Here is a 144,179-nt window from a genome sequence, read left to right on the forward strand (position 1 = left end):
GACTACGGAATGTCCCGTCTACTGATCAATATGTAGGGCTCACGGCATAGGGGATGCTTACTCCTCCTAGGCACCTGATCCCACCTCCAGATTTTCTGTGGGTCGTGTTCCACCTTTTTCATTAGTGTAAATTTGCCATTGGCGTTTATAGTCAGTACAACATCGAAATATGAAATAGACGCGGCAGTCTCTGTAGGGTTTCTTTTTATTACGAGTTCATTCGGATATATCAAGTCGACATAAGATGCAAATGTCTATTGCTAATTGATAAAACATCGTAGATTAATTGAAATTCCGAATTGATGGCCATAAAGAGAATTGCCTTTGTCTCATGTAATTTTTTTATATATAATTTTTGCTTTATTTAATTATAAAAAAACTTTTCAGTTAACATGGGATCACTATATGTGCCAATCAAGAAGAACGTTTTCAGATGTGTTATTTCAACGAATAATAGGAAAATCTTTAATTTCCTAACACGGCAGAGAATTGTTATGAAATATTGATGGTGGTATGGAATTACACAAAGAAACACTCAGATACATTAAACATTTTTCAATAGTTTCGTAGGAATGCTTGGTTTAAATCAGCCTTAAATTTTTTCCAATTTGAAAGCCTTATTTATAACTTCTGAATGTGAATTATTATTTTTTCTGCTGAACGCCATTTTCCTTATTTTTTTCCCACATTCTGGTGTCAATGGTCAATGAAATGATAACTTTACCTCACATTATTTGGCATTTGACTCTGTACAGCATAATTTCACATTCCCCATGCAGCAGTCTACGGCATGATAGACTGCAATATGGATACAGAATGGATGAAGCAATGATAAATTCATATTCCAAGTACAGTATATTGGATTGTGTTAAGGAATGTTTAAGGACAACACGCTGTAGATCAATCAATTACCACAAGGGAGGTAATTTTTGTGAGATGAATTATAAGGACATGGCTTCTGCAGATAAAGATATAGCTTATAACACTATGGCTTCTGCTGATAGGTATATAAAGAGTATTGGATGGATATACAGTGAGAAGAGAGACTGGGATAAGGTATTTTAAAACAGAAGGTTTTATCTATGTTTCATATTTATTTAGCATAAAAAGGAGTACATGGCGGATTTAACCGGTCGACAGAGGGCTGCATACTCCTACCTGGCACCTGACTCCCACCCCTTAGAGGTCCATGTTTGCTTTGCTCCCGATTTCTTTCATTTGAGCCTTATTACTGTTCGTTATCTACATATTTCATACAAACGTATTTACATCAGAAGTGAAGTTGGCTTTAGAAGTCAAATTAAAGATTGTGTCTACCGTTTCTTATAATTCCTACCGTTTTTAATAATTCAGTATTTAAGGTCATATCCTCATTATAATGTTCATATTGTATAAATACAGGCAAATAGAGTTTTTAGGGTTAAAATGAGATATATGTACTCAAGAAAGAATCATTTTTGTTAGTTTCTGCAATTTTAGATATTTTTTCTCTTGAAGAAATTCAATAAAGCAAATATTGCAAAACGATATCGTTTACCTTTGCAAAACATAAATAATAGTTTACGTTTTGACGGTATAAAAGTTGGAAGACTATTTCAACAAGTGCTTTTCAACATGTACTTAAAAACTCAATTTAAAAAGAACAAACATGCATAAAAAAAATTATCAGTCTCAGATTGATTCAAGTTGTAAGACATTATAGGAATGACATAATCAATTATGTGTTCTTCGAAAAATGATTCAGAAACACGAATCACAAATTTCATGAAAGCGTTCGATTCTTTTTGTAGATTCATTTCTACATGAACAAAATAACTTTTATAGTCATTGCTCATAGTTCAATATTAGTGATATACATGTTACGTTTCATGCACATACTCATTATTTAACAAAGTAGAGAAATTGTGTACGAATTTTACATGCCGACAGCTGTGTAGAAATATATTGAATAAAAATGTACATGTTTTCTTGGGAACAGATCTGTTCTGTGGTAGAACGGACGGGTATAATTCTCCCATAAAGTTATTAAAGTAAGAAAGTCTCCTTTAAAAATTGATAATGTTATCAATTATGTATGGCATACATTCTTCACATGCTATTTTCGAAGTGATTGCAACACAAAGAATGCAGACACCTTTCTTGTCAGTAAGCGATCGATAAACGGTCACATATCGAGTCGAGTGCCGTGGAATTTAAGAATGGAATGACTTTTGGAGACAAATATTGAATTTTGTAGACAAAACTTGTTTGTACATGTACAACGTAACTCCCCTTTCATTTAAATGCAGTCAAAATAAATAATTATAATGCAGAGTTACAGAAAGCTAACATAAAGAAAATCTTAGTCTGAAGCCCTTATTTTTTTATTTGCTCATTCCTTTATTTTATTTATTATCATCATTTTTATAACACATACTTTTTATTACATTTTTTTCGACTTTTACTTTCAAAGTATACTTAATATTATATGAAATTTTCTCGCTTCTGAGTACAGTACGCAAAATACATTTACGGAGTTATTCCTCTTGTCATTCACGTATTAACAAGGGCTGAAATTATATTATTTAATGATTTCCATGTTTCTTGTTTTTCAAGCCGGATTATATTTTTATTGAATTCTTTCTTATATAGAAATATATATTTTTTGTCCAGTTATATTTAGGAAGCCCCCCCAAAAAAATTATAGAAACTTGATTTAAATCATGAAAAGAACATAATCATTATTTTAGGGAGAGTGTTAGCATATTATAATGCCAGTTTCATCTCTGCCTCGTTCTGACCGAAAATCATAGTGCTGATTTAATCGAAAATAGAACGGCTACTGATTAAGAGTTAATTCATCGACAAATGAACATTCCGACAACAGAAATCCATTGCATAAAAGTGATGAAAATTGAAGTAATATCGACGCTGTGGAATTGAAAGGTCGTATGAGGAATTTTCGTACTTTACAGTAGGCGATAAAAACTGTTTTTCAAAGAATATATAAAATGACTGTGGACATAAAGTTGAAGGGTGTTTTATTTTGTTTTTAGGTTATAAGAAAACATATTTTTAATCCAATTAACACATGAAAATTATTAATACAAGCAGATTTTTTGCAGATACGACCTTTCAGTAATTATTATATCAGATATGAATTGTCGTAACTGCCACTTACGACATTATAGCTGAAAGATTACGCAATAAAACAACTAGTTTTAGGTCGTAAGTGGCACTTCCGACGTTTCAAAATCTTATAAAATTAGATGTTTATAGTTTAAAGTAGAGATACCCAGGGGTAATTACTCTAAAACATTACATTAGAAATGAAAATTTTGAGAAACCATTTGGGATTCCCATTTTATTTGGTTGAAACATGTCGGAAACTATTAAATGTAAAGATATATTTATACCTTTAACATGCATTACACTGAAAGAAACTATATACCTAAAGAACATAAAAACAATCACTCTCCAAACTGAATATAATAGAAATGTCCCAATTAAATCATTGTACTCTGGAATATTTATATTGTTAACTTATCCGTTTCGAATTTGGTTGTAAGAGAGCGTTTTCTCTGACTTAATATGAGAGACCAGGGTAAAGGGTTTGATACTTCTAATTAATGGTATGAGTACACGTAAATCTTTTCATATGTTACTTTTCTCGAGAAAAATCAAACTGGGATCCGAGACCTTTTGAGGAACTTCGTCTCTTAGTCCATTAAGTATATGTGTCACGTGTGATGGCTTTTCCGTGTTACAATGAAAGTATCTTGTTCCAGAATGCAGTCTCTTAATCAAATTTCTTTTTTAGCTTTTGAACATATTCATTGAAGGTGAAAATCAAAATTATAATATTTTATTACCAAAAGCCATATTTTGGATGTTGTCCACCTAGAAGTCTTAATTACCACAATTAATCATCAGCACTATATATTTTGAAGCTTTTTGTGGCATTCCCTTTTGTCCCTTTCCATTTGCAAATGCCCTCTCTTGAAATAATTACGAGGTGTATAGTTTGTTACAAAATACTGCATCCACCACAAAATGCAAATTTCTTTGTTGTCGGGCGCAGTAAATTTAAATAATACATGCATATAACTTCATCCATGCTTTTGTATTTAAAATACTTAAAACAATTTCCCCACAGCCATGTTTTTTTTTCAGTTTCATTTCATTCAAAGCACTGAAAATACTTTGTATCATTATTATTTTTTAAAATTTAAAGTGAACAACCTCTTGCTGAAGTAGGCAACACTGATAAATATTTTTGCTGTTATCAGGATTTTTTTTATAAATCATACTGTGAAATTTTTACTTTTTATTTAGCTATGGACCTCCCTTTGTTCCGGTTGTGTTGCTACATTGTTTTCTTTCTAGTCTTTTTCTTAGTCGGACAATTTATAAATGCGTCAGAATAATCAGACCTGCTTTTCTGGACGATCAAAATCAAAGATGTTTTCTTTAGAGAATATATTGACATACAACTCAAATTTAACTTTGATTCATATTCCTCCTAATATAGATTGTACGAATTCTTAATGAATGTGTTCTTCGAGAAACAGTTTAATCTATCTTTCCTGGCAGTGCAATGATGTGACTATAGTTACAGAAAAGAATAATTGGTGCAATCTGGCTGCTTTCCTCTATATGTCATTTTACTGTTTACTGGATTCAATATCCTTTTTTGTGATGTCAAGGTCATAGAGCAACAGGTCTGTATGATCAGACGGTGTAGATACGGTTTCCTTTTTTGTTCGTTTTAAAGTTTGGTGAAATAAGCTTGCATCATTCAAATCTGGTTTAACATCAAAATGTTACTGCATAAACTAACAATATATTGGAATCGACCTATTTTCAAAAATAACAGTATCATCATCATCTAGTTTAAACAGTCTATCACCATTCATATAAGAAAGGATGTCTTCATTTTCAATTCTACCGTAAGTGATTTTATTCCCCACCGCCGAGTTTTACCTTTGAATAAACTTCATTCCAGACATCTTCAAATTGTATGTCTTCAATTGAGGAGCCACCACATTTTCCAGTTCGTTTTGAATACCAAATTTGATCAAATTGCATAACTCTGAATTTTCCTTTGCTTGTGTTATATCATTTTTATTTTTTCATTTTCCGTTGTTTTCAATTTCTGGTTGTTTTATTTCTGAAAGTTGAGTCCAAAAAATGAAGAGGGATTTTTTCACTCTTTCTAAATTCATATTGTAGTTTTTCTTTCTTTATTTAAAGGTGTTTTTCTTTAATGGAGATTTTTTTTTCACTGTATTTTTTCCTTGAAAATTTTATGATATCATACTATTATCGTTTTTACAATTTTTAGCTGGCTGATAATTTTTTTTTCGGGTTAAGAAATGACAGATATATCTGCATTGACTATTTTTAAAAATTAATACGGTCTTAACCGTTCAGCAAATGACATATTCACAGGTTGTAACTACTATAGAGTCATCACTTTATAGGACATCAGAGTTTATTTGTTCCAGTTGAAGTCTCTTATAACAAATTCCTTTTGAAAAAATTATTTTTAATTAGTATATATTTCATATAAAAACCATCTGTTCATTTTTTTCCTTTATTTTATGCATACAACCATCAGCAAATAATGTTTACAAATAGTACCGGAAGTTTAAATTAAAGGTCGGATCTGCCACATACGACCATTCAGATTCAATCGCAGAGTAACTGATAATGTCGTATGTGCCACTTACAACCTTTCATATCTAAGGGTTGTAGATACGACAAAATTATAATTTGTGTTACCATGGTAACTATACGGAATCTAACCATGAACTTTTTATAGAAGATGTATTTTACTGTTCACATATTGAAGATCTAAAAATCTTAATAAGGTCGTAAGTGGCACTTACGACCTTACAATTCCACAGCGTCGATATATTATAAAAATGTTATCAATTTCTTTTTTCAACATTTCACATAAACATGGATAGAGCAATTTAGACAATTTTCCTAGGAGATACCACAAAAAAGCGCAAAGAAAAGTGAAAACAGGATTAAAAAAATAGATTAAAAAAACTATTATTTCCTTTATATCCATAATCAGTTAAAGCTATATATGGCGTATCTGAGCTAAAAAAGTAAAAATACGAGATTGAGTGTAGATGAACATGATATTTGTTATTTACGTTCAAATTAAAATTTTCACCGATTTTGAACATGAATAACCCGACGTTTCTATAGTAATTAATTATGTTCCCCAAACGAAGTTTGGGAACATATTGTTTTTACTCTAGATCTGTTTCTTATTATTATTATTATTATTATTTTTCTTTTTTTCTACTTTCTTCTCCGGTACTTTTTTGTCCGAGAGTGTTCTCATAGAACCACTCATCCGATTGACATGAAACCTTTTTAGGGTTAATAGGCATTTTGTGTAGGTGTTCGGAACGAAGGTCATTTTGCGCGCACATGCATGCACGTGCGCGCGCGTGCAATGAGGTGAAATGACTGATATGCTTGATGAAGCCGTAACTTTTATATTTCTTGATGAATTGCTTTGAAACTCAGAATATAAAGATATATTAGGAGTATGGACAAGATAACATGGTCAAATTAGCGTGAACTCACGCGCATGCATGTGCGCTCTCCTCTGATTGGCTGATACAAAAATCTCAATAATTTCCTTGTTTTTTGACAAATTACTTTGAAATTTAGAATATAAGTATATATTATAAGGTGCTACAACATGTTATATAGGAAATTTCTTGAAAACGCATGCAGGTGTGCTGCAATCTGATTGGTTGAAACTTTAAATGTCTATAACTCCCTTGGTTTTCAACAAAACAGGATGAAATTTACGACATGGATAGGCACATAGAGCTCCTACATTATGATACTATCAAAATTGAATGCAAGACTATGCATGCGCGTATGCTGAATTCTGATTGGCTAATACTTACAGGGTTACATGTCTCTTATTTTTCAATGAAATTCTTTAATATTTAACACAAATGTATGTATTGTGAGACACTATAAGAAAATTAATGTGAAAAATGTAGAAAACATGTGCAAGCACATGCGTTGAAATTTGATTGGCTAATACCCATATGGCTATATCGGAGTAGTTTTCCAATGAAATACCCTTAAAAATAAAGTGTCCATCTATATTACAAAAGTATTGTCTAATTTATTGAAGCTTGTAGGGAATGGGGCATCATAAGGGATTGGGGAGCCGTTTGGGGAACATCTGTAACGGTTCCCGTTACAATTAGCACTAGTTTAAACTGTGTCTGATATTTAAATGCAGGATCGGTAAATAAATCGGTTATTGTTATAAATTTCTTATATCTATAAAATGCGATTGATTTAAATTGTGTAATTTGCAGGAAAGTCCTATCTTTATATAAAGTAATAAAACAAATAGAAAGATCTTTCTAATTTAAGTTAGTCTGAACTTATCAAAAACACGCCATATATGACTTTAAGGTACACAACTATCATCTAATTTGTCAGTTTAAAGGATTGGCTAAAACTTTACAAAGAAAAGAAAACGCAATCATTTTAAACCAACAAAGATGTGGAAAAAACAATTAAAAAGTCATTTTAATTCGATGTTTAAATTGAAATTACTGGCAGCTACAAATTATACGCAGCATGAACATTTTATTAAATGACTGTCGAAACTGGAAAGTTTGGTTGAAACTTGAAAGAAAATTGACAAGAAATTTTTATCCTCTTAAATTCCTCTGGTAAGCAAAAGTCTATAATTACACAAAATTATATGTAACAAGTGAATTATAACTTCGAATTGGTATATTGAAAACTGTTTTATGTATCAGTTACTCAACATTTTTTCCTTACTTATACAGATTAAACTGTAATTATCTGTATAAGTAAAGAAAAGATGAAAATTAAGAAAATTCTTATAATTCTAAACAAATACAGCCTTTTCTGAGGTCAATCCCTAGAAAAATAGACTTCAGATAAAGCAAAACTACTGAGCACGATATTCTTTCTCTAAGGTCTCGATTGTTCCCAATGAAAGGGCTATTATCTTTTTATATCAGTTTATAAAAACATCTTTAAAATCCATGACCCTAATACGCAATCGCTTCTCATATAAGTTATTGTATTTTCAGATTCATTATAACGTCGCAATTACAAAAAGCAGCTGAAGTATCTTTTTTTTTTCTTTTTTTCTTTTTTATAGAAACATCCAGTTTATAATTACTATTGAGACGTCATCACTTTTGTTGTTTCACAGAAGATTGTTTCCAATTTTAGAGACACTGATCTGTAAGCTTTTATGGAAGTTCATCATAGAAAAACCAGTATATATGATATTGTATACTTGATCATATGATCTGGTTTTCAAGAGTTAATCAGATAGCTGGGAACGATAGAGAAAAAAATACTCAAAAGTTAATAAACTATAACATTTCAAGAAGGAGAAATTGGCCTTTAAATAAAATAACATGTTTTGACGTAAATTAAAACTTGACATCAATAATTATCAGTGAGTTTCTATATTCGTACACAAGAGTCGGGGGTTCATGTGAAGGTATTGTGTTCAGTTTTTTTTAATATAAAAAAAATATCATGTTTTCTTCCATGGAAATAATTTTAGGAATTGACTGGGCCATGTTCTGTATCCAGATGCCCAATCAACACAAAATGTACCCGTAATGCATTTGGGGAATTCAACTGCGACATATCAGGTAAATATTATCATGTTTTTAAATTATTTCAAAACTGAACGAGATAATGGGGCAATACCTAGTCAGAGGCCCCTTGTTAATTCTACTGTAGATTCCTAAATATACGCGAGGAATTAATTATTGCATAATTACGCGAGAAGCACCACTCGCGAAATAAAATTACTCGCTTTTATTTTTATGGTGATGAAATCCACGTAAACTCTCTTAATCAACCGCCCATTCGCGAATTATTGTTTTCGCGATTTGACGTTAAAGAGCCATTTCGCGATATTAAGTACTCGCGAAAAATAAGGAATCTACAGTAACCAAAAGTCAAATTTTATTTGCAAACGTATGCGTGCGATAAATACATATTTTAAGCTGAAAAATATATTTGCATTTTTTTGTTAAATCCATGTATTCCGTTGTAATTTATATCCAACACCTCTGCAGGTCTTTTGGATAACGATATGAAGATATGAAAAACAGACCATTCAATAATTTATCTAAGTAATTTTTGAGTAAATTCATATCAAATTACAACTCGATTTATAAAGATTGTGGGCTCCCAAGAGGAGTGGATACTGATAAAGCACGACACTGGGACGCCATTGGTATCCACAGACAGATGACTCCCTCTTGTTCTACAGGATATAAACAAATTGGATCTGGATTGTTGACATGTCAGATGGACGGCAAGTGGACAGACAATGTCCAATGTGGTATGAATATTGTAACATGTTATATACACCAAATACAAATTTCTTCATATATCCTAAGGTAACTTTAATGAAGGACAGTCCTCTGTTAATTTCTATGATTATTACGATTTACAAACAGAACGTAGGGATAAAATTATGATTAAAGAAATTCTATTTCACCTTTTTGGTAAAATTTGATGAATGAAATAAGTAGTAGAGACCTTGTTTGCAAACACATCCTATCGTTGTAGCTTATTTTAGTAGTTGTTTGGCCTCTGTTTTATACTAATTTCGAGCTATGAATTACTCGTTTACCTGATCAATACAGGTCTCAGCGGGTCCACAAGGGATGCTATATGTAACACTTTGGCATATCTTGTGTTCTTGATGTTCCTCATTGTTTACCGGACTTATAACACTGATTGATGTTTGATATCTTCATAATTTCCCTTCCTCATCAATATTCTTATCTTCTTCTTCACCAGTGATCTATCAAAAATATGAAAATCACTCCTATCTTCTCCTACCTGACTCAGTAACCTGGGAAACTGCCAAGGTATCTGTTCCATTGTAATTTGTTGATATTACACAGACAAAATTATGCATGAAATTGTATTACAGAAGTTTTTGCTGCAAAATATTTTTGAATGATTTTTAAATATAAATTTTAAATCAAATTATAAATTTATGTTTTAAAAATATATTTCGAAATTTTAATGAAGGATATTTTATTTAAAATACTAAGGTTCAGTAATACATGATTATTATGTAGTCACAAATTTCAATTTTTTTATGCCGCTTAAAATTTACCATGCACGTTTCAGTTTATTTTATTGACACAATAACTAATTATATTGTATTTATGTAGGAGCAATGTAAAAAATATGGAGGTTATCTCGCTGAAATCGAATCAACGAAAGAAAATAATTGGATTACAGAGACATTTATCGCCCCTTATTATGGTAATATCTTATTTTTCGCCCATAAGTAACGGAAAATCTAATTAATCATCTCTTATCATGATAATATCTGACTCATCGCCCCATATTTTGGTAATGTATCAATTAGTGTCCTTTTTATGGTAAAATTTGAATTATACCCCTTATAACGGAAGTATCTGACTTATCTATTATTATGGGTACAATTGATATAACACCCAATGGCCGATACCAAGAATTAACTCAAAACTGCATTGTCAAATTTTGCAAATTTTTTATGCAAAAAAAAAAAAAAAAAAAAATGATTTATATGTTTTTGTTATATAAACCTTATTTGCTAACCCCCCCTCCCTCTATCCCCTTTGAAAAAAAAAATGTTCAAAGTATGTTCAAAATATGAACGAGCATAAATACATACCTTTTTAAACCGAATTTTTTTTTTGCAAAGCTACTAGATCATTACATGAATTTAATATTGACTGAAATGACGTAGTATACCCTGCTCTGTATTGAATTTGGTTTGGTCACGTTATTTGACAGTCACGTGATAAACGAATGTAAAGTGTACTGTATGTAGGTCATGAACAAATTTCAATATTGCAAGGGCATACCCTAGTTCAAATTAAAAATTTAAGCAATAAATTGTTTCCATATATCTTGTAGTTTATGGAAAGTGCTGCTGCTTTAAATAGATTTCGCATTTTATTAGTTTAAATTTCAAGTTCTTTAGCTCTAGTCGAAATATGTGTGACCTTTACCAAGTATTTTATGCATTTATTAAGTTATGCTCTCGATTTCAGGAAAGCAGCAGTACTTTTCAAGTTTAGGAATGTTTCCGTTATGTATATCTAAAAAATGGTCAAGATCTATAAACTGTATGCCCTTACGAAAACGCGACTTAATGAGGCACCTCTGCGTGAAACATGCGAACCCTGTACAAAAAACAAGGTAGAATTATTTCAATACATTCCCTCGATAGTTTTTAAATGATGGCACTAAACAAAGGCTTCAGATCTGTATTAATGGGCTACCTAACATTTGCAAATAATATTCTCTTTTATAATAAAATACATTTTCCACTGTGAAAAAAATACTTGATCCGCCTCTCACTGCACATAAAATGCGTCAAATTTGTCCATGATGACGTCATGTCGACAAGTGTATTGCGATCAGTGACTTGTTTATATCTTGATGTGTGGGATTTAACTAAGAGATAAAAATGAATGCAGTGGTACGTGTTGAAGTAGTTCATTGCTCAAATGCAGCTTAAAATCGCAAATTATTTCACTTTCTGTTATTGTGAGGAATTGCTATTTTGGTGTGATGTCACAGTAAGCATTTCCCGTATAATTTAGGCCCCGCCCCCTTTATGCAGCCTTAACAGAGTTGCGAAGAAATAAAATAAGCTTTTTGAAGGGGGTAATAATGTTCTAATAAAATGTGAATAATCTTATCTCTTCCCAATTTTTTTTCATTGCCAATAAAATCATTAGATAAAAGATCTCAGATAAGTTTATTTTAGACATGTTAATTCATGTTCTATCCGAAAAAAAATTATCTTCTAATGTTTGAGCAAGACTACAACAACACAAATTCTTTATTTTTAGCTAACTCTAGCAACCTTTGGTGGAAACTTGCGGTTTGGATTGGCGCCAATGACCTTTCAGAAGAGGGGATATTTGTATGGAGTACAAGCGGAAGTAAACTGAACTTCACAAATTGGCGTGTTGGTCAGCCTGACAACCTCTTGGGGAATGAACATTGTATTAATATTATCAGAAGAGGATTATGGAATGATGCATATTGCGAAATCTTCTTCCCTCTTTATGCGAAACAACTTCTTTTACCGGATTTGAAGATAACTGAGATTCCTAAATAAACCGAAAATAGTATACAGGGATTTCAACTATTGAAAGAAAGATAAAGATTTGATATTGTTAGGTCATTATTTTCACACTGAATTGTCTACAATTTTTTTTTCCGTTTGCCCGACAATGACAAAGAGCACACGGCGGGTGTAACCGGTCGACAGGGATGCTTACTCCTCCATGGCACCTGTCCCCACCTCTGATATTTTTAGAGGTCCGTGTTTGCTCTGGTCCAAATTTTTATTGTTTCCTTAGATGACGGTATACGGAGTTGAGGTATTTTACAGTCTTCGGACTATGCACTCCCTCTCTTTTGTGATTGGTAGAAATTACATGATGTGAAAATTTCCAATTCTTTAATTCGCTAAAATGTTGTTCAAGGCAAAGGAGATACTTTTATGGTGATCTATTTTTCGTATATCTTAGGAATTTTTCAACAGTTGAAAATGGCAATAAATAAAAAAAAAAAACACTTTATTTTTTTTTTTTTATAGCATTTACTAAAAGCGTTTCTACATTTCCATTGTAAATAGAAATGCCCTTTATAGCTTGTCAGCTTTCCAGCTTGTATTTTTCTTCTGTTTTGCACTGTCTTTCTAATCCCCCGGCTTTCTCCGTAAACTCCGCCAACCACCAGAGTTGGAGTTTACGGATAAAGCCTGGCCTGGTTGAATTTTCACATGGTAGAGCTAATATCAGTATAAGTTGATGAAGAAATGATCAAGAATAATACAGTCTGATAGGTTGTATGCCAGTTTACAGTGTAAGGTTGTTGCTAAAGACAGCATAGCTTTTTAAAAAAGCTCTACTTGTCTTCATTTTACATTGATGAGTGTTAATAATTGGTACTTGGTGCTTGTGCTTGCAATCTGACAATCTACAGTTTGTGATATATATTAGTACTATATGTAATTTCTAATGTTCGTAATATTCGTCATATAACTGAGAACTATTTGTAATATTTGAGGATATACGCAATAAAGTTTCAATTTTATTTGATTATTCCCTGTATAATTTAAAAAATCCAATAATTGAAGGATCTTTGTGCGATTTTATAATGCCTTCGAATGCTGCACACCTCTGAATCAAAAGGAAATACCAGCTCAAACTATATTTTGTTTAACTTCTTTTTAAAAACACGATGATATCCATCATTTGTTATCTGTTTAAATCTGCTTAAATTTCCTGATAATGTATGCTCATATATTGTCTGACAGCATCTGAAGGTACAATGATTTTAAACTAAGAATGACAGAAAAAAAACAGGTACATTAGTAACGAAAAATGACGATAAAAAAGGAAATCATTACGTTGATCATAAAGGTTTGTTGTATTTTTCTAGTAAAATATCAAAATGTGAAACATATGTATCAGACTCTGTGTTTTTTTTTTATTTCGAGATCAAAGGGATATGTCGAATAAACGTAGAAATGAAAATGAATATTGTTAATTGATAAGACGTCGTCGATATATCTAAGTGTTGAATTGAGGATCACAGCACGAGACTTCTTCTTTTTATGTAGAATTTATTGATTAATTTTCCTTTTTATGGACACCTTTATGTTGAAAATCCTATTTAAGACATGACAACTGACATTTTAGCCTTCATATTTGAACGATTCTAATCTGCATATATTGTCTATATTCTGCTAATTTTGTCCATTATACTTGTAATAAGAAAACTGATATTGTAAAGTATACAGTCAAGTAACATACGTTAAGACATAGTGAGTTTGTTATTGAGTTTGTTAATGTAACTCATTTTGAGGCTCTTTTGTGGTTATGGCCTTAAAGGACATAGTTACTGGTCAATCTTTGATATTGTAAGGTAAAAGGAAAAAAAAATATCTGCTTACCCTATGAATCCTTGGTACTGAAATTCTATACACAAAGAATTTAAAGTTCTACAGGTAAGTTGTGAAACCATAATTACAGTTTCTAATTTTATATAATCATAAATATAAAAATCACAGCGCTGAACTGTACTTCAGAAGGATCAATTACTCGCTTAAAAGATTTTTTCTTGAGTCGTGCTATCAATTTTAGGTCTTCTAGGGTAAATAAAAATCAATATGAATAATACCACTCAGAGCAGTACTGATTACTAATAAAACTCAATATGAATAATACCACTCAGAGCAGTACTGATTACTAATAAAAATTCCAAAATATTTATTTATTCAGAGCGTATGACCTTTGAGAATAACATGCTTCTCCTTATAAGTATTAGTAGTGAGCTTTCAAATCGTAAATATCTTTTTATCAAATTTAATAAAATATAAAACTATTGACGAGTGAATTAACGTGCAACCGATGGGGTTGAATATAGGATTATTTATAGTTTTATAGTTAAGAAAGAGAATACGCAGCATAGTTAAAGCTACAAACAGGAGGTGTGACCTAATTTGTACGAGAAATATTAACTATGACATCATATACAAAACTACCAATGTTTAAAAATGCCACAAAATGAAATGATTTCTTATTTCAAACTTTTGGAAACCATCAAACTACATCAGAACTTACTATAAAATGCTGTTTTGTCATTAGTTAAATCTTATATAGGAAGGTATATTCAAGTCACTGATTGGAATGTACTTGTCGATGTGGCGTCATTTTGTAAAACTTGACGCAATTTCCATGCAGTGACAGGCGGATCAAGTAATATTTTCACAACGAAAAATGTATTCTTTAATTAAATAAAATATCATTTGCGGATTTTCAGAGGTCACAAACTTGGAAGCAATGTCCTTTTTTATGATTTTATTCATATATTTTCCGTACAATCCCTTTTTAATTGATATCGCAGAATATTTGTATGCATGTCTATTGGAGGGTAATGTAGGGTCTCAATATATCGATATAGTGCAAGGGCATACACTCATTGGATCATAGTAAGCTTTTACAAATAAACTCTACGAGTATAAAGATATTTTAAAAGTGCTGCGATCTTGGTAAATCTGGAAAATGAATCAATTATATCTATATTTAATGCTGCTGACCAGCAAAAAATTGAGCATGCGCTCATACAAACATGATTTTAAGAAGGAAATAGTAGAATCTATATAGGGTTGCAGCACTTTTCAGAAACTACAATGCCTCTTGAAAATATTTAAAAACTTGTAATTTGAACTCGGTTTTGCCCTTTCACTAGTGAAATTCATAAGTGACTTCAATACTACAAGTACATGTGCTAAAATCACTTGACTGCCACATCAAGTGACAAGTCTAAATATAAAATCTTATCGTCCTCAATATGTAGTTACCGGTAATCACGATAATTATATATGTCCAGTATAGATAAAGTACTAAAAAGAATCGCCATCCTGATTATTAAGGATATATTTCAAAATCACAAAAATTGCCGATATTTCCGTTGTGCACTTTAACTGTATTGCAAGTGATTTGATTAATTAATGAAGATAATCAAAAGAACAGAAACTATTCACTAAAGTGCATTTATAACAGAACATACAGACATGTACCATAATTTAACGGCAAAAATCCAAGATGGCGTTGTTCAAGCTTGAAGCGTAATGTAAACAAGCTCGGTATACATTATATTCTTGGGGAAAGCACATATCTATTTTTAGCTCCTGGTTATTCTTACTTCCGTTTTTAAATTCAAACCGGATCTTTTGTTGTCGTCTGCCTCTGGAAATTTTTATATAGTGTATTTAATCAAGTCTGAAAACCGTAAACATTTGTCAAATGACATTAAAAATGTCATCGTAGATATGCGAGAAAGGGTATGTAAGTTACAACAGATTGCTGACTTTTTTTAACATTCCCAGAGCAACTGTTACAGGAGTAACTAGTAAATCTCGTTTTAAACAAAGAGGTGTAGTAGAGAATTTGCCTCAAACTGGACGTCCGCGTTTTTTGTCAGTGAGGGATAGTCCTTCGCTTGTTCGGACTAACAGGAAAACTCCACTGAAAGAAATTACCACCCAGTTTAATACCTTTAGACCTCGGGAAGTGTCTAAAAGAACTGTCCAAAGATGTCTTTACCGGAAAGGTTACCATAGACGCATAGTAAAAAAGAAAGTCCGTGTGAAAGAGGTGAATCGAAAAAAGCGGTTAGCATGGTGTCTAGGAAAACTTTATAGGCGTGTGAATGGTCGTGGGATAGAGTAATTTTCTCTGATGAAAATCAAATTGTTTTGGGTCAAAACAAGAGGTTCTATATATGGCCCCAAAAGGATGAAGCGGAGTCCCCCCGATTGTGTCTGCATCCCGTCCCAACGAAGATTCTCGGTTATGATTTGGGGATGCATAACACATTACGGTGTGGGTGCAATTACAACCATAAATGGAACTGTGAATAGACACAAGTATATAGATATCCTTGAGGACAATTTGTGTCCCATTATAGCTATACATTTTCCGAACCACAACTTTTTATTTCAAGACGATAATACCCCGATCCACCGAGCCCAAGATGTCGAAAATTACAAAGCAAGGAACAATATTAATTGTATCAGCTGGCCTCCACAGTCACCTGATTTAAACATTATTGAGAAAGTGTGGCTAAAACTTAAACAGAGATTACAACATCGTGTGGAAAATATCACTTCCCCCGAAGAATTTTCCAGGGCTATCGTATACATATGGCAAAATCTTCCTTTGGAATATAAACAGGGGCTATATAATTCCCTACCGAGACGCATGAGGAAAGTTTTGAGGGTCAAAGGTGAAATGACAAAATATTAAACATAGGTAAGTTATTTTTTAAATTATTTTATGTTTATTGTTTACATTACGCTTCACTCTTGAGCGACGCCATCTAGAATTTTTGCCGTTAAATTATGGCACACGTCTGTATACATGTTTTTATGATAGACGCTATTAAGATACCGCTATAACATTATATAGTGAAATACTTTCCTTTTAAATATCCGTCTTCAGGGAAAATGTTATAGTTGTTGCATTGTTTCCTTTTCTTCTTTTTCCCTATTTTGTTTACAAATTTTATTCATGCGATTTCTCAAATACTACTTAATGGATCTAAGAATTTTTCAGGGGTAAACCTGCTTCCAATTCCGAGTACCATGTAGTTTCCTGATTTTGAAATGAAATGTTGTCCGCTCCATTTTGCAGAATAATTGAAGATATGCACTCACTGAACTGATCGAATGTGACAAGTAGAATCATCATCATTATATTATTTGTCGTAACTACATCCAGTCGCGACCGGGAGTTAAAAGGTTAAAGTTTAAAATTTTCAAGTTTTTGTCTTTCAATCTTTTTCTGTCATATTCATAAGAAAAGAAGAGGTCCTTCTATCAACTCTAACAATATTCTTATTTTCTTGATACAATGCAAGTGCAAAACATTTGAGATAACCACTTAAAATTTCCAAAACAAGTAGGACATGCATTTCTTTCTAATCTGTTAAACGCAATATCTTATCCACTTTTTATCACTTATTATATAGAAACTGTTAAGTAACAAGGACTTCATGAGGATACAACTATTATTATGAGTGAGGAGTAAATCTCTCTGGTGACGGGGAAAGAACAGAAGACCTTTAATTCTCTCTTTCTACATTCAACAACTTTAATATACTTAGTAACTGTTCTTAAAACTAATGTGGGCCAATAGACCTGTACCTGAACAATAGTTTTCAGATGTCCATCCAAATCAATAATGAGAAATGTAGTGTATTTAAATTTTCAGGAACAACATGAATTATAAATCATTTATAGTGTAATGCAATAACTTTAATGAATGAGGCTTTCAAGTTAATTGAAAGTTTGCATTATCATCCTGGAAAAAAAGTTTCAGGGTAAAAACCAGGTCATATTTCCCTTTAACGCATCTATGTTAAGACATTTTCGTATTCTGATTTTAATTTTTTTGGCTAAAAGAATTTGTTTTCTCCTTTATGTGCTATATGTCCCAGTGTCATTGGAATGATTATTTTAACCAGCATTAATCGGCCTTTGATTCTCTACAGCATTATTTCGCAGTGTTTATGCAACACACTGCATAATGGCTACGTAAGACTTCAATATGGATATAAATTGAAAGGGGGAATGATAAATTCATATACTGAGTACAGTATGTTGGACTGTGTAAAGGAATGTTTAAGGACAACTCGATGCAAATCAATCAATTACCACAGAGGAGGAAATTTTTGTGAAATAAACTATAACAACATGGCTTCTGTAGATAAATATATGACTTATAAAAACATGGTGTCTACAGACAGATATATAAAGAGTGTGGGCTGGATATACACTGAGAAGGACGACTGGAATAAGGTAAAGAAGAAAAAGAAGTATGTTATCTTTTATGTCAAAGGGAGATAACTCTGTTATATCAAAATGATTTGAAATATAAAAATGAAAAACTATTTTATTACATTTTCAACAGTAAAATACTGTGGTTCGTTTATTGAATAAATCTTATATTATGTCAAAGAGAAAGGATACCAAAGTAATATTCTGTCACAGTGTGACAGGATATCAAAGTAAATAAAAATTATTTCGTGCCTGTCATAAGATAGAGATAGTAACTAAACCGTCTTGATAGAGACAAAATTTGCCAATTTATTCCCAAATATGTTGCTAAAATCAATGTTACAATGTTTTTTTAAATCTCACAATTGCAAAAAAATTAAGCTTTGACTTCTCATCCGCTCAACTATGACGTCACAGCTTATGACACTGTGTTAAGAAAAGATAGAGGCGAAGGAAAAAATCAAAGAAAATGTAATAAACAGAAAATTCGGTATTTTGGATTTGGATATGGAATTGTTTTTACTCGTGAGACAGTATTTTTTTTTTAATTTTCACTCGTTGATTCGCATTCGTGAAAATATGAATCAATCGTGTCCCACTCGTGAAATAAATTTCCATATCCAACAACAAAACTTTAGATATGCTTTATATATCATTAAATATACAATTTGTCTTTTTTATTGAGCAGAATAAAATAAAATTTCCTCTCATGATTCGGATTTAAAAAAATCTTGTTATCATTACACACAATAAATAAAAGTGAAATAAATATCTTGCAGCTTGACAGTTAACGCAAAACACTTCTAAAGCTATCTATTCCAAAAAAAAAGATGTTATAACAAATGAAAAATATTAGAAATATGTATTTTTAAAAATTGTTATCCATTAGTTCATTGAAAAGAGTAACAGGATTGCTTGGATCACCTAGCTAGACTGGAATTGTTGTTGTTCGATTTTGAGGGTAAAAATGTAAAAAGAGTTAATGTACCATACAATATATAAAATTTAAATGTTGGGGGAAAACCTGAAGAATTTCAATTAAGAAAATATTGAAAGAATATATCTTTAATATGTTTGAAAAGATAAAATATAATGCTTAATAAATGATAGTTTAAATATTAGAAAACAATTTCAACAAGCATTCAGTTCTTAAAAACTAAACTTCTTTAGTACATGTATATGTATGAAAATGTAGATCAACGAACTCCGATTAAAAGCTGAAAGATTTTTCTTAACTTTAACACATTAAAACATTAAAACTATGAAAATTTTTTGAACCGTAATGCTTTGTTGTGCATTTGAATTAAGTTAGTATTTATTGTTACTTTTGTAAGAATCTGTTTATAAAAAGCGTAAGTCAATACAATTCATTCAAAAACATACTAGTATATAAGAATTCCTAATCGATTGCAAAGAGGAATCCTGTACCTCTGATCAATTCAGGATTTCCCTTCGACATATTAAAAATGGAAAAAAGGGCACACTAAAAATCAATAACATCATTTCTTTTACGTTGAAAATCATTAAGAAGACACCAATTTCATATCATGTTTCAATTAAAAAGATTGTATAAAGCTACACAAAGAAAAGGCAATATAATCATTTTTTGTTCAGATAAACCTTGGAGAAAATTAAAAAAAGCACTTGAAATCTAATTTTTTAAGTAAATAGCTAGATACAAATAACCTAAGTGATGCGGAATTCAATAAAATAAAAAGAAAATTAAATCTTGACCCTGTAAAATGTTGAAGAATGTACTAAACAATGATCAGGATTATTTTTTTTTTCACACATGGGATTCATATTTAAGTGCCTGTTGTATAATATATATATATATATATATATATATATATATATATATATATATATATATATATATATATATATATATATATATATATATATATATATATATATATATATATATATATATAACACTTGTAAAGTAATTCGTTAATACTTTTAATATTTAATGGAATTAATTTTAGGAGCTTATTTGGCCTTGTTCTGCCTCCAGGTGTTCAATCAACACAAAATGCACTCATAATGCATTGGGTCAATTCAACTGCATCGTATCAGGTAAAATAATCAAGCTCTTGACTTTTTAAAAAAAATTCGGTAAGAAAAAAGTGATCACTTACAAATATGGCAACTAAGACCACAAGTGGCTATATTTTGTTTAAACTACAAACATATGTTTTAAATATAAGTTGAAAGTGCAATATAAATATGTTCTCTTAGACTATAAACAGAACTCTGTAACTAATGCTATTCACATTATGTAAACTAATCTGTCCTTTACGATTAAACTTACGACACTTTATAAAAAATATATCGAACCACGCCATAAAATGAATTTTCCAGTGAATTTTTAAGTAAAGGCAAATTAAACTTCACTTTGATTATATCAGATTGTGGGTTCCCCAAAGGAGTGGATACTGATAAAGTAGGTCAACGGGACGCCATTGGTATCCACAGACAGATGACTCCATCTTGTTCTACGGGATATAAACAAATGGGATCTGGATTGTTAACATGTCAGACGGACGGCGAGTGGAAAAACAATGTCAAATGTGGTATGAATATGTTTAATCTAGAGTTTTATATATACCTTCTCCCTTGATTTACCTAACGGACACATATCTCATGATTTCTATTCCAACACTTATCCCTTCATGTATATACCAAACACAAACATCTTCATTAAACACCAAATATAAACCTTTATTTGCATAACAAACACAAATATCAACATTTACATACCAAATACAGTTCACTTCATTTTCATATGAAAATCAACTTCATTAATTTGTCAATCTTTATTAATCTCGTTCAGTTAAAGCATCTAGAATATTATTGAGGAATTAAATCCCCAGTGACTTTTTCTTATTTTCTTCCTAAACAGCACTGTATCAAAAATATGAAGGACATTTCTATCTTCTTGTACCTGTTGCAGTAGCCTGGGAAACTGCCAAGGTATCAGTTCTTTCGCAGTAGATTAATGTTTTATACAGGAGACAGTATATGTATTCAAATATATAGCACAGATTCGCCGAAGTATGGCTCAGATATTGCCGACTCGGCCTAAAACAATAATAATCAATCAGAACACATTTTATTTTAAGAATAGGTGTTTGCTTTTAAGATACTTCTTTATAAAAATATAATCTTCAACATTCATTAAAATTAAAAGTATTAGAAGTACTAGCATTCAGTAAAGAATTTTAGTGGGTGATCACAAATATATATTGTTTCATTGCTCAAAATAGGGATATCCTATATACGTTTGTGAAAGTTTAATTTATTAATACAATAATGAATACATTGCATTTCACCAGGAACGGTGTAAGAGTTATGGAGGATATCTGGCTGAAATAGATTCCATGGAGGAAAATAACTGGATTACAGACACACTGATCGCCCCTTATTATGGTAATATCTGAATTATGGCCCCTTAGTATATTAGTATTCTGACTTTTCGCCATTTTTGTGTTATATCTGACATTTTGACTTTTTGTTTCTGTAATATCTTACTTATATGATGGTAATGTTAAACATATAGTCGCTAATTCTCCTTATATCATTTCTTTACCGCACATTATGCTAGAAAACTTTGACTTACGACCTTTTATTAAATTTGACAGATATGCATGATGTTTTTTTAGGAGCTGAAAATATGAGATCTAAAAAAAAATCGTTGGAAAAAAATACACGCTTGAATAATGTTGAATATTATTTTGATTCCCATTCCAAAAAGAATTAGGGTAATAAATTGAAATATGAAGACACCCGGCCACACCCACCGTAAGCCCTATGAATTGATCAGGTAGACTGAACAATCCGTACTCAAACTTAGTATAAAACAGACATAACAATCGGTATGAAACGTGTCAGCCAAAATACGACCCAATGATACATGTAGGTTATATTTGCTAAGAAGATCATTATAACAACCATATGATTTACAAAATGCTGACTTTAAAGGAGGTTGTTGAAAAACCTGTAACATCAATTTGTTTGTCAGTAGCCTACCTCTGTTTAAAAGTTCGTACTCGGAGCATGTTCTTGAATATCAAATTAGTTGGGAAATTTCAACATTAAATGCAGGTGATAGCGGAATATTTCTACATAAATAAGGACATTTGACGATGGAAAAACAGAAGTCATCTTGTTTGTCATACAATTTAGTCTGTCAGTTGGCCCTTATATTCTATGTGTATACCCAGGTTTCTTCGTCTATGCTTTTCAATTGTTGATTTATGTTCAATGTATGATAAAAACAAGATGTTTTTGTGAAACCCTCATGACCCCACATGGGAAGTTGTGGTCAACACTGAAGTTTCTCAAATGCAAGTCAAACTCAAAGGTCAAGAGATAAAAAATATTAGTACCTAAAGAAAGGTCTTGTCACAAGTAATACATCTGTGAAATCGAAAAGCCCTTGCAGCAATCATGAAAAAAATTATGGTCAAGGTCAAAATTTTTCAAAAGCATGTTAAACTCCAAATTAACGTCAAGAGGTCAAATATATTGGTACCCAAAAAAGAGAAATGCATATGTAAAATATAAATGGCCTAAGTCTAAATTATCAGAAGTTATGTATAAGGCTAAAGTTTTTTCGGACAGAGAGACAGACAGAGCAAATCCTACATGCCTAAGAATTTTTTTTTTTAACTGTTGAAGAAAGGATGATGCAAACAATTTATTATCAAACATCTTAAAAATAACAACATTAGTCATGTAAGTCAAATGAATAAGCTTAACCCCAAAGATTTCAATACTTCATTCAAATATTTACAATAATGGGATTTAAAGTGGCAAAAATTTGTTTAGATTAATTAGGAATGCTGCAGAAAGGTACAATTCTAAAAATCAGAGACAGTTAACAATTTCTAAACATTTAAGAAATTTATTATCCACATCGTTTACAACCAAATAAGTCCAAAAATATGTACCGATCAAAGAATCCTTTTTTGTACTATTTGTCCTTAAAAGATGACTTGATTTTTTTAACCAAAATAGGATTTCAGAAGTGTAAACTACAATATGCAGTATATATTTCTAGCTAGCTCTAACGCCTCCTGGTGGATTCTCTCAGTTTGGATTGGAGCCAATGACCTTTCAGAGGAGGGGACATTTGTTTGGAGCACAAGCGGAAGTAATCTTAGCTACACAAACTGGCGTGTTGGTCAGCCTGACAACTTCAAGGGGTATGAGAACTGTGTACAAGTCATGATTACCGGAAGCTGGAACGATAACGGATGTGGGCTTTTTATTCCATTTTTATGCGAAGCATCTTCCTTTGGCAAATTATGAAAATACAATTGCAAACGGAAAAACATATGTCAATAGATAAAGATACCAATTATTGAAAGTTGAATATGTAATTTTTTTCCATTGTTAATTTTATTTGGTGGGACCATTAATAATTACTTTATGTTTGTGACACACAAAAGACTAGCCGGAAAAAAAAGGTTAGTATGTGAGTAATGCGTGTGAAATTTTATTTACTTAAGTAGGTAATACGTATGCATGATATATAAATAATTTATACAGATTTAATTTATGAGAATTATTTGTAATATCTAAAGTATGTAACAAATAGAATTGAAGAACTGTTTTTAGCTCACCTGTCTGCAGTCCGTCTGTTTGTCCGTCCGTCTGTAAACTTTTCACATTTTCGACTTCTTCTCCGAACCACTGGGCCGATTTCAACCAAACTTGCCACAAAGCATCCTTGTGTGAAGGGGGTTCAAGTTTGTTCAAATGAAGGGCCACGCCCTCTTCCAAGGAATGATTATTAAGAATTGTTGAAAATCTGGTGTCATCTTTTAAAAATCTTTTTCTCAAGAACCATTGGGCCAGAAAAGTTGAAACATATGTTAAATCTTCATTACATAGCGTAGATTCAAATTTGTTCAAATCATGACCCCCGGGGGTTGGGTGAGACCACAATGGGGATCAAATTTTTACATAGCAATATAAAGGAAAAATCTTTTAAAATCTTCTTCTCAAAAACAACAAAGCCACAATTAGTCATATTGATATGGAATCATCCTCACGTAGGGTAGATTCAAGTTTGTTCAAATCATAACCCCGGGGGGTAGGATGCGGCTAGAATGAGGGATCAAAGTTTTACATAGGAATATACAGTACCGACCAGACACAACCTAACAGAAAGCGAACCCAAAGCGCACCCCGGGTTCGCTCTCTGGGTTCGCTTCGGGTTCGCTTGGGGTTCGCTATAGCTGACCCAGAGCGAACCCGGAGCGCACCCAGAGCGAACCCGCAGCGGACCCAGAGCGAACGCCGAAAGCGAACCCCAAATTCAGTAGCGAACCCAGAAAGCGAACGCGCGTTCGGTGTTGCATAACAGAGCTGTCAATCAGGATTAGCGGTAAGACGTGTTAACCAATCAGCGCGTCGACCGATCAGCATGTCAGTTTGTCATTCGATGTAAATAAAACATTGTACAAGCAAAACGTATTAATGTACAGTGTGAAATTATTATTAACATGATTTAAAAAAAATCATATTTATATTTTAATTATCCAGGTAGCATGTTATATTTACACAATTATTTTCTTTATTTTTTATTTTTTAAAATCCATTAATTTACATTGCGTAAATTTACCAGACAAAACGTTCTTTAATGTATAAAAGAAAATAATGGTTATCACAATTGTTACTAAAAAAAATGGGTTTTGATAAATTATAGCATTTCATCATCTCAAGATACTGTACAAGATTGTGTATATGTACGTGCTTTCATTCAATTAATTTATTTTTATAATTCTGATTTACATTTTTTTTTTATTTAAATCCAGATCAACATCAGAATTATTGATCTTCTTCATTGAAAAAAAAAATAAGAACAGCATAAATGCAAATTTACAGTATGCACAATAGTAAACGACTATAGTATTATTTTGATTTCTCTTTCACAAAAAAATAATGTAAAGCTTGATTTAGTTTGTTGGTTTTCTAATTGAAGTAAAAATAACGAAGCGCGATTTACATGTACATTATTGAACGAACTAATTATCAGAAGTAAATAAGCAATATAATAAGTCGTACAGTATTGTATTCTTTTTAAAATAGCGTAACTTTTAATGATAAAGCGTATTTAAGATGTTTAACTATTTTTTTCTCTGATGATAGGCCCCGTTAACTGCTAATTATGGTCATGATATTTTAATATCAATACATAAAAAATGTATATTTTTACAAACAAATTAATAATTCTGTATACTTACTGAAATATTTAGTCGGCAAATGCACACGACACGATTGTCGGGGTTATATTTTTTATCCCTGATACTTATTATTATTTCTGCAGATGAATGAATTTTAAAAAAGGTTGATTTTTGAAATTCATAAATAGAAAGATGGATGTAGTTTTTCTTTCATTTTTTAGACCACTTTTAAAAATCTTTTACCCCCACACTGCATATCATAAAATCCGATTGAATCAAAACTCACTGCCAACCTATATCATGAGATAGAACATGCCGCATTCGATCATAAATTAATTACATCTTTACGTATCAAAAAGATAAAAAAAAAATATTCTATATATGTCGGAGAATTAAATAAATGATTATTTGTAATTCAAAACACCTACAAGTCTTATTTACATGTTGTTTCAAAAATATTTATTTCAATTTTTTTTTTTTTTTTTTTTTTTTTTTTTTTTTTTTTTTTTTTTTAGTTTTCCGAAGTCGATGAATTGTTGCAGTAACTATTTCTAATCTAAAATATTTATTAATTAAGCTTTTTTTAAAAGAAAAAATATCCACTCCTAAATATATTTATCTATTTTGTTCAAAAAAGCATGCATTAGCATTAACAACCGTGAATGATCGTTTAATGTGAAAAATCGTGTGCGTGAAGGATCGTTCGTGTAACAGGTTTAATCGTGCGTTAATCGTGCGGAATCGTTCGTGTAACGTGATCGTTCTTTTTTGTTGTCAACAATAAAGTTGCAGCCACTGTACATGCACATGTATCGATCGCCACAAAAACAACAATGATCAATTTCACTACTGTATTTGGAATAAACAAGGGGCGGAGTTTACTGGCGGCAAGATTAAAGCGGGGTCCGCTTCACGCATGAGTGCGCAAAGCGAACCCAGAAAGCGAACGCCGGGTTCGCTCTAGCGGACCCAGAGCTGACCCCAAGCGAACGCAGAGCGAACCCAAAGTGAACCCAGAGCGCACCCAAAATTTCTGAAAGCGAACCCGTAGCGGACCCCGAGCGAACCCAGAAAGCGAACCCGGGGTGCGCTTTGGGTTCGCTCGGGTGTTAGGTTGTGTCTGGTCGGGACTGTATAGGGAAAAAAATCTTTCAAACTTCTTATCAAGAACAACAGAGCCACAATTAGTCATATTGATATGGAATCCTCCTCAGGTAGTGTAGATTCAAGTTTTTTTTTTTTTGTTTTTTTGTTTTTCAAATCATGACCCCCATTGGTAGGGTGGGGCCACAATGGGTGATCAAAGTTTCACATAGGAATATATAGGAAAAATCTTTTAAAAATCTTTTCCAGAACATGAAAGCGATAATTAGTCATATTGTTATGGAAGCATCCCCATGTATTGTAGATTCAGGTTTGTTCAAGGCATTTTCAAGTAGAAGGGTGGGGCCATAATGGGGGATCAAAGTTTTTCAAAAGAACATATATAGAAAATATATTTAAAAATCTTCTTCTCAAGAACAACAAAGCCATGATGAGTCATATTGATATGGAAGCATCCTCAGGTAGTGTATCAAATCATGACAGGCGACCAAAGCTTTACATATGAATATATAGGAAAGGAAATCTGCTGATGAAGAACAGCAAGGCCATACTGACTCAGGTGAGCGTTGTGGCAAATAGGCCTCTTGTTAATATTTCTAACACATGTGTGTATTGTAGCATATAAAGTACATGTGGCATGATTGTGCTAGATGTTAAATATAAAGCATGTAACAAATGTCTGTCATTAAAACTACAGGTTTGAAATAAATTATGGGACACCTGTCTCGTACAAGAAAATGTAAGAATATGACATTCACGATCAATATCTATGTTTGGAGTATTATACATATGTGAATACCATTTATTACCAATTAAATCTCAAAATGAAATTTCTAACACTGCAAAGTCGTCTATGTAGTTTGTGTTTCTGGATATATCTCAAAAATATGTTGAAGAAACGACAAGTATTGCGAGCGCAGATACACATTCAGTTTTAATTTACATCCGTGTCCTCCAACCGCATCTGACATTTTGTACGTCTAGACTCTGAAGTCACATGATGTCGTATATATGTTGCATTACCAGATCGAAGCCTAAACAGTGCTAGTTTTAATGAAGAATGTTTGTTTCTGCAATATCCATTAAATCAATGCGATTTAATTTTTGTGGAACTTTTGTTGCTACTTAACGATGTTTGCGGCGAAATACAAATCGCAGGCTACTGCGGAAAAAGATTATTTGGATAAATGTGCAAGGTCCAAATTTTCTCTTCGCCCAGGTGTTGCTTGAAGAGCGGCGCTTCGCTGTGCTCGCTATTAACTTATCACTAATTCATGTGGATCTTAAAGAACACGTGACACAATTTTATTTATCTGCATTTTCTGTCTAGTATTATAAGTAACTTTTTCATACAAAATAAATTCTTAAAGCTTCTGTTATCAAGACAGAACAGAAAATAGTGAACAAAAAACACTAGCCGAAGCTGTTCTCCGATTTTTGCCCATAATTAATGAGATAAGAATCGCTGGCGTGTTACAATGGAAAGGTCAAGAGTAAGCTCTCCTGCATGAACAGTATACAGCCGAAGTAATCCAGTGCAAAGGCTGTCGCTTTACTAATGAAATTTAGGCACATGAATAGAAATTGAACTATGTTGTTTTGTTTGTTGTTCAACGTCCCTCTCAAGAATAACTATGTTATGTTGACAAATTTTTTAGCAATCAGCAGGGAACAACAGAAAGTGGAACTGCAGCTTTACAGAGGATACCTGGCTATAAGTCACTGAACCACTTTGTCTTATATTAGATTAGATATTAGATTATAACATAATACAAGAAAAAATAGAAATTTAGTAGGGATGGCAGTTTGTAACCGGTTAACCAATTAATCGGTCGCAACGATGGTAATCGGTTAGGAAATCTGTAATCGGTTAGTCGGAAAAAATGAAAATATGTGTAAATATCCTTAAAATTCTATTTGCAATTTTAAAAAAAATCTATGAATGTTGATACGTTATAACATTTTTTGCATACATGTATTTAGATATAATTCATTAGGACTCCTCGGACGGGTGTGTTGGGGTAATTGGTCAATTTGTGAAGTGTTAATTGCTGTTTAAACATCATCCCAGCTTGTCCTCTGTTTCTTTAATGATAATAATTAAATCACCGTTGTGTATTTTGAACTGATTACATTTTGTATCTTTTGCAGTTCTGCCAATTTATATTTCTATGCAAACATTGTAAATTAAGTAATAGTTTAAAAAGGTCGTTCCTGAGCTTTTGAGCAGATTTTTGTCTTGACCTCTATTAAAAAAAAATCTGCGTAATGTTTTAGTTCTTATAATAAATTTGGATTCTACAATGCAAAACAAACTATATTCAATGAAAAAACTCATGATATAATTGAGCTATATGTGTAGATTCTAAAAATATACTTGATAAAAAATTCTCAATACTTTTGATAGCAGGATCAAACCTCCTTAAACTTTGTTTCTGTTTATGATGACAACCGTATGTAATGTTTGGGGGTCGTCAGAAAGTTATCAATGTCCTTGATACATGTATCTCGTGTATATTTTATGGTTTTCCTTTCGAAATTGAATTAAAATGCGTAAAATATACAGATCAAGCATAAACAGAATATTACTAAATATTTTTCTATTTTTCTTTTCTTTTTTTATTTATATATATATATTAATTTATTGGGAGGGGGATATGAATAGAATTAATTTTAAAAACAATGTCCGGAAAAGAGCATTTTGTTACGGTTAACCGATTAATCGGTCGGATCGTCTTACGGTTAACAGATTGGCAATTCTGTATTCGATTGCCATCCCTAAAATTTAGGGATTAAAATATTTTTTATCTGATAATTAAAGGTGAATGTATTGTCACCATAAAGAATAAACTTACATACATACATGTACAACGTATGTAATATACGAAGTTGTTTGTTCATAGAGTAAATTGTCTTTTCCTTCCATCTAAACAAAGTTATTGGATGATATAGATAATATTTCGTATGACGTATTTCCCCTCCGAGTTAATTTCCCCTGACCGCCGTCTTGGAGATAAAACTTGTGAATTTTCCTCTTTGAGTAACCAATTTTAAACATGTGTAGCAGAAAAATAAGGGCATAATTTCTTTAAAACACTGAAATCATGAACTCAAGGACGCTTTCGCAATCATATATTCATAAGAAAAACTGTGTTATCTTTACCTAAATGCCCAGTATGACATGTTTAAATGAGTTCAACAAATAAATTGATGCAAAGCATCAAATCAGCCGCAAACAAAAAAAAAAGCATGGTAAAAAGAACTTTCACAAGAAAGCATACGTTGTACAAGGAAAGCACAGGATATTCAAAGCTAAGGAGTTATATTTTTATTTTACACTGCCTTCAATAAAAGTCTTTAAACATATTGCAAGATAAATAGAAGTTCAGTCCGTATGTTTATCAAATTGTTTCATCGATACAAGAATCAGCGATAAATAATAAAAATGTCATCAAAATAAAGATGTAGGTCTATTTATAGTCAGTTACAGATGAACCACGTGCTGATACCCTGGATGTTTGTCACGTGATAATGCCGATGATTTCTTCAGACTATGCTTTACGACGGGGTGGATAACGCAATAAATTCAAAGTGTAAAAAATCCATGAGTCATTATTCGAAACATGTTTTAATAGATTTATTTTTATTCAACACTTTTACCACTGTAATTATCTTACGGAAAATCATAACAATTAGTATTCATATCTTACACATTCCCATGCTGGGGAGTACCTATTGTAAACCCGTTTTATATAATTATAAATTATTAATTATCTGAAGAGAAATGAAAGTGAAATATTATAACAGCAATGAAGATTGTGTAATGCAAGTTTTAAAAATAGTTTCCTCATAGTTTCATACATGAAATATATGGAGATAACGAACAGTATTCGAGGTCTAAAGTCCAATAAACAATACAAAATAAGAGCAGAGCAAACACGGACCTCTAAACATCAGAGGTGGGATCAGGTGCCATGGAGGAGTGAGCATCCCCTGCCGACCGGTCACACCCGCCGTGTGCTCCTTGTCATGATCGGGAAATATCGGAAATATCCGTCGACAATTCAGTGTGTAAATATGTTATCATTAATGAATTATTATTAAAATAGAAATAACGTCTCATTTCCCCATGTGCACTTTCTAACACAACCACTAATAGATCGGCCGCACCTGCAGCCGATAATGATGAAAATAAACTTTTGACAGGGAGTTGTTATACTGCAAGAATATGGACGGTCGAATCATGAATCTAATTCTGTGTACGGCGATAGTGATACTTGTAGATCTACAACGAAAATTTATGGTAAGTTATATGCTTGTAGTATAATGTGAGAAGTCATTGTTGAAAGTGGCCAGACTTCCCTAAATGGTCAAAGGATCTTGCACCACCAACTTAACTGCTAAGCCTAACGCAACTATTTGGGGGGGGATCCCTCATCGCAAAAGCGATACATGGATAAAAATTTATATTTCTTTGAGATACATTTTTAACAGGTTTGCTCGTAACAATCTTAAAATAAAAACTAGTCCTCGGTAAGATAAAAGCGATACTGAAAAAATACTTTAAGTGCCACATTTTCTTAAAGAATTAACATTTTGGATAACTTGCAAATCAAATGTAGGATTAAATAGAACTTGTTGCTGTTACACGTAATAAAAAAAGAGATAAAATACTAAAACATTAAAAACATTAAAAACATTAAAAAATACCAATTACTCTCCATATTCAAAATTCAACACATATGAATTGTAAAAAATAAATAACAAAATAAAAAAAAAGCATGGGGGTCAGCAGCGAGTATACAGTTTGCTGACATTTCTACAGTGAGAGACAGGATAAATATCCATTCTTTATGTTGTTCCTATTTATATTTTTCGTTTCACGCTTTTCATTTAAAGCATGTGAGTAGTATCTTTATGCACTACAAGTTACAGGTGTGCACACGGATGTAGCATGCCTAAATTATAACATGTCTCCCTATCTTTAAAAATGTATCAATTCTATCTGGACAGTTTTTTTTTTCCGGAACCACCCCTATTACCAATAAAAAGGAATAAATAAATGAATAAATAAAGAAATAAACCAAAATTAAATAAAAGCAAAACAGTAAAGGAACCATATACATTAAAAAAAACGGAGGAAAGAAAAAAGGGTTAAACTTATATTTCTAAATGTATAACATAACAACCTGAGATTAAAACTTTCACCTCGGATATAAAAGCAGGGTTACTTTTTATGATAATTGAGGCCAATCATTTTTAATGTATTGACTATCACAGATGCAAGCATGCTCATGAATAATAAATTATTTAATTGAAAACATATCCGTCTAACCTTGCAATAAAAACAACAATCACATTAGGTCGTGCGATGGATGTGGACGACACTCTCCGGTCGCTCGGAAAATATGGCCGTTTTCAGATTTTACAATACGTCTACACTCTGATATGCAGTCCATCTGCTGCTTATCCTCTTGTCATTTATGTATTTATAGGTAAGTCATACTTAATTTAAAAAGATATGTCAATGAAGGTCGCTCAGTTCATGATAGGTTTAAATGGAGCTGCTTCCTATTTATTATAGTACTGGAACGACAGAGTTAAAAGCCACTCCAGTAGTATATTTTAGGTAATATTTTTACATTCAATTAAGTTGAGCTCCAAACTCTACAGATAAGAGGTCTCCCTACATTTATTTCAAAGTTTATGAAAAGGGGGGGGGGGGTGTCATGGACGCCTACTTAACACATTCGAGGTTGTTTTTCCTCTTGTCGGAAAGGCTCGAGAAGTTTCGATTGATGATACATATGTACATGAAATATGAAAGCCTTAGAACCAAGTATTCAAATGTTAAAGTTTTTTTTAGAATAGGTCAAACTCCAAAAAATGTTGATATCCAAAGGAAGGTCACAAGGAATACACATGTGAAACATGAAAGCCCTAGTACCGATTGTTCAAAAGTTATGACCAAGGTTCAATGTTTTTTTAAGTATGTCAAACTCCAAGGTCAAAGTCAAAGGGTAAAAATTGTTGGTATCTAAAGGAAAGACTTGTCACAAGGAATACACATGTGAAGAATGAAAGCCCTAACACCAACTATTTAAAATTTAGGGCCAAGGTTAAAGTTTTTCAAAAGTATTTCAAGTGTCCAAGTTGAAGGTCAAGGGTCAAAGTTGTTGATATCCATAAAAAGGTCTTGGCACATGGGATACGCATGTGAATTATGAAAGTCCTAACACCAAACTGTTTAAAAGTTATGGTTAAGGTTAAAGTTTTCTTTTCCAAAATACTTCAAACTCCATGGTGAAGGCCAAGGGTCAAAGTTTTTGGTATCCATAAAAAGGTCTTGACAGAAGGACTACACATGTGATGTATGAAAGCCCTAGCACCAATTGTTCAAAAGTTTTAACCAAGGTTAAAGTTTTTTCAATAGTAGGTCAAACTTCAGGTCAGGGTCAAACAGTCAAAGTTGTTGGTATATGAAGGAAGGCCTTGTCACAAGGTATACACTTGTGAAGTTTGAAAGCCCTTATACGATCTTTTCAAAAGACCAAAGTTAAGGTCTGATAAAATTTAGCAAAAGTGGGTCAAACTCCAAGGTCAAGGTCAAAAAGTAAAAAAAAAAACAAAAACAAAGAAAGTTCTTGTCACATGGATTACACATGTGAAATATGAATACCATAGCTCCAACCAATCAAAAGTAATAGGCAAGGTTAAAGTTTTTGCGGACAAACAGCTAGACAGCTAGACGGACAGATAGATAGATAGACAGAAGACAGACGGACGGACAGGGTAAAAACTATATGCCCCAGAATCCTAGATTATGGGGGCATAAAAAGTGTCTTTTTTAGGCTATAGAACTGTTGCACTAGAGGTCAATAAACATAGGTTTACAAGAGAGCATTTATGCCGTGTAACTGTTAAGTATTCGCTGTGTTTCAAGACTCAAAAAATGACCCACAGAGCGTTAATGCTGTGTTTATGCTTTTTCGAAGGTTATATACCAGACTTCCAGTGCAAGTTTCCAAGTGATCTTTTGACAAATTATTATAGAGAGACTAATGGATCGCAAAACGTCACGATGTATACACGTCAATGTGACGTCATTCTCGAGACAAACAGGTCTGGTGTTGTGACACAAGACATCTTACCCTGTACAGATGGATATGATTTTTTTGGACGTGAAACCACGATATCAGAGGTATGGAATAGAGAATTTTAAGACTTTTATTATTATTTTTACTGTTTAACTCAGAACCAAAAATATCAAATGTAATAATATAATTTTCCGGGGTTTTGCCTCGTCAGCTTTGAGATCAGACAATACGGACATATTTCATTCAGAAACACACCGTACACGGTCAACGCAAGCGGAACATCCCCTCGCAAGGGAGCACAAATCTCTTACATTAAGTCCAGCATATGACATTGATCCCGGTATAATTCTGTTACTTTGTTTGGTTACTTTGGTCACTTCACTTACATTCATCTGCTCCCTCACAAGTGCGTTACTATATTCAAGTGATTCAGAAATTTCAGTCTATCAATGGAACTGCTATAATTCATTCTTCGGTATTATTACAGTGGAATTTGGTGTGCCAGTCGGAAGGCCTGGGAAGTATGCCGTCTACCATGGTGGCCGTTGGGCAGATGATCGGTGCAAGTTTGTTTACAGCGCTGTCTGACAAATACGGTCGTTTGGTGGTAACTTACACTACGTTTATCGGTACATCGGTGTGTTTTATACTGACTGCTGTGGTTCCGTGGTTCTTTGGATTTGTCATTCTCAGACTACTGACCGGGGCCTTCGCCCAGGTAAAATTAAAGATTGTTTGGAGAGGAGAATACAAAAGCATATATTAAGTTTTCATTATATATATATAAATCTTATATATAAATTCAATTTTTGAACTAATTCATGGTACTTAATTTCAACATTAAAAAAAAAACACCGACATTCGAATATTCTAGATGGTATCGATTATAAAAGACACTTTTCATATTTCTAGCTTTATATTTATTTATTGTCAGGGATTTGGTTTAGTATTAGCCACAATACAAGTAGAGCTGTTTCCTGCAGAAAGTAGAGGGTTTGTGAGCTTTGTGGGCAACCTTATGTGGACGTTCTCCATATCCTCTATAGCACTGATCGCCTACCTCCTTAGGAGCGTCTCCTGGCGCTACACAATGCTGACTGCGGGACTAGTAGGAGTTCACAGTCTTGGAACACGATGGTTCGTTTTATACAAGTTTATTCTTTCCTCTTTATAGAACGCGATAATTCGGTTTACAGAGATTATTCCCATCTTTGAAACGTGACGGTTCTTTTAAAAAGCATTTATTTCATAATTTTTAGAATAGGATGGTTAGTTTAATAAAACTTTATTCTTCTTTCTGAACCATGGTGGTTCGTTTCATGTAAATTTATTCCTCCTTAGTGAATACGATGGTTGGTTTTATAACTATAAATCCTCTTTCTCAAACACGATGGTAATCCAACATATTCATGCAACTAATATATAATGGAAATTATTCACAGATATGAAAGCCTCGCGTCACATGACGCCAAACACTGACCATACATGTTCCGACTCTCCAAGATAAAATCTTTCATAAACTTATTACCAACGACAGTGGTTGGTCATTCTTTTGAAGTAAGAGAAAATATTTATAAAGGAATACCATCACAGCAGCTTTCTGTGCTCATGACAATCAGAAACAAGTTAAATTGATGCAAAGCATCAAATCGGCTGCAAAAATATATTATTTTAGAATTTAGAAGAATTTTCACAAAAGAGAATCCGAAAAAAAAAATCAAAATAGAAAAATTACACGTATTTGGTACATTATTTTGCAAACTGTTCCATTGCTTTACTTTTTCTGTTCATTTTTTTAAACTTTGATTTGCAGTGTGATCAATCAAAATAAATAAATCATGGAAATAAAAATAGGATCGCTCGCGGTGAAAGATAGTATCACAATAAAATCATTCGACTCAATGGCTTATGCAAAAAATATCGAAAATTACTTATTATGAAAATCTATAAATGGTGACCAAAAAAAAAAAATAATAATAACTAGATGCTTTTCTTGTTGCTAGGGCAACAAGTGGTCTTCCGACCGAGCTCTTCTCCAGAACGCTATGCTATCTCACTTCATTTCATACTTTATTGAAGGTATTTTTCGTTTACGTTTATGTAACACAGTCTTTCAACATAGATCATAATTATCAAAGGATTTCTGCAGAATCTCTGTAAACAAAGCTTTAAAAAATAAGCAAAAACTATCATACATGTCTTCACGGAGAAAAATATTATTTTCAACTGAAAAAAGAGAGAAACAATCTCCCGTCCAAGCAGGATTCGAACGCGCAACATACGAGAAAGTTTGAATCGGTCATATCTTTGCAATAAATGCATCAATCAAAGTGATGAAAACATACATAGAACTCTTAAAAGACTCTCTATTAACCCTGTAAATATCAAAGAAAAATATTGAAAAACCAAAAAGTTTCAAATTTAACATTTTTGAATTCACTTCCGTTCGCGACCGGAAGTCCGAACGACGAAAAATAAAGGTCGATCACCATATCTCCATTTGATGCTCTATCACGTCAGTGAGTTTCAATTTCATATCTTTAGCCGTTCTCGAGAAAATTAACGGACAAAATTTCATTTAAAAAAAACAAATTTCCCCAAAAATCGCGAACGGAAGTGATTTTTCAAAAAATGAAAAACACGTCTGGAGATATTCTCACGATGCATCTTCCCTGAAAAAATCTTTCAAATCCGTCCACTCACAGCTGAGATATCGGCCGTACTATGAAAAAAGAATAATAATAATAACTAGAAACTCATTGCGAGCAATGAGAGGTCTTCCGTCCGATTCTGGTAAAAAGATAACTCAAGCTGAAAAAGTGATAAAAGAAATTCAGACACTCTGGAGATTTAACCCTGGTCGTCAGCCTGAAAATCCAACATGCTAACCATTAACCATTCCCTATTTTGCATCACTTTCTGTCACTACCAGAAGTGACGGCGATACAAGATTTTTCACGATTCAAATAAACTGATGACTGACTATCAGTCCTGAAAGTTTTAAACTTCAGTCGTTTACTGTTGCCGAGCAATAGACCGGAAGTTGACGTTTTATTTCCGGTGGAATCTAACATATTTCAAAACAGCGAAGGAGATGCAATAAAATGATGCAAGTTTTAGTTTAAAAAAGAAAGAGGAGAAATAAAATGAACGCATCCTCTGATCTAAAAAATAAAACAGGTTTTGTAATCCACAGAAATAGTTCTATCATTTAATAGTTGCATATTTAAGATCAGAGGTCACGTCCTATATTAAATATCGAAAAATAGCTTTAAAAATTGGCTGTTTTGTAGAAATTTTCAGGATACGAGGAAAATGACGCATTTCATGACGTCTTAATGCATAGGCTAGCCATGACGTCTTAATGCATAGGCTAGCCAGAAAATTACGTCATTTTTGATAGATACGCAGTCATCAAAGGTCTAAATGATATTTAATGCATTGTCAACTAAAACCAAGCAGTTTCAGTTTTTCTGAAATTCACAGGGTCAAAAAAGGCCCTAAGTGAACCTTGTTCTTTAATATTGAAACCACTGCACTAGCACAAAGTACCAGCCATCATCGATGTTTACCTTGCACTCATTCCCTGAAGTAACGAGTGTCAGGCAGGTTAATTTTTTTTTCTTATAGTGCGGAATTATAGGATGAAACCTAGCCAGCTAAATTTTGTGCAAGTACTAGCAGATTTACATCGGATTTGTTACTTGAGTTTTAACAATAACTGATAGCAGAGAAAATAATCTGTTACAGATAAAAACTAAAAAAAAAACTATTGTATTTACTTCCTTTTTTCTTTATGCATTCAACTTTCTATTCTATGCAATTCCAAATACAGACATGTCCGTGTAATCTTTTTCTGTACTTCTACACTAGTGCATCAGACCATTTGTGAAAGGCGGTTCAAGATACATTACTTCGCGCCAAACGTCACGAGTAATTCTTCGCGCCTTTTCTTTGGAATGTGTCTTCAATTGAATAAGTGTACGTGATAGCTTCAATGAAATTTAAAAAAAATATATATTGCTATAGCCTGATTTTCGAGCCTAAGAATGTTTATTTATCACACTTACATATAACATATCGTATACGGGCAAGTAACATAAAGGCAGCGCTAAGTTTTCTTACACACTTTATATTCCTCTTTACCCCCAAAGTGGACTATTCCAATTATTAATACTTTAATGAAAAGACTTGAATGTTTTGCAACAAAACACATCTCGCCATATGACGCTCAAGGAATCTGATACCTATTATGTTCGGTAACTTGTATCTATAAAGGAATATAACCCTACTAAAATCAAAGAAAAATATTGAAAAACGTAAAAGTTGAAAAAATTGACTTTTTTAATTTGCTTCCGGTAGCGACCGGAAGTACTCACAACTCACGAAAAGGCAAACCCGCACATCTAGAAGTCATGTTCTATGCTGTCCAACAATTCTTCAATTCATATCTTTAGCCGTTCTTTAGATCTCGCGCGGAGAAAATTTCATTTCAAAATCAGAAAATGTCCATAACTTGGAACCGGAAACGAATTTTTCCAAAATTCTTTCAAATATAACAATGGCATTTTATAGCGCATTATCCCTGAAAGTTTGATGGAAAACAATTGAATAGCTCTCGAGATATTGCGTGCACAAGATTTGTCTAAAAAATCTAGTTTTAAAATGTATTCCGGTAGACAATTTTAAAAACAAATTATATATTAAGCATTACAATAAGAGTCTCTATTAAGCCTATTAAAATCAAAGAAAAATATTGAAAAACGTAAAAGTTGAAAATATTGACTTTTTAAATTCGCTTCCGGTAGCGACCGGAAGTATTCCCGACGCACGAAAAGGCAAACCCGCACATCTAGAAGTCATGTTCTATGGTCTCCAACAAGTCTCCAGTTCATATCTATAGTCGTTCTTTAGATCTCGCGCGGATAAAATTTCATTTCAAAATCAGAAAAATGTCCATAACTTGGAACCGGAAGCGAATTTCTCCAAACCTCTTTTAAATGTAACAATGGCATTCGAAAGCGCATTATCCCTGAAAGTTTGATGAAAAACCATTGAATAGTTCTCGAGATATTGCGTGCACAAAATTTGTCTAAAATAATAATAATAATAATAATAATAATAATAAGAAACAGTAGAATCACTATAAGGTCTTCCGTGAAGACGAAAGACCTTAATAATAACTAGATGAGATCTCGTTGCGAGCAACGAGTAGGTCTTCCGTCCGATTTTTCAATAAGATGAGATATGATTTTGACTATGATCTTTGTTGAAAGATAATAATATATAGACTTCCCTAATTAGATTTCATTCTTTTGATTTATATAACATTATCAAAGAGCTATAGATGACAGGCTTTTGGACCCTCTGAGCCCCTAGTTTGAGGGGTCAGCTCCTTTTTCTTGATATCAATTGAAAGGTCTTGTGATTTTGGAAACGTTTTGTTCACGAAAATTTCAGAGATTTCTTTTCGTTGTGGAGATATGCTGAATGGAAATATTTAGGGGCCACCCCACCAAGTCCTTAATGGGGCCGATTAACAAAAATTGAAAGGGTGCATATTGTTTAGAACATTATTCTGACCATCTTTTGTTCAGTATTGCTTATCAAAATATTCTCCCTTTTTGAGATATAAAGCGTCAAAGATTTAGCATTCTGGCCCCTTGTGACCCCTTATTACGTAACATATGATCAGAATCTTATCATATATTGTAAATCGGTAAGATAAACACCTTTGCTTCAGTAATGTATTACAAATTATTGATCGTTAAAGAGTTATAGATGAAAGACTCTTGACCCATCTGAGACCCTAATTTGAAGGGTCAGCCCCCATTTCTTGATATCAAATGAAAGACCTTGTGATTTGAAGACTTTTTGTTCAACAACTATTCAGAGATTTCTTTTCGTTGTGGAGATATGCTGAATGGAAATATTTAGGGGCCACCCCTCCAAGTCCTTAATGGGGCCGTTTGACAAAAATTAAAAGGGTGCATATTATTTAGAACATCATTCTGACATCTTTTGTTCAATATTGCTTATCAAAATATTCCCCCTTTTCGAGATATAAAGCATCAAAGATTTAGCATTCTGGCCCCTTGTGACCCCTTATTACGTAACATTTGATCAGAATTTTCTCATATATTGTTGTCAATCGTTAAGATAAGCATCTTTGCTTCAGTAATGTATTACAAATTATTGATCGTTAAAGAGTTAGAGGTGAAAGAATTTTGGCCCCTCTGAGCCCCTAATTTGAGGGGTCAGCCCCCTTTTCTTGATATCAAATGAAAGATCTTGTGATTTTGAAGACTTTTTGTTCAACAACTATTCAGAGATTTCTTTTCGTTGTGGAGATATGCTGAATGGAAATATTTAGGGGCCACCCCTCCAAGTCCTTAATGGGGCCGTTTCACAAAAATTGAAAGGGTGCATATTATTTAGAACATTATTCTGACCATCTTTTGTTCAATAATGCTTATCAAAATATTCCCCCTTTTCGAGATATAAAGTGTCAAAGATTTAGCATTCTGGCCCCTTGTGACCCCTTATTACGTAACATATGATCAGAATCTTGTCATATATTGTTGTAAATCGTCAAGATAAGCATCTTTGCTTCAATAATATATTACAAATTATTGATCGTTAAAGAGTTATAGATGAAAGATTTTTGGCCCCTCTGAGCCCCTAATATGAGGGGTTAGCCCGTTTTTTTTTTTATATCAAATGAAAGGTCGTGTCATTCTGCACAACTTTTCTTCTATATGTTTTAACAAATTCTTAACAGGTATGAAGATATGAAAGAAAAGGTGTAAAATTTTGTGAGATGTTCCTGAGACATTTTTTGAGCCCTACCGAGCTTCGGCGCCTTTTGCGCTAGAGAGATTTGGACACCTGCTTGCAAATCTACCAACCTTCCTCTACCTTCACTGAAAATCTTGAATCAATATCTTAAGTCGTTTCGGAGGAGTTTCCAGAACAAGCCGACCCTCTAAAAATCAGAAAATCCAAAATATCTCGAGATAGAAAGTGACGTCATCAACGAAAAAAATTTCCAATAAGGTTCAGATCAATACCTATCAGATCTGAAAATTTCATGAAAATCGACCAAGACGTTTTCGAGAACTCGCTTGCACAAAATCGGTAAGAATAATAATAATAATAATAATAGGGAAAAAGAAACCGAACGAAAACAATAAGGTCTTCCGTTGGAGACGGAAGACCTTAATAATTAGAAACTCATTGCGAGCAATGAGAGGTCTTCCGTCCGATTCTGAAAATAAAAAAAAAAATTCACGCTGAAAAAGTGATAAAAGAAATTCAGCGTGAAAATCCAAGAAAGCTAACCATTAACCATTCACTTTTTTGCATCACTTCCTGTCACGACCGGAAGTAACGGCGATACAAGATTTTCTCACGATTCAAATAAACTGATGACTAACTATCAGACCTGAAAGTTTTAGACTTCAGTCGTTTACTGTTGCCGAGCAATATTGTGAGAACAAATTCTAATTTTGAGGACAGGTAAACACTCGACCGGAAGTGAATTTTATAAAAATCTCTGCAAACTTTTTCAATCAAGAAGATGAAAACATACATAAAACTCCTAGAAGACTCTCTATTAACCCTGTAAATCCCAGAGAAAAATATTGAAAAACAAAAAGTTGCAAATTTAACATTTTTGAATTCACTTCCGTTTGCGACCGGAAGTAAGAACGACGAAAAATAATGGTCAATCACCATATCTACATTTGATGCTCTATCACCTCAGCAAGTTTCATATTCATATCTTTAGCCATTCTCTGATGATACTGTTTACTTTCTTTTATTCTTTATGTATTCAACTTTTTATTTCATGTAATTCCATATACAGGCATGTCCATGTAATCTTTTTCTGCACTTCTATATACTTCTGCATCAGACCATTTGTCTATTACGAAAGGTTGGTCACGATACATTATTTCGCGCGAAACGTCACGGGTAAATATTCGCGCATTTCCTTTGGAATGTATTTTCTATTGAATGGTGATAGCTTCAATGAAATTTCAAAATGTTCTTATAACCTGAATATCGAGCTTGAGAAAGTATATTTATCATAGTGTACTTATTATATATCGTATGGATAAGTAACACTAAAGCAGTGATTTAGGTAAGATTTTCTACAAGTTTTATTTTCCTGTTTACCCCCAAAGTGGACTATCCCGATTAGTTACACATTTATGAAAAGACTGGAATGTTTCGCCCAAAAACATGTCTCATCCTGCGACGGTCAAGGAATCTGATACCATTTATGTTCAATAACAACATCTTTTAGAAAAAAAAATATTTATATCAACTTTATTAAACAATCTTTAAAAAAATGGTTTTCTTATTTTTGTCTTTTCTGTTCATTTAATATGACACAAGCCTGCATGGGGAAAAACAATGGTCACGTAATAATTACTATATATTGATTGCTTTAGTCAGGCAAGTTTCTTTAAAAGCTATTACTTATAACCATGGTTTAGGATCAGTTTTTCCGTGGTGTAAAACAAAAGGTTGTAGTTATCGTATTTCCTCTTGTAGTCATGTCGTTTTTCTACTTTGAGATACAGACAAGAACAATTATAGTAGACGTTTGAGGAAACCCCGGATTAAAACCCTAGTTCGAAACAGAATTGCAACGTAATTGTGATGTGACAATCCAACAATTCCTTCACAATTCTTTGATCCTTATGGTACTTTCATTCGAACAAACGCTCGGCTGACTCCGTGAATTCCGACCTACTTATCGGAGTTTACGGAGACAGCCGCCATTTTAACCCGCTTCAAATTTAGAAATGCGAATATCTAGAGTTTGGATTGATCAATTCTAAAATAAATTATATATTAAGCATTTTCAGAAGAGCCTCTATTAACCTTATTAAAATAAAAGAAAAATATAGAAAAACAAAAAAGTTTAAAAATTCGACTTTTTTAAATTCGCATCTAGAAGACATAACCTATCATCTCTAACAAGTCTCCAGTTCATATCTTAAACCATTTTTGAAAAAAAGGGGGGACAAAATCTCATTTTAAAATCAGAAAACTGTCAATAACTTGGCACCGGAAGCGAGTTTTCCAAATTTTCCTTCTGATGAACAAAGTCCATTAGACGACGCATAATTCCTGAAAGTTTCATTTAAAACCACTGAATAGTTTTTGAGAAATCGCCTGCACAAAATTTTGGGGAAAAAATAATAATAATAATAATAATAAGAAACAGTAGAATCACTATAAGGTCTTCCGTGAAGACGGAAGACCTTAATAATAGAAAACAGACGGAAAACAATAAGGTCTTCCGAAGGAAGTCGGAAGACCTTAATAATAATAGAAAACAGACGGAAAACAATAAGGTCTTCCGAAGGAAGTCGGAAGACCTTAATAATAAAGATAAAAATAAACAATGGACTTCACAATCTTTGTCACATGATAAAGCCGATGATGTATCAAAATAAATATGAAGTGCAAAAATGAAATCATTGCAACATTTGCAAATTATTGTATTCAAAACAAAATTCACTTACTATTAAAACCTTCACAATTTATTTGTTATGCTTGGCATCTTTTAATCCGGAAACTCAGTACGTTTTGTTTTTATATCCTATGCATGCCCATGTTGGGGAGCAGCTCATACAACAACTTTTTATGAAATCATAAATAAATGAATAACTGATGTGAAATGAAAAACAAACTAAAACCTAATAACAACCATAAAGACTTAGTATTAAGCGAAAGTTTAAAACGTATATTCGTAACTTTTATGTTTGTCATCAATGAAGAATTACTCCAACGGAGCAATGAAAAAATAAGGTCTCAATTCCCCATGTGCACATTCTAACACAACCACAAATAGATCGGCCGCTCCTGCGGCCGATAATAAAGCTGGTGATTTTTTTTAGGATACTGAAAGAGTCCCCTCGATGGCTCGTAGTAAACGGCAGGTATGAAGAGGCTAAAGTCTGGATCAGAAAAGCAGCCAAGTGGAACAGGAAGGACGCAGCCATTATCCTCGCTGACCTAAATTTGGCGTTAGAGAATGGAAACGTTCAAGGACATGCTGAAAACAATACAAATACAGAAATTCTTAATTCACAGATAAATGATGTTAATGAAAGGACAGAAAATATAAACTTGTCTTCACATCTGGAGGAGAAGTTGTCGGTTTTGGATATATTCAGGAATCGCCGAATACTCATAACTTCTGTGATTGTGTGGATCATATGGTAAATTAAAAAAAATCACAATAAAAATAAAATAAAGAACAGTAAAACACGACTGAAGTAAAATCTACTATTTAAAAAGAAACTAACCAAACTGGGTTTACACGTATTTGAAGGAATGATTTGAACATGGTAGTAAACCTATGACAGCTTTAGTGGGGATAACTGGAAAATGAAAAAAAAGGTGAAGATAGCAAACATTGATCGATCTCAAAAATCTACAAATCATACAAATCTGTGAACAAGGTATAAAACACCAATCACAGGTAATTCCAAGAGGAATAAAGTGTGAGTAGGAGTGAGCATTCCCTGCCGACCGGTCACTACCGCCCTCATCCCTATGTATTGATCAGGTATACATAATATTCCGTGGTCAAATTTAGCATAAACGCAAAAGCCAAACAATTGGTATGAATTACACAAGCAGAAATAATTGTAGGTAATATTTGCTAACAAGATCATTATAACGTCCATAGATTTTACGAAATGCCGACATTAAACGAGGTTGTTGAAATCCCTGTAACTTCAACTTATCTATCAGTAGTCTGCCTCTGTTTAAACATTGACCGTACTTAAAGCATGTTCTTGAGTATTGCATTATTTGGGAGGCGTAAACACAGCAGACTTTTACTACATACAAAAAGGAAAGTTGACGAAGGAATTGAAGTAAATTCGTTTGACACACATTTTAGCTATTAGATGGCCCTTACCGTTTATAACTGTTTTCCTGCCCTGATAAACAATATAGTAAAACATGACTTAAGCAAATTGATAATGCTCCTTTTTATATCTGTTATTTTTTATATCAAGTTGAGATTTTATTTATTTGCTGGATAAAGATAATAAAAGTTTGTTATAGGCATGAATCTCCAATATCCTTGTACGGTATAGTTGTGATATATTGTACATAAATATATATAAAATTGTATCGTAACAATTATAAAAAAAATCTAATATTATGGTTCTAGATAAATTAATTAAAAAAAAAATCTATGCCAAAATTTTACAATTGTTTAGCATGTTGTAAATCAATTGTAAGCACTTCCACCAAGATAAGAAGTTTCATATTTTTTTCTGCTTATTTACCATCGGTATGATTGTTAATAGGGACAGTATACAGCTAAATTATTTTATCTAGAGAAAATACTGAAAAAAAAATAAAGTTATAAACTAATGAAGTAATTTTATCAGTGCCTATAACTCGTTATAAATGTAGCTTTCTATATTGCACAATTATTCTGGTATACTAGACATAAATGTAAACAATACAACATCTCCTCTTCTGATCTTAGGTTTGTGAACAGTATCACTTATTATGGCCTCTTTCTGACGTCAGGAACAATGAATGGAGACATGTATCTAAATTTCTTCTTAAATGGATTGGTGGAGATACCCAGTGTGTTCCTGTATATGTTTACTATAAACAGGTATGCGGGGGCATACTGATACAGTTGTAATGAATCGTCAGGGTCGGCTAAAATAAATGCCCAGTCTATAACAGTGTACCATCAACAGTTATCAGGGGGTATAAGCTTATGGGAAATGCTTGTAGAGTAGAACACATGAATAACATCGTCAGGAATGGTTCAGTTAGTTCATAATCCTTTGGGTCTACGAGAGGGCTAAAATTAGGTCAAAATGTTTCTTGGAAATAAAAAGAGAAAAAATCTAATAATAACAGTAGAACCGAGGTGAATCTGCTGATCGCGGTTGCACCTCTTGTTCATGATTTTTTTTTGTCGGATAAAAAAAAAAATATACGTTGTTGGCATTAATTTGTAATATCTGTGGTTTCTAGAAAGATGTTTCACTGTAAATACCTAATAACTTTATATTATTGTATTTATATTGACTGTTTTATAATATGATGTGTAGATATGGTAGAAAGAAAACCTGTATCATGTTTCATGCTATAGCTGGGGTGTGTCTATCGGTTTCTGCAGTCCTCATGTACCTGAAAGGTAATAGTTTCTTCTCGGCACTAAATGACCTTTCTCTAATAGTAATTATAAGGTCTTTACACTATTTTTTTTTCCAATTTGATTTACATTTTTCTATTGATCTGGAACGCCTCTAGAACTTTGCCCAGTGCTTTCCACAGCTCACTGCACTCGCCACTAACAGACAGTAGCCGTGACCGCGTGACTAAGCAGCAATACGTTGCTGTCATAAACGCAGTAATCATGATATCTAATATTATATGCAGTCAACTGCCAAAAATACAGGTATTCCTTTAAGTCTTGTCCTGTGGTTACATAAACAGTAAATATTGCTTTTCCAATAAAACAGGTAGGCGTTCAGTTCGTGATCGGGAGGCCCGGGTTCGATTCTCGTTCGTCGCGCCTGGTCAAACCTAAGACGTAAACAATACGTAGTTACTGTTCTTTTGCCAAGCGCCCGGCATGTAGAAGTGAAATTCACGGGTCTTTTAATGAGACCTAAAAAAATACTGAGGTCCCGTGTCAGGCAGCCTTGGCACCTTAAAGAACCCTCACTGCTCAATGGCCCTGAGTGCCGAGTATAGCTTTAAATTTGAAGTCCTCCACCGTAATATGGTGATGTCTTTATGAGTGTAAAATTCTCGAGTGGGACGTAAAGCAACAATCAATCAATCCAATAAAACAATTTTGTAATAGTTGAAATGAAAATAGCCATATTCTTTGCATTTTCCCTAATGCTTTCTACTTACGGTACTTGACTTATTTGTAACTTGATTGGGTCCTTATTAGAATAAGGATAATTAGGTAGGCAATGACTCAAAAAGACAATAACTTGTAACTTTTATTTCGTTTTAAGTCTTTTTTCGGGGGTGAGGGTGGGGTGGGGGGCGTTGTCATCACTGGAAAAAGAATTGTTCCTTTATATTCAGAAATGAAGTTCCTTTTTATATAATTAAACAAAGTATAATTATTAATATGAAATACAGCTTCTCTAGTAATGGAAGGATTTGCAACTGCCTTCAGTTTAGTGGGAAAGTTCGGTATATCGGGATCCTGGATGACAATATTCTTATATACAGAAGAAGTGTACCCAACTAATCTAAGGTAGGCATTACAGTAGAACCTAGATATTTACGTTACAAGTGCAGGCTAAATGTTTACAAGTAGAACCTAGATATTTATATACCAAGTACAGGCTCGATATTTACAAGTAGAGCCTAGATATTTACGTTAATTGTACAGCCTACAAATCTAGCAGTAGAGCCTAGATGTTTAAGTTACATGCACATCCTACATATCTAGTATAGAGCCTAAATATTTACAGTTTAACTCTCTACTTCAAATGATTAGTTTTTTTTCTAAAATTTTTCCTATTATGATACGTCCTTTTCAGTAAATTCAGTAAATTCAATTGATTAAAATTGTCTAATGAAGAATGTTGTCTAGTACAGTGGATTTGTTAGGAAAGTAGTGACCAGATTAAATTTAAATAAGTTTTACTGTATTAATTTAGAAGTTTGATTTTGCTATAAGTTTAATGTCCGTCCATTGAGTTTTGTATGAGTGGTTAACGTAAAGAGGAATTGATTTTTTGATCAAAATTATTTTTTTTTTTGTTTCTGTATTTCTATATGTTTTATTTTCTTTCAATCTTGACCAGTTAGTGACTTAATTAGAAATGAAAAAGATTTCCTAAAGAATTGATTGTATTTTACATGTTTTACAGTATCTCAGTTCGAGTTTTCTCAAAAATTTGTTTTGTTAGTTTATTAACAGTAGATATTTGTCTATGGAATTTTCCTGTTTACCCAATCATTAGGATGCTTACATCTCCATGGGACCTGTTTCTGGAGGTCCACTCATAATTTGTCTTGTTTAACTGGCTTTTGAGTATGATCATTGTTCACGATCTTCATGTTTCAGCTTTAGCTTCGTTTTAATCCAGCGGCCTAATGTTATTTATATTCTGTTTCCTTACTGTAATTTTTACTCATTTCTGACGCCATTATCAAGATTTTTTTCGATTCACTTCTTTCAGAGCACTAGGTATAGGACTGGCATCGTGCTCAGCCAGAATAGGTGCGATGATATCACCATACGCAGCACTTTTCGTGAGTGTATTATTTTGCCCTTACAAATGTTCTTTCTAGTATATCTTACCATTAAACAATTCCATTATTCTGAGCTAAAGTATTGTAAATATTCTTAGCATATTTAATTTTGGTTTTCTTATTACTTTTAATCTTTAAAAAAAAGTATGCCCATTTCTCATCCTATGTTATACATCAACTCTATGTAGTGTTAGGTATGTGATATTGACTTGCATATCAAACTGAGTTAATTTTTAGAAGAAAAAAAATATAGTACATATGTTTAATCGAAGAAGTGTTATCCATTTTAATATCAAAAAGAATTATGGTTTCAATAATTTTCTGTTTGAAACATTGTTTTGGTAAATATACTAATTTGAATATATGTAATTTTTTGGACAAGACAGCTTGCATTATCCTGAAAAAATTTGGGGTTTGTTGTTCACCTTTCATGGTCTTGCTAGACCACGAAAAAAGAAAAATTCATTATAGATAGTATATATCACCAATTTCAGCTTTACTTTTTATTTCAGGGAACTCATATACCCTGGGGACCTGGTGTCGTATTCGGAATTTTGTCAGTATTAGTGACTGTTTTAATTATATGGTTACCCGAAACAACTGGGAAAGAATTACCTAACACCCTCGAAGAGGTTAACGATCTTTACGTCCAAAAGAAGGATGATCAATAATGATACACAAATCCTTACTAATTTAGACAAATTAGAATTGTTAAAGCTTTCATATTTTAATGTCTGGACAATAATTCTTTCGATACAATCCTCGTGATATGATTTTGATGATTGTATGAAACGTAATATACGTATTGAGATATAATTATTGTATGGTTACACAGTATATTGAACTGCAAAGTACGCTTATTTAAGATGCATAGTTCTGTGTGATGTTGTTTATCTACATCTAAACGTTGAATGCAAGTAAAACAAGAAAAGTTATCAGAAGTTAGTATTCTAATAGTATGTAGGTTATGAGTTGATGTAGGCATAATATAGATTAGCAAACACTGATGTTATATGTTGTATCTTTAGTGTATTATGCCGTCAAAAAGTATGCTAATTCTTGTTTAATGTGTCTTATTTACACAAGCAAGCCTTACTGACATTTAACAGTATTACTTCATGTTAAAGAACGTCAGTATATTACAAGTATTTTCATAATAATGGTGCAGTTCAAAAATAAATGATCTGCAAATCTTAGATGTACATGAAGATATCTAAAGTACGCAAACATATGCTGGCTTTTAGTAGGCAACTCAAAGTCTCTAACCCACTATTTACTGCTCAGCATTTAATAGGGCTGGGACGATATATCGAGATATCGATAATATCGATTCAATGTGAGGATGATACGCATATCGATACATATGAAGAAATATCGACATATCGCCCAAAAAATTCTGACTAATGTTTTTCTTTGTTTACTTAACATTTTGGGTTTAGTATGTAAAATAAATATGCTTAATATAAATATAAATATGAAATACATAATAATTAAGACCACTTGTGCAAAATAATTAAGTTTTACAACAGATATACAACTTCTTTGAATAAATTATTCTTATTTGTGAAGAAATGTTTTGTTCATTTCAATATAAAAAAAGGATTTATAACCAATTAAACATATCGTGATACATATCGTATCGTGGCTCAAATATCGGGATACGTATCGATATAGAAAAAGTTGTATCGTCCCAGCCCTAGCATTTAACTTGTATTTCCAATATTATTCCGGAATATGCACCATGAAATCACAGTATCTTGATTGTCTGTTACTTTGGCAATGCATATGCCTTTTTCTCTCCTTGTTTTTATTTACCTTGAAATTGGACAATTTCTTTTATAAAAATCTGTGAAAATAACCTTTTTATGTAGTTCTTTGAATTAATGTCAGCTTTGAGTTTTTTTATCCGAACACTGGAATATTGTTTAAAAAAAGTTATTGCATTTATTTGATGTGATGAAAACAGTGCAGGTTCTTTAATTGAGAAAGAGCTGACCTCTTGGAAGAGTTCTTGAACCATGGATTCCATATGCACTAAGCGATGCTCGATAACCGAAGGGTCATTCAGTAACATGTTCTTCTGCAAACCTACGAATATAAATATGTTAATCTTTGTTTGAGATAAGACTACAAACTGTTTATTGACCTCTAGAAGGAAATTCCTAAGTTGTTATTACACAATTATAATAGTTTTATTATCCTTAAGAATCAAAATTATCAATTAAATAGAGAAGAAAATAGTAGTCAAACCTCTTGTGATCTCCTACTCTGCTTAATACTTTTGAAATTTGTCAACAGACAACTTTGACGTTTACCGATCCCGCATATATAGCAATTGTATAATTATAATATGAGTTATCTCGCTTAAGCCGCTTTATTTTCATTTAATTTGACAACACGGTTGTCACCCTGCACGCTCGCTTGCGCTATTTCATTCTCAGTTGCGCTTGAGGGAGACTTCACAAATTGTCTCCCCTCACGTAACATGCTCTATACCAATCAGATTGACTGTATAATTCTGAAGGATAATAATTTCTATTTTGTTTTATTTTCATCATTTTACATATATGCTATAAAAATCAGCTATTGTACTAAATCTCATTGATCATCGTTAAAAAAAATAATTCACGCAATTACTTTCTCTTTATGAGGAAACTTTCATTACATAATTATGAAAACACGGCAGTTTAAAAAAAATGATATTAATTATGATAAATTATTTAAAATGAACGTTGATATTAAAATCAGGTATGTTATGCTTATTTTTTTAAAGCTTAGAAACGTATGTCTTATGTCTTAAGTGGAATGCACTGTGAAAATTGCTAATGATGTAAATGCCACTTTATACATAGGACAAACGTGTTGACTTGTACTTATTAATGATATTATTGTATCTCGTAGAGAGCACACTCATGGGAAACAATGACTGATAATCCAAATTTTACAATTTTTCTATACGATTCATCAGTTTATAGAACGAAATGTGTCCAAAGTAAACACAAGCTATTCACTAATGACTTATATTATGTAATATCAATAACTTATCAAACATTATTGTATATTTAACAGAAAAAAACAGGATCAAATATCATTATTGTATATCCTTATATTCAAGAATATTAGGATGTGACAAGGAGTACATGACGGGTTTGACCGGTCAATAGAGGATGCGAACTCTTTCGTGCCACCTGATCCCACCTCAGCGCTGTGTTTTATATAAGAACTTAGGACTGAGACCAAAATCACCTTTTGCAAGTTATTTTATTATTTATATTCATTAAATTGACATTTCACCAATCTCACAAAATTATTCAGTTTGTAGAGATTTTAAAACTACATGAATTTTTAAATCTTATAAGTTCTTTTGTAAAACACCTTCCTGATGATTTTAGAAGCCTCTGTTAATTCTGCTTCCGAGTTGCTTAATTACTTTTCGATAACTTTATATTTCTTTTTAATCATTGTTAATAAAAAGATGATTAAAATCCATAACTTTTGTAACCAAAAACATTAAGTACAGGACAAAAACGTGTAATCCTGGAAACAACGGAGGTTACAAGGTTCCAAGAAGGAGTAAGAATGTTTCTGTCAAATAGTCATATCCTCGTAACATTTTGTTTTTGATAATAAAAGGTACACAAAACCCATCCCGTTGTAAGAATTACAGTGTACTTTGCAGACCCTTTTAGAGCAATTGGTATGAAACATGCTAGTCCTGATATGAACTAACCGTTGGTTTTATGGCAAAGTACATATTGATTACAACTATTGAACTCATGAAATGAAAGCTCATATGTTTATAATAATTTATAAATATATACACATGATCATTTTGTTTTTGTTTTAATTATAATGCTCTAACAGTGGCAATCGCTTATTTAAGTTTTAGTCACTAGCCATCCACTGAAGCTCGACCAATCACCATGAAGGAATGTTGCACTTAAGGCCCGGATGTGGACAATATCCCCGACCTCTAACTGAACAGGAGCCACTCCAGTACAGCTGGAATATGCAGTGTTCTGTGCTATATTGTTACAGGCATTCAGCATATAACGAACTCCATTGACTAATAACTCACTATCAAATATTTTCCCTGCTGTTGTAAGAGTTTCCCAGCTAAAAACGTAGAAGCCCTTAAAGGGGGCTATGAATTGACCACTTGAAGTATTGTAGCAGGTGTGGAAGTTACTTCGGACACCGTCGTACACGACATCTGTTTGGGTTGTTGTGGTAAATGACAGATGATTTTTCCTATATGCTGAGAAAAATGCTGGCGTCTGCCCTATACAAAAAAGTATATCATATATTTAGAGAGTAAAGAACTAAAGGAAAAGAATAATTAGACATTATTTGCTATTAATGTCTTGGTCTAATATTATGTTTAGAATATTTGAATACATTACAAATTACGTACTACAGTGCAGAGTGTGATTTATCATTTCATAACAATTAACTGTAATTTGAAAAAAAAAAGACCTGACATAAGTTTATAATGTAAAGAGTGTTTTGAAAATACATTCCCTTATATAACACTTTTTGAGCTGCCGGAATTTAACCCTGTATAAAAACAGGTTTACCACCTGACCTCTACAAAACGACTTTGGTGTTGAGAAGAATATCGCTTACATTAGAAATGTGAGTGAATGTAAATGATAATCAGAAAGCTGCCTTTTTATTATACTACAACGCACAAATTAAACTTATGTAAATAAAAGAAATACATAAATGTATACATCTCCTGTGTGATTCTTATTCCTCCTAAGCACCTGATCCCACCTTTGGAATTTCCAGGGATCTGTATTTTATATACCCTTTTCACATATTTGTATTATTTATAGATTTCTTGAAAATCGATCACTGTTCGTTATTCTCACTTTATAAATTTATAAAAATGAATAATATCTTTAATGGAAACACATCACACTTATCTTGCCAAATTAAGGGAGCAATGTGGGTGTGATTTTTGATTATGACGTTATGGCGTTCACGTTTTTTGTAAAGTTAATAAATATAATTATATAATCCTTCTTGACTTTACCAATAAAGCTATGATGCTTTAAATGCCAAAGCCTTCAACACATTTTATAAGAAAAGACATAGGGAATGTATACATTTATGTTTTTGTATTAAAATCGGTTTTATTTGTAAGTCATAGTTTAATCTATATGCAGTATTGTTATTGTCAGTTATATTCACTAATCTTGCGAAGACTATACTCTCATGTGATTCCTAGAATTATCAGTCACAGGGTGAGTAAAACTTAACGTATTTGACGAGATACGTGAGAACTATATATGAGGTTTGTGCTGTAAAAGTTTTCTCTGTTAAATCAATATCCAAAGTAGAATATCCAGCATCAAGATAGCAGAGAGTGACAGTATACAGGGGATGTCCAAAAATGTTGTAGACAATGTTTTTCACTTTGAAAACATTTAACCGCGATACTGAAAGAATTTTGCATGACTATCGTTTATTAGATGTCACTTATGATAGTGAATTCATAAGTAAATGTCTGTCATGGTGATATTATGATGACGATTTATATGGAGGCCACTAAGGTCTGTCGCCACACAAACTAAATCCGGGATAATTTACCCAAGTTAATATAGCATTTGCATTTGTAACAGTCTCGTTTAAGGGATTTTTATCATGTCTCAATTTTTTTCAGCTCATTTGTTGCGTTTATTAAACCTGTTAGATAATCAATAAGTGATAACTGGATAATTGACAGCTCGTAAAGTATAATTTGTGGAATTTGGATGCACAAATGTGCACAAGAAATAATTTTGGAAGATTTTTTTCACATTTCCTTAGCTTGGTCGGGAGGTGAAAGTGGGTCTTCTTTCTGCAAACGCGAGGGCTTTGTTCCTATTCAAAACGATCGTTTTTGTACCTATTAATAAGTATTTTAAGGAAATGGTACTTTTTAAAACATAAAATAATAAACAACATGCTTTTTTTAAAAAGTCGAACCGAATCTAGTAGGAATATATGTTTTGAAGTTCGTAATGGCTTACGATGCCATTGAAGAAGTGTCATTTCTAGTAAATGATATTCACTGCTGGAATAGAAAGAAAATACACAGGATTTATATAATTTATTAATATAATGAATGAAAGAGAAATTAAAATTCCCATATTTATAAATATTTACAGAGTCAAACTGCAGTAATTCGTTCTATTCAGTCGAAGTCCCACATTGTCAATGGCTTCATTTTCGCTGTCCTCTCTACAGCTGCTCTACTTGTCAGAAAATTTTCTTGCCCAATGGTTATTTCTCTCTTTAGACGTATATACATAAAAGATTGAAGTCCATTACCATAGAAATATCGACTATGTCAAAATTTCCCGCAACAATATTGTATAGTGTAATTATTTAACATCAAAATGTATTAGATATTTATATTTTTTTTTTCTTACGATAAGCTTTACGAGCTCTAATTGACCATTGTCACCTATGACGTTTCAGTACCAAGTGACCCCTATCGTATTAGTGGAGATTTTTACTTCGAGGACTCTATATCACGGGCGTCTTATCGCCTAATTACGATCATTTTCAAAATTATTTAATGTTAAAACGATAATTTAATGTTTCAAGAATATAATTGTGTTTAATTTTGTAAGAAATTTAGATACATGTTAACACCTTTTAAGGTCATCATTTCGCAAGTTCTATGGTCGATACAATGACGTTGTCAGCAAATACAATTTATCATTAAGTCGAATGCCGACTGACGTTTTTTAAAACTAATTGTTAGACCATTATTTTAACACTGAATTATCTACGGATTTTTTCCGTTTAACACCGAATTGTCGAATTGATTTTTTCTGTTTCTTTTCAAAGACCGAGGAGAGCCCTTATATACACAAAAGTGTTTCAGGAGTTAAATACGACTGAAGTGTATATATCGTTTAATAACTTGTTGTCATGTTTCCTTTCTTAAAGATACAAAGATGTCTGCTGAATTTTTCACTACTTAATTAAGTCCAAATTGGTTATAATTATTTACCTGTCGATATCTTAGACTTAAGATATGAGTTTTCCTGCTTCAAAGAGCTAACATCCTGAGTAAGACCTTTAACTTCCTGAGTGAGTCCCTGAACCAAAGCCTCCATTTGAGAAAGTCTCTGCTCCATAGCAGAGGGGTCATTCAGTAGCAAGCATTCATTATTACAAGCCATTAGCATTACTAAGATTAGGGGATACAGTAAACGCAACGCCATGTTCGTTTCTCTGTTCATAGTAGTGAATTTCATAAATCTGCACTTGACAAGATGAGGAGAGTACGTCCTGGTTTGAAGCGATATGACATTTGATAAGAGAGGGCCGTTCTTGCCCGCCTTTTAAACACGATCTAATTTGAAGCCTTGTATATGATGTTCCCTATCTTTCAATGAATTAAAATACAAGAAATCTAAAACTTCTTTTGAGACACTCCGTCCATTCAAGTATGGAAGATATTTGACTGACTCCAATTTAGAGGATACATTATTAACACTGATCACCCCACCACGAATGATCAAACTATGGTAAAGTCAAGTGGTACCATCAAATCGAATGAATCTATTGAGATGGAGATCAAATGTGTCATCGTAGCATTTTGTACAAACAAAATACTGATGCTATATCTCGTTTTCATTCGCGCACATTAAGACCCCCCCCCCCCTTGCAGACCAGTATCCTTGTCAGATACCCAGGGAGTTCTTCAGCATTATAAACCAAAAGTAGAGAAACTCCTGCAAAATTCTATCCCTACAAATACTCAATCTACATATGATGAGGGCATTAAGTCGTTCCTATAATTTCAATCTCAACACACGTTTGCCCACCCCGTGCCCCCCCCCCCCCCCGTTGATCACATTATTAACTACATATTAACTACATAGCATTCTTGTCTTGCAAGGGCACATTATATAAAACAGCTACATTTTATTTAGCAGGCATCAATTTAATTTTAAGATTAACAGCTTTCATGACTCCTGCTCATTTTTCGTTGTAAAGAAAGTACTCTTGGGTTTTATGATATGCTCCATAGCCATCACAATCCTCATAAGCATTCTGAATTCAATGTCACACGTTTGTGCTAATGTATATGGGGTAAAACTGTTTGGCTCCGCCTTCTTTTTTGGCTGTTTTGCCATCTTGCAAGTAACTGAGATCACCCAAACAAATCGCAGACGAAGTAATGCACTAACCATAGACAATACCCAATTGTCAATTCATACAATTAAATTAATCCTAGCAAAAACCAAAACTGACCAAACTGGTGCAGGAACAACCTTAATTATAAACATGTGTAGCGACAATCAATTGCTATTTAACAACATGCTGTCATATTTAAATAAATACTTGAATTAATTACCAAGCTGTATGAGTCAGCTATTGTATAACATTGAGGACTTTCCGTTAACATTTTACCAATTCAAACAAGTTCTCAAAAGAAACTTGTCATTTTTCAGCTTAGATACTTCTATAATTAAGTCCAATTTCTTTAGATTTGGTATTGCAACTTACATGTACTTGCAAGGCATCCCTGAGAATGAAATTTAAACTAAAGACAGATGGCACTATATGCGGTATAAACATATTGTTTGCCCTCACAAAAGTCAAATTTTGAAAATTTCTTGAAGTGTGCTAAATTGTATATATTGTCTGAAAAATCTGAATGAACAAAAAATATTATAGCTCCGAAGTAGCATATAGACAATTTTTGTTTCTATAACGTCACAAACTATTTGAATTTTGTGTCATTTTTCAGAAAGAGGACAAAATGGACAAAATTTGTTACTATATAATTTATAACCTTGCTCCATAACATTATTCACCTATTTCATTGATATTAATATTCTACACATTATATCAAAACGTTGAGTTGGAACACACCTGCGCTCCGTGATTTTTACTCAAAATATCGATGTGAAATACACCCTTTTCTCTATAAATCATGGAAATTTTAAATAAACGTCATTTTCCTGATGTCATATATAATGTATGACGTCATGCCTGGTGAAAATATTTAATGCTTTGATGTCTGCAGATATTCCCCTGTTTTACAACTTAATTATATTTCTCCGTCAAACTTTGATTTTGGGGGCAAATATTGTCATTATCGAATATAGTCCTTTTACATTCGCACTATCTGTGTACCTGAAAGCATCAAAATCTTGCTAATTGTACGTTAAGCCTGAATGTTTGCAGACAGTTTGGAATGTCTTCAATCATCACCAGGGCTCAGAAATACACTAATTTTACTATTGGGGAAAAAAAACTTGGACCTTCAACATCAAAGCATTATTGTCGTATGGTCTTGGAGTAGCAGTTTAAAATTGGAAGACCTGGAACATTAGTTGCAAAATTTACTGCACAGGTTGTCTGGAAACACTGAGGTAACCCAAAAATCATCACTGGTACTAAGGATAGATTACCCGGTCCAGAATTTTGAGCTAGACATATGAGAATGCCCCAATTACGCCGCCCCCATCCTAGATTGTGGCAAAATTTTACAATAATCCCAAACATAGAAATATTCAGTATATGTTAACGAGCTACTTGCTTGTGATACAACTGTAATACTGTATTTAACAAATCATCATCAATGGTCACCAATGTCCTTGAGAACTGGTTATGAGCACCTTAGAAATGTCCAATTAAATACAGGATGGAATCACAGACATTTTAACAGAAGTTTTCCCATTAAACACAAAATTATCAGTAGTCCCACCCTGTACACAATTACACATGGTCCACATACCCTTCCTTGCGTACGAGTGCAACTGCTAGGGTGTACCACATACACATTACTCTTGATGTTAGCGTAGGCTGCAGTTATAGAAATGGGAAAAATGAAAGCAGTCGGTATCTATTCATAAATTTAAGGTACGACTGACCTAAGTGATTGGAAAGCCATGTGTTCAAGCCCCAGCGGCAACCGACCTAAGTCGATGAAAAAGAGGTAGTAATTGTTCCTTTGTCAAGCGCTCGGCACATTGGTGTGAAAGTTGCTGGTTCTTCAGATGAGAACTTAAATACCGAGGCCCCTAGTCACCGCAGGCGTTGGCACGGTAATTAAAAGATCCCTCACTGCACAATGGCCCTGAGTGCCGAGTAGAAATCTAAATATGAAGCACTTCAACAGTATATGGTGACGTATCTATATGAGTGAAAAAAATTACGAACGGGACGTAAAACAATATACAGTCAACTAATCAATCATATTTTAGGGTAGGATGGGTTGGTGAAATTTTCCAACATGTCAGTCCTTCTAGATACTTCTGTAGACTGTCGATAAAAATCGTTTTTACAAGGTCCTTGATATTTTGTAATATACTAGTATGTGAAAGAATGTTTGAGAGCAACCAAGGACGCAAGAGTAATCGCCCTCGCACTGGCCCATGTATTAAAAGCATTTATCACGTTATGGTGAAAAATGCAATTATGAAATTATCTCTCCGATTTCTTTTAAACTCTCCCTCAGTCCTCCTTTTGTTTATCTGACAATGAATCATTGTAATACGAAGTGTCGTTATATAGAATGGCAGCTGCTAGAAAAAGTGGGTATTCCTGTTACGAAGATAGTGCAGTGCGCACTGCTCTACAAAAAAATACATCCTTTCTTAAACGATGTCAACCATGACAGTTTCCCTTCTCTTTCTTTTTTTTTAAATTATAGCAATGGCAAGCGCTTGTTAAAGCTAAGTCTCAAGAATTATTCACACTCCTATTTTATCATCACTTTTTATTATTTTTTTTTTCCATTGGAAGTGGGGAGGGGGGTTACAACTGTACATATAAAATATGCAATCTCTTCTCCGCTAGGTATTTTCACTTAAAGAATTCATTCTTGTCTTTCTCTTTTTGACTTTCTGGACATCGAAACTCATGACTTCCTCGAGAGTATTTGGCAGTTCTTTCCCAGTTGTTTCGGGTAACCATTGGAACAAAATCGTGACAAGGACTGACAGAGAGCCAAACACGACACCGGGTCCCCATGGTACGTAGGAAGCCTATACGAAATACAAACAGCAAATTGATACATAAAGTCAAAGAATGTACAATTAACAGAATTTACAGAATTTTGAAGTCTTTGAATATGTTATCCCTATATAAAGTATAGGAAAAGAGTTCGTCAATCTAATTATTGTCAAAAATGGGCTCGATACAGAAAGAACATTTGGTTAGTGAATGGGAGGATAGTAAGGAAAGTAGATGACTACTTGTATATTACCTTGAGATCATGAATATATATATATATATACAACTAAGCTGCACATCTAATTAAGAATGCTTACAAACAAAGCTGTATAACTAATAACCAATACTTATAAATGAAAAGCTGTATACCTAATTAAAACACTGAAAACAAAGTTGTATACTTAATTAAAACACTGGAAACAAAGCTGTATACCTAATTACAAACACTTACAGACAAAGCTGCATATCTGCTTACAAATACTTACAAAGAAAGCATGTATACCTAATTACAAATACTTACAAACAAATCTGCAAACCATACAACAAACTTAAGAATAAAGCTGCATGTTATTACAAATACTTACAACCAAATCTGCATACCTTATTATAAATACCTTAGACTAAAGCTACATACCTAATTACAACTACTTACAAACACTTAAAAGCAAAGCTGCATACTTATTAATTTCAAACACATACAAACAAAGTTGTATACATAATTACAAACACGTACAAATAAAGCTGTATACATAATTACAAACACGTACAAATAAAGCTGTATACCCAATTACTAACACTTACAAACAAAGCTGTATACCTAATTACTAACACTTACAAACAAAACTGTATACCTAATTACAAACACTTACAAAGAAAGCATGCATACCCTAATTACAAATACTTACAAAAAAGCATGCATGCCTAATAACAAATATTTATAAAGAAAACATGCATACATAATTACAAATACTTATAAAGAAAACATGCATACTTAATAACAAACATTTAAAAAGAAAACATGCATACATAATTACAAACACTTTCAAAGAAAGTATGCATGTCTATTTACAAATACTTACAAACAAAGCTGCAAATGACGATACAATACTACCTATTCTACCTGCAGTGGCACCGATTCCGATACTGAGTGCCCTGAAAAGAGGAAAAATGTCTCAAGCACACACGCACATACAAATAGACACATACATACAAATAGACACATACAAATAGACACATACATACAAATGCAAAGGTATGCACAATCATATAAACAGGGAAATGTATATATTCAGAACATGCTGATGGTTTGAGGACACCTAATATTTTCCTTATGAAACCTCATTTTAAAAAGGAAGAACACATTTTAGACAATAGTTTAACATTTATTGTTATGGTTCTGCCTGCTGCGGAATCTATCGATTCGATTTCTTATTTGTTAATGTAAATGCTTGCTTTTGTTTTAGTTTTCATAGATATTAGAAATACTGCTCGATTAATTTATCATCAACACACTGTTTATATAATGACAAGGTGGAGATATCGAACAGTGATCGATCTCATAAAAATCTATAAACAATATAAACTTATGAGTAAGGCATGAATCGAAGACCAGAGCAGGAGACTTCATCTTTTTGTGTAGAAGATTTTGAATAAATCTCACTTCATAAGAATACAAAAACAGATCTGCTATGAAGGGAGCACAGTTAGTCCCAGGGGAATTCAAATAGATTGTTCGAAGACTTGTTCCTCAAAGATTTCATAGATATAGCCAACGAGAAACTCAATCACTTTTTGAAACATTACCTTTGGAATTCTTGTATGTAGAAACAAAATGTATTCTTAACAAAAAAAAGTTTGCAGACGACCAATGAAAAGGTATGTAAATTATTTATTTAATCCATTTTTACTGAAAACAAATTTGAATATGATGTCAAAAAGACTTTTTTTTATTTATCGTGAGGGCTGCTTGTATAAAGTATCAAAAAATCACACGTATTGTCAAAATGCTGTGATCTGAAATGATCTATTCTTTTTTGTTGAAGATCATAGGTTTAACGTTTCCTCATCTAATTAACACAGGTATTCACATATGTTTTTGTACTATTTCACAAAAGTTCCTCCTTCATAGATGTTCATTCTTTGTGATGAGTCAAGAAAAAGGTTTTGGTGAAATATTTTCAAGATCCCGCTTTGTAAATTTCTTTGTAATGATTTTATTCAAATTTTGATTAATCGAACTCAGTTTGGTAGTTGAGAATATTTAAAACTGGCATTTGGCTTAAATTAGTCATAGAAATTTGATTATAAGTTGGAATATCTGATGAAATTAAATCCAAGTTCCTCAATATGACAATTGTAAGAACTAAGAAATAAGGAATCATTTTAAACGTTTTATCGGGATGTAAATATGGGATGGTCATGTAGTATCAAAAGGCTTTATGGTAGATATGATCACGTACCAACCAATATTTACATCCCGATACATATTAAAAATGATACCTTATAACACACATTTGTGACTGATTTATTACAAATAGTTGGGTATTATATTTTTTAACCCAGAAACTTTTTTTTTCGCAAACCTCAATGGATTTAATTGAATGTCTTGAACACTTTGATCACTTATGAGGTCACTATAAACTAACAGAAATCGTTTATGACTAAACAATAAATTTATGGTCATATGACAAACCTGTTTATACAAAGGCTTAATTACACCTTGTTCAAATAGCGTTGTATTAAGGAAAACACTTTCATATATAAATATTGAGGCTTACAATCACAGACTGTGTTGTTATCTACTTGTAATCGTCTTCTGAATAAAGAGTGATTAATTATACTAGGGAGAATAGCAATAAAGATAATTACATATGCCAAAAATGTTTCTTATAAATCTAAGGTGATCAGATATATATGTATAGAGAATTTGTTTGAATATCATACCTTAAATTGGTAGGGTAAATCTATGTTCCGTATTTAAAGATATCATACTTTAGATTGGTAGTATAGATCTCTGGATTGTATATAAAAATATCATACCTCAGATTTGTAGGATAAATCTCTGGAGTGTGTATAAAGATACCATACCTTAGATTGGTAAGATAAATCTCTGGGGTGCATATAAAGATACCATACCTTAGATTGGTAGTATAGATCTCTGGAGTGTATATAAAGATATCATACCTTAGATTGGTAGAATACATTTCTGGATTTATATAAAGATACCACACCATAGATTGGTAGGATACATTTCTGGATTGTATATAAAGATATCATACCTTAGATTGGTAGGGTAGGTCTCTGCAGTGTATATAAAGGTACCATATCTGAGATTGGTAGGATAAATCTCTGGCGTGTATATAAAGATACCACACCTTAGATTTGTAAGATTAATCTGTGGATTGTATATAAAGATACCATACCTTAGATTGGTAGGATAAATCTCTGGATTGTATATAAAGATACCATACCTTAGATTGGTATAATGAATACCATACCTTAGATTGGTAGGATAGATCTCTGGCGTATATATAAAGATATCATACCTTAGATTGGTAGGATAGATCTCTGGCGTATATATAAAGATATCATACCTTAGATTTGTATAATGAATACCATACCTTAGATTGGTAAGATTAATCTCTGGATAGTGTATAAAGATATCATACCTTAGATTGGTAGGGTAGATCTCTGGAGTGTATATAAAGATACCACACCTTAGATTGGTACGATAGATCTCTGGCGTGTATATAAAGATACAATATCTTAGATTGGTAGGATAGATCTCTGGCGTGTATATAGAGATACCATACCTTAGATTGGTAGGATAGATCTCTGGCGTGTATATAAAGATACCATACCTTCGATTGGTAAGATTAATCTCTGGATTGTATACCTCAGATTGGTAGGATAGATCTCTGGAGTTTATATAAAGATAACATGCCTTAGATTGGTAAGATTAATCTCTGGATTGTATACCTTAGATTGGTAGGATAAATCTCTGGAGTGTATAAGAAGATTGTTATGAATGAGCCTGTTATCATAGACTTTCCGACAAAAATCATGGCGGAGGCCAACCCTTCCAGCACCTGCGTGTCTATTAAAGAAACACAATGTAAAGAGACAAAGAGGGCAATGCAGTTCAGCTTTCTTAAATAACCGGTGTAAATGATCTATATAACTGATTCAATAAAAATTATCTGTTCTTCTTTTATGTGAGTATACTTTATATAGAAGCAGATTTCTTTCCTTTTTTAGTTTAGTTTTTACCTCTAGAAAAATTAAGGAATTTTAACTTAGAAAAGCAAAGGAGAAACGTATCTCCAGAAAGTTTTTGTGTGAATTTTTTGAACTTTTTTTATTATAATAACTTATTATTCATTTATTTCATGTAAACAAAATAAACCATGAAATTCTAATTTTCACTCTACCCCACGTCAAAAATATTAGTTTTTAGAAAATTTTAAAGAGGAACTTTCACTTTATGTTTTTATTTTCAATTGCAACTGTTGCAATAAAACAACAATAAGTAATTATAGTGACGTCATACGCAGCTGCTCTAACGTAGAACGGTAATGGTTCCCCTTAAGAAATTTTACCTCCAGTAAATTAAGTTAATATTTTTACCACCAGTAACGTTAATTGAAATTTTATTTTTTCCAGTAAAATGTAGAAATTTTACCTTTAGTTAAGTGCAATTTTACCTCCAGCAAATTGAATAACTGCAGCCAAAATAAGACTCACTCCAGCTATAGCATGAAACATGACACCGGATTTTCTTCTACCATATCTGAAAACAGACTTGTTTTCTTTTTTTCTTGAAATAGAAAACTTTATATCATTTTCTTAATTTTAAATGGTTTATAATATAGCGATATACCTGTTGATGGTAAACCAAAAGATAAAAATACCCGGTATTTCTACGATGCCGTTTAAGAAGAAATTCAGGTACACATCTCCACTCATAGTACCAGAAGTAAGAAATATTCCATAGTACGTCATACTGTTTACAAACCTAATAAGAAATATACATTCAATTGAGATATACCGCTAAAAGTATCTGAATTCCTTCTGTGTTATACATTAAAGGAAATCATTTGATTATATCATAACATTAATCGCTATATTTTAAAAGAACATAATACTAAGCAAATAAAATTTGGCGAAGTGACATAGGATATATATTTTCTTTTTATCACTTTCATCTCATAGGGTACATTAATAACAACCAAAACAACAACATTAACGGTAATAATAGAAATCAATTATTATAAATAAATAAATAAATAATAAAGGAATATATATTATATAGTGTAAATTGCTTACATTCAGAAATGTTCTATATTGATTATTACCAGACAACACAAACAATCATGGATATTAGTAGAATCTTTTTATGCCTGAAAATATCCAATACAGACAAATTCTCTTTCTTCCTATCTGAATCCAACCTCACTGTTCCGGTTTGTTCACCATAAGCCTCCGGTTCAAGGTCAGTGTTTTCATCCACAAGCATCTGCTGTTCCCTACTCTGTAATTCAGAGTCAAACCTCGCTAGAATTCTGGAGGGGTCCATCTTGTTCCATCTGGCAGCGCGTATTATCCACTGCTTGGCCTCTTTATATCTTCCATTCACGACAAGCCACCGAAGAGATTCTTGTAGAATCCTGCGGAAAATTAAGCGAAAACCAATACAGTATATAACTTGACCTACGTGGAAGATATATCAAAAAGCGTTAGGAAAATATTTTAATAATCGCGTATGAGTTAGTATTTTTTTTTCGTACAAAGAAATGTTCATATTTTCTTTGAAAACAGCCACGTGTATACATCTTTCAAACGAAATACAAACAGCCATAGATTAACCAGATTTTAATAAACTGGCTTGTAGATAATACATTATTGTAACATGTAGCAAAACTGAATGTATCTAATTTGGTTCCAAAAGAAAGTTTCAAAATGTTTGGAATTACTATGACGTATACAATGACCATAACATTAAATGTAAAGAAAAAAAAAACGTTAGATATCTTTTAGTTGTGATTGACAATTGTTTAAGTGGTGAATAATAGGTTGCGATTTCTACACCGACATGCCCATTTTTAGATAATTTTCCTAAAAAGAATGCGTTCAGTACTTATACAATGCCATACTGATTACGTCTGAAGTGATTGATATTCCATTCTATCTTAAACTTCAAATATGTCAAAATAAGATGGTTCGGTTTGTTTTTTATTTAGCTCCACAACATCTGTTATTTATGAGGTTCTTAATCAGTTAAATCTATTAAAAATCTAAGATAGAGTTTCTCACCTTAGACGTGACCATTTATTTAATATTTACACACCGAATTGTCGATGGATTTTTCCGTTATTTTCCGATCATGACAAGGAGCACACGACGGGTGTGACAGTTCGGCAGAGGATGCTCACTCCTCCATGGCACCTGATCCCACCTCTGATGTTTTGGAAGTCTGTGTTTGCTCTGCTTTTATTTTGTATTGTTTAATGGACTTTTGAGCTTGATTACTGTTCGTTACCTTCATATATTTCATCACTTCTGTCTAAACTTAGCAGCTATTATACTAGGTCTGCGTCAAATACAGATTTCGTTATTCCAGTTGTAAAGCACAAACAATCCTAATCATTCTATTTTCTTGGAGTCAAAGATTGGGATATGTTACCAAGAGGACTTAAACTGTTTAAATACTTGAAATAAGTTTTTGGAATTGCCCAGCATAAACGTCAAATAAAGTTTGATTGATTGATTGAATGTTGCTTTACGTCCCATTCGAGAATTTTTCAATCATATAGAGACGTCACCATATACCAGAGAATGGCTTCAAATTTTGACCTTTACTCGGCACTCAGGGCCATTGAGCAGTGAGGGATCTTTATCGTGCCAACGCCTGCCGTGATACGGAGCCTCGGATTTTAAGGTCTCATCCGAAGGACCCGCAACTTTCACTTCAAAGTGCCGAGCGCATGGCGAAGGAACCGTTGCTACCCATTTTTTATCGACTTAGGTCAGTCGCGGCCGAGATTCGAACTTACGACCTCCGGTCACGAAGCGAGCGCTCTACCGACTGAGCTACCGCGAACGGTCAAATAAAGTTTGAGTAGTCTCTATATCTCGTTTTTAGTTGATAATGTTCTATATGCTTTTGAGCTTTGTATAAGCATACAACAATTCATTCTTATTATCTCTTTGTTGTCAACATAATCCCAGTTCTTTATTTATATTGATTAACTTAACCTCTAGGTTATAATTATTTGGACCCCATTGGAAATAAGCCCTTGGTTTTTCATGGGTTTTCCTTGGTATACAAAAATATTGCACCTAATATTTATGTTTTCTAAAATTGAGTGATTCCGATTTGTTTTAATTCTAATTCTTTGGTATCAACCATTATATTTAGTATTTTATATTACCATGTCAAATGTATTGCATCTGAATATGTAGTATATGAAATAAATATTATTATTATTTATAAAACTCATGAAAAAAATGAATGTACATCTTTTTTGATCAGATACCTTATTTTGTTGAATTTCTATACCCGTGATTTTTTTTCTTGTACATAATATTATGAAAATACCAGAGTTGTTTCTGTGTGTAATTTCCGATGCATGTATGATATATGAATGTCAGTAAGATATATACAGAACATAGTGTAACAAAGCTATGAGCACCAATAAATCTAATACCAACAGTCACCGAGACGATAAAGAAACATACTTTTGTAGCAATGCAGTAGTAGGCTTCTATACCAATAGAAATTGAGGCAATGAACTCACGTACCACAGTGGAGCTAGACTGTGCCAGAGAATTATACAGAAAATTACAGAGACATTAAAAGTACTTACCTGCAGCGTTTTGCAAGGCTGTGGGAACTTATTATACCGATAGATACAGATACAAGAAAGGTAAACACCGGCGTGTAAGAAGGCTGTAGGAAACCTGCTAGAGCGGCAGATACAATAAAGGTGCATACCACGGTGTAACAAGGCCGAGAGAGCTAATTATACCGGCAGTTACAATAAAGGTGCATACCACGGTGTAACAAGGCCGAGAGAGCTAATTATAGCGGCAGTTACAATAAAGGTACATACCAGGGTGTAACAAGGCTGAGAGAGCTAATTATAGCGGCAGTTACAATAAAGGTACATACCAGGGTGTAACAAGGCTGAGAGAGCTAATTATACCGGCAGATACAATAAAGGTGCATACCACGGTGTAACAAGGCCGAGAGAGCTAATTATAGCGGCAGTTACAATAAAGGTACATACCAGGGTGTAACAAGGCTGAGAGAGCTAATTATAGCGGCAGTTACAATAAAGGTACATACCAGGGTGTAACAAGGCTGAGAGAGCTAATTATACCGGCAGTTACAATAAAGGTACATACCAGAGTGTAACAAGGCCGAGAGAGCTAATTTTACCGACAGATAGAATAAAGGAACATACCATGGTGTAACAAGGCTGAGAGAGCTAATTATACCGGCAGATACAATAAAGGTACATACCACCGTGTAGCAAGGCTGTGGGAGCCTAATATACCGGCCGCCAGCATGGTGTATCTCCAGGAGACGTTCCTAAGGAGGTAGGCCAGTGGAGATAGTGACGTGATGGCGAGAGTGAAGACAATGCTATCAACATAGATGACAAAACCCCGAGACTCGGCAGGGAACATCTCTAACGCCAATATTGCCGATATCATACAGCCTCCCTTAAGCAGAAGGAAATATAAAATTAAATATTACTTTTCACAATTTTTTATCTGTTTCTTTACTGTTCGATAGAGGCCTCAAAAGTTTCAAGCAGATTTCAACATTTGAATATTTAGAGGTGGTATCTTTATAAGAAAATAAATATGTAAGATTTTGGTATGGATTATAGCTTAACCCTTTCTCTACCGGCGCATTTTACGTGATTTTGGAGACCTTTTGACATAGCATTATCAAATTATTTCTAACCTTTATATCCAAGAAGAAAGCTAGGCATAGTGCATGCCATCTTGTAGGAAATTTTTTAAGAGATGATATTTCATGGCCATTCAGATACCCAACAACTGACCTTATTAGTAGAAATGCAGGTCAAAGGTCAAATAAGTGCAAAATCTTATTGAATTTTTCGATACTTTTTAATCTTCAAGCTAAAACATTACAATGATGTATGTTGAAATAGGAAATTTGGAATATACTCACAAAAGAGCATCATACTGTACTACACTAATCACATAAACTTTTTTTTTTCAATTTTGCATATAATGACTTTAAAGGGGTTGCTTAGCAACGTGGTATTTTTCAACTTTCGGTCAGCAATTTTCGTTTTTTGCTCATCCTAGACACATTTATGCATTTCAGCACATTTAAAAGTAAGATATGAGGTCATAAAATTAAAAAGGATATACAGCAGATAAATTGTCTTAAAGTTTGACCTCATTAGAAGTATTTTAGGAGGTTAAATGTCAAATAAGTGTAAAATTTCATCAACTTTTTCAACAGTTAGGCTTTTCAATATTGTTGCTAAAATTTTACACAATGGATGCTGAAATAGAAAATTCTGAATATACTCTCAAGAAGGCATCAGAACTGCAATCCATGTACCTGTATTCATACACCATTTTAGTTCAAATTTTTGTTAAATGACTTTAAGTGGTTGCAAAGCAACAATATTTTCAATTTTTTGGCTGTATAAATTGTATGTTTGTTATTGCTAATTCTAGGCACTTTTGTGTATTCCATATTGTAAGTAAGATATGGGCCAAAATAATGTACAGAACATTATTGAATTAAGTATTGACCTTGGCACATCTGTTCTTAGAGGGGTCAAGGTCATATCAGTACAGAATTCTGCCTTAAATTGCAAGTGTATATCAATTTTGAAATGCTGCAATCACTACGGATATATCATTTAATAGTTGTCGTAAAAATTGTGAACAAAAAAAAAAAATAATAATAAAAATAAAAATCCTGAGAACAATTTTCAAAAATGAATTAATCTTTTTTATTTTGAATATCTTGGTTGCCATTCCAAAAATCCATCTAAAACTTTTGAACTGAAATAAAATTCGTAAGATGTGATTGCATGCAATTCAACCTTAGTGACACACATATTAAAATAATATGGTAAAAAAGGAATCCAATTTTTAACAAATGTCCTGTCTTTACTGAGTTACCTGTTAAAAATTTTTTGTCATTTGATAAGCATGAAGAAACCTCATGAGATGGACGATGAATGGAACTTGGAATCTCTTTTTCAAATAAGTGGCTTTTGCATTACAATCCTTTCATTCATCTTATTTATGTGATATGCATTTGCTCATCTTTACAAGCAAAGAATTCTGGTCTGCTACTCTTCTCACAAACCCTTAGCATATCATGCTATCAAAAGTCAGGATTGTTTATGTCACCTGATCTCGAATCACAGCTTGCATCATTCAAAGAAATAAAAGAGCATTTATAGAAAAGTGAAGTATCTAAAAAATAATTAACAAGCAGATAAGTTTATTTGTTAGTAAGTTTGCAAGTCTTTATCTGCAATATAGGCTCCAGATTACATTATGTGCACATAATCTTCACGTTGGATGATATGCCATAGCAATTTCAAGAATTGAATGTTATCTTATGAATCATTGTTTACAAGGGTTTTATTACCGAGACTAGAGAGTCAAGAAATATCCTGAATGAAGATATCGCCATTTACTATAGCACTTGGTCAAATGATGTCCATAAACTCCAATCACAATTTGTGAAAAAAATCCTGACTTTTGATAGCAAGATAGACAAAGGGTTTGTGAAAAGAATAGCAAATCCCTTCACTGGTGAAGAAGGCTTTCACTAGCTATGTTTGTTGATGAGAAACATTTCACTTGGTCTTCTAAGGCAATAATAAATTGACAAAACAAGTAATTAAAAAAAAGAGATTGTCAAAAATTTGAAGTACAATTTGCAAGCAGGGTTTCTTGTGTTCTAATTCAAAAAAAAAAAAAAAAAAAAAAAAAATGCACAACCATAATATCAAGTAATTTTTTAAAAAAAAAAGTACTTTCCATCAGTGCAACTTTGTTCCAATTTATGATTTACTAGCAAATTAAATCGACAGACCCACAGGTCCTATACATTTCCTGAAAGATGTGGCTAACAAAGGTTTTAAATTTAGCAAAAAGATCTGGCTGAACAGTGATGTTAAAATTACATAACAGTAACTACAACATGTATACAATCTTTTTGTTAAACAAAAACAAATCCATTCTCTTGATGCCATTAAAAAAAAACTTTATTTTCATGGATTTTTTCTCCAGACTTTTGAATTTAACAAGATAAAATAAACTAATTGATTTCATTACAAGATTTTTCTAGTAACAGTGCCTTAAGGGGTACAATAAAGACTTGACATGTCATCTTTGAAGGAAAAATTTATTATAGATTGCATTGGCAATATTTAACACAAAACTGTTTAGTCAATAAGTTGAAAGTGTGATGTTTTTATCCAAATATACAAATCCAGAAATATTGCAAGCTGAACTCTAAATCAGACTGATTTAATCTTTCACAAAATGTTGAAGACCAGAGCACTTTTACTTAGTGGCCATCATTCTTTCATCAACTTTTATTTTTCTGAAAGACTGGGGGATCTTCTTTGACTTGTCCAAGACATGATCATTTTTTGTCAAGTGCATGTAATCAGCTTCTATCCTGTAAAAGATTTAAATATTTGGAACAGATTATGTGAATTTACATATATAAAATTGAGAATGCTACAATTGCCGGTAATACATCGAAATAAGTTTCCTTTTAAAAGTATATTTAATTATGTGATTCATGTAGTTAAATGATTTGGTTTAGTCAATGTATCAGGATTAAAAAAAAAATCATCAACCTAGTAGTAAACCATCATGGTTGAATTATTGAACTAAAAGATATAGCATACCTGGCTGTCAGGGTTGTTTAGAAAAAGGACACAATGAAAACTGTTACTTCAGGGCAAAATTCCTGGGGCAAGGCTGTTCGTGTATATGGGAGTGTTGATAAATAGCCCACCAGAGAATATAGTTTGACCACCAATGTATACATGTACATGATAATTCCAAAGTGACTGAAAAATGAGAAAAATAGAAATTATAGAAATACCACAGCAGTCTATAAAAGACAGCTTACTCCCTTTCTGAGCATAAATTTGAATAAATATTGTGTGCTTAATTAGTGTGTTTATATGTATAATCATGCATCATAAATATCTTAAATATCATGTGCATCACACTGTAACCTGCGGATGCCCTAACTGGACTGTTTTCAAGAAGTCAAGAACTCCATTAAAAGTTTATAAATTTATTTCACAGGAAACAGAAACAAAACAATACTGTTCAATATTCACAAAATCTCTGGTGTTTCATGAATTAATAAAAACCTCTATAACTGGAGTCTTATCCAGTAATAACAATTCATTTGCAAGTCTAACTCTCTTAGACCTAATAAAAATCCTGGTAATCCTAAGTATAATCCCAAACTGGTAATAAACCAGTAAACTTGAAAATCTAAACCAGTAATATACTGGTAAATAAATATTATTCAATCTCTGAATAAAGTTTTCCCCCACACCACTTAATATTATCAAACTACTAACCTAAAGAACTAAATTAAACACACACCTTGATACAGTGGTGTAGCCTACTGTTCAAACGCAGCAACTCTGCGTTCTTACTATAGATACGTCATTAAAAACTACGAAATGACGTAAAATACGTTCACCAATCAGAAACATTGCGCACCTGATCATCAACCAATCACAGGCGATACGTGATATCCCAATTCCCACGGCAACGAAAAAGTGTGCACGTTTCACCAGAAAATAGAAACAAGTAAAATGTTATAACTACTTTATTAACAAAGTAAATTTCGAAATAATTAAAAAAATATTGACATACAATTAATTAAATAAATCGCCGCTTACAACTTTTCACATATTTCTTAAAAATAATGCATTATGGGAAATCGCACTTCCGGAATAACAACCATGCGACGAAAACATACCAGGTAACAATATTTACCGAATAATAGCTAAATAAACACCGTTTTAATTATGCGATCACGTAAACAATATAGGAAACTATAGATAACAATTAGTTCAACATCATATCAGCATTAAAGTCTTAAATAGCGAAGAAAATAACTTGTATTTTACAATGCACATCGTCTGACAGCAATCGGGGGTCATGTCAAAACACAATTTACCAAAAAAAATGTATTCAAGTGATACAGTGATAAAAGTTAAAACATCGTGATTATAATATCGCTCTCACTACATTTGTCACACACACTTTTTTTCAAAATATAAATCAAATTCTTATAAACTTGTTTGAATGCAATATCAAGAGAATGGAATTAAAATTTCATTTTATTTAGAATTTTTAGAGATACAGAAATTTTCACTATCAAAAAACAAAAATTTACCTGTTCATTTGGTCATAATAATCACCTGTGTCCCCACATATTAAATGATCTTTCTAGTGCATGGTGGGGTTAGCAAGTGGGTCTTCACAGAAGAAAGTACTGAAGCACATGGTGCCAGCACCCTAAAAATTCAATGTGATAGTGTTACATGAACACACCTGACAACAATTCTCCATTATTCAGCTGTTATTATGCCATTTTGCTTTTACTTTGAAGGTAATTAACAGATTAAGGGTGGTCGTCAAAAGCATACACTTCAAAAGCAACAAAATGTTGGCTGAACTAGTTTCAATTTAAAATACGAGATTCAAACACTGAAACAGGGTAACGCCTATACATGAAGATCTCGTACATGTAACTTTACATGTGTACATTTTGTTTTCATTTGAACGTGAATAAATGCATTTTAAAGGCAGTTTTAAACTCTTCAGTCAATAATTACCCACCTTTAATACCAAATGAAAGACCGTATTATTTGATGCATTGATGTGATGTACTTGTCGTAAAATAATCATGTAAATTGACGTGCAGATCATCATCATGTTGTTGTTTACTGCTACAGCGGAAACACTCGGTAAACTCAGTTCTTATCAACTCGTGTACAGTCGTGTAGATGCGAGTTTTTGAGCTTGTTTCAAAGTTGTTAAATTCCGTGTCACCATAGATCTAATTAAATTTCATATTAAGAATAAATATAGTATACAGCAATATTGAATCTGATTTTTTTTTTCGACGTAAAGACGTTTAGGGAATCTACATTTTTTATCAACATTATTGTACATGTAATATACTAGATAAATAAATCATTATATTAAAATAATAAACTTCACACAAGGTAGAAAGATAGTATATATTTGTTTTTTTTTTTTAAACCAATTGTTTTGTATTAAGCATTTATTTAAATATATGTATATATTGAAATCGTACTTATTATATAAATATCTTTACCCAGAGATTTTGTTTTTGAAGTAACAATATATAAATATTGCATGTAGTTGAGTGTAACATTGAAAATTTTCACCCCAAGAAAACCATTGTCAACCGAGGCGCAGCTGAGGTTGACAATGGTTTTCGAGGGGTGAAAATGTTTATTATATTATACTGAATGTTTTATACAAATACATATAACAGTGAACCTTGCACGCATAAATTCTGCGCAGTCACTATTTTTTGGAATATCACTCGTCTTCAAGCAATGTAGACTGTTGCTACGCTGGAGGGCGTGGCTTCCTCATTCAGCGGGTAATACTGTTTTTTAACAAATGTTTCTCGACGAATCAGATTCAACTAATTTACATGAAAGTATAATATAAAACAATATGTTGTTCCTAGTAACAAACAAAATCGACCTTGACGTTAAATATTAATCGTCCCCGATTTTTCTACAAAAATATGCTAAGGTCACAAATTCAAACTATTGTAATTAAGCAAATCCTGAGAAAAAGAAGACCTGTAAAGGCTTGTTGAAAAGGAAATTTTCTGTACTTTTTACCAGCTTAAATTTGTTTTCCCTATTTCAGTACAGAAATACACCTAAACCTGAGCTTTGTTTAAATATTACGAATAAAATCGAGAAAAAAAAACATATAAATGCAAGAAAATTCTTGTTTTTACAAAATATTCTAAAGTATAATAACAATAACTTTTACATATTTTAAAAGCAGAGAAAATATGCTTTAAGAATATATCACACTTTCTTTATTAAGTTAATCAAGAAAAAAATGTCAACCGTTTGGAAAATAGTCAATTGCTTTGGAAAATTGCGCCATTTTCAAAAAGTCATGTATGTCTTTAAAACGTAAAATCTGTTCATTACCAACATTAGGACATATTTTTTTTTACATAGTTTAAAAGAAGAGAAAATTTCCAAAAAGATGTATAGTTTATATACCTTTATGCTTTCACAAAATAGATACGGAGATCTTATTTACGCGAAGTCGTGTTTTAAGGCGCCACCGGTCAAATTGACCAGTGTGGGAGTGAGGGGGTTAAGATGCAGATTTCTTCAAGTGGATTGTTGCTTATTATTTTATTCATTTTAAATCAATATTTTTGCCATTGCAAAATGCTTGTTAAAAAAATACATTTCAAACTCAGAAAATATACTTTGAGCAGAGAAAAATAACAAAGTTTCTACAAATAAATAATGTTCTTATATGACTTTAGGCGCTTAGCTGCCTATACGCAAGTACGCAAGTGCGTACACATAATTTTCAAAAAAAAAAAAAAAAAAAATCTAGGAGAGAGAGGGTTATGCAGAGAAAAAAAATTAAATGTCATCCAGCTGATATTTTTGTTTCAAATTATTTTTTGTCATACTGTTTCGATTCAAATTTTATATTATCATATGTCAAATGTGAAGATAACGAACGGTGATCAATTTCATAAATCCAGTTAACAAAACGAATCATGACAGGGCAATAACACGGACCTTTCGAAACACCAGAGGTGGGATCAGGTGCCAAGGAGGAGTACGCATCCTCTGTTGGCCATGATTCCTATGTATTGGTCATGTAAATGGACTACTCCGTAGTCAAATTTAGTATAAAAGCAATGACCCAACAAATGATATCATGTCTATACAATCAAATTTGAAATATATTATTAAATCATTGCCATATTTAAATAACTCATTCATTAATTCTATAATAAAATGATAATTTTTTAAAGATTTTTGAGAAACTAAATTTCGATCATATTGTTGAATGGCTTGATCCCACAGTATATGATTTAAAATACGATATTATTTTTCTACTAACGTTTATTATACTTGTTGCTGAACATTATATTATTAAAAAGTGCAGATGATACCAATATATCGGTTAAATATTCAGCCGCAAGTACACGTACATGTAAAATAAGTTTCCAAGGAATTATTATTTTTGCGTTAAAATCAATATTATTATAGTCTTTTATTTCTAGTAAAGAAAAGCGAAATAGCGTGATAGTTTCTGCAAGAAAATGATTGAAATATTTGGTAAAACCCAGAAGCTTCCGGAGGCTTCGCCCCCTGGGTCCCCACCAGGGCTTTGCCATGGACCCACTGGGGGTCTCACGGCGGCCCCCACACCCCTATTGTTCTCTGCGTACACTTCACTTTCATTCTGGCTACGCGTCTGGACTTTGACATTAAAACAATAAAAAGCTTAGTTTATTTATGCCAGATCTGTTTCATATTTGTTTATATTTTTTATCAATCAATGCTTTTCATTTTCATTCCTACGTTGATTAAATATATTCATTTGAATTCCAAATAAAATAAACCACAGAATTTGACAAAAGACATTGAAGGGAGACTGACAACAAACTTTATGATAAACGTGATGACTTCAAAATTTCTATCGTCAATTTCCCATACTTATGTAGAAATAAATCATTATTACCAACATCTGTAGTTTATTTCAGTTTATTCAATACTCAAGAGAATGTGCTATGTAGGAACGAGACAGCCTATTGAAAAATAAGGTAATGAAACAAGGATATCAACAATCTTGTTTAGAGTCAACATTTCGCAGATTCTGTAGTCGATACAATGACTGCAAATACAATCTGTTTTTAAGTCAAATGTTGACTGATGCTTTCATACAAATTGTTTAGCTTTTTACTCTTTTTAAGCGCTAAGCGCAGCGCAAAGCGCTTACTGGCATCTTAATACTACTTCCGTTCGCGATCCAGCGCCACTAAGCAAGTTAGATAACTCCACTGAGTCTTCTAAAAATATGCAACTGGAAATCTCCAACTCTCTTTCGGCCATTTTAGTGTAATACTGCGTTACGTGCAGTTCTAATCATAGGTTTCAATTAGTAATGTAGATAGTATACATTGTACGAATATCCACTGTTAGTGGATAAAGGCAGAACTTTCTTATCTCTATATACACTGTAGTTCATCAAAAAATCATGTCGGCACTGTGTAACATGTAGCTAATAATTGCAGCAGTGATAATATCGAAGAAGTTAAAAACCATCAATGGTGCAAATACCTTAAAAAGGGTTTATTATATGTCCTGTAATATAGTGATTGTTTAAAACTCAGATGGGATTTTAATAACTATTTAAAACTCTAACTGGAACAAAGTTATTTATTTATTTAGTAGAAAATTTCGCATAAAATTGATATACAATGTACTTATGTTCTATATGATTTATATCCATATTAACTAATACTTTTTCTTCTAGACCCTTATTTCAGACAACGTAACTAAAAACAAGTCTTTCTATTATCACCCTTGCACCATGCAGAGAGCTATCAATGATGTTGATTTTCGCATCTCAGTATAAATTAGTAACAGACTTGAATGCATTCATGGACTGTCTATATTCGTGTAATCTAAACTTGTTTCGCAAGGAAAGGCAGTTTGCGCTGTACGTACATGTACACTGTAGGACACATAGTGGCTGAATCCACTTAGAGAGGAAAACTAATTTCTCGGAAATATTGATAACAAATATGGTGCTTTTTGTGTGCTGTGCGCAAGATATGGGGTAAATACAAAACCTTACTTAAACGTTCTCAGTAACGGGACAGGTATGTTTGAGTTGCCGATTTTATCTGCTTAGCAACTTTATGAGCACTAAATAAAAACAGAATTAAACAATGTTGTATACCTTCATGAAGATTAGAAAATGGAGTTTCATATTTGTTCATACTTGAAATTAATATACTATCTTCTCTATTTGGGGGTTGTTGAATTATTTATCATGGAACTAGCAGAAAAAAATACGGACCAATTATTTTCAGGATTTCTTTTCAAGGAGCACACCAGTGCTGTGGATATTTTATTCCTATCAGCATGTTTTGAGTGGTAGTTATAATAATATATCATACCTAAACAAGTTAAGATTAAGCTAAAGCACCAAATATCCGTAAAAATTACCGATGCATTTTAATGTATTTTAACAATAAAGAGTAAAAAAAAATACTCGAGTTTTTAATGACATATTTTTATTCCGAAGAAAAAAAGTATAAATTTTTATTTAAAAAAAAAGTGATATTTACAAATCAGCTACACATTGTGAGATCAACAGAAAAGAATAATTTTCGACGCAAATACATTATAAATCATATACATGAAAATCAAAGATAAAAGGATAGCACTGAATGTGTTTTCATCAAACGAAGACGACAAATATAATATCCTTATACTCATTGTATATATACCTATTATCTCTAACAAAACTATGTAAACTCTTCAGGTGCTAATTTCCTAGATTTTGTCACATTTTGATGCCGATATGTTGCACAGCGCGATGAATGTGAAGTGTAAAAAAATGTGTAATGCACAGCCATGGCATGTTCAAAACAAAATGTAATAGTCTATTCTTATTTGTCATTAATTAATACCGGAGATTGTGTAAATATCTTACACACTCCATTGAATTTATTTCTTGTAAAATCCTTTCTATAAAATCGTAAGTTTATTAATCGCTTTTGAGTATGAGAAAAAAATGAGATATAATTAAAAAAAAAACAATTCAAACAGAATATTTCGTTATTTTAAAGATCTTTTATTCATAACTTTAAAAAATGTTATCAATAAGGATTTTTTTTATCGATATAAAATTATGATATGCAATAAAAAATCTGCATTTTCTAAAAATAAAATCACAGTCACCAATCATAGGCGCTTGGTTTCAGTTCAAATCGGCACACGATTGAAGGGCGTTATTCAATCATTTTTGAAGCTAGATCTCATCCGACACCGGTACGAAAAGTGTAGATATTGATGAAAAGCAAGTGTGAACCGAGACACCCCCTGAAATCAACTGTCGTACCTTGGTTCTTTTTTATATACAGTAGATATGATATTTTTAAAACGTGCTAATTTCAGCGATTTTTTATTTTTATTTTAATGAGTGTATTCAGACACACCTAGAAAAACACCTAATACACAAAATACACCATCCATGCACCTGAAACCAAGCGCCTGTCACCTACAGCAAATCTTCATTTTGAAACACTAGTGAACACGTAATGAATTTATTATTAAAAATTATCACCAGTGCTGTAGTGTCTCAGGCTAATAAACTGAAACTGAAAGCAACGGATGTGACGATTTCTAATTAATGTAAAATGTAGAGGCGCCTCGGAATTACACGAAAAGCCTAGAGAGGCCAAACTTGTTCTATCTGCAAAGATTTAATGATGTTAAAGAAAAAGAAAACTAGAAGCGAGTGCAGCTCATAACTTAAAGGAACGCTGGGGCGAAGAGTAAAATTCGGACTGTGCACATTGCTCCAAATGAACTTTTTTTTCCATAATAACTTCCGGAAATGCAATTTAACACAAATAGACAGTTTTTTCCATAACTGAGGTATTCCTCTTTCTTGCCATAAACAAAGTAAACTTCAAAGATACAAAAAAAGTGAGTTGCTTTAATCGAATTTGCTGAGAGATAGTACATTTGACGCTCAGGCAAAAAACAGTATGAATTTTATCTTGACTTTTTAAACATTTATTCATTTTTTGGCAGTCTATTGAGTGAATATGTAAAATTTGTTCCAGAAATATTAATTGACAAATGTATTTCAAATTCCTAGCGTATGATACATGTAACGTGGAAAAATGCTTTGAATAAAAATATGTACGACTAAAATTCCAAGATATTAAATTTAACGAATGTGTAGATTTGTAAAACTTTCTATTAAATATCTTTCTACCAAAAGAAACAGTCTCCCATAAATCTTGTTTCTTTATGATCTTATGACCAGTTTTTAAATTGGATGTTTTATAATTTGCATTGTTTAATTCAAATATGTTATAAAAAATAAAATTGTAATAAATACTTTTGAAGTGAGAGGTTATTACTCAACTTTTCTTAAAAGCCAACGAGTAACATACATGTACCTTAAATAGCAACGTATATACGACATCGTGTGATGTCACAGTCTCGAACCTTCAAACATATCCTCGTGCGGTTTGAAGAGGCGGATACAAGTTTTATTTTGAAGAAAATGTGTATCAAACAACTGTGCTCGCCCCTAGCGTTTGCACTGTCAACATATTACTTATTCCAATACAATAGGCAATTTGAATTCAAAATAATTCTAATGAATGTCAAATTGCAAACATTGCTTAGCGCTTTCCAGTACTTTCAGTACTTTGATTTAAGAGCTGGGTATTTTCTCTGCTCATACGTTCAATTGTTTAAATGGAATTTTCAAAATGATCACCTTTCTTTTTATTCACATTTCATTTATTTAATCCAAAATTAAAAGGCGTTCTCCATGCTTTTATCGTTAATCTTTTTTTTTAATTTGTGCAATTTAAGACATATTAACTTTTTATTGAAAAGAAATACATCATTGTTGCATGATCAAAATGATGTAAATTTATTATTGTTTTTGTGCTCGTTCTGTTACATACATTGTAACATTTCAAAAACTGATTACATTGTTTTGATTGCTGTAAAAAGCGAAGTGCATTGAATGTCCGTCTTTTTCTTATCCTTGATAATTATTCACTAAAATTTACTTTTTCCCGAAACACAAACAATAATTTTTAAGAATGTTTCAGTTTCTGTTACAAGCATACATATAATTTTTAAAACGAGGCAAGCTATCATCCTTTAAATTATTCACCAAAATTAATTTATTTTCCCAAAACACAATAATTTTACAGAATGTTTTCCAACTTGTCTAAGACGATTTATTCGTTGTGAATTTGCACTTTCTGTTACAGGCATGCATTTAATTTATTAAGACGTACCTCAGCAAAGACTCCGATAAGAAGTCTAAGGATGACGTAAGCACTGAACCATGGTACAACAGCAGCTATGACGTAACACAATACTAATGCAAGAAAATTCGTGTAAAAAATCAGCAGACGACCATATTTATCTGCCAAAGTAGGAAACACTGCAGCCCCTATCATCTGACCAATGACCGCCACGGTAGTGGACATACTGCTGAGACTTTCGGCTCCACACACAAGATTCCACTGAAATATTTTGTAAAAGTTTTAAGTTGTTTCAATTTAAATGTCCACCTCTTGAAATTTTCAGGGGTCTGTATTAATGCCCTATTCACAAACTTTTTTTTGTTTGTAGATTTTCATGTGATCGATCACTGTTCCTTGTCTTCACCTTGTCATTGTGTTTTTATCCTTATCTATCGAACATTTTATGTTAAAAATATTCATTGTAAGTATTAAAGTTTTCATGTTAGTTTGGAATGGGGGCTTACATGTAAATATACTTATATATAAAGCTAACAACTTTATGGAATTTCATACCCTTTCCTATGGTCTCTTTACCGTATATGTTTTTACCTCTGATGCAATAGTTTCCTGTCCAAAATATTCATATCCATCTTGGCATGGAATAGTTTCCTGGGTAAGAATACCGGACGTATTTGTTTCGAGGATAAAGTCACATTGACGCGTATGTATTGTGACGTTATATGACGCATAAGTCTCATTGATATACGTTGTCACGTTTTCGCCTGAGATCTTGCACTTGAATTCCGGCATCTTACCTGGAAAATAAAAACAAATCAATATTAAGAAAATTATGCTTATGTGGTTTGTTCACTTAATTAAACTGCCTCGTTACTGATACCTATTCCGAAAGAAGTTGTTCTAAATTTAATGGTTGTTCTTCAAAAAAGGGCGTATTGAAATGTTTTATTCTAATTTTCTGCCAATGTAATGCATGCAGCTTTAACAAACTTAAATTTAGAATTGTAGACACAAAGACATTGATAACAGAAATTCCTAACCGCTCGAAATCTTGCTGTAACTTGCTGGCCCTTTTGTTCCTTTTTTTATAAACCTCGCTTTCTTAGATCATTTTTTTTTAATTTTCAAGGAAAACGACGTACAACCGTTATATTCATATAGATCAATTATTCTGTTATTCACGATTTTTTTATGTAATACGACAACAGAGAAAGAGACTGAAAAGAAAATCAACAGGTGCCAGTGGTCGCCATATATATCTGATTTTGCCACCTTTAAATTTATAACATCTTACAGAAAAGTGGTGAACATTTTATTTATGAGACTGATTACACGTTACTTATGTCTCATTAATAGAGAGGTTTCTCACACCAACGTGTACGTGAACATGTACGGCGAGTACAGTACAAGTTAGAAATACAAGTTTGAGTTTACATCACTTTTCTCGTTCAGCAACATAACTTGTACGTGTACTTGTAAATGCTTTAAATACAAAAGTCTTTATCTTTGGATAATTTCAATTTTTTTGTTAGTTAAATGTCTTAAATTTATAATGTTCATCACTAATTTAATTGATTATATGCAAATGTTTATAAAAAGAAATTTCAAAAAGAATACTTATGCCCTTGTTTCGTAAAATAATGTTATGAAAGTCATTATCAGTGTATTTAACGCTTAAAAAATATTTTTTTACCATAAAAACATAAAGTTTCTTGTATACGTATTTGCACTTTATCTTCGTGTTTTAGAAAAACACAAACTTTGATTGAAATAAACAGCAAATAAGAAAATATACGCTACAAGTTTGCTCTTACGGGAACTCGGCGATCTACACATACATAGATACATGTAAAATCTCATCATCAGCAAAAGTGATGACGTAATGCACATATTGCCCCTCCTACACGTACAAGTACACGTACACTTTGGTTTGCGAAACCCCTCTATTGTTCATGATACTGCATAAAGATTTTCCTTTTTTTTTGTTTTTGCTTTGTTTTGTTTTTTGTTTTGTTTTTTGTTTTGATTTTGTTTTTTTTTTTTTTCAGTTTTGATATCAAAAGGAGATTCCAGTTTATTTTATTTTTGTGCAAGCTCTGGTTAGATTTATAAGGGTAGATTTTAGTGTGATAAACAGTTGGCAACTCATGATACAAAATTTTAAAACTGTAATTAGGTACTGAAGATGAACGAAATCGTCCTTTATAAACTAAAGAGGAGGTCCTAATAATTCACAAAATGATTTTAAAAACTAAGTTTTCTTCTGCAGCTATTAAGCGTAAGACGAAATTACAAACGTCCCAATTATATACCCTTTCCTTCTTTTAAAGAACGTACTGTCTTTGAATTGTCTACCAAAAGCGATCTCAATTTACTTCACTTTAGTAAAGAACCACAAAAGCTAGAAAAATCTATCCAACAGCGGTAAAAATTTATCCGAAATAGTTTCAATGTATTTTCTCAGTCTAAACCTTTATGTGAATCTTCCACGATTACAGCCCAACTAAGTCCGATATGCAAATTAAAAGAATAAACATAAATTCTCTATATACGAGGGTTGTCCCAAAATTCCGTAGACAAGCGTTGTTTTGTAGGAACCCGATGTCATATATTAATGAAAATTCGTACATAAATTAAACAAACAATAACTAATTAATTTATGGGCAAACATTGAGTAAATACACAGATTTAGCCTATTTAAATAAAATAGTTCACTTTCTGGTTTAAGAAGGCGGTACAGTACCCAGAAATTGCAATTAAAAATCGGTATATTATATTTAAAATCCTACGGAAAAGTATATACTACTCAGTATCTTGGGAATAGAAATAAAAATTCTAAGTATTGTATTATTACTATCTTTCTTCAAATTTTGGTGTATATACTTTAACGATTATGAATTTTATAACGTTTGATATACAGCGGTTTAAAACCCGACTTGTTGAAAAATGGCTGCTGCGTTGACACAGGCGGCGCACTTGACTGTGATCAAATGTTTTGATCCCGAATTCACTCCTACAGAAATGGATAAGTCATAAATGTTTGATACACAAGGAAATGTTTTCTGGTCCTTAGTATATTAAAATGACTGAAATGGTTTCTCTAGTTTTGTGAAGAACGGAAACTAAAAAAAGACAGGCCTAAGAATCGGGCAAGAGTGACACTGTGCAACTCCATAACAGAAGGCAGACGATAAACCCGTAGATTTCATACATGTACATGCGCATACTTTGTTCATATATTTTAATGTTTATTCATATCATAATGATTAAGATATTTCCATTTACATCTATAATCTTTTTGATTAATTAAAGAATTAGATTCTGGTAATTAGTATACATGTATTTTCTTCAAAAATCTGAACCGTTGACATTTGTCTTCTTTGACTTCGCAGATTGCTCCGGGTGTTAGAGAACGATATAACTTCAAATTTTATTGCTCGAATTGTTTTCAAAATAACATAATAAAACTTCGTAATTTATCTGCCAAGAACACACTTTATCCACCCAGAAAATCTTATTAAGATACATTGATTTCTTTAAAAGATATGAGGTCAGTCTACGGAATTTTGGGACAACCCTCGTATGTTTAATTTGCCGAGTTTGCTATTTTCAAGCAAAGGATGTTTTAAAACTTTACAAATCATAAACCCATTCAAAAGAGAATTAATATCAATTTAACTTTAGATCGAAATATGAATTTAGAATGAGTTTTGAAATCTTAAATCTTTTAATTCACTTCCGGGCCTCACCTGATATATAAACCATCGTAATTAAGAGCGTGCATATTAATTTTTTTGATTTTATAATTCCATACGGAAAAACTGATATTTTTTTCCGTTTAGTTGTTAATATCTCATTAAAATCTACATTTAGTAAAAGAACATTGATTTATCATTATGTTGAGACAGGTGTTCTTTATCAGGACTTACGAATCTATAATGGATATATAAAAAAAAAATTGACAAAGTTTAGTTCACGAATCCAGAATCTTCCAGTAACGGGTAATTTTTTTTTTTCAAATTTAAGTCATATAAACTTTTCATCCATGAGAGAGAGAAAGAGAGGGAGGGATCTGTTTTTTTTTTAAGTACATTAAAAGTGAAGATAACAAACTGTGATCAATATCATAAATGCAGTAGAAAAAGCGACTCGTGAACAGGGCAAGGGCAGGGATCCTCTGGAAAACACCAGAGGTGGAATCAGGTGCTTAATAGGAGTAAACATCCCCAGTCAACCGGTCACACCCGCCATGGGGCATATATATTGATCAGGTAGTCGGTCAGAGTAAACCACAGTGAAATACATATTAAAAGCAACGACCTAACAAATAATATGAAAAAAAATAGAATAATACGACCCAACAACAGTGTATTTTATTACAACATCATGACGACCATACGATTTGCAGAAAGCTGAATTCAAACGAGGTTGTTGCACAGTTGAAATCCTTGTTACATCAACGTATATGTCATTAGTTTGTGTCGCTTAAAAATTGATCGTGCTCAGAGCATGTTCTTCTGTATCAAATAAGTTGAGAAACATTTACACCATATGCAGATGATGTTGGAAGATTACTACATAAATAAAGGGGGGGGGGTGACAATGGAAATAAGTGAAAGGATGTAACATTCCCTATAGTGTCTTTAATTCAAGTTCACTGGGATATATCGAGTTGATATATGTATGAATGAAAGTAACTATTGTTAAATGATAAAATGTCTCAATATATCTCACTGGGATATATCGATTTGATGTATGTATGAATGAATGAAAATAACTATTGTTAAGTGATAAAACGTCCTCAATATATATGATAGATGAGTTTTATGCTACAGCAAACATTTTATTCTTGTATAGAATTTTTTTAATAAATTCAGCTTCATAGGAATAGAAAACGGATACAAGTTTATTAGAGATCACAATTAGTGCTCATTGATATTCCAACTAAGTATTGGAACACCTGTTCTCCAAAGACTTCATAGATAAAATATGAAGATAGGAAATAGTAATCAATCTCAAAAGTCCATTTGAATAATATAGATTTGGAGCAGAGTAAACACGGACCTCTAAAAACGTGAGAGGGGAGGTCAGGTGCACGCCGTGTGCTCTTTATCATGATCGGGAAAAACGAAAAAAAAAAAACGTAGACAATTCAGTGTGCAAATAATGGCCTAATAATTAGTATGAAAAACGTCAGTCAGCATTTAACTAAGTAAAAGGTTGTTTTTTCTGACAAGGTCATTGTATCAACCATAAAACTATTGAAATGAATTCAAAAGAACCTGTTGATATCTTTGTTTCATCAACTTGTTTGTAAGTAGCTTGCCTCGTTTTAGAAACTGTTCATACGAAGAGACATAATCCCCATATACTTTTGATAAGGGTATATTTTTACCTCAGTAAGGGAAGTTGACGATTGAAAAAATGAAGTCATCACTTTTATCATATTGTTAGGTTTCCATTAAAATCTTATTCTAGTAAATTATCCAAACATGAAACAGATGTGTTAGACCCTGTGGCACCTTTTATTTCAGGCCCACTAGGACATATCGAGTCGACATATGAATGAAAGTAACTATTGTTAATTGTTAATACGTCGTCAATATGTCGAAATGTCGAGTAGAAGGTCACAGCAAGTGTTTTCTTCTTTTCATAATGAAGTTTTTGAATATATTCTGCATCAGATGAATACAAGAATAGGTCTGCTGATAAAGGGGCGCAGTTGCTGCCCATGGGAATTCCAACAGATTGTTGGAAGACCTGATCTCCAAAAAGTACATAGATATTGTCAATCAGGAACTCAAGCATCTTTTTAATATCAACTTCAGAGTACTTGTGTGTATAATCAGAAGGTTTTTTTTTAACAAAATATTTTTGCAAATGACCAATGAGAAGGTACGTATATTTACGAGTTCCATTTTTATATAAACAGCAGCTGTCTATGATGTTAAAAAGCCTGGTCTTCAATTTATCGTGGGGAATAGATCTTTGTAAGGATTTTTTCACTCATGAAGAGACGTCACAATATACCGGCGAAGGGCTTCAGTTTTATACCTTTACTCGACACTCAGGGCCTTTGAATACTGAGAATATTTTTTATCGTGTCAACGCCTTCAGAAACATGGGATCTCGGTATTTAAGGACTAACCCGTAAGAACTAGCGTTTGGCGCTTTGGAAAGAAATTTCATTCCCTGTGTTAACGTCTTAGGTTTGACGCACCGCCTGAAATGAGAATCAAACCGGGCCTCTCGAAAACAAAGCAAGCGCCTCAACTTAGAGTACCTCGACCGGTTCACAGTGATATGTTTTCATCCACGAATACAACTGATGACAAAAGGTTATTTCAATATCAGATAGCAAAACAGATTATAGAACCACTCACACACAAATAGCTCGTTTACAACAGGATACGTCATAATAATTACAAAAACATATTATAAGTACTCACCCACAAATACAGAAATAACCACACAATATGTCATGATTGGCACACAGAGCAGATTATAAGTCATCTGTAATACTTGGTATCTGCCGTATTTTCCTAAGGACCGGAGAATATTGTCTACATCCATTTTGTTATTAACCATAGGAATTACATGTGCTTAGGCTTATATTAGAAATAAGCCTATTGCGTCAACGCAGTACAGTTAAGGCCACACATGAAGATAACATCGTTTTGAGGTCTTAATGAGAATTGACATAATGACATTTGCTCCGCCCTGATAGATTTATCTAGTGAAATAAAGCTAAAAATCTATTTAATGATAATCGCAAGGATTTCTGACGAATGTCCATTTCTTTATCTAATAAATAAACTGTTTTGTCTTTCTCCTGACTGTATGGAAGCAGCATGTTCATGACATAATTCTCTTTTTATTATGTTTTCTGGCTGTTTTCGACTTCAGTAAACCGCTTGTAGACGGTGACATCAAATGTTGTTTATATTTTTAAAAATGTTGCTAAAGCGGCTGAGAAATGCAGTGGAGAATACAGCAATCAGACAATCTTTCTAAGAGAATAGAGATAGAATAAGATACACAAGCCTTGTTTTTTTTATCTTTTACGAGATGATAATGTTTTTTTAGGGAAATCATGGAGTTCTGAGTCGATCTGCACCATCTCCCCTCTCTGTACATTCAGGTTTGCATGTGCATAATACAAGGTATTAACATGTATAAATACTATTGTTAACATCAATGTGAAAGGAATGTGTGCACATACACAATAAACATGTAGGATATATTATTACAGTTATAAACTGCAATGCAGTGCCCTATGTGTTTGACACCTCCCCCTCCCCCCAAACACGCACACACATTATGAAAGTTGCAGACTTCGAACAGTTATATTTGCACTGAATATACAAAACTCTTGTCATTCGACTCAATTTTGAGACAACAGATGAGAAAGGAGGTCTGCAGTCATGCAGTAGTTGAAGAATAACCCATTTTTAAATTAATAATTCAGTTCTGTACTTGTAGAATTTTAATTATTGGTTCACTAAACATGCGTTGATCTTGTCCTTTAGCATACATCCATGTTACATATAATGAAAAGCACAACATGTAATAATTTCATTATATGATTGAATAATTCCATTCTCTATGATTGGCTGATATCAAAAATGTACAAAAATTTACTACGTAATTTTCACCTGCACGTGTTCTTCCAGGTAAATATTATAGGGTTATTGAACTTATATTGGTGAACATTGGCACGAGTTGTGGCTGTACAAATGCACGAGTTTGCGAGTATTTACCAAAATGAATTCAAAAACTCCTTTATTATATAGCTAAAATATCTCCCATTGATTTATATTAATTAATCCAACTAAAATACTCAAACTAATAAGAATTTTCAGTATCAGTATTTAAATTGAAGTCTGTCCTGTAAGTGTTTAATATCATCGCATCATTTCATAAGTTCTATGGTCGATACAATGACCTTGTCAGCAAATACAATTTATCATTGAGTCAAATGCTGATTGACGTTTTTCACACTATTGTTAGGCCATTATTTACACACTGAATTGTCGACGGATTTTTCCGTTATTTCCCGATCATGACAAGGAGCACACGGCGGGTGTGACCGGTCGGCAGGGGATGCTCACTCCTCCATGGCACCTGATCCCACCTCTGATGTTTGGAGGTCCGTGTTTGCTCTGCTCCTATTTTGTATTGATTAATGGACTTTTGAGCTTGAATACTGTTCGTTATCTCCATATATTTCATTCAATTACCCTACCAAGCGTCATGATGTTATATAACCAACCTTTATGATGTGCTAATCCAGGTTTTATTAAGGTTGATACGTGCGAAATTATTAATTAATAATTTAAAATTTGCGTGGAAATAAACACATCTTTTGAGAGGTTGACCAGACGACATTTTTGTTTACAAGGGGGCGTTTGATATTGTACGCTCGTATTCGAAATGTTTCGGGCATAATCATATATGTTATACAAACTCGGCGCCCAATAAAACATCAAGATATTGAACGCTAAAATTTTCTAGACTTTAGTAGTTCTTTTTTATCATAAACTATTTATAATCTATTTTAAAAAGGGATTAACTTTCTCACATTGGTCTAAAAATAGATCAGTTGGGAAATTACAAATAGATAAAAATAGTCTTGGAAAACTATTTCACTTGCTACAGATTATTCAAAGATTTATTTCTTTTTCAGTTGCCAGTTTTCCCTGATAATCCCCTGCTGCTTGTTGTAATTTGGGGTCGTCCTTTACGCTTGGCGACCCCTTGCTGCTTTAAAACTTCCCACGACCAACAATCGCCAATATCATAATAAACGTGTTTGATATCATGTTCGTTTTATTTTCCTCTATATAAATAATAGCATCTATTAATTAGGTCTTTCAACCTTTCTGTGAAATGCTTATGTTTAATATTATTATTATTTTTCTTCCCGGACTTTTGAAACCGCAAGGCTTATCGAAAAACTTTATAGTTCATGATTCTGGATATTAAAAGTTATTCCGAAAAACGACCCCCCCCCCATGTTTGATTTTTGACCTCTCACGAAACCGTAAACCGTAGAGGTACGAAACTTTCACCAATGTCTTCGAGTAATTGAGGGGACTCTTCAATCTATTCATTGCGAAAGGATTCGTTGACCATTTCAATGAGTTATTCCCCCTGAAGGTTTTTGATGTTTATGAAAAATTATAAATTTTCAAAACCATATGTCGTAGACACATGAAATCAACTGCATTAAATTCTTTGAATTTTGACCTTGAAATTCAGGTCAAACTGAAGGTCAAAGGCCAATGTCATTCAAACTATGAGAAATTTATAGCTCTCTTGTCTTTCAACATCTGCTATATGTCTTTGCATCTTTAATATGTCCTTCTAAAACTATTTCAAAGATTTCATTCTTGTCCCCTAAGCTTAAAGTTGCATAATGAGTCAAAACCTTGTGTTTCTTTTAAAAACTGCAAAATATAAGTGCCGCAAAAACAAATGATTTATGTATCGCTTTCTTTTTATCGTCAATGTCAACAATGTCAAGGCCACGCGTCCTTTATTTTTAGCGTGAAACTTGTAAACAACATTGAATTGGGGCAAGCAGAAGTAAGGAATAAGTTATGATCATCTTTTTTGAAGATTGTATCAAAATTCTCAGTCATCCGACATTTATATCTATGGAATTGAAACCATGGTAAATTCTTCAACTTTTCAGCGCATGTGTACAATAAAGAGGAAGAAGTAAAGCAATATTTTTGTAATGGGTTATACAAAGATTTTTTTTACTTTTATTTTTCTCCATTAAATTAGATTTTTTTAGGTTCTGAAACCTGTAATTTTCTGAAACCTAATATCTTCAAGAACTGAACAAAATTTGCATGTGCCATGCAAAAATTCTACTGTTGTCAATTTTTCCCTTTTGTCCGTCACAGTGTCACTTTAACCTCTTTTAAAGTTATTGCCTCTTGTGCAAAAAACTCCTCTGAAACCGTAAACTTCAGAGACACGAAACCTTCACTAATGTCTTCAAGGTCGTTAGACACAACTTTATTCTATTCAGTGCGAAGGGATCTGATGACCTCTTATATGAGTTATTGCCCTTTAAAGTCTTTGCGCTTACTATTAAACCTTATAACTTGAAAACTAAAAGATGTAAAAGTATGGGGTCAATTACAATGTGACCCTTGACCTTTGACCTTGAATATTTGTTAAAGGCTAAAGGTCAAGGTCATGTCAATTTTTTTATTTTTTCATTTTCTTCCATTTTTCATGCAATTTCTGGGGGGGGGGGGGTTATCATAGAATTAAAATATGCAATCTTTTTTAAATTCAAAGAAGGTGGAAAGACCTCTAATTGTTCTGTGAACAATTAGTCTACTAGTTTAAAAAATAGATGCGCTTATTTTATGAGGAAAACTTACATTTCTGCTATTTGAGTTGGGCTAGCTAAAAAAAAAATTGGAATATCGGAATAATTGGAATATCTCAAAATTCCTCCTCTTTGCTCTGGATCCAAAAACGAAAGGTACACGAGTTTTGTAGCAGACAGAATTTTGAAAAAAATATACTTTCAACCACAGTTTTTCTTAAATCCCAACCCATCCCATTCCCAAAGGTAAAAAATAAAGATAGATTTTTGCATCATGAAGTAAACAAAAATTTAGGAAGTTTTGTCTGCTGTTGGGTTTTCTCTATCATTTCAGGTTTTGACTAGAGGATTCACTTCACTTGAAGATTTCTGCATTCCATTGGCCTGACTCTGTATGCTGTGACTTTTAATTGCGTTCAGCTCGCGTGAAGAATTCCAGCATGACATTCCATCGAAATGGGTGTTTTGTTTTTTCCGGTGTGCCATCTCATGCTTAAGTTTGCGCCGAGCCATTCAACTGATGCTATAATTCATGGTGCTGCTCCTGCTTAAAACAAACTTATTTACTTTGAAAATGTGTGCTGCTTTCAACAAATTCATGAACTGGTCTGCTTTGCTTGTTTAAAACAAACTCATTCACTGTGCAAAATGTGCACTGCTATTAATAAATTCATGCATTGCTTTGCTTGCAAAAAAATGTTGAGTAACGTTCGCGGTTAACCCGTAATGATAACTCTACATACATGTGATGTTTATGTGAAATACATAAAATATAATTGTAAGGTTAATTATCGTTCGCGGTATACCCGGAACGGCCATATTTATGCTTATTAATAGTATATGTATATGCTTTCAGGTTGTTTGCTGCTGTTGCTGCTGCTTGTTGCAATTTGGGGTCGCCCTTTACACTTGCCGACCTCTTGCTTTTAAAAAGGCACGACCAACAATCGCCAATATCATAATAAACGTGTTTAAAATCATGTTTGTATTATTTTCCTCTATATAAATAAAGTGTTTTTAAGTATATATTTTTTATCATTGAAGCTGTCTATAGTTGCAGGCTTAAAGAATAAATGGAACTAGTTAAAACCGGCATGTGCGTCACCCAGAATATAATTTATAAAACATATGCATCAATTTATACACAGAGTATGATTTCTACGAAAGCAATTCAAATTAATTTTATACTTTCCCAATTTAATTTTTTCCCAATTTTGTATGGGTGAAAGAATTTAACTCTAACCACTTCGTTATGCGGGTGACTCAAACTTAATAGTTATATTTGAGAGGAAAAAACGGAAGGTATCAAAGACGTCTTTTGTAACGTATATAAAGAACGAGGACAAAGAAAGAAAGTTAAGCTAATGATTTTTGATAAATGATGCATTGAGTTTTGATTCGATGAAGTAAAGCCTAGCGCATTCCGTAGTAACTATTTGTTTAATATTTGCGAGTTACTACGTAAACAATCTTTATTACATAAGTATTAGAGAGTCATCTTCCATGCTTGGTCAATGATACATTTTAATGCTATATTAAGAATGAATGTGCCAGAGGGCAAAGCGACATTCCAAGACATAGGGTTTTTTTTAAAATTACCTACTTTTTTTAAAGTTGATGCTCATTTCTTTGCAATTCATTAGGTTATATATAATTTCCAATGAAATTATGAAAACACCCTTTTCTGTATACTTTTTTCCCCACTGAATATATATTGTATCAGAAATCAGACTGTATTATCCTCATTTCTGAGGAAAGAGACACATTGAAACATTAAGCAGTTTAGTTTTTGTTTGCCTTGCGCTTGTATTTTTTGGTTACATTTGACATTTCTTATTTTGAGCTGAAATCAGAGCCAGCCTGAGTATAAAGGGTTACATGATGACAAAAAATACCATTGTAAACAACGATGGACAAACTCTCCTAGAAACTACTAAGATATTCTAAGTAGAGTTTCTTAAAAATGAGACAGCTGAACTTCAAGTGCCGTTGTATACAGAATGTTGCCATAACTGTACAGCGACTAGTTCAACGAGAGCAGAAATGTATCATTATCAGTCCTTGTCACAACATATGGTGCAACAAATATGCAAATTTGTTTTATTTCTGTAGTTTATTGCAAGAGATAAAACGTATCTTATTACATGCTAATGTTTTTACAATTATTTTATGATCGTCTTTATGAATCTTTCTGGTTTATTTCGAAATTTATCTCATTATTGATGAAGATTTTTGTTCTCTTCCTTTATTTTATTTATTTTATTTTTTTTTTTGTTTTGGTCAAAGTACAGGAGAATAATTCATATTATCGTTTATGTTCTTATTCACATTGTACAGGAACCAAATTTGATCTTTAAATAATTATATCAACCTCTATGTATATTTCTTTACTTCGATCCACAAGGAAGAGCAGTCACTCCATAGTATTGATTGATTGATTGTGTTTTATGTCCCATGTGAGAATTGTTTCCTCATGAAGAGACGTCACCATATACCGATAAGGGGCTAAACCTTAGAATTTAAATTGCATCCAGGGCAATCGAGCAATGAAATATATTTATCAAACCGACGACTACCTATGACACAGGGTCTTAGTTTTAAAGTTAAAGAGAGATATGTAACTTTCACTACACAGTGCCAAGCGCCTGGCGAAAGAACAGTTGCTACCTATATTTTAATCGACTAAGGTCTGTCGCAGCCGAGGCTTGTTAGGGCACGACCATCTGATTATGAAGCGAAGTCTTTACCCATCGAACTACCGTAACAGTTAAAAGGTAAAAGATTCAATCCCAGACAGGTAGAAACTGCGAAAGAATAGTATAGGCTAAACTCTGATACATGTGCTTATACAATATGACGTCATAGTAAGCTTAATGACGTGAAGTCTAGACATTCCGATTTCTGATAATCTCGGTTTAAAAATTAATTTCAGGTACTCAGAACCGATGGAAACATGCAAAATACGACATACAACTAAATATCTAACTAATCTAAACTAAATCTTGACATTTTTTTTAGATGGGATAAACAGCGAAGTACATGCCGTGAGTATCATGTCTGATATATAAGTAATTAAAGATTAAAAGTCAGTTACGCTGAGGTATTGTCATAATTTTTTCTTATAATGAAGACAGACAAGTTTTGAAAATCCAATCAGCTTTACCTCTGTCCTTCTTAACAACAAAGATCCAGAAGTTCAACACTATGCCGCAGAGTTTGAAACATTATTTTTGTTTATTTGGAAAGATTGTATTCCATATAATAACAACAAAATTTCTTGCATAGAAGATACATCTGGATTTACACAAAGAACTAATGTCTGAAAGTACCAATTAATGTCATCTTTATTACATAAGACCAGCATGTGCACCAATTGGATGAATTACCACAAATTCTCAATGAGCATTATCTAACAGGCAGTTCTAATCTAAAAAAAATAATTCGATCTTGCAGTTCTAATCTTATCTCTCTTCCCGACTTGCAAATATATTTTCTTGAATTTAAATGACTCAATAAAACGCTTATTTATCACGGCAAATTTAGAGGCGACTGTTTTCACACAAGCGTCAATTTCTTGAAAACTACTATTTGCAAAAGAGACAAGCTTTTCAGATAGCTATAAGACCTTCGCTCATATATCAAACATACTAACATCTTGCTCATATATCAAACATACTAACATCTTACAGTACTGGCACAGGTAAGGTGCTCAGTTTTCAAGGCTATATTAAAGGAGAATGTACTAGAAATGTAAGAGATACTAGTGATAAAACTGTCCTACAGGTTATTTTTATAAGATTTTTATAATTTATCTGGTAAAAAGAGGATCATAAATCAGAAATTGAACATATTAATTAAGAAAATAGTTTTGCAATTACAATGGATTTTCCCAACGTTTTGGTCACAAGAGTAACCAATGCATTAAGAGTTTGTAGAAATTACTAAAAGAAACAATCGAATTTCATACATGAAGTATGTAAATAATTATTCACAACCTCTTCTCTGGTTGCATACAGTAAACACAAGATTAAAGGGATCTAACCATTAAACGAATGATGAAGATAACGAACAGCCATCAAGCTCAAAGGTCCATGGAACCAATACAAATTTAGCGTAGAGAAAACACGGGTCCCTGAAAATATCACACGTTAAATGAAGACTTCTAATATTCTTCTTTCATCAACTTATTTGTCAATAGCTTGTCCCGTTTTTGAAATTGTTCGCACGTAGAACATTCTCTTGTGTACGAAATGAAGTGGGAGACATAAACTTTATGTGCAGATGCTACGATAATGGTTTATTACTACATAAATAATGAAGTTGACGAGAGAAAAGGTTAAGTAATTACGTTTATCATTAAATGTTTTATTGGGTTACAATTAACGTCTTTTTCTAATAAGATATCAAAATATGAAACAAATGTGTCAGACTCTGTGGTATCTTTTATTTAGAGTTTAAAGTGATATTCATGTATCTAAACAAAGAAGGAATGAAAATGAATATTGTTGTTTTATAAAACGTTGAATTGAAGTCAACAGTAAGATATTTTTTTGTGTAGAATATTTTGAATAATTCCTGATTCATATAAAAACGATATTAGGTAAAATCAGATTTTTTTTAAAACAAAATATTTCGCAATTGACCCAATTTTATGTGTCTGATGTCAAAAATCGTGGACTTTAAGTTATCTTGGGGAGTAAGTGTATAAGTGTTGAAGAGTCTTACGTAATGGCATAACATTTTTTTTAACTTATAATGTATATTTGGTAGGATTTTATGAAGTTTAGGAAATCCAGTATTAGTATGATAATCCGTGTTCAATTTGCTTGTTGGGAATATTAGAAATTTAATACTTAGATATATTTTGGAGAATTTATTCTATAGAAAGGGAATTATGATAAAAAGTTGGATTACCAATTAATCTTGCAGAAATACTCCAAGTTCCTTTAAAATTCAATTAAAATAATGAGCCTTACAAACAAGGAAAATGATGTTACCTGCGTTGTCAGCTGGGACCAGTACCTTTTGATCGTGTTGAATATTTATTTCCGTTTTACACTACTTAGTAATTGGTATCCCGACCGTTTTGTGTAAGTGTAAGTATTTGCCTTTTTGTTTATTTATTCATATTTTCTATATAAAATATGTTTTTCCTTGCTTTACTTTATTCTACAATATGCCATTTTTTCTTTGATTTCAAAAATGATAAACACCCTAGACAAATGCTTTTTTAATTATAGTTTACTACATACTGTATCAAAGATTTTACTATAAAAATCAACTTTTTTACGATAGATTATCAGTTTTCCTTTGGATCTCAGATTGTTATGTTTCATATTTTTCAATTCATACATACCCACTTTTTGGATTCTTTTTCAATATTTCACATTCATTGGAATTAAATTCAAAATATCAAAAAAGGTATAAAGTAAAGCTTTAAGGAAAATAGATTTATCAAAGTATATTATATAATTAACTTTAGTTAACCATAGTAGGCTCTTTTTAAATATAGTACATTTTTCTTCGGGAAATTCTCTAAATAATGTCAAACAAAGCAGTATCATCCTTCCTCTTTATTTTAGTAATTTGATGGCAAGCATTTGTTAAACTTGAATTAAGAATAATGAATAATGAAAATTTGTCTTAATCATGACTTTATTTTAATTATTGTGGGTGGGGGAGGTTTAATTTCAAATATATCGTTCATTGTATTCTAGATATTTTCCTCGACAGCAATCACTGCCGTCTTTTTTCTTATTGTCTTTCAGGGCAGAGAAACTCATGGCTTCCTGGAGAGTATTTGGAAGCTGTTTCCCAGTTGTTTCTGGTAACCATTGGAACAAAATCGTTACCAGGAGTGACAAAGAACCGAACACGACACCAGGTCCCCATGGTACATAGGTACCCTATTGGAAAAAGACAAAAAGATTGAATAGATTTATTAAATTGTGCAATACATTATCCCTATGTAAATTAAAGCTGCAAACGTAACTACAAACTCTTACAGACAATGCTTTATATCTAATTAAAAATACATTTACTTAAAGAAAGATGTAATAACAAACACATATGTGTACAATATAATACCTAGTAACAAAGCTGTATACCAATTCACTTATACTTACCAATAAAGTTATGTACTTAATTTCTAACACTGACAAATGAAGTTGTATACTTAATTAGTGACACTTCCATACAAAGCTGCATACCTTATTACAAATACTTACAAATAAAGCAGTAAACCTTATTGCTATCACTTAAAAACAGAGCTGTATACCTAATTACTTACACTTACAAAGTTGCATACAGAATTACTAACACTTACAAATAAAGCTGTACGCTACGTACAAACACCGTGAAACAAAGATGTTTACCTGATAACAATCACTCAATACAAAGATTTAATACCTAATCACTAACACTTACAAACAAAGCTGTATACCTAATCACTAACAATTACAAACAAAGCTGTATACCTAATCACCAACACTTACAAACAAAGCTGTATACCTAATCACTAACACTTACAAACAAAGCTGTATACCTAATCACCAACAGTTACAAACAAAGCTGTATACCTAATCACCAACAGTTACAAACAAAGCTGTATACCTCACTACAAATACTTACAAACAAAGCTGCAAATGACGATACCATTCCTCCTATTCTCCCTGCAGCTGACCCCATTCCAATACTGAGTGCCCTAAAAAGATGAAACAATTAACACACACAGGCAGAGAAAGAACAAACTTGCGTGCGCTTGTAAAGGTATGCACACATATACACATATGAGAGAGGGAGAAAGAGAGAGAGAGAGAGTCAAACTATTGGGAGGCACATATCAACTTCCTCATAAAACCTTAATTCAAATAATGCTTAGGAAAATGTATTCTACAATATATACATGTACTTGCAAAATGCCTAAACAATGTAAAGAAAACACTTTTAATCCAACGCATTTTAAATTCTTTAAATGATTCAATTATTATTATGGTACAAATATGGAATCTATCGATTTGTTTTACGTGTTAGTAATATTATTACTTGCTTTTGTTTTGTTTTATGAATATCAGAAAGACTGCTCGATCACATTATCAACAACACACTGTTCATATAAGCGTTGAAATATTAGGATGTATATTCTATTTATTCAAAATATGCTTCGAATTCAGATCTCTTCGATACATTTTTTTTTTCAAATTTAAAAAAAGAAGATATCGCTAAGGTAGTACATATACGTGAAAATATAAAGAAATCCCGTTCCACTCGTGAAATAAATTCCATATTCATCTACAAAACATTGAATTTTCTGTTTATTACATTTTCTTAGATTTTTCCCTTTGCCTCTGTCTTTTCAAAACGCAGTGTCATAGGCTGTGACGTCATAGTTGAGCGGTTGAGACATCATAGCTAAACGATTGCGAGATTGAAAAACGTTGTAAACATGGATTTTTAACGACATATTTGGAAAATTTTTGGCAGTATAACTATTAGTCTCTGTCAGGATGGCTTATTAACTCTATCTTGTAACAGGGAAGGTATTTTTTAAAAAAAACACTCTTCGTGAAGGTAAGTAAAATCGTAAGTTTTGCCGCAATTCTGATATTCTCAACTGTAAGAATACCATTATGATATCCTTTCACACTTTTTTTTTTATAATATCACTTTTATTCAGTAAATAAATTACAGTATTTCACTATTGAAAATGTAATAAAATTAAATATCTGAAATGAATACCAGGAAATATCCGATTCTCTAAATCTCTTTCTTTATTCTACTTTTCCTCCTTTAATATATTATTACTATTATTTTGTATATTATTACTATTATTTTGTATTTTATTACTATTATTTTGTATTTTATTACTATTATTTTGTATTTTATTACTATTATTTTGTATTTTATTACTATTATTTTGTATTTTATTACTATTATTTTGTATTTTATTACTATTATTTTGTATTTTCGACACACAACAGCATGAGAAATGATAAGAATAACATAAGAATTCAGAACATTATTTTGTCGTGCAAAATTCACTCTACCGGTACACGTAGAAAATGAAATATGATTGATTGATTGATTGATTGTATGTTGTTTAACGTCCCATTGGAGAATTTTTCCACTCATATAGAGACGTCACCATACACCGGTGAAGGGCTTCAAATTTTGACCTTTACTCGGCACTCAGGGCCATTGAGCAGTGAGGGATCTTTATCGTGCCAACGCCTGCCGTGACACGGGGCCTCGGTTTTTAAGATCTCATCCGAAGGACCCGCAACTTTCACTTCAAAGTACCGAGCGCATGGCGAAGGAACAGTTGCTAAACATTTTTTATCGACTCAGGTCATTTGCGGCCAAGATTCGAACTCGCGACCTCCCGATCACGGAGAGAGCGCTCTACCGCCTGAGCTACTTTGAACGATTAAATCAAATATGAAGATAACGAACAGAAAACAACCTCAAAGTCCAGTTCAGTGATACAATTGTGATCACAGCCAACACACCTCTGACAAGGTAGGACCAGGTGCCATGAGACAGTAACATATCCTGTGGATCGGCTACACCCGCCGTGTGCTCCTTAAATTTTCATGACAAACGAAAAAAAAACTTGGTAGACAGTTTAGAGTGTAAATAATAACCAACAATTTTTATGAAAAATATCAGTCAACATTGTACTTTATTATAGATTGTGTTTGCTAAACATTTTGTGTACAGACCATAAAATTTGCAAACTTGACGTTAAGGGGAATTTTTGATATCTATATATCTTGTATAATGAACTTATTTATCAAAGTATGGTTCTTCTCAGAAATGATAGTTCATAGAACATGATCTCGCGTGCCGAATCAAATGGGAGACAAAAACCCCATTTGCAGGTGATAGGGAGTTGACTAAAGAAAAGTGAATGATTGATTGATTGATTGTTGTTTTTTGTTCAATTCCAAAATTTTTCACTCATATAGAGACGTCTAGAAAAGTTGAAGTCATCAACAAACTGATAAGGTTTATTTTTTAGTTTGCCATAAATGACATTTTTAATATGTAAAACCAAATATGAAACAAATGTGTCAGACTCTGTAGTGTCTTTCATTTGGAGTTCAGTGAGATATACTCAATTACTGCGAAACTGATATTGAAAATAATAACTAATAACTACTTCGAATTACTTGCGTTGTAAAATGAGACTGTTTTAAAGAGAGAAGTTTGCAGGTAACCAATGGCAAGATATGCACTTTTACGGGTTTTTTTTTCATTTTTATTGACGAAACAATTGTCTATCATGTGAAAAGCCCTGTCTTTTATTCATCATAAAGAATCGTTGTAGAAAGTGTTGAAAAGTCACATACAGGTATTTATGCTTTTGAGTTTGGTAAAATGTTATGATCTCCAATCTACTAAAATTCCTTAAAGTTTTTAAATATCTACATTTAATTAACATAGAATCTCGAAATCGTTGCTGTACAGTTACTCTAAAGTTACTCATTCAAAACTAGCTATTAATATTTTTGATGAGCAAAGAAAAAGGTTTGATGGAACATTTGCTTCAACCCCTTGCATCTTTGTATGTAAGGATTTTTATTAAATTTTGGAATCCAGTATAAGTTTGGTAATTCGATCTGAATTTAATTTTGGTTGTTGGGAATATTACAAATATTTAAAACTGACATATGGTTTGAGGAATTTCATCCTTAGGAAGGGAAGTATGGACATAAGTTGGATTACCCCTGACGGAATGAAATCTAAGTTCCTCGAAAAGGCAATTGTAAAAATCAGCCTTACAAACAAAGAGCCTGCGTTGTTACCTGATAGTGACAATCTTTCAAAGAAAGTGTTATTTCCTAATTATTCTTGTAATTATAACAATAAAACTCACACATTTTTAGAAATGCCGATAATTTGTTGGTAAAACTAACAGATTCCAAACCTTAGATTAGTATAAATATCTGGAGTGTATATTAAGATACCATACCTTAGATTGGTAGGATAAATCTCTGGCGTGTATATAAAGATACCGTACCTTAGATTGGTAGAATAAATCTCTGGAGCGTATATTAAGATACAATACCTTAGATTATTGGGATAAATCTCTGGATTGTATATAAAGATACCATACCTTAGATTGGTGGGATAATTCTCTGGATTGTATATTAAGATACCATACCTTAGATTGGTAGGATAAAGCTCTGGCGTGTATATAAAGATATCATACCTTAGATTGGTAGGGTACATCTCTGGAGTGTATATAAATATTGTCGTATAGGAGCCTGTTATCATAGACTTTCCGATAAAAATCATGGCGGAGGCCAACCCTTTTAGTACTGGTGTATCTTATAATAAAAGAAACACAAATTTGAGAGAGAGAGAGTATTGCAGCTGTGCATCCTTTTATCATTGTGGTTGTTAATTATTAATATAACTGATTTAATTAGAATTTTCTTTCATGTGAATATACCTTATTTATAATCTATTTTTTTTTTTTTGCTTCTGAAAAATCAAGAAATTTAACCTCCAATAATGTTAAGGAATTATCCCTTCAGTGTATACTTTATTAAGTACCTTCAATAACTTTAACAGATTTTTAACTCAAATAAATTAAGAAAATTTTATTTCCAGTACAGTTAGGAAATGTTACCTCCAGTGAAGTTAAGAAATTTTACATTCAGTGAAGTCAATAAATTTTATATCCTTTAGTTAAGAAATTTTACCTTCAGTAAAGTTAAGAGATTTTACTTTCAGTGAAGTCAATAAATTTTATGTCCAGTAGTTACGAAATTTTACCTTCAGTAGAGTTAAGAAATTTTACTTTCAGAAAAAGGAAGAAAGTTTACATTCAATTAAGTAAAGAAATTCTACATTCAGTGAAGTTAAAAATTTTACCTTCAGTGAAGTTAAGAAATTTTTACCTCCAACAAAGTTGAGAACTGCGGCCAAAATGAGGCTTACACCAGCTATAGCATGAAACATGACACAAGTTTTCCTTCTACCATATCTAAGGACAGAATTGATTTCTTTTGATGAAATGCAACTGCTCTGGAAAACTTTTATATTAATATCTCAAATATACATGGTTGGTCATAAAACAAGATACCTGTTGATGAAAAACCAAAAGAGAAATATACCCGGTATTTCTACAATGCCGTTTAAGAAGAAATTCAAGTACATATTTCCACTCATGGTACCAGATAGAAGAAACAGTCCATAATACGTCATACTGTTTACAAACCTATTAAAAAATACATTCAATGTAATTATACCGCAACGAATATCTGGATTCTTTCTGTTTAATGCGTCAATAGAGATAATGTCAACTTCTCCGAGATGTTTGTGGGTCACTTTTAGAGCCATACCGAGCACCGGCACCTTTTGGGCTAGACAGAATTGGACAAAGATATCACCTTCAATGTTTTTTTTTTTGTTTTTGTTTTTTTTTTTTTTTTTTTTTTTTTACAATCCTTGAAAATTTTAACTTTATACCCTAAGCAAAATATTTTTGGACAAACAGACCTTCCGAAAATTAATAAATTTTTTGAAATTCAAAGTTCTGAATTATACACTTTACGCTCAGATACAAATTCAGAACTTCCTTTACCAAAGTATAATTTTTTTAAATTCTTTACAATATTCAGGGGTTATTATCTGGAATGAGTTGCCTATTAGTATCAGGAAATCCCAATCCCTTACAATATTTAAATGTAGTGTTGAATTTTTTTTTATTAATGAAACGTACTGGTCCTAAGTGAAAATATGTTACCCCCCCCCCCCCTTTTAATGAAATTCTGATGTTTTATTTATTTTGTTGTACTATAATGTTTATATTTTATTGTCTGATATTGTGATTTGTGTTTATTGTATATATACATTGTATATGTGTTATAAAGAAGGCCCCGAGTAAGACTAGTGCTTGCACTAATCGAGTGTCCTTCTTTAAATAAAGTATCATTATTATTATCATATTATTAATAGATCGCTAATATCTGGAGAATGGAAGAATGGAAGTTACGTCATCAAGAATTCAAATAAGGATTGGATCAATTTCTACCAAGTCTAGCTGAAAGTTTCGTGAAAATCGATCAAAACACAAAATCTAAGAGAAAAAAAAAATAGGGAAAAAGAAACCGAAGAATAACAAGATCTTCCGTTGGAGACGAGAGGTCTTAAAAATGAAAATAAATAGGGCAAAGTTCATTTTTAGGTAGCAATCAGGTCTTCCGTTCGATTTGACGATGAAAACGAAGGACTCTCATTGGAATAGCATTTGACTAAAAATCTTTCAGGACCTTTATTATTCATTTGCATGTAGATATTTGTGAAAATCAGCCACGTTTGTCCCTTCCAGTTTGACCGGAAGTGCTGTCGATGAACGGAAAATGAGGTACGACATCTTCAGAGACCTTAATCATTCAATTCCATGCCGGTACCTGCAAAAATAAGCTTTTTTCGACTACTTTAGGTTTGACTAGAAGTGACACTGATCGAGGAAAAATGAGGTCGGACGTCATCAGTGACTTTAATCATCCAATTACCTGTCGACACCTTGAAATATGCCATTTCACACTACTTCCCGTTTTACAGGAAATTCATCCAGTTGTTTTAAGAAATCGCATAAACAAGATAGAAATAATTGTTGTAGAAAAAAAGCAAATATAATAAAAGTAAAAAAGAAAGAATTACAAGAAAGTTTACCGACGAAAACCTTAACAAAAATAATAATAACTCGAGCAAAGCTGGTTGCTGGAGGAAGAAACAAGTCTTCCATCCAATTAGGTGAAGAAAATGAAGGACAAAGATCCAAAAATGTAAGTATGTAAAAAAGCTGTTCTTAAAGCATCCGACTAATTATGATGTGAGACGTCATCAGAAACTTTAATCATATAAATGCGTGAAGATACATGTAGTTGTAAAAAGAGGCCACTTGCAACTGCTTCCGGTTTTCACCGGAAGTGGCGCTGATCGATGAAAAATAAGGTCGGACATCTTTAGTGACTTTAATCATTCAATTCTTTGCCGATACCTGCAAAAATAAATATTTTCTGACTGCTTCCAGTTTTACCAGGCGTGCCGTCGATCTACGCAAAATGAGATCGGACGCTTACAGTGAGTTAAATCGATAACTGCATAAATATGCATTTTCTGGCTACTTCCAATTTAACCAGACGTGACCTCCTTAGGCGACTTTTGATGTTCGAACCAGGTGCTATTTTTTCTAGACAAATTTGCTTCAATAATGTACAACGAATTCTCAACAGTTTGAAATATTGAGAAAACAAAATTTGGGCCGCTCAAGATCCCTGATTTTAGGGGCCAGTCCTCTTATGGTGATATCAGACAAACATCTTGTAATTGGAAGATAAAAAAATAAACCTTATAATCCTAATAATAACAAGATGGTCTTCCGTTGTAGACGGAATACCTTAATAAGAGAAAAGCTCCGGAGCAGGTCATCCGTCCAATTTGGACAAGAATACAAAGGACAAAATAGCAAATAAGTTCACGTGTGTATGATAAATTTTTTTTAAAAATCTGGAAAACATGCAACTTAATATGAGGTCAGGCGTCTTTAGGGAGCCTATTTATTCAATCGCTTGTCTAAATAATTTATATATGTTAAAAAAGCAGTTGTGACTTCTTCTGGTTTGACTGAAAGTGATATCCATCGACAAAAAATGAAGACACATATCTACAATATTTACAATAACGTTAATCATTCAATTCTATGCCGATTCCTTAAAAAATAAGCCATGTATGACTACTTCCGTTTTTTTTTCCGAAAAAAAACATCGAACAAAAAATGAGGTCAGAAGTTTCCAATAACTTTGAGCATCCAATAATATGCCGATACCTGAAAAATATGCCATTTCTGACTACATTCAGTTTAATTCAAAGTAGCGCCATTTGAGGATTTTACAAAACTCACCAGCTGCACCTTCTAATTCTAAACAAAAATCCGCTTCAACAATGTATACATGTGTTACAAATTTTAAATAGTTTTCGAAATATTGAGAGAAACTTTTGCCCCCTTAAGATGACTTACTTTAGAGACCAACCCTTTTTTTCAGTATCAGATGAAAGGTCTTTAAATTTTGCACATTTTTTGTTTTATATGTAATAACAAATTATTTACATGTAAAGAGATATTGTAGAAAAACTGTAGAAAATTTTGGAATTTTCAATATGCCTTTTTGGACCCAAGTGATTGTCGGTTCGCAGTCATTCTGGTAAAAATTAGATATGTTACTCTCATCAGCATAAACAGCTCTTCTTTTGTACCTAAAGCTTCATATCTCTATCTAAAACCGTTCAAGTGAAATCCGTGGACAAAAAGACCCTTAAAATTCATCAAATAGAAAAATCTCCTAACCAGTAGTAGCAAAATCATCTCCAAACCAGTAGTAGCGAAATCAGAACAGAAAAAAAACGAATGTTTTAAGTGATGTTGCATTAGTTCTGACAATTTCATAGAAATCCATCCATTTTTTTTTATAACAGCGTGCACAGAATCAATAAGAAAAAAGAATAAAAGGTGAAAAAGAAAATTTAAAATAACAAGAAGGTTTTGCGTAGAAGACAGAAGACCTTAATAAAATTAGTAAATAAATACGTGACATGAATTGCTGATGATCAATAAATTTGTAAATTGATTATTACCACACTACCCAGAGAATCATGGAAGTCCGTAGCATTTGTTTGTGCCTGAAAATATCCAATACAGACAATTTCTCTTTCATCCTATATGAATGAAACCTCACTGTTCTGGTGTGCTCACCATTAACCTCTGATTTAGTAAGCTCAGTGTTTTCATCCACTAGCATTGTCTGTTCCCTACTCTGTACTTCAGAGTCAAACTTTGCCAGAATTCTGGAGGGATCCATCTTGTTCCATCTGGAAGCTCGTTTTATCCACTGCTTTGCCTCCTCATATCTGCCATTCACGATAAGCCAACGAAGAGATTCTTGTAGTATCCTTCAGAAAAATAAATGTTATTCAATAAAGGATAAATTTTGAAAGATGTGACAAATATCTTAGAAAGCTGTAGGAAAATGTTTTTGCAATTATTTCAGACATAAAAAAAGTAAATATATACATAGAAAGAAATATTCTGAAATTTCAAAAATTGATAACCTACAAGAGAATAAACTGAATATTTTTTTCATGGAAACAATTACGCGATAAAGTTGAACTTCGGTATCTCGAACACGGATATCTTGAATACCATGGATATGTCAAAGTGATTGGAAAGGCCAAACCATGTATTTCTTAAGTATTTTACTCTCGATGTCTCAAACCCTCTGATATGTTTTTTTCTCGGTATCATCTAGTTGGTGATAACGATGTTTCACTGTATTTGCATACATCTTTCCAGCACAATGCATACAAGTATAGATATACAAGGTTATACCAATGAAATTAATGAAAAAGAGTGAACTTACATCTTATTTGTTAAATTACGAGAGTTGTCCCGAAAAGTCGATGAAAGCTTAAACAATTTAACTTTTCTTTGATAACTTTACCTTCTTTTCTTATAGTATAAAGCAATATTTCATGATCATGAATTTCAATTTTCATGATAAAAACATAATTGTTTAGAAAATATTATAAAAATAAAGGAAGCATATAAGTGTACGTTGGCGCACGAGACTAAGCGTAATTTACGTCGATTCTAACGTCATGATCTTCGTTTAAATGCTGACTATTTTGTTCAATACGCGTCTTCTAAGCTTGATATTTGAATCCGACAAAATTACCCTTGACTCACGGACGCATTAAACTCACCACTGTCCTTATTTCTGCTCCAGTTTCAGTCCTCTCAAGACTTAATTGAAAAATACACAATATTTGACACCGAACGTGACCATAACTGTCTTCAACATCTTAATTTAATAAACAGTACTCAACTTCTTAAGCTTAACTATTTTTTGTGCTAAGGCGAAACTGTCCTTGAATCTTAATGTTACTTCTAAACCCTATTAAAACAATAATTATTGCATCCCGTGCACCGGGAACCCTTTGCAGCAAACTCAGTTCCAACAAAAGATTGAAAATACAACTTTAATCCTTTGTCTCTGACGCGTAAATGTGAAAATTTGACATGCAATGATTTTATTTCTGGTTTCATTGATGTAAATTTGAATTTGATGTTGTTAAAGTTATCAGAGAAAGAAATGCAATTGCATTAGTTACATATGTAAATTATTACGGATTTTGTTTGTGCGCCAACAGAACATGTCGTTCTTTTTGTAAATCGTCATATTATTATTGCTATGAAATATATTTATTTAACGTAGGTCGCGTGTTTGCAGGCCATTTAAAAGTGTCCGAAAACATACCATGAAAATTAGTTATATGAATCTTCTACCTTCGTTTTATATTCTCTGAAAATTTTATAAAATTCGTCCGTATCGTTTTTGTGTAATTAAATCCCAAACATGCCATTGTTGTCGTTACATTTTCGACGTTATTCTATTGCATTATATGAGAAAAACGTCAGTTTCCGGCTCGTTTTTAGGCAAGATTTTGTTTCCAAAAATATCAATAACTTTTAAATGGTGCAGACAAAATTGGTTTCCATTTGGTATTTTAACAAAAAATTGATTTGAAATAAATCAATGTAAAAAAAATTAGTATTAGGTTAGTTTTCGCGTAATTTAAATGTGAGTAATTGCTTTTATATCGCAAAATGTAACATTTTTAAGAACGACGTCATAAAATATCGCGACGACATGCCTGACGTCGTGAACATCTATCCGGTATTCAGTGCAGAAAAAGAAGCTAAACTAATTTTTATAAAACGAAATTCACATCTATCTGCTTTTAAGTGACCCCTGAATCGTATCATAATAATTGAATATCTATGAATGATTATTAGACATGTTTCTCTTCAGATTAGGGTTTTTGTACGTCTTATATTAGTGAAAATTCTCGCAAGGGACGGAAAACAACAGTCATTTCCTTTAGTTTCGTTCTTCCAAATTACTTTCTTTATGTGTTGCCTTCTTACCGTTTCTTTTCTGTTTGTTTTGCTTTGCTTTTGTTCGTTGATAAGACGTATCCTTACATTTGGCTGTGTATTTTTTTCTTTTCAAGCGTGCTGGCGGAAAACGGTATCCTTTAATTCAAGTAATTCAAGTATATAAAATGTTTTTATTTAGACCATGCAGCAAAGCGCTCAAATCTACGAATTTCTGCCAAATATCGTCCCGGCTAAATACAATATATTTTCAGTATATATTTAAACAAAATATTTATTTTTACATACCACATTTTCAGAGGGGTAAATGGGACGAGGATTTAGAAATTAATTTTATATGACGTAATTAACAGTCAGTTTTTTTAAGAACATTAATTCTACTTGTTGGACATGGAAAGCAAAGTAGCGAATAAAATCTGTAGGTAACAGCATTGCAAGCTGTTGCTTAGGGGACGATCATTTCATGGGTGGTGGGGGTGGGGGCTTACAGATTTTGGAAATAAATAATATGTCCTCGAAAATGTTGAAAATAAATAATCTGTCCCCCCCCCCCCCCCGTCCTGGGAGATTTCAACTTTGAGTTTTTTTTTTTCAGACTTTTTTCAGTGAAGAAGAAATAAATAATCTGTCCTTCACCGACATGAAAATAAACAAGCTGACTCGGTAAAATTTGCCACCACCACCCCCCCTCCCCTCCCTCAGAATCAAATAGTTGTCCTCTAACAGGAGGACAGTGTCTCTAAAAATTGTCTTAATGTTTCATCATACCTTAGCAGTATTTAATTTATGATAAACTTGTATATCTATATATTTTGAAAAAATATCCTGTTTAAAAATAAAATTTAATCTTTTGATATAACAGGTGTATTTGCGATTTAAAAAAAGAAAAAAGGCTTCTTTCTTAATAAAACAAACTGATAATTCAAATACGATCAAAGGAAAAAAGGTCAGTTGAACCTTGTGTCAATATCGTTTTGCGATACCAAGTGAAAACAAATCAATCGCAATTTCTCGGGCCTTTCCGACAAGCCGAAAAAGAACAACTTGTTTTTAAAAGCTTGCAGGAAAGGCCCGAGAAGATGCGATTGATAACAAATAATTAAACTTTTTATTGATATTTCCAGTGTCGATTATTCGAATCTTAATAAGCCTTCTTCACTAAATTACCAATTACAACAAAAGTTTTATCTAAGTATTGTATCGACTATGCAAATCGTAAAATGCCTTCATTATTAGTGATAAGTTGTTGCTTAAATAATATAACACTAAACTATCAATTCCAAGAAAAGTTATAGCTAAATAATGATATACTGAAGAATTTAATAAAACAAAATTCATCACAGATTTCTTTTTCATTGTGACGTCATAATCAAATGTGCACTAGAAAGTCGCCCAAATCATATAACTTGCTTACCCAGTTTTAACGACGTCAGCAGACCTGCGACCTACGTTAAGAATTCACTATTTTAAGGAACATTTGATAAATGATAGATATACAAAATTTGGTCACTGTTGGTGGAATGTTTACATAGTTATATATAGTTTCTACAACATTTTGGTACAACCCCAATGTTTCTGTATCTGAATTTTTATTTTAAATATACCTTACTTAATGAAGATATCAGGATATATTTCCATTTCAAATTGTTTTCCCTGTGATAACTCTTTGAAAGTTAGGCGAGTTGATTTCTTGATCATTCTACCGGAATGTTAATTTCGCCAGGTGAAAGGTCAGGGGCTTATATGCATGTCAATCTCGTGCAGCTGGATTTGTGTCTGACGTCAGTGGGCGGGGACTATTGAAATTAACATGTGAGGCCTTGTGTATTTAAAATCTAATAAACAGCATTTTTTAAAAACTATATTTACAGTCTTATTTCACATATAAATGTAAATATAAGGAAGGAATGTCTGGTTTGTTGGGTATGCCAGGGACATTAACGATAGTTGGAAATGTGGGATAATTTATGCACAACGGGCTTCGCCCGTTATGCAAATTATCCAACCTTTCCAACTTTCGTTGATGCCCTGGCGTACTCAACAAACTAGACAGTGATTCCTTAGATATCTGTCTATAATTTAAGATGTATAAATAAACAATGATAACAGTAAGATGTTTTAGGTACACACCAATGTGTGAGCACCAATAATACAATCAGACACAGAGACAATAAAGCAATAAACCTTCTTGTAGCAAAGCAGTGGTAAACTTTTATACTGGTGTAAAGAAGAATAATGACCCCCGTAAACTTATGACAGGGGGTCATTTTTCGACGTCGAAAAATCACTCGCGATCCTTATTTTATGGGGGTCATTATTTATCTTTACACCAACGGAAAGGGAAGCAATAAACTATCCACGTTGAATTTAGACTGATAAAATACAATAAAGGTATATACCAGCGTGTAGCAAGACTGTGAACTCCAATTATACCGGCACCCAACATGGTATACCTCCACGATTCGTTGCGGAGAAGGTAGGCTACTAGGGATATTGATGTGATGGAGAAAGTAGAGGCTATGCTATCCAAATAGTTAATAAAACCACGTGACTCGGCAGGGAACATTTCTAAAGCTAGTGTTCCCATTGTCATTAAAGCTCCCTAAAGTGAAAGTAGGAAGAATAAAAATATTAACATTCTACTAGTAATACATTCACCTCCAACAACTACTTAGAATAATATTACTTTTCACAAAATTTTATTTGTCTGTTTACTGTTCAAAAGAAGCATCAAAAAGATTTAAACGGATTTCGATGAATTTATAGAAAAAGTATCCTTAGATGAGGAAATTATTGACTGATTGTATGTTGTATAACGTCGTTCCTCGATGTTTATTTATTAACGACATCATTTTTTATTCGTTGAAAAATATTTGTTAAGTTCTTAAAAAAAGAAAACTTTTACAGTTTCCAGTTGAAGATAAGCAGAGAAGAATCCTGTAATTCTATGAGAAAAAAGTTTTAAAAAATATTTATGTTTCATAAAAGATCAAACATTAACATTTGATTAGTGAAAAGTCTGATTTATTGATGACACATCTGTCTCATATTTGGATGTTTTACGGGTGAAAAACATTGATGGCAAACTGACAACTTAACATAATGATAAACCATTATCATTATTATTATTATGATATGATGATGAATTGTGTTCATCTTTAAGAGCGTATTTCAACGTCTATCGAAATTACTTTGAACGCTGTAAATAGTGAGGTCCATGTCTTATTTCTTATCCTTACTAATCATTCGCTATTTTTTTTTTCTGAATCAAGACTTAAAATTTTTAATATATGTGTGCTCTTCATCTAATCTTAAAGTTCCATTGTTTGAGATTTTGCTGATTCTATTACAGGCATAAATGTAGTTTATTTAGAGGTACCTCAGAAAAAGCTCCAATTAATAATCTAAGGATGACGAAGGCACTAAACCAAGGAACAACTGCAGCTATGACGTAACACAAAGCCAACGCGATAAAGTTTGTGTAGGAGATCAACAGGCGACCATATTTATCTGCCAGGGTGGAAAACAATGCAGCTCCTATCATCTGACCAATGACCGTCATGGTGGTGGACATACCGCCAAGACTTTCAGCTCCACACACAAGATTCCACTGAAATATGTTGTGAAAAAAATGTTTCCTTTTTAATAACCAATTACTTGCTATCAATATCTTGTTGGCTTGGGGTGGGGCGGGGGTTAATACACTTAAAGCTACTTAAAACTTCATGTGATCTCACACTCTTTCATATGGTCCCTTTACCTTTAAGTTTTTTTTTTACTTCTGATGCAGTGGTTTCCTGTCCAAAAAATTCGTATCCATCTTGACATGGAATAGATTCCTGTGTAAGAATACCGGACCTGTTTGTTTCAAGGATGACGTTACATTGACGCGAATGTACCGTGACGTTATATGACCGATGGGTCTCGTTGAAATTCTTTGTCAGGTTTTCGCGTGACATCTTGCATTTAAATTCAGGAATGTGACCTGGAAAAATATCAAACCAGTATTGCATATTGTTGACGAATAAAGCTTAATGTGTTCTTTATTCTGCTAAACTGACTTATTATTCATACCAAATTTAAAAGAAGTCAGTTACAATTTAATTACGAGTATAGTATCTGAAAAAAAATGATGTGCAATTTTAAATTCTTTTTTCTTTGATCCACATTTTTCGAAAATGCATTGCTCGCCCAGATAACAAAAGTAAATCTGGAATGGGTAGAAAGAGAGAGGTAAATAACAAGATTCGCAGCTTTTCGAACTCCTGTGTTGTCTTGCGGGCACTATTATTTCCTTTATCCCATATACTGTGGAATCATTTAAATTCGTGGGGGTCAATGTTCATGGGCAAGCAAAATTTTATTGGTTCGTGGGGATGTTATTTCGTGGGCAGCTCGTTTATTTGGTAGATTTAATTAATCAGTACGTTGACAAAAATTGTTCGTGGGGTTGTAAATTCGTGGGTAAGGGTGACCCACGAAATCCACGAACATTCATCCCACACGAACAATGATGATTCCACTGTATCCCAGATTTCGCCAACATTTGATCAATGAACTCATTGGAGAAATAGAGAACAGTATATTCTTGATACTTATTACACGTAATTTATTTCTCATTAATATTCATAAGAACCTGCTTCAACTCCATATTCCATTTTTCTTTTTTTTCTTTTGGTATTAAAAGACGATCCTGGTTCATTTTGTTTTTGTTCAAGCCTCGGTCAGAGTTATAAGGGTACACTTTAGTTTGACTATTAGTTGCTCACCCATGATACAGGAATTTTAAATGAAATATCGAGATATCGAACAGTATTCAAGGGCAAACCAAAGTAAACAATACGAATCGGGAGCAGAACAGACACGGACCTCTAAAAACATCAGAGGTGGGATCAGGTTTCATGGAGGAGTGAGCATCCCCTGCTGACCAGTCACACCCGCAGTGGGCTCCTTGTCAGGTGGGCTCCTTGTCATGATGGGAATACGGTGAAATCCGAAGACAATGCAGTGTGTAAATAATGGTCTAACAATTAGTATGAAAAACGTCAGTCAGTATTTGACTAAATGTTGGGTTGTATTTGCTGACAAGGTTATTGTGTCGACCATAGAATTTGCTAAATATTGACTTTAAACCAGAGTGTTGATATCCTTGTTTCATCAACGCTTTGTCAATAACTTGCCTCGTATTAGAAATTGTTCATACGTAGAGCATGCTCTTTGTATCGAATCAACTGAGAGACAAAAACCCAATGAGCAGGTAATAAAGGTATATTGCTACATAAGTACGGAAGTTGTCGATTGAAAAGTTGAAGTCATAAGATTTTTCATAAAGCTTTGTTGTTTGGTTACCAGTGAAGTCTTTTTTTCTGGTCAAATATCCAAGCATGAAACAGATATGTCAGACTCTGTGGTATCTTTTATTTCAAGCTCACTGGAATATATCGAGCCGACATATGAATGGAATGAAATATATGGAGATAACGAACAGTATTCAAGCTCAAAAGTCCATTATACAATACAAAATAGGAGCAGAGCAAATACGGACCTCCAAATATCAGATGTGGGATCAGGTGCCATGGAGGAGTGAACATCCCCTGCCGACCGGTCACACCCGCCGTGTGCTCCTTGTCATGATCGGGAAATAACGTCGACAATTCAGTGTGTAAATAATGGCCTAACAATTAGTATGAAAAACGTCAGTCAGCATTTGACTCAATGATAAATTGTATTTGCTGACAAGGTCATTGTATCGACCATAGAACTTACGAAATGATGACTTTAAACGAGACAGCTGATATTCTTGTTTCATCAACTTATTTGTCAATAATTTACCTCGTTTTAGAAATTGTATATACGTAGAGCATGCTCTTGCGTATCGAATTAACTGAGAGATATATACCCCGTATGCAGGTGATGAAGGTACATTGCTGCATAAGTAAGGGAAGTTGACGATTGAAAAGTTAAAGTCATCACGTTTATCATAAAGCTTGGTTGTTAGATTACCATTAACGTCTTTTTCAAGTAAAATATCCAAATATGAAACAGATGTGTCAGACTCTGTGGTATCTTTTATCTCAAGTTCACCAGGATATATAGTATCGACATAAGAATGAAAATAGCCATTGTTAATTGACAATACGTCGTCGATATATCTAAATGTCGAATTGAACGCCACAGCAAGTGTTTTCTTCTTTTCACGTACGAGATTTTGGACAAATTCTGCTTTATATGAATACAAAAAAGGTCTGCTAACAACGGGGCGCAATTGGTACCCATAGGTATTCCAATAGATTGTTGGAAGACCTGGTCCCCAAAAACCACTTAGATATTGTCAATCAGAAACTCAAGCATCTTTTTAATGTCAACTTCAGAGTACTTGTGTGTACAATCAGAATGTTTTTTAACAAAATAATTTTGCAAATGACCAATGACAAGGTAAGTATATTTACGAGTTCCATTTTTATTGAAAAAGCAGCTGTCAATGATATCATGGAAGTAACTAATTGTTAACAAGATGATCACGAGGATGAAGACAATCCCCTTTTGTAAAATGAAGAGGAGGTCGTTATTATTTACAAAATGATAAATTTTCTGTATTTTATAAAAATAGGCTTATTTTATTATTCGGCAGAAGAAATTACGGAACACTTCTTTAAAAATGGCGCATACCTAGAGGACCGGCATTTGTTTTAATCTTTATACAAAAACTTGTCGATTTCTGTTCCGATCGATGACTTTTGGCTACATACATATATTAATTCGTTTCTCATAAATTATTCTATTTCAGTATGTAGAGATAAGAGGGACCTTTTTATAGACATTAACTATGTAGCATGCTATCATCAACGCATTTTGAGTTTGTTATCTCGAAATGTTATTTAATATTTTCTCTTACTTCTCATTGTATTGGTAATGTTTATCGTTTCGATTCTTTTCTTGATGTGATTTATAAATTCTGATGAAGAACACCTGTCTCAACATAATGATAAATTAATTTTCTTTTACTAAATGTAGATTTTAATGGGATATTAACAACTGAACGATATAACAAAATGATTTCAGTTTTTTTATTGTCTGTTTCCATTTTAAGTATAACATTCGAGCACAATAAGTTCACATATCCAAATTTTAATAGCAACTGGCAATTTTTTAAAATTTAAGTCATATAAACTTGTTTTAGAGAGAGAGAGAGAGAGAGAGAGAGAGAGAGTTATTTATCAGGTTTTTTACTGTAATAATTAAAAGTCCTCTTCAACTCAATTTGATATCACATAAAATAAAGCACTTTTTTTAAAAAAAAATCAAGATGTTCGGCAGTGCAATTGCTTGTGAAATACCAAAAATCAATACTGACAACAACAAATGAAAAAAAAAATACAAAAAGGCGGATATAAATGTTGACAGTACAGTAGGAGCTAGATTGCATCGCATGGGTGTAAAAGGTGAAGATAGCGAAGATGAAAATATTAAAACTGCAGTAGAAAAAACGAATAGTAAACATGGCAAAAGCACTGATCCCCTGGAATCACCAAAGATGGAATCAGGTACCTAGGAGGAGGAAGCATCCCCAATCGACCGTTCACACCCGTTGTGAGACCTATGTATTGATCAGGCAGACTTAGAACTCCGTAGTCAAATATAGCATAAATGCAATGACCTACCTAGTGGTATGAAACATATTAGACAAAATACGACCCAACAATAGGTTGTATTAACAAACAAGGTCATTCTAACGACTATAGAACTAGAAGAAAGCTGAATTTAAATGGGGTTGTTGAAATCCTTGTTTCATCAAGTTCTTTATCAGTAATTTGTCTAGCTTTAAATTTGATCGTACTTATAGCATGCTCTTTCGCATCAAATTAGTTGGCAGACATAAACACCATATGCAAGTGATGTTGGAATATTATGAAATAAAGAAAGGAAAATGACAATGAAGAACCGACGTCATCTCGTTTGTCAAAATTTAAGTTATATATGAATGTTGTAGTGTTTTTTATTTCGAGTCCACTGGTATATATCGATTCGACGTAGGAATGATATTATCTATTGTTAATTGACAAAACATCGTCTATATATCTGAATGTTGAGTTGAAGGCCACAGCAAAGAGTTTTCTTCTTGTGTAGAAGTTTTTGAATAAATACTACTTCATAAGAATATTAAAACAGGTCGGCTAATAATGAGGCAGAATTAGTGCTCATTGAAATTCCAACAAATTGTTGGACCCTTGTTCTACGTAGACTATATAGATATGAGGAGATCCGGAATCTTTTAAATATCAACTTCTAAGTACTTTTATGAACAATCAGAGTTTTTTAAAAGTATTTTTTATATGACTAATCATTAATATGACAATTTACGAGTTCCATTTGTTATTAATTGAGGAAGCAGTTGTCTATGATGTCAAAAAACCTGCTTTTTCATTTATCGTGAGGACTTGCTGTATAAAACGTCATGTCAGTTATGTTTGAAATGTTTTGAGGTTTTGAATATTTCAAAACTTCTTTGGAGTTTTCTACAATCCACATACAAAATTGCTACACAATTCCTGTGCACTATGCATTTAATAAAAAAGTTAAGAACTTTACATCGGACTGTGAACAATTTTACCCTGTTTCAACTCAAAACTTCTGCACCAATTGCACTGTCGACATTTGTGCAGCAATATCATAAATCCTTGGAATACCCTGCTTCTAATTATATTTTGTTTCTGTATAACAAAATAAGGTATGCCCTTGCTCCGAAGCTATTTTATTGATGTTCCTTATAAACTAGTGTGGTAGAGAACGATGAAGTCATATTCGATGAGTCATAATATGACGTCACAATGAGAACTGGCTATCACATATCGTGGAAACCAAGTTTGGATTAAAAAACAAGTTAAATCTTTTTCTGTACGATAGGTGTAGTCCTTATGTGTTTTGGTTATTTCAATTGCATTGAAACGTCTATACTCAGTCTTAATTCACTTGCGTATAATAAGGTTACTATATACGAAAAAAATGGAGATATTAGTGTGTTTTCGAGTACTTATATAGAATTAATAATACTTTTTTGCACTGAGTTTCACCAATGTTTCAAATACTATTCTATAAAAAATTCTAGTGCGCTATATTTTGTATCACTCGTTATGAATATTCATCTATTGAAACTATACATAGACCAAACAGTTTTCTTTTGATTTAGCGCCCAAGATCTAATGTAGCGTTTTGGAAGCATTTAAAAAATAACTTAAGATGTTAAGTAAAATTAACATGGTGTTACTTGTTTTTCATGCTTACAATTAAACCAATATTTTGCATCCTTGTGCACAAAGAAGGAGGGCTTTTTTTGGTTTAATATTTTTGGAAAAAGAAACAATTTTTTGAGAACAAGCTACTGAATATCAGGTTACGCAAGCGTGTGCAAAATTTTGCTTGCTCAAGGGTACTCCAATAATTTTGGCGGAATCTGTTTTGGCGGACACAGAATTGCATGCCTTTGTAAAAAAGAGGAAATTAATCTTTTAGATGAGTTTGAGAACGTTTGATATACGTTTGATTACGGTTACGCAAGAGGTAGATACCAATATGAAAGATAAAACGTTCAACTATAGACTGACCAAAGTTATTTAAGTTATTTTTCTTATTGCTATTATTTTACTAATGACCAAATTTAGTGATTAAAATTTTAGCAATCTACTCCAAAACCGCCAAAATAAGGCAAAGTTTGCATCTCGTTTAAAAATTCCGCTATACGGTATTTGATACACTGTAATATGATTGTTGATTGATTGTATATTGTTTTGCATTCAATTCGAAAATATTTCACTCATATAGAGGCGTCACCATATACCGGTGAAGGGTCAAATTTAGACTTCACTCGGCACTCAGGGTCTTTGAGTAGTAAAGGTTCTTTATCGCGCCGACGCCTAATGTGACAAGGGACATTGCTTTTTAAGGTCCCGTCCGGAAGACCCGTGACTTTCACTTCTAGTGCCGGGCGCTTGGCAAAGGAACAGTCACCCTATGTTATCATCTTAGATTTGACGCGGCTGAGGAAAAGAGAATCAAACCGGGTCCACCCGATGACAAAGCGAAAGCCCCGCCACTAGGTTACCGCGACGGTACACAGTATTTGTTCTCACCCATAGATACATAGAATACAACAGGATATGTAACAATCGGGAAACAGAACAGATTTAAAGTACTCACCAACAAATACATAGATAACAACATTATATATAGAGATCAGTAAACAGAACAGTTTTAAAGTACTCACCCACAAATACATAGATAACATCATTATATATAGAGATCATTAAACAGAACATATTATATGTACTCACCCACAAATACATTGATAACAACATTATATGTAGAGATCAGTAAACAAAGCAGATTATAAGTACTTACCAACAAAAACATAGATAACAACAGAATATGTCATTAGTGGCATACAGAACAGATTATAAACCAGCTGTAATACTTGGTATCTGCCGTATTTTCCTAAGGACCGGAGAATATTATCTACATCCATTTTGTTACTAATAGATGTCTAGAATAGATGTGCTTGTGATTTAGTTTAAGCTTAGATATGAGCTGATGGCATCAATAGTTCAACGAGTACACAAATGTATCGTTTACAACCCTTGTCAATACTATGATGCAATAAATATGCAAAATAGTTTTATTTCTCTAATTTATTGCAATAGATAAAGCGGATCTAATTACAAGCTCATTTTTTATTTATCTTTTTTTTCAACATCGTCTCAATTAAACTCTATGGTTCATGCGAAAGTATATCTCATTTTTGATATTAATGAAGAATTTTCTCTTAAAAATGCATCCCTTTTGTAACACAATGCAGGAACATAATTTATTTGTTTATATCCACTACATTTTTAAAATTAAGAAAAGTTATTTCCATTCATATATATCCCGGTTATCTTGAAATAAAAGACAAAAATATCTGACAGACCATTATGGAATATTACTAGAAAAAGACATTGTTTGTAGCCTAACATCAAAGCTATCCATCCATATGTCGACTCAATATATATTTACCAGTGAACTGGAAATAAAAGAGCACCACAAAGTCTGCCACCCGTAAGAAAATTCTTAACCGTGTGCCGCCTGGAGTCCGGGCGGACTGAGGCGGATTCCGTTTAAGTGCTAGTAGGACTTAGCCGTACAGAAGGCGGACATGGAAAACGTCTTAGCTTTAGCCGTTTTCCGCCTCATATCGTAGGCGGATTCCACCTTAAATCTTAGACATATTTTTGTTAGACGTTTTCTGGCTTAGCTCTTAGACGGTTTCTACATTAAATCTTAGAATTAGGAACAGTTTAAATTATGACCACATGGCTGATCATCCCACTTGATGACCTTGTTTCCTAAAGGCACTTCTGGGGGAGATATTCGGAAAAAAATAGTCAAACATTGTTTTTTATTCAGTTATTTTGCATATCGTATGACTTTTTATTACATTGAAGATCGCATTTCCTGGAAGCGTAATTTTTCGCAGTCATATTTTTATCAGATATACATTTCTAACACGCTGACCTGCTTGTGCATCCTCTACAGGGGGCGGAAGTTTTCAGACAGAGCCTCTCTTCTAATGCATTGGTCAGTTTGAATGCAGATTTTGAAAGTGATGTCTGTTGATGAATCTTTTTATCATATTCAGTTTAAAAAGGAACTCTGGCAAGATGTATGCCTGTATATAAAATTCGGAAGATGATTCTTTATTTGTTATTGGAAAAGGGAGTGATAAAATACAGCTTTTGGGTGTTATTCTACTAAGCAAAGTATACTCGCTGAACACGCTGAATGGACAAAGAAGGACCTCTATACAGGAATAACTGTAAAAAAAAAAAAACAAAAAAAAAAAAAAACAAAAAAACAATGGTACGTTAATTTTTAGCGGTTTTTCTCTCTTCTTTTTTTTTTCTTATCTTAAGTGAAGCCGACGATTAAAATGCAACATACTTCCCGTTGGACTTGTACAGATCAAATAGCTTATGTATACACCCCTCTCCGATTCCTTGGTTAATCAAATCCAACTGGAATAGCATAAAGACCCAATTTCCACATATTCCCTACACTGACCCAGGTGTTTTAAAAAGATTGCCTTCATATCACCTTCATTTCTTTTTTGCCAAAATGTAGTGTAGCATCAAGCCCATCCCCCACCCCACCCCCACCTTCCCAAATATTTTCAAAGCCGATGTTATGGGTGTGTCCTTTTAGATTAATATGTTTAGAAGATACAGGGATATAAGATAGAAAACACTCATTCATTTGTTACTTATTAATCAAATTGACCATGTATTTTTGTAATTTTATTATTTCTCTAAAAATTTTCGCTATGTGTTTTCCGGAAATACGATTACATTTCCTTTTAAATTTAGCGATCCTTTGTGACTTTCAATTTTAAAATCACGATTGAAATATTACGTAAGAGCCGATATAAAAGATTTTGTGTCACCCTTCTAAAATTGTAGTTCGCTGCTCAGTTGGGATAAGGAGTCAGGTTCTGAGATGTAAGTCACCATCTGACATATTACTGGGATTCTACTTTTTTTTTACCTTGATGAAAATTCATTTTTATGGCGAAATTTTAACAGTGATTTTATTTATTCTTTATCCATATTGAAGTGTAATATGTGGAGATAACGAACAGTATTCGAGCTCAAAAGTGCATTAATCATTACAAAATAGGAGGAGAGCAAACACGGACCTCTAAGATATCAGAGATGGGATCAGGTGCCATGGAGGAGCGAGTATCCCCTGCCGACCGGTCACACACGCCATGTGCTCCTCGTCATGATCGGGAAATAACGGAAAAATCTGTTAACAATGCAGTGTGTAAATAATGTCCTTACAATTAGTATGAAAAACGTCAGTCAGCATTTGACTCAATGATAGATTGTATTTGCTGACAAGGTCATTGTATCGACCATAGAACTTACGAAATGATGACTTTAAACGAGACAGCTGATATTCTTGTTTCATCAACTTGTTTATCAATAACTTACCTCGTTTTAGAAATTGTTCATACGTAGAGAATGCTCTGGCGTATCGAATCAACTGAGAGGTGTAAATCCGTATGCAGATGATAAGGGTATATTGCTGCATACGTAAGGGAAGTTGACGATTGAAAAGTTAAAGTCATCACGTTTATCATAAAGTTTTGTTGTTAGATTACCATTAACGTCTTTTTCTAATAAAATATCCAAATATGAAACAGAATTGTCAGACTCTGTGGTACCTTTTATCTCAAGCTCAGCGGGATATATCGTGCCGACATAAGAATGGAAATAACCATTATTAATTGAAAATACGTCGTCGATATATCTAAATGTCGAGTTGAAGGCCACAAGTGTTTTCTTCTTTTCTCGTAAAAGATTTTGAACAAATTCTGCTTCATATGAATACAAAAATAGGTTTGTTAATAACGGGGCGCAATTGGTACCCATGGAAATTTCAATAGATTGTTGGAAGACCTGGTCTCCAAAAACTACATAGATATTGTCAATCAGAAATTCGAGCATCTTTTTAGTGTCAACTTCAGAGTACTTGTGTGTGTAATCAGACTGCTTTTGACAAAGTAATTTTGCAAATGACCAATGACAAGGTAATTAAATTTACGAGTTCCATTTTTATTGAAAAAGCAGCTGTCAACGATGTCAGAAAGTCTGGACTTTAATTTATCGTGGGGAATACTTGTATATAAAGTTGAAAAGTCGTAAGTTTTTATGTTGTTAATTTTGGTAAAATTTTGTGATTTCAAATGTTCCAAACGTTCCATTGAAATTTTTTAGCATCCACATCTGATTTACACCACTTCTCGAATATATTGTTGCACAGTACTCTTGAAGTTTCTCCTTCACTACTGTTAATATCTTAGTGAGGAGTAAAGAAAGAGGCTTGGTAGATACTGGAACCCGCTATGTATCTTTGTTTGTAAGGATTTTTATGAAGTTTCGGAATCCAATATAGATATGGTAATTCAAATTCATTTTGGTTGTAAGGAATATTAAAAATATTCAAAACTGACATATGACTTTGAAGAATTTCCTCCTTAGAAAGGGTGATATGGGTATAAGTTGGATTACCACATGTAGAATTAGATCCCAGTTAATTCCTCTAAAATACAATTTATATAATGAGCCTTACAAACAAAGATAATGTTGTTACCTGCTTTGTCGGCAGGGAAAAGTAGGTACTGATCGTGTAATCTATCTAATTCTTTTTTCACTTCTGAATTATTGAATACAGAAGGATAGATGGTTTTTATACTGCTCCTCAATCGTTTAATGCGATATTTTAACATATATCTGATACATTTAATTCATTCTGACAAAGTGTCAAGGTCTTCTTTTTCATATCTGTCCCAACTCCTGGTGTAATCCTCTACAGAATCCATAATATGTATGAAATTACGAGGCAAGTTAAAGGATCGGGGTTCCCTATACTTAGGACCTTTTAAAATTAGTGACATAACGTCCTCATTATTAACTATATTTACGTCACCAGTAATAACGTGTCCAGCAGGACTATACAGTACAGGCCACGTGTTTTCCCCGAAAAACACGGGGCCCCGTGAACCAAAAGTCCACGCTTTAGCGTGGACCACGATCAATGTCGGCGTCTTTGAAGTTAGGGTGTCTGCGCACCGTGTGACACGGTGTGTACGCGCGGTGTATCAGTTCCCATTATCACGCAGAACTTACTGTCATCTCTCGAGAGAGAGATGACACATTAAGTTTGTTACCCGGACATGAAGCCCCAGTATACACTGCCATTGATAAGCTGGTGGTCTGGCAAATGACACGATTTCTAAGTATAGAGATGTAAACAAAACTGCTAAACGACAAAGAATGGGCGGTCTGTCAAACAGGCCATCTTAAAAAAGAAAAACTACACATTAATCATAGAGAGTAACAGAGACAGAATCGCTTGGATAGTGGTGGGTCTTCAAAATACATGCAGTTATCTAATCATGGTCAGCGCGTGTGTATGAGAATGCACTAAACATAGCATCGATTAGAACGGCCAAGGCGTGGATCAAAGTATTTACAGAAAAACAAAGTGGCGGGTCTTCAAATAACATGCAGTTATCTAGGCTGTTACGTAAATGGATGGCCAGCGCGTGTGTATCAAAGTACACTTTACATGGCATCGATTAGATCAGCCAAGGCGTTTATCCAAGAATTTACAGAAAAACAAAATCAAAGTAAATACTCGCATTAAAAGTTGAAATACGACTGATGTGAATGTTTAAATGTGAATTGATGTCGAAAATTTTACTTTTGTGTATCTTAGTCATTCAATAACTTGATGCCATTTTTAAAATATATTTTTAATACAAATAGTAAATGTTAAACCTACAGGCATTGGAAGAAAGACTATAATCATCGTGAGTTTTTACGCATGTCTGCACTATTCTTTGTTTTTTGTTCTATAAAAAATAAGTGTCAGAAATACAATATTGTTACCTTTGTACAAAAGACGCAATTTCTTTACCCGACTCGTATTTTGAGAATTTATATTTAAAGCACCTGCAATCATGTTCCCTGTGTAACTTTAAATTGCATTATTGATTAATGGCAAAAAGCTATCAAATCACTTCTCTTATTCTTGAAATATTATTATATAAAATGATTGTTTCCTTGAACAGCCTAAATATTAGGGTTGGTAAATTGGTACTCTTTCAGATAATTTGTAAATGCCTAATTTTAGCTTATAACGTTTAAATCTTATTACTGACCTATATTTAAATGCATGTGAGGGTTATTTCTTTTGATAAACCACATATTTCAGTGTATTTGAAAGTGGAAAATCTTTCGAAATCAACTGAGGGCCGGTGTCGTATAGTGAGACTTCTCCCATAGTGAGACTTCCCCCGGAAGGCTAGCTATATAGTGAGATATCCCCCGGGGAAGACTGGCTATGTAGTGAAACTTCACCCCGGAAGATCGACTGGCAATAGAGTGAGACTTCTCCCGGGGAGGTCTCACTATATAGCCTGTCTCTCCCCCCTTTCATAGTGAGACTTCCCCTCAAATGTAGTTTCTGGAATATTTTATTTCATTATAAAACAATATTTTTCAGTATATGAATAAAAGTTCTCCATTAATTAATAATTAAAACATCTTAATAGCCTTTTAACAGTTTGTTAGCCAAAAATAATTTTGGGATGACATGTACATGTATATTGATGTGAGATAACTGAATGAAAAATGTACGTTTTTGTTACAAGTATACATCTTTCTTTACTACATTGTATTTATTGCATTCTCCATGAAGGTTAACATAAGCAAATTCCAAGAGTCTTTGAGTAATGATCTCTTAAATATTAAATGTATTTCTTTTGATAAGAATCATTTTGGAACGATTAATTTACTGTGCACGATAAATTTTTAATGCGCACTTCTATATTTATTCATACATGTATCTATTTTATAAGATCATTATCAAAATGCAAATATATATACTTCGTCGATGTAAATAAAATACAACTGAACATGGAAGGGGGAAGCCTCACTATGGTCGTTTAAGAGGGAAGGCTCACTATATAGTAATTCTCTCCCCATCCCCCCACCCCCACCGAGGAGTCTTACTATATATAGCCAGATTTCCGGGGGAAAGTCTCACGGGGGGGGGGGGGTCTCACCATATTACACCGGACTAATTCAGGTTAGCGCCTTAAACTTCTTAGCTGTTGTCCGAGTAATCTGCTGTGATGTAAAGTCAATAGGAACGCTAAGGTTTTACCCATCTTCTTGTATAACAATTGTTTACAAATTTTACGAATACTGCTTAGTGGTTACATTTTTTAAAGACATATACAAAAAAAATATTTGAAATTACTGTTGCAAATGTTCACTGAAAGGCAGCTTGCCTCTCCCTTCCCCACATTTTTTGTTGCAGCATATTCACCCCCCCCCCCCCCAATGTGTTTTTCGAGAAAGTCAAAAAGTTTAAATCTTCCCTCCCCATCCACGAAGTAAGAATTTCGAGTTTGAACACCCTTTTTTCCTAGTGTAAGATTATTCAGGTAAGTTGTAATTTTTTTTCTGACTACCCCCCTTTTTTGAAAAAAGTTCTGCTTGTAATCGCTTAGGAAAAAATGTTACATTCCACTGTATATTAATGAAGCCAAAGAGATGACATTTCAGGCTTTCTGGAAAGCCAAACTTGTAATAAAAACTTTTCATCTCTTTATTTAATCAATAATATTAATTTCCTTGGAAATAAGATTTTTTTTTCACTTTTCTCTTAAATATTACTACTTCTTTACCGATATACAGATGTTTGAACAAATAAGATGCCATAAAATCTAAGATCCACGTGTTCTTGTCCAGCAAAATACAAACTCTTCAAAATGTGTACGTACATCCAAATAAGTCATGTTTCAAAAACCTAACTATACGAGATAAAAAAAAAATATGTTCAATATTAGACTATTATCATTATACTACTGAAAATGTGTCGTACGGTTTGCGAAAAAAAAAAAATCAATTAGCGAATGTATAGCGGGGATGTATAGAACAAAATAGAACAAAGCTTCTCATGGTCAAAGTATTATCATGGTGTTAAGGTGGTGGTAAGGAAGAAAATACGTAGTTATTAAAAAAAAAATACCTAGCCTCTTTCAAGCTACATGCATTATGTTTGCTAACCCCCCCCCCCCCCCCCCCCCCGCTTCTAGAAAGCGATATGATTCAGCTAATCAAAAATTAATCGAACGTCTGTGGATTAATATGTTACTTATTGTGAAATAAAACAGTCATAATCTAACAGGTAACATGTTTACCATGTTTATATGTGTCTGAAAAAGGATAATTTACAAGTAAGTTTAAAATCATGTCAAAGTACATGTGTGGTGGACTGATGGTGTAACCCGGTAGATGCATTTTGCTGGAAGTCATTTGAGTGTGTTATATACATGGAATGGTCAGGACGAAAGAATTTGAAAGGTGTGATAAATACACAGCGCCCCGGCCTTCCGGCTGTATCCCAATATATTTTAAAAAAAGGTGTAAACTCGGAACTGACTTTCCGCGTAAACAAACGGGCCACCTAGCGTTGTGCGATTTTGATTGACATGTAGAGCACGAGGATTTCGTGTGTTACGGAGAACATATTGATTGAACACATGTAACAGGGTTGAATATGAAACGAAGTTATGGAATTTAAATAGTATTATAGAATACATCCATAATCGCAGATACAAGCCTGTATTCTGGTGTCGAAGAATCAAAAAATGGACTTTCCTAGACCTTTTCAAGTAGACTATTCAAAAGTTTCAAAGGGACAGAGTAAAGTTTGGTGCGAATGTGTTGAAGACCTAACTGTTGATTTACATAAGGTAGTAACGAATCAAATGAGACATCGTGTATTAAAGGTTTATTGTAAGACCGATGCCCATGACTACGTTTACGTCTATGTGTATGGTTGAAAAGTCCCATCATATTGAAATTGTTACACTGTGGACTGGAAAGATTCCCAACACTATCGACATTGTCATTGCATCCATAGGGAAAGGCTGTCCCTAGTTTTCTAATCCAAAAATTTTTCTTGTTGTCTACGGAAAGGTGTACTCAGTGGTGGACTGTTTGTATGATGGTAAATCTTTTCTAGAATTCTAACTTTCATTGACAAAATTGAATGATCAGGTAAATTAACGTGCTTGCAGAGAACCTGCCGCCCCCTTTGTTTATTTGAAATCTGTTACCCGATATTCTTTTATGAAGTGAACCCTTGGTTTCACCAACATAGATAAGTCCACAAAGATTACATTCTATTCCGTAGACAACATTAGAAGATTTGCAGTTCAGATTTTCCCAAAGTTTGGTAAAGAAGCTCTGTCCAGTAAGACTATTATGTGACTGTCCCATTCCTCCTTACGTTGATGCATCTACACGATGGTGTTCTAATAGTTATGATAAAGGCTTTAAGTATTCCATAATTTTTGGCCTTTTAAAGGAATTCAACTTATTTGTATAAAACATACAGAAATATTGCATGGATTGATCATTTTTTTATTCTGGCTGATGTAGATAATAGAATCTTAAAACATAAAAAAGCTAGTGTATTTATCATATTCAGTAAGCAGCTGCAAATATTTTCTGTGTTATTATCCATGTACATTTCAAAATGTACATGGATAAGAGTATGAATTCATTTAACTTGGATCTGTATATTCCATGATCAGCTATTGAATATACATGTATTTTGAAAGTGTTTGTAGCAAGTGGCCTTAGGTTATTGCCTTTTACAAATAGATCTATATGAAGATTATAAAAGTTAATGAATAAGAGATTAAAAAAAAAACTATTTCCATCAATTTTAAATCTGTAAATATTAGGATATTCTGCAGTGCAGTGTTATACATTTTCAGCACATCAAGCTGTTCAAGTCAGCAATTATGGTCGATAAAGGTAAAATGAGGTCTACGACAACTGCAGCGAGTCAGTATGAAGGCCAGAAGTCAGCGTACATTAACTCTGACCAGTAAGAGAGCTTGCTCAATCCAGATGGCAGAGGATTCATGGGGAAAAATGCATTTTAACACCCGTGCTTCATTCAACTGTAGTGGAGGTATGAGAGGTAAACATACATGAAGACATAAATGTCTGATAAATATATGAGAAATTGTTCTTATATTTAGTAAGATTTAGTGTAGAATGAAATCAAACAAGACTGTTTACATCCTGACCTCTAATACAGAATAGGATGTCGTAAAAGGGCCATTTATGATTTTGTTGAAAAATGTTGAAGAGTCATCTTAAAACGAGAAACTCATTTCAGTTTATATTTTCTTTACAGAGTACATCAACATGTTGTGTGAAGAATCGCAAAGGAAAGTTGGAATCATGTAAAAGATAAGTTATCCCAGAGGACTCAGGAAGAAGAACAATGAAATGTCGCACTCATTCCTTAAGCCAGAAAGAATTTTGTGAAAATCATTTGACATTTCTTATTTTGAGCTGAAATCAGAGCCAGCTTGACTATAGTGGGTTACATGATGACAAAAATACCATTGTAAGCAACGATGGACAAACTCTCCTAGAAGCTACTAAGATATTTTAAGAGTTTCTTAAAAATGAGACAGCTGAACTTTAAGTGCCGTTGTATACAGAATGTTGCCATAACTGTACAGCGACTAGTTCAACGCGAGCAGAAATGTATCATTATCAGTCCTTGTCACAACATATGGTGCAACAAATATGCAAATTTGTTTTATTTCTGTAGTTTATTGCAAGAGATAAAACGTATCTTATTACATGCTAATGTTTTTACTATTATTTTATGATCGTCTTTATGAATCTTTCTGGTTTATTTCGAAATTTTATCTCATTATTGATGAAGATTTTTGTTCTCTTCCTTTATTTTATTCATTTTATTTTATTATTTTTTTTTTGTTTTGGTCAAAGTACAGGAGAATAATTCATATTATCGCTTATGTTCTTATTCACATTGTTCAGGAACCAAACTTGATCTTTAAATAATTATATCAACCTCTATGTATATTTCTTTACTTCGATCCACAAGGAAGAGCAGTCACTCCATAGTATTGATTGATTGATTGTGTTTTATGCCCCATGTGAGAATTGTTTCCTCGTGAAGAGACGTCACCATATACCGATAAGGGGCTAAACCTTAGAATTTAAATTGGCATCCAGGGCAATCGAGCAATGAAATATATTTATCAAGCCGACGACTATCTATGACACAGGGCCTTAGTTTTAAAGTTCTCCTGCGAGAGATATGCAACTTTCACTACACAGTGCCAAGCGCCTGGCGATAGAACAGTTGCTACCTATATTTTAATCGACTAAGGTCTGTCGCAGCCGAGGCTTGTTAAGGCACGACCTTCTGATTATGAAGCGAAGTCTTTACCCATTGAACTACCGTAAAAGTTAAAAGGTAAAAGATTACAGCTTTTAATATTCTTTTTTCATCAACTTATTTGTCAATAGCTTGTCCCGTTTTTTGAAATTATCCGCACGTAGAACATGCTCTTGCATACGAAATCAAGTGGGAGACATAAACTCCATATGCAGATGCTATGATAATGGTATATTACTACATATATAGATAAGGAAGTTGATGATTGAAAAGGTGAAGTAATCATGTTTATCAGTGTTTCGTTGGATTACATCTTTTTCTAGTAAGATATCAAAATATGAAACAAATGTGTCAGACTCTGTTTTATCTTTTATTTAGAGTTTAAAGTGATATACATATATCTAATCAAAGTAGGGATGACAATGAATATTGTTGTTTTATAAAACGTCCTGGATGTAAGGTAATGTAGAATTGAAGTCCACAGCAAGATACTATTTTTGTGTAGAACATTTTGAATAATTCCTGCTTCATATAAAAACAATATTAGGTCAACTGATAACCGGGCGCAATTAGTACCATTCATGAATTCCCACATATTGTTAGAAGATTTGATCAGCAAATACTACATATATATTGTCAATCAGAATCTCAGGCATCTTTTAATATTTTTTTTTTGGAAAACTAGTTTGTAAAATAAGAAATGTTTTAATAATATATTTCGCAAATGACCAATTTTATGTTTATGATGTCAAAAATCTTGGACTTTATCTTGGAGAGTGAGTGCATTAATGTTGAAAAGTCTTACGCCATGGTAGAGCATTTTTTTTTTCTAAACTTGCTATGTATATTTGGTAGTTTTTTTTTTGTAGTTTAGGAAATCCAGCATTAGTATGATAATCCATGTTCACAGGGCTCGACATTAACGCTTGTCCGCTTGTCCGGTACCAGTGAATATTGATGGGCACTTATCCTATTGGACAAGTGCTTTCATGTGAAGAAGTCTCCAAATAATAAATAAGAACGACTGGTGAAAGTTTATCAAATAAAAACGGAAGCAGTACATAAACCCGAATTCCGATCCCGATATCAATCGCTATGTAATTGAGTTCATACTTGATGGGGATCGATGTAATAGATAATAATAATAAATAATTGCATACTACTTCAAGGCATGGATCTTACGACGTTTGGATTCTGTTTGATGTTGACAGATGCACTTGTGAACATTTATGTTGTTGTCAGGACAGGAAGTCTAGATAAAATTTTATTTTATGTGTTTGTTGTATTTATCAGTAACAACACAAATCAATCAAGCACGTATAAAATGGACTTTATTTTAAGTAATGGTTTTCAAGTTGACAGAATTAGAACTTTATTGAAAAAATTTTGGACAAGTGAAGCTGAAGTTCGGACAAGTAAATGTCTTGGTCACTTGTCCGAATGGACAAGTAGGAAAAAAAGTTAATGTAGAGCCCTGGTTCAGTTTGCTTGTTGGAATATTAAAAATATTGTCTACTTAGATATAATTTGAAGAATTTATTCCTTAGAAACGAAATTATGAGTAAAAGTTGGATTACCGCTAAGGCTTGCAGAATTAATTCCAAGATCCTGTAAAATACAATTAAATTAATGAGCCTTACAAACAAGGAAAATGATGTTACCTGCATTGTCAGCTGGGACCACTACCTTTTGATCGTGTAATATATTTAATTTCGTTTTTAACTACTTAGTTATTGTTATCCCGACCGTTTTGTGTGGTGTTTGCCGTTATATTTTGATTATTCATATTGTGTTTATAAAATATGTTTTCCGTGGTTTACTTTAATCTTCAATGTGCTATTTTTCTTGGATTTGAAAAATGATAAAGACCCTAGACAAATACTTTTGTTACCTACGATTACCATATACTGTATCAAAGATTGTACTATAAAAATCTAAATTTTTACTATAGTTAATCAAAGTCTTTTACTATGGATTCCAGATTGATATATTTCATATTTTTCAATTCATTCATACCCATTATCAGCATAGAAATATCAAAAAGGTATAAAGTAAAGCTTTAAGGAAAATTTATCAAAGTATATACTAAAGTAAACTTTATTTATCTATAGGGAGCTATTTTTAAATATAGTACATTTTTTAAGGAAATTCTCTCTATTATGTCAAACAAATCAGTATCCTTCCTCTTTAGTTTTAGTGATTTGAGCAATAGCAAGAATTTGTTAAACCTAAATTAAGAATAATGAACATTGTTCTTAATCATGACTTTATTTTAATTACTGGGGGGAGGGGATAATTTCAAATATGTCGTGCCTTCCGTTCTAGATATTTTCCTTGACAGCAATCACTGCCGTCTTTTTCCTATTGTCTTTCAAGGCAGAGAAACTCATGGCTTCCTGGAGAGTATTTGGAAGCTCTTTTCCATTTGTTTCTGGTAACCATAGGAACAAAATCGTTACCAGGAGTGACGAAGAACCTAACACGACACCTGGTCCCCAAGGTACGTAGGTTCCCTATGGGAAAAAGACAAAAAGATTAAAAAGATTTATAAAATTGTGCAAAACATTATCCCTATATAAAATACAGCAGCAAAAATAACTACAAACTCTTACAAACAATACTTTATACCTAATTAAAAATACATTTACTTGAAAAAAAGATGTGTACCTAAAAACAAACACTTAAAGATATGTGTACCATATAACACTTAATAACAAAGCTGTTTACCAATTCACTAGTACTTACCAATAAAGTTATATACCTAATTTTTAACACTGACAATTAAAGTTGTGTACTTAATATTACTGATACTTACAAACAAAGCTACATACCTTATTACAAATACTTACAAATAAAGCTGTAAACTTTATCACTAACACTTAAAACCAGAGCTGTATACCTAAATACTAAAACTTACAAACAAAGCTGTATACCGAATTACTAACACTTACAAACAAAGCTGTAAACTTAGTACAAACACCTCCAAACAAGGATGTGTACCTAGTTACAATTACTCAGAAACAAAGATGTACACCTAATCACTAACACTTACAAACAAAGCTGTATACCTAAGTACAAATACTTACAAACAAAGCTGCAAATGACGATACCATTCCTCCTATTCTTCCTGCTGCTGACCCCATTCCCATACTGAGTGCCCTATAAAGAGAAAAAAAAATGCCTCAAACACAGAAGGTAGCGACAGAACAAATTTGCATTTGCATATATATGAAGAAAGAGAGAGAGAGAGAAATCACATATCAACTTCCTCATGAGACCTAACTTTAATTAATACAGGAGATATATATCTCAACATTTTTACCTGCAATATGCGTATACAATATAAAGAAAACAAGTTTTACACAAAACTATAAATTCATTCAGTAATCCATTTTATGTTACGTATTAATGCGGAATCTATTGATTTCCTCTATATATTAGTAATGTTAATGCTTGCATTTTTTTCCCATGAATATTAGAAATACTGCTCGATCAAATTATCAATAACATACTGTTCGTATACGCGCTGCAATATTAGGATGTATATTTCTTGTCTTCAAAAATTATATAGATAGTATCAATGAGAAACTCAAGAACGATTTTCATATCAACTTTGGAGTAATTGCGTGAAGAATCAGAATTTTTTAACAAAATAAATTTGCAGATGACCGTTACAAGGTATGTACATTTACGTGTTCCATTTTTGTTCACGAAAGAGTTGTCTATAATGTGAAAAAGCCTTGAGTTTAATAGATATTATAAGGAATTGTTGTATAAAGTGTTGAAGGTATACGTGTTATCGCTATTGACCGTGGTAAAATGTTGTTATCTAAGTTCCTAAGCGTTTTTAAGAATCCACTCCTAATTAACATAAATCTCAAATATGTTGTTGTATAGTTGTTCTTAAGTTTCTCATTCACAGCGGTTAATATCTTTTTAAGGTGTAAAGGAGGTTTGGTAGACCATTTACTACAACTCGCTATGTATCTTTGTTTAAGGATTTTTATTAAATTTTGGAATCCAGTATAGGTATGGTAAATGGAATTGAACTCTCTTTGGTTGTTTGGAATATTAAAAATATTTAAAACTGACATATGATTTTGAAGAATTCATCCTTTCAAAGGGAGCTACAGTTATAAGTTGGATAGAATTAAATCCAAGTTTCTGTAAAATGGCAGTTGTAATAATAGGCCTTACAAACAAAGACAGTGTTGTTACCTGCTTGTGACAATCTCTCAAATATTTTTTTTACTAATAATTCTAGTGATTATAACATTTGCAAATGTTTTCTTTTATATAACACTATCAAAAGCAACGTGTATCTATTTCCGTATAAACACGGGTTCCTCGGTCATAAACGTTCGACGTAATTTCTCAGTGACGTCATAAAGGGTCGACACGCAATCTATGGATCAAATACGTGCCGTTGAATTTAAAAAATAAAAACAATTCAGGCGCTAAAGATTATAATTAGGAAAATATAAAATATGAGTAAGTCATAAATGTAAATGTATGTAGTAATGTATCATTTTTAAACATTTATCTAGATATAAATACGGGTTGGTACGAGATCAAATTAACCATAAAGCCCTTTGGGCTTTATGGATTTTGATCTCGTGTCCAACCCGTATTTATTTCCCGATAAATGTTTAAAAATGATACATTATTTCTTTAAAAACTCATTCCTTTTTCAGATATGCCAATAATTTGTTGATAAAACTTCAATGATCAGTTATAAAAGTTTACAGAAGTCGTCTGAATATTATACCTTAGATTAGGATGAATCTCTGGATTGTATATAAAGATACCATACCTTAGATTGATATGATAAATCTCTAGAGTATATATAAAGTTACCATACCTTTGATTGGTAGGATAAATATCTGGCGTGTATAAAAAGATACCATACCTTATATTGGTATAAAGAATACCATACCTTAGTTTGGTAGGATAGATCTCTTGATTGCATATAAAGATACCATACCTTAGATTGATATAATGAATACCATACCTTAGATTGGTAGGATACATTTCTGGATTGTGTATATAAAGATACCATGCCTTAGATCGGTAGGGTACATCTCTGGAGTATATATAAAGATACCATACCTTAGATTGGTAAGATTATTCTCTGGAGTGTATATAAAGATATCATACCTTAGATTGGTAGGATAGATCTCTGGATTTTGTATATAAAGATCCCATACCTTAGATTGGTAGGATACATCTCTGGAGTGTACATAAAGATACCATACCTTAGATTGGTAGAATACATCTCTGGAGTGTATATAAAGATACCATACCTTAGATTGGTAGGGTTCATGTCTGGAGTGTATATAAAGATACCATACCTTAGATTGATAGGATAGATCTCTGGCGAGTATATAAAGATACCGTACCTTAGATTGGTAGGATACATCTCTGGAGTATATATAAAGATCGTCGTAAAGGATCCTGTTATCATAGACTTTCCGATAAAGATCATGGCGGAGGCCAACCCTTTCAGTACTGGTGTATCTTATGATAAAGGAAATACAAATTTGAGAGAGAAAGAGGGAGATGAAATATGATATGAAGATAATGAACAGTATTCAATCTCGAAAGTCCAATAAAACAATACAAATTTGGAGCAGAGCAAACACTGTTTAGAAAAATTTAGAGGTAGGATCAGGCACCATGGAGGAGTGAGGATCCCCCTGCCGCCGTGTGCTCCTCGTCATGATCGAAAAAAAAAAACGGAAAAATCTGTAGGCAGTTCAGTGTATAAGTAATGGCCTAACAATTAGTATGAAAAAAAAAATCCGTCAGCATTTGACTGTAAAGCTTTTTTTAAATACCACTGGATGTTAATGATTGATATGAATGATTTAATCTTCTTTTATGTGTATGTACCTACTTATAAGCAGATTTTGTTCCTTTTGTAGATTTAAGAAATTTTACCTCAAGCAAAGATAAGAAATTTTATATCCTGTAAAACTAAGAAATTCTACCTTCAGTAAAGTTAAGAAATTTTTACCTCCAACAAAGTTAAAAACTGTGGCCAAAATAAGACTCACACCAGCTAAAGCATGAAACATGACACCAGTTTTCCTTCTGCCATATCTGAGGAGAGATTTGTTTTCATTTTTAAAATGCAAATTGGAAAACGTTTACATTCTTATCTCTGTCAATTGTACATGGTTGGTTATAAAACAAGATACCTGTTGATGGTAAACCAGTAGGTAAATATACCCGGGATCTCTACGATGCCGTTTAAGAAGAAATTCAAGTATATATTTCCACTCATAGTACCAGTTAGAAGAAAAAGTCCATAATACGTCATACTGTTTACAAACCTATTAAGAAATACACGTTTAATTTAGATATATTGCAACACATATCTAGATTTATTCTATTTTATACATCAGTTGCAGGCAACGAGGTCTTCCATGATGTTAGATCTTATTTGAAATAATTTTATTAAGAAGAACAGGAAGAACTACGGATGAAAGAAGTAGACATATGAATGCTTCAATTAATGTTTTAAAAACACATAAAAAGTGAAATCCATTAATTAAAGCAACACCCGGTTCTTTTTTGTTCACTTCTGGTATGACTGGAAGTGCTCAAAACGACTTAAAACGCCACATTGAGTGTGTAAGAATCATCTCTGAAAAGTTTCGATGAAAAACGCTATTTTTGGATAAATTCTGCTTTACAAAATCCAACTTCCGGTGATTGTGGTATTACTTGAAATACTCTATTAGACATTTTTATAAACATAAAAGAATGTGCAAATAAAAAATTTCATTTTTTTTATCATCTATCTGTCGATAACAGGAGTGATGGCAACAAAATTGAAACCCGTCTGGCACACATCATATAAATATTGATAAATAGTAGCATCGATATAAGGTCTTCAAACTGAAAGGGAAGACCTGTATAAAAGAGGAGAAGAAATAACACAAGGAAAAAGAAAGACCTACGTAAAAATTATAATGAAGATGACAATGATGGTAATTCTAGGCAAATAAATAATGATTAAGAGAAAAGAAACTACAGTATAAGAGGATTTTTTTTTCTTTGAGACGGAAGACTTCAAATTTTCTAATAATAACTGGATAAGATATCGTTGCGAGGAACTATTACGCAGGTAGGTTAAGGCTTCCTGTAGAATATGACAGTGCACTCTGTGCCTTCACATCTCTGAACTACCAAAATATGACGTCATAATGGAAAATGACGTCAGGTCACTGCAAAGTTGAGGTGTTATGACTGGGAGAGTGTCATGAACTTTACACTTTATTTCAAACTGCATGTACAATGCTAGATAGCTATTGCAAAATTCACGGGTCGTTAAAGGTTTTTTAAGTCTTATATGTCCGAATATTTTAAAAATACACCGCTTACCTACCCTTGATTGAAATTCATCATGTTCAAAATGCTTAGGAAAAATATACTTTTGAAATGTTCTCTGTTTTATACCCGTGGTTGGAGGTAGAATATATTTTGTGTGTATAAAAGAGTCTGGCGCAGGTGATTAATGAGGATTAATCTGAGAATTTTTGTGGAAATCTGTAAGAAGAGGTTGTTCTCTAACTGAATCTTGCTTGGGAAAAATGTGTGTTGGCTTTGTTTCAATACAGATTACGATATTGTGTGGAAAATACCCTCAAATTTGTAGGTAAGTTGAAATTCTCAGGAAATATTTTGTACCCAAGTAATACTATGACTTTTCCCAAGCGCATTTCGGATACACAAGGATACGATGAGTTTATTTATATAACAAAATGTTAATAATTATTGTGTTAATCAGCTGCGCCGAAGCGATTTATATGAAACACTTCAAAAAATTATAAATGACCGTCACGTGATCAACAAAGTCATGTGATATCATAACAAATATGCTAATATATAGCCGGGGAAACCCTTTACATAAATTGGAAGTACTAAAGTTCAATACTAATAAATTAAAACAAAAACCGACCTCGCAATGACATATTATGTTTTGAGCGCATTTTAAAGCTTCGGGAAGCCTTAACATAGCTGCGTAGGTCTTCCGTCCAATTTTTGATCAGATGAGATAAGATGTTTACTTAGACATTCGAAAAGAAAAAATAATGAATCAAAGAATTTCCTTCCTTTTTATATCATGTCGGACTTTTTCAAACATCATTCTAAATTTGTTCAAAATAAGTATTAAAATGTGGTACGGTTTCGATGTTGAAAACATCATTCTAAATTTGTTCAAAATAAGTATTAAAATGTGGTACGGTTTCGATAAAAAAAAAAATCAGATATTTAACTTTTTTGTCCCTTAAGACCCTTGTATTACTTATCATATGATTATAAAACCATATCCTGTCGTTGCAGAATGTGCTGATAAACATGCTTGCTCAAGTAATTTAAATAACAAAGTATTGAACGCTATAGAATTATAGATTATAGACTTTCGGTCCCGTTGGGCTCCTTATTTGAAAGGCAAACACTTATCGAAAGAAATCTCTCATAATTTCAAGTAACAAGCTATGGGACTGGGACTGTTTTGTAAAAATTGCAGATTGTTGAAAACATTATTCTGAAAATCTTTTGTTCACCATTGCTTTTCACAAGCAAATTCAGACAAAATTTTGGTCCCCTGCTTTCAGAGTCTTAGTGGTTGGGATGCATTTATTTATGACATATTGTAATTGTCTTGCATATGTGTCCTTCAAACTTCTAGATCAAGGTCATGAAGTAAATAATGATATACCTTTCTAAAAGGTATTATCATAGGTAATGTACATGTACAATATGAAAGCCTTATCTTCTCTCATTCGAAGGCTATCAGGAGCATTGTGTAAATTAGGTCAAACTTTAAGGTCAATATGGTAAAAACGTAGTAAATTTGGATACGTCTTGTCACAGGTTATACACATTTGCATTTTTTTTTTTTGATAAATAGGTCAAGGTCTCTGCTGGTGGACTGTTAGTCTCCAAGGGTCTCTACAGCCCAGTAACTAAGTACTTCGGTACTAGCCTGATAATATGTATATATATTTTATTGCTGTGGCAAAATTTAGAAATTTATTTCAAAATTAAGGATTATCTCCCTCATGCATAGCTCTGATCCTTCGACGTATTTGGCTCCAGTCTTTGGCACCTTTTTCAACTCTAAGTCTTTTTTATTTTAATATTTTGGATTTCCAACGTTTCGGCATCAGCATCACTGAAGAGACATTATCTGTCGAAATGAGCATCTTGTGCATTAAAATTGGTACTGTATATGATTTACATTACTTCAAGCTTGAAGGTCAAGGTAAGTGTCTCAAATATTGCACATTTGGAAATTTCTTTCCGCAGGTAACAGTTGTCAAATATAAACGCCCTATCTTCTCTCATTCAAAAGTTGTATACAATGTTGAAATTTTTGAAAAGAAGGTCAAACTTCAAGGTCGAGGACAGGGAGTCAAAAATCATAGTACATGTGCATTTGGAAAGGTCTTGTCGCAGGTAATATAAATGTGAAATATGGAAACCCTATCTCTTCTCATTCAAAAGTTACGACCAAGGAAAAAGTAATGTTGAAATTTTTGAAAAGTAAATCAATCTTCAAGGCTGAGGTCACGGGGTCAAAAATCATGGTGTATTTTGAAAGGTATTGTCATAGGTAATGTACATATGAAATATGAGAGCCCTATCTCTTTTCATACAGATAGACTGACAGACGGAGAGATAAATAGACTGACAGACGGACATACTGACAAACGAATAAAATTTTAAGTTTCCCTCGCTTTCGCGAAAGTGGGGGACAGTTCTTTTCCTCTTTCGAGGTTTAAAAAATCAAAGATTTAGTTTTTTGATTACGTAACAAATGATCAAATTACATCAATATATTTGTGGTTGGAAATTGTTAAGATAAAAATTTCTATGCAACCGTAATCGAAAATTCGAGGGCATATAGTATTTCGTATGTTCGTCCGTCTTTCTATCTGTCTGTTTATCTTTTTGTCTGTTAGCAAAAGCTTTTAGCATGCTCATAAGTGTTGACTGGTTGGTGCTAGGGCTTTAATATTTCTCTTGTGTATTCCTTGTGACAAAACCTTTCTTTGATTACCAAGACATTTAACTTTTTTTTACCTTGACCTTGGAGCGAGTCCTAATTTTGCAAAATTAAACCAAACTTTAACCTTGGTCTTAACTTTTAAACTGCTGGTGCATCTGAAAATATTTGTTTCAAATGTAAATATCATGTGACCAGATGTTTATTCTTATTTCTGAAAATAAAATAATTGCTGATGTCTCAAGAATTGAAGTGACCATCTCAACAAAAATTCTAATAAGGTTCCAATCAATATCTATCAGATGTGAAAGTTTCGTGAAAATCAAAAAATAAAAACCTATTACGATAAATCGTGAGCACAAATTCTAGGAGAAAAAATATAGGGAAAATAAACCGAAGAATAATAGGTCTTTCGTTTGACGAGAGACCTTAATAATGATAATAATAACTAGTGAAGCTCGTTGCAAAGCAACAAGAAGATCCCCAGTCCAATTTTCAAGGAGATGAGATCGAGACATAGAGATATTTTGAAGTACGCCAATTGTCGAGATGTCTCAGGTCTCCAGTGACATTTGTAATTAAAAACTTCGCTGATATTGATTGATTGTATGTTTTTTAACGTCCCATTCGAAAATGTTTCACTCATATAGAGACGTCTCTATGCTGATGTATGCAAACATGAGCAATTAATTTCTTTCTTCCGATAAAACTGGAAGTGAAGTCATTGGACGACTTTTAATGATCTCAAAAGCTTCTATGTGTTCGAGGTTTCGAAAAAAAAAAAAAAAAAAAAAAAAAAATTCCGGTCCCTTATTGTAAAAGCTAGTTTCTTTTCATGATATCAGAACAATCTTGGAATTTTTCGCAACTTTTGTTCTCTATGTCTAAACAAAATAGATACAGGTAAAAAGATTTGTAGAAGAAAATAAATGTTTAAAATCTTAAAGGTTTTATTTGCATTTTGGGGGCTCTAAAATTCGCACTTCCAGTAAAAAGAAATAATTACAAACATGTAGTGAAATAAATCTACCATCCCCGAGAATTTCACATTTATTTCTAGAATAGTTTTTGAGAAAATGCGTGGACAAAATGACCCTTCAGAAGTATAAAATCGACGATATCTTAGGACCGATAATGAAGTCATCAACCATAAAAATCGCATAAGGTTCAGTAGATGTTGGATATATCCTGATAAATGCATGTTAATCTAATCAGCCGTTTTTAAGAAAACGGGTGCACATATTAATAAGAAAAAAATAAAACTGAAAAAGAAGCCTAAGATTAACAAGAAGGTCTTCCGTAGAAAACAAAAGAGCTTATTAATAAATAAATAAATAAATAACTTGAGTTGCTAATTATTAATAAAGTTGAAAATATATTATTACCACACTACCCACAGAATCATGGAAGTCATTAGAATATGTTTATTCCTGAAAATATCCAACACAGACAACTTCTCTTCCGTCTTATATAAGTTAAACCTGACAGTTCCGGTTTGTTCACCATTAGCCTCAGATATAGTAAGCTCAGTGTTTTCATCCACAAGCACCTGCTGTTCCCAACACTGTACGTCAGAGTCAAACTTTGCTAGAATTCTGGAGGGGTTAATCTTGTTCCATCTGGCAGCTCGTTTTATCCACTGCTTTGCCTCCTTATATCTACCATTCACGATAAGCCAACGAAGAGATTCTTGTAGAATCCTAAAAATAATTTTACTTCAATAAAGGATATCATTTGAAAAACGAGGTAAAAATTTTAGAAAGCTGTAGGAAAATATCTTACAATCATTTTCTCATTTCTGACGTAATGAAAGATTATATAATCATACAGAGAAACGTTTAAAAAATTATATAAACCTGCTACAAGAGAAGGAAATGTCGATTAACCTTCAATCTTTTTTTATAAAACAGTTATGCAATATCTGCATACAACTTTCCAACAACATGGCATAGCTTAATAAAATTATAATAATGAAATTAATGAAAAAGAGTTAATGAACATCTAATTTGATAAAGTACCCGTAAATATAAATATAATATTGATATTGAAATAAAGGTACATACCACCGTGTTGCAAAGCTGTGACCGCCGATTATACCGGCTGCCAGCATGGTGTACCTCCAGGATAGGTTTCTGAGGAGGTAGGCTACTAGAGATATGGACGTGATAGAGAAAGTAAAGGCAATACTAGCCACAAAGAGGAGAAAACCACGTGACTCAGCAGGGAACATCTCTAAAGCCAGTGTTGCCATCGTCATTAAAGCTCCCTAAAGCGAAAGTAAGAAGAACAGAAATATTAAATTACTACTTATAATACATTCACTTCCGACAACAATTCAGAATGGTGTTAGTTTTCACACATTTTTATCCGTCTGTTTACGGCTGAAAGACGCCTCAAAAACTTTTAAACGGATTTCCATGAACCTTTTACTAAAGGTATCTTTAGATGAGAATGAATATGGGGATAAGGTGCAGATGCAGATTTTTTTTATCTCAAATTTTATTTATGAATATATTAATAATTTTGGCCTTTCCAAACTTTAGTAAAATTTTCTTCTAAAAGAAGAAGACCTCTGAAGTTTTCAAGATTTTACAAGAATGTACTTTAGGCAGAGAGGAATCCTGAGGTTTTTCAAGATCATGTTGTTTTATTAAAGATCAAAATTAAACATTAAAACAGTGCAGAGTTTAATTTATTGATGACCAAACGTGTTCATATTTGTTTGTTTCACTATTGAAAACATTAACTGAAAACTTAACTATATAGTTACCTTGGTGAATTAAACTTTTCTATCGTCAGCTTCCCCAATTTAGAAACAACAGAGCAGTATTACTTGCATATTGAATTGTCTTAAGTTTGTTCTATACGCAAGAACATGAGACATCTATTGACATATAACCTGATGATACAAGGATATCAACAATCTCGTTTAAAGTCAATATATTGCAAATTCAATCATCGATACATTGACCTTGTTTGCAAATACAACTGTCGTTGAGTCGAATATTGACAAACGTCATTCACATAAATTGTTTATCCATTAATCTAACACTGAATTTACTTCGAATCTTTCCGTTGACCTGATCATAAGGAGCACAGGGCGGGTCTGACCTGTCGACAGAGAATGCTTACACCTCCAATGCATTTGATCCCCTTTCTATTTTCAGAAAACCAGGTTGTCTCTGTTCAAAATTGGTATTGTTTCAGTTGATTTCTGAGAATGGCCAATATTCATAATCTTCCGTTTGATCTTTTTTACTCACTAACCTAAGATGGATTGATTGTGTGTAGTTTTACGTCCCATTCGATAATTTTTCACTCACATAGAGACGTCACCATATACCGGTGAAGGGCTTCAAATTTAGACCTTTACTCGGCACTCAGGGCCATTGAGCAGTGAGGGATCTTTATCCTGCCAACATCTGCAGTGAAACGGAGCCTCGGTTTTTAAGGTCTCATTCGAGGGACCCACAACTTTCACTTTGCAGTGCTGAGCGCTTGGTGAAGAAACAGTTGCTACCTACTTTTCATCGACTCAGGTCAGTCGCGGCCGCGATTCGAACTCACGGCCTTCCGATCACGGAGCGAGCGCTCTACCGACTGAGCAACCGTGACGGCGACCTAAGATGGAAGAAATTAAACCAAAGATTATAATTTAACGTGATCTGTGTAACATTTGTGGAAATTATGTGTCTGTATTCAAAGAATTAGTTGTTTGGCGTAAAAGTTTTAAATAACCATGTATTATCGTTTTATTTTTAATTATTTTTTTTTTTATTTCTCTACTAGTGCCCGTTCCTTTACTTATTAAAATTGCCTTAAATGCTGTAAATAGAGTGGTCTATTAAAGCATGTTTCATTTCATATCCGTATCAATTATTCACTGAAATTCCTCTTTTTTTGTCTGAGTCACGATTTATGCACACAATTCTCTTTATAAGGGTAAAATTGTTCAGAATCACATTTCAATGCTGAATTCTTTTAATATCCAAGTCAACCAAGGTGAGTTCAATCTACCCTACCTAATCTTGAAAAAAATCCTTAAAAATAAAGATACATTTTCGGATCCAGCAAATGCTCTACCAAGCCCCTATCTATTCTCTAATCATACTGTTCAACAACATATTCTAGAAGTGGTGTTAATCAGACGTGGATTCTCAAAACTCCAAAGAACTTTCAGAAAATTTAAAATTACTAAATTTTTCTACAGTAATCACATCAGAAAGCACAATTTTTGTTAACACTTTGTACAACTATTCCTCACGAAAATTTGAAAACTTGATTAACTGTTTCTTCAATAAAAAAAAATGCAACTCGGAAATGTTCTTATTTCTTTAGATTGTTATCAACAAAATTACTTTGTTAGAAATCATTATGATTCTAAACACAACGAATCTGAAGTTGATTTTGAAAGGATGCTGGACAATTTATGTAGTCTTCGGAGTTCAGGTCTTCTAACAAATAAAAGACACCACAGAGTCTGTCACATCTGTTTCATATTTGGATGTTTTACTGACTATGGGCAATAAGGGACAATTAACAACTAAATTATATGACAAACAAGATGACTTCAGTGTTTCCATCGTCATCTTTCCTTATTTATGTTGTAATTCCCTCTATCACCAGCTTATTCGTTACTTAATAGCATGTTATGAGTACGATCAATTTTTAAACCGAGGCAGGGTATGGACAGATAAGTTGATGTTACAGGGACTTCAGCAACCTCATTTTGAGTCAGCATTTTCTAAATTCTTTATAATAACATTGTTAGCAAAAATAATCTAATATTGCATCGTATTTTGGCTGACTTTCAAAAGAATTGTTAAGTCTTTGTTTTTATATTGAAATTGACTACGAAATGTTCCGTCTACCTGATCAATACACAGGGCTCACAGCGGGTGTGACCTGCCAACAGAGGATGCTTAGTCCCCCTAGGAACCTGATCCCAACTAAAAAAAATCCTGGGTTTGTGTTCTTTGCTCTGTTTTCAGATTTTAATTTTGATGGTTTTGTTGAGATCGATCACTGTTTGTTACCTTCATCTTTGCCACATTCTATTCACTTTGATTTTGCAGTTTCTGTATCAGGCATAAATAAAGTGTATCGAGAATAACCTCAGAAAAAGCGCCAGTTAGTAATCTAAGGATGACGAAGGCACTGAACCAAGGAACACCAGCAGCTATGATGTAACACAAAGCCAACGCGATAAAGGTCGTGTAGGACATCAGCAGGCGACCGTATTTATCTGCCAGGGGGGGAATCAATGCAGCTCCTATCATCTGACCAATGACCGCCATGGTGGTGGACATACCTCCCAGACTTTCAGCTCCACACACAAGATTCCACTGAAATAAGTTGTAAAAAATGTTTCAGTTTTAATGACCATTTGCTTGCTATAATTATATTTCCCAGGAATTCTTTACTTTTTTTTTTTTTACCTCTGATGCAGTGGTTTCCTGTCCAAAAAATTCGTATCCATCTTGACATGGAATAGTCTCCTGTGTAAGAATACTGGATATGTTTGTTTCGAGGATGACGTCACATTGTCTCGAATGCATTTTGACATTATATGACCGATAGGTCTCATTGAAATACCTCGACACGTTTTCGCCTGAAATCTTGCACAAGAACTCAGGAATGTGACCTGAGAAAAACAAACAAACAACATTGCACTGTATTTACAATATTGCACTGTATTGCCAAAAGATGCTTTGATGTTTCAGTTCTTCAACTAACATGTTTCATTATTTATTTCAATCCCAAAATTAGTCAGTTTCAATTTTAATGATAGTATCTGAAAAAAA

The 144,179-nt window shown here is 32.8% G+C and overlaps 5 protein-coding genes across 5 annotated transcripts in view; 1 reads left to right on the forward strand and 4 right to left on the reverse strand.

The window, feature by feature from the left end:
• The first annotated feature begins 32,080 nt into the window (after positions 1 to 32,080).
• LOC133198838 (solute carrier family 22 member 7-like) lies at positions 32,081 to 49,383 on the forward strand. Its single transcript, XM_061334802.1, has 10 exons — positions 32,081 to 32,204; positions 33,705 to 33,910; positions 34,294 to 34,524; positions 34,741 to 34,943; positions 43,721 to 44,044; positions 45,334 to 45,468; positions 45,917 to 46,002; positions 46,968 to 47,085; positions 48,020 to 48,092; positions 48,605 to 49,383. Exons 1-10 carry the CDS (start codon positions 32,081 to 32,083, stop codon positions 48,761 to 48,763), a joined length of 1,659 nt encoding a protein of 552 aa, XP_061190786.1. The 3' UTR covers positions 48,764 to 49,383.
• Positions 49,384 to 51,965: 2,582 nt separating this feature from the next.
• LOC133198839 (cerebellin-1-like) lies at positions 51,966 to 55,319 on the reverse strand. The gene is made up of 2 exons (XM_061334803.1): positions 55,102 to 55,319; positions 51,966 to 52,374 (listed from the first exon to the last, which is right to left on the reverse strand). Exons 1-2 carry the CDS (start codon positions 55,313 to 55,315, stop codon positions 51,971 to 51,973), a joined length of 618 nt encoding a protein of 205 aa, XP_061190787.1. The 5' UTR covers positions 55,316 to 55,319; the 3' UTR covers positions 51,966 to 51,970.
• A 3,538-nt stretch (positions 55,320 to 58,857) lies between these two features.
• On the reverse strand, positions 58,858 to 86,766 carry LOC133198394 (organic cation transporter protein-like). Its single transcript, XM_061334488.1, has 10 exons — positions 86,643 to 86,766; positions 80,785 to 80,990; positions 80,224 to 80,454; positions 67,588 to 67,790; positions 64,418 to 64,729; positions 63,943 to 64,077; positions 63,767 to 63,852; positions 63,042 to 63,159; positions 60,143 to 60,215; positions 58,858 to 59,095 (listed from the first exon to the last, which is right to left on the reverse strand). Exons 1-10 carry the CDS (start codon positions 86,764 to 86,766, stop codon positions 58,904 to 58,906), a joined length of 1,680 nt encoding a protein of 559 aa, XP_061190472.1. The 3' UTR covers positions 58,858 to 58,903.
• Positions 86,767 to 96,234: 9,468 nt separating this feature from the next.
• On the reverse strand, positions 96,235 to 118,032 carry LOC133198395 (organic cation transporter protein-like). The gene is made up of 10 exons (XM_061334489.1): positions 117,909 to 118,032; positions 111,293 to 111,498; positions 110,893 to 111,123; positions 109,913 to 110,115; positions 105,194 to 105,508; positions 101,637 to 101,771; positions 101,452 to 101,537; positions 100,758 to 100,875; positions 97,175 to 97,247; positions 96,235 to 96,450 (listed from the first exon to the last, which is right to left on the reverse strand). The coding sequence occupies exons 1-10, from the start codon at positions 118,030 to 118,032 to the stop codon at positions 96,235 to 96,237; spliced, it is 1,707 nt and encodes a 568-aa protein (XP_061190473.1).
• Positions 118,033 to 130,675: 12,643 nt separating this feature from the next.
• Positions 130,676 to 144,179, reverse strand: part of LOC133198396 (organic cation transporter protein-like) — a 22,053-nt gene continuing 8,549 nt past the window's right edge. The window contains exons 2-10 of the mRNA XM_061334490.1: positions 143,814 to 144,019; positions 143,490 to 143,720; positions 140,439 to 140,641; positions 139,761 to 140,075; positions 134,555 to 134,689; positions 134,371 to 134,456; positions 133,754 to 133,871; positions 131,441 to 131,513; positions 130,676 to 130,867 (exon numbers count right to left, since the gene is read on the reverse strand). Coding sequence (XP_061190474.1) covers positions 130,676 to 130,867; positions 131,441 to 131,513; positions 133,754 to 133,871; positions 134,371 to 134,456; positions 134,555 to 134,689; positions 139,761 to 140,075; positions 140,439 to 140,641; positions 143,490 to 143,720; positions 143,814 to 144,019 — 1,559 coding nt within the window. The remainder of the gene's footprint in view (positions 130,868 to 131,440; positions 131,514 to 133,753; positions 133,872 to 134,370; positions 134,457 to 134,554; positions 134,690 to 139,760; positions 140,076 to 140,438; positions 140,642 to 143,489; positions 143,721 to 143,813; positions 144,020 to 144,179) is intronic.

Source organism: Saccostrea echinata, unplaced genomic scaffold (assembly GCF_033153115.1).
Source record: "Saccostrea echinata isolate AGI-Se365-2 ecotype Australia unplaced genomic scaffold, CSIRO_AGI_Sech_v1 ptg000033l, whole genome shotgun sequence".
In the NCBI taxonomy this organism is placed as follows: Eukaryota; Metazoa; Mollusca; class Bivalvia; order Ostreida; family Ostreidae; genus Saccostrea; species Saccostrea echinata.

Excerpts from the sequence above, each read along its gene's own strand:
- LOC133198838 (XM_061334802.1), top strand. The coding sequence starts at position 32,081 with ATGGATGTGGACGACACTCTCCGGTCGCTCGGAAAATATGGCCGTTTT. Across the intron at positions 32,205-33,704 it reads TGTCATTTATGTATTTATAG|GTTATATACCAGACTTCCAG; the intron begins GTAAGTCATACT and ends GCTTTTTCGAAG. Across the intron at positions 46,003-46,967 it reads AGTCCTCATGTACCTGAAAG|CTTCTCTAGTAATGGAAGGA; the intron begins GTAATAGTTTCT and ends TATGAAATACAG.
- LOC133198839 (XM_061334803.1), bottom strand. The coding sequence starts at position 55,315 with ATGGCGTTGCGTTTACTGTATCCCCTAATCTTAGTAATGCTAATGGCT. Across the intron at positions 52,375-55,101 it reads TAAGTCTAAGATATCGACAG|GGCAGACGCCAGCATTTTTC; the intron begins GTAAATAATTAT and ends TTTTTTGTATAG.
- LOC133198394 (XM_061334488.1), bottom strand. The coding sequence starts at position 86,766 with ATGGATGTAGACAATATTCTCCGGTCCTTAGGAAAATACGGCAGATAC. Across the intron at positions 80,991-86,642 it reads GGTTATTTCTGTATTTGTGG|GTAAGATGCCGGAATTCAAG; the intron begins GTGAGTACTTAT and ends TTTATTTTCCAG. Across the intron at positions 63,853-63,942 it reads TTTTGGTTTACCATCAACAG|ATATGGTAGAAGAAAATCCG; the intron begins GTATATCGCTAT and ends GTCTGTTTTCAG.
- LOC133198395 (XM_061334489.1), bottom strand. The coding sequence starts at position 118,032 with ATGGATGTAGATAATATTCTCCGGTCCTTAGGAAAATACGGCAGATAC. Across the intron at positions 101,538-101,636 it reads TTTTGGTTTTTCATCAACAG|ATATGGTAGAAGGAAAACTT; the intron begins GTATCTTGTTTT and ends TTCTGTCCTTAG. Across the intron at positions 97,248-100,757 it reads ATGTACCCTACCAATCTAAG|GGCACTCAGTATTGGAATGG; the intron begins GTATGATATCTT and ends TCATCTTTTTAG.